The sequence below is a fragment of the Eublepharis macularius genome, chromosome 3 (assembly GCF_028583425.1).
Source record: "Eublepharis macularius isolate TG4126 chromosome 3, MPM_Emac_v1.0, whole genome shotgun sequence".
In the NCBI taxonomy this organism is placed as follows: Eukaryota; Metazoa; Chordata; class Lepidosauria; order Squamata; family Eublepharidae; genus Eublepharis; species Eublepharis macularius.
In genome coordinates this window covers 1,804,636-1,929,255 of record NC_072792.1, presented here as the reverse complement: position 1 = coordinate 1,929,255, position 124,620 = coordinate 1,804,636, and the positions used below count along the sequence as shown (strand labels likewise).

Below are 124,620 nucleotides of genomic sequence, written 5' to 3'. Positions count from 1 at the left end.
CCCGGCCGGGGAAGGGGCACGCTGTGGCAGCCAGCCGGGAGGCCTCGGGCTCCCGCATTTTAGCCACTTTGCGCAGCTGATGCGCTCTTCCACTGCCCCTGTGGGCGGGGCCAGCGGCCTTCCCTGCAGGATTGGCGGGGCTGGCAGCCTCGGAGTGGTTCCCCCCCCCCGGCAGGGCAACGCGAGTGGCCACAATTGCTGAACGCAGGAGACGGCGCCGAGCCAGGGCGGAGCCACGCGCAGCCTCGGACACACCCCACCCCTCCCAACAACCATGGCCTGTTGGCGTGGGAGGCTGGCAACTGCTCCACGGGATTGGATGCGAGGCAGGACGCCCTGGGGTGGAATGACCAATGGGGCTGCTGCAGACGCCCGAGGGGCTGGACCCACTCTGGGAGGCGGCCGCTCATGGGACTGTGTTGCTGGGGCTGCGGCTGCGATGGGGGCGACCCTCCCCAGGCGCGCGAGACCTCCTGCCCGGGATATGGCATCCGCCTGCCACCACCCTGGATTCTCCATTGGTGGGGGCTAGGGTTCCCGCGAGTGGACCGTTTCCCCTGCCATCTCCCGCTCCCTTGCAGCGGCAGCTCGCACCACCCTCTCCCTTGCTTATCGGGTGCCAGCTATTCTCCCCACCGGGGATTGATCCCCCTCCCCGCTCACATGCCCCGCCCCAACCCTCTACCTGGCCATAGATGCAGGGGGGTTAGCCGTGTTAGCCTGTGGTAGCGAATTCAAAAAGGGTCCCATAGCACCTTTAAAACTATCCAATTTGATTGTGGCATAGGCTTCTGAGAATCAAGTTCTCTTCGGCAGATGGGTGGTACAGACACTGGTCAAATACAGAGGAGGAGGGGGGGAGGAGGAGGGAGGGAGGGGGCGGGGAGGCAAGACGGGGTGTGTCGGATACATTTGTGGCAATGTGCAGGTGGGGAGATGTGACGGGAGTGTTGGGGGAGGGGCGGAGGACGAAGTCAGACTCGCAGACACAGAAAACAGTTGTTGTACATCTCGTTTTATTGCACTGGAAAGAGCGGGCTTGCGTTTAGGCTGGCGAGGGAGCCGGAGCATTCCACACAGCCCTCCTTCCCGCTCGGAGGGGCGGGGCTGGGATGCAGGCCGCGGCGCGACGGTGCTTCCTGGGCTGCAGCCAACCGTCCGTCAGAGATGTTTGGGGAGGGCGGGGCGCGGGGGAGCAGCCATGCCCTGGACGTGCCTGTGGGGGGAAAAGACACGTGTGGGCTTTGCCTCGTTCCACTGGCAAGGCAAGCCCCACACTCCGCCATCCGGGGGGGTGGGTTGCACATGGTCGAGGGCAGCAGCTGATGCATGATGGTCTGGTGAGGATGCACTCGGCCTTGGCAAGCCTTTACCTTTAAGGGAGAGAATGAGCTGGTCACAACAAACACCTGGCCACATGTGGTTTTCGAGGCGCCTGCCTCTGAGGCAGCCAGGGGCGGGCATGGTTGCCCCCCACCCCTGCTGGGCCTCACCCAAAGCGGCAAGTGAGCGGGTGGGTTCAGGTGAATGGGCGGTTTGCACTAATCTGCGGAATGCCCCCCCACCTCCTCCTTACCTGTCAGCGCTCTGTCGGTCATCACCAGGTGGGAGCGCAAGAGTCAGGGCACCTGCAAGGAAACGGGAGAGCATGCGGTTAATTTGCAAAGTGTCATTCCCTTCTGCCACGGAAGGGTTAGTTTGTTTGTGCTTAGTTAGAAGCAACTAGCATGCATCAGTTAGCTGTGGAGTCATTCTATCACGGTAGAAAGAGAGTTAGGCAGTTAGGCACCTCTTCCCCTTTATGCGAAGTTCCCCCAGTTTTTCGCAAAGTCCCCCGAGTGCATTCTGCGCCTGCCAATGTGAATGCCCTCAGCCCATTTCGGTTTTCAAAGGGGCAATGCCACTCAGCAGACGGGCAGAGCCTCCGGCCGAGTGCTCACTTACCTGGGGGTTTGGGCGGCGCTGGCCGGATGTTTTGTAGGGCGCGGTCGCAGGTGATTGGGTGCAGAGAGGGGGGCTCGTCCATGCCGGGCGCGCACGCTGATTGGTCCCCGGGATAGTTCTCATCCTATGCTCCTTCGGGCCATAGGGGCGGGGCGAGGCGCTCAGAGAGGGGGCTGATTTTTCGCCGTTCCATGGACGCCTATGGGCTACGCCTTCTTTTTCTGTGGCGTAGCTTTTTTGCGCCGCTGTGGGCGTTCCCGCTTCTGGAGGAGCTTAGGGAGCGGACTAACTCCGACCCCGCCTTGCTCCCCGCCCCCCCTGCGTCGGCGTAGGGCTCTACGCCACTTCTGCGCCGCCGCCCGGGCGCCTGTGGCTTGCACCGGTGCTGGCCCGCCGGCGGGCCAGCGCCGCGTCCCAGCGCGGGCGGAAGGCCACTTACGCGGGCGTACGGGCTAGATGCGCCCTCGCAAGCCTTAGTTCGGTTCCTGTTCACTTTCCGTGCCCTTCTTAGGATTGGGCTGCCCATATACCTTAGAGATTTCCTTTTTATCCTCTTGTAAAAGTGCCTGTTCTAATTCCGAATTCTCCATTCTTATCCCTCCCTTCACACAGTCCGAATTATAAAGATTTCTGATCTGTCTGTACTGAAACCAATCGTAACTTGGAGACAACTCGTCCTGCGTCTTTATTTTGGGTTTAGAAAATTCCATTCGGGTTATCTCCTTGTATGTTAAATACTGTTGTTCATTATCGACAGTTCTCGGATCTATTACTTCATATGGAACCACCCATGAGGGGATTCCATCTTGTAGGTAATTTCTGTACTTCTTCCAAGTTGTGAATAGGCTTTTCCGAATATAATGATGTAAGAACATAGAGTCCTCTTTTACTTTATCATACCATAAATATGCATGCCATCCGAATATTTTTTTATATCCTTCTAAGGCCAGTAATTTCCGTTTTTTCAGCATCATCCGGTCTTTCAACCACACTAAACAAATTGCGTCATAATAAAGTCTTAGGTTGGGCAGTTGCATTCCGCCTCTTTCTTTTGCATCTTGTAACACTTTCATTTTCACTCGAGGCTTTTTGCCTGCCCAAACAAAATCTGATATTTTCCTCTGCCATTTTTCAAACTGCTTAGAGTCTCGGATAATTGGTATTGTCTGTAACAGAAACATCACTCTTGGCAACACATTCATCTTAATTACTGCAATTCTTCCCAACCATGACAAATTCAGTCTGTTCCATTTAATCAAGTCTTGCTCTATCTGAGTCCATAGTTTCTCATAGTTGTTTTTAAATAAATCTATATTCTTTGCAGTCAGTTCAATTCCCAGATATTTCACCTTACTTGTTACTTCGCAGTCTGTTATTTCCATTAATAATTGTTGTTTTTGTTTAGTCATATTTTTACATAATATCTTTGACTTCTTTTTGTTTACATAAAATCCTGCCAAATCTCCACTGGGTCGCGATTCTTGAATTTACACGATATACCACATCTAGGATAGCCACAACTTCCTCCTCCTCCTTCCCCAGGTATTCAGCTAACACCTCAGTGATCTGTTCTTGCGCTGTCTTTCCTTCCACTTCCGGCAAGCCGTGAAACCTCAGCTGCTTCTCCATATGTTTACTCTCCGCAACCGCCATTCTCCCCCTCATCGCCTTCATCTCTGTTCGTTGTGTGTCTGCTAAATTCTCCACCGCACTTTCCACTACCTTGACTCTTTGCTGTGTTCCCTGCAGGTCATTTTGCATTGTTTCCATACCTTTCTTCACTTCTGCCAGCTCATTTTTCACTGTCTCTTTAACCTCTTTAACCTCTTTCACCAACTCCGGTTTCATGTCCTTGAGCTCTTTAATCACTTCTAAAAGTTTTTTATCCAAATTCTCTATCGCCGATTGCCACTCTTTTTTCGACATCGTGGGGCTTGCTTTGGCTCGCTCCCACGAGTCCGCTCTCTTCCTTAGCTCCGTGGTGTTTAATTTAATGTCCTTTTAGTTTAAATGTCCCGGTCTTTCCAAAAAAAACTTTTAAAGAGTCCAAAATGTCGGGCGTCTTTTCTCTATGGTTCCTCTATGATTTTTGTAATCCAATATGGCTTACTTCCTCTTTCGCTGAAGCCGCGGCTCTTCCCCTTTCAAAAATGGCGATTCCCTACTTCCTGCCCTCCGGCAAGGGCCGCCTCTCTCCAGCAACTCTATTGTTGTTACGTACTTCCTGTTTCCCGACTTCCCACAGCAGTTCTCGCGATGGTGAAACTTTCTCACAGCCTGATATCTCCTTATAGCCACACGTATTCAAAACAATAGTCCAATTTCTTTAATAACTTCGTTTAACTTAGTCCTTTTTCTAATATAATTCTTGCCGGGTCCTCCCCTCCTTATACTTAGTCTGTTGCAGTTTAAAAGTCTACTTTACTTCTTCTTTAAGTAATCTGTCCCGTTTCAAGAGATAGTGATCTTTACCTTCTCATTCACTTTTCTTGGGTTGTAATCGCTGTTTCAATCTTAGATTCCCATCCACTCTTCCTTCCCCTGTTGAAGCTTAAGAACATAAGAACATAAGCAAAGCCATGTTGGATCAGGCCAGTGGCCCATCCAGTCCAACATTCTGTCACACACAGTGGCTAGAAATCCAGTGCCATCTAAAGGACTGTCAGTGAGGCCAGGACACCAGAAGCCCTCCCACTGCCTTCCTTCCAGCACCAAGACAACAGAGCACCACCTCCCCACAAAGAGAATACCATCTATCTCCTGTGGCTAATAGCCACTGATGGACCTCTGCTCCATATATTTGTCCAGTCCCCTCTTGAAGCTGGCAATGCTTGTAGCTGCCACCACCTCCTGTGGCAACGAATTCCATGTGTTTATCACCCTTTGTGTAAAGTAGTATTTTCTTCTATCTGTTCTAACCCGACTGCTCAATAATTTCATAGAGTGCCCACGAGTTCTTGTATTGTGAGAAAGGGAGAAAAACACATCTTTCTCTACCTTCTCTAACCCGTGCATTATCTTGTAAACCTCTATCATGTCTCCCCTCAGTCGTCTTTTCTCCAGGCTAAAGAGCCCCAAGCGCCTCAATCTTTCCTCATAGGGAAAGTGTTCCAACCCTTTAATCATTTTAGTTGCCCTTCTCTGTACTTTTTCCAGTGCTATGATATCTTTTTTAAGGTGTGGCGACCAGAACTGTACACAGTACTCCAAATGAGGCCTCACCATCGATTTATACAGAGGCATTATGATACCGGCTGATTTGTTTTCAATCCCTTTCCTAATAACCCCTAGCATAGCATTAGCTTTTTTTATGGCAGTCGCACACTGTGCTGACGTTTTTAGTGAGTTATCTATCATGACTCCAAGATCTCTCTCTTGGTCAGTCTCCGCCAGTTCAGACCCCATCAACTTGTATTTATATTTTGGATTTTTGGTTCCAATGTGCATTACTTTGCACTTGGCTACATTGAACCTCATTTGCCACATGGATGCCCACTCTTCTAGCCTCGACAGATCCCTTTGGAGTGCCTCACAATCCTCTCTGGCTTTCACCACCCTGAACAATTTCGTGTCATCTGCAAATTTAGCCACTTCACTGCTTAATCCCAATTCCAAATCATTAATAAACAAGTTAAAAAGCATTGGACCCAATACCGACCCCTGTGGCACCCCACTGCTCACCACCCTCCACTGTGAGAAGTGCCCGTTTATACTCACTCTCTGTTTCCTATTAATTAGCCAGTTTTCGATCCACAAGAGGACTTGGCCCTTTATCCCATAGCTACTGAGTTTACTTAGGAGCCTTTGATGAGGAACTTTGTCAAAAGCTTTCTGGAAGTCAAGATAAACAATATCTATCGGGTCTCCCTTGTCCACTTGTTTGTTCACTCCCTCAAAGAACTCTAACAGATTGGTGAGACAAGATCTTCCCTTACAGAACCCATGCTGAGTTTGGGCATGTAGGTCTTACGCCAACCGCATTGGCACCAGGACTGCCGCAGAGATTATAGCCGACCTGTCTTAGGGTGGGACCTCAAGGGTCGGGAGAGGATCCGTTGCGTGGGACCCCCCCTCGCCCGAGATCGACGCGCCCTGAGGTGCTTGAGCGTTCTATGCCTGTTCTCCGCCTGAGAACAGTCGGCCGCGGGCTTGATTTTGCCCCGACGGCCGCTTAAACGGCAGCCCGGTCAGCTCCACGATTAGAGCTGCGTTAGACCTTCATGGATCCCAAACCGGAAGTCTGCTCCTAATACCAGTTGATTATGGCAGGGAGTGGGCATTGCCACCTGCTCCGCTCCTAATACCAGCTGGGTTAAGGCAGGGGTTGGGCTTTGCCACCTGCTTTGCTCCTAATGTCAGATGGGTTACGTCGGGAAGAGGGCATTGCCACCTGCTCTGCTCCTAATAGCAACTGTGTTAAAGCGGTGTGTGTGTGTGTGTGTGTGTGTGTGTGTGTGTGTGTGTGTGTGTGTGTGTGAGCATTGCCACTTGCTCCACTCCTAATATCAGCTGGGTGAAGGCGGAAGGTGGACATTGCCATCTGCTCCCATCCATGGCATGTTTTCTGGAGGGACATGGTGCCTTGCCTAGGCTTCCCTCCATGTCAGCGCCCTCTGGTGGTGCACCAGGGTATTAATTGAATTGTCTGAAACACGCTTAATTATATAATAAGATTGTTTGACGGTCAGAGGATCTGTTTTGGATTGTAAAAGGTTGATAATAAATTCAATTTGACTGCTTACATAACAACCGCATGGGTGAAATTAGGACTGCAGAAGCTCTGACCGCTGGCAAGGCTGCCTCATGAGACTTCTTTAATACCGACTCATTCTTTTTGTCCACTGGGTCCTTTAACACATTTCCACCCTCTTTTGATAACACAGCACAAGAGTGAAGCACTTCAATGGGAACATCCACCAGTGGGACTTTTAGACCCTCCACGATCTCGTCTGGTAAAGAATAAAACTTGCTAGCAATAGCTGGCTTCTTTGAGCTACTACCTGGTATGGACCATTAGTGGCATAACGTGGTCCCGTATTGCCCAGGGCAGGAGGTGGTTCCCCCCTCCCTGTGCGCGTGCAAAGTGTGTGCGCGCTGTGGCCCTGTGCGATGACATCACTTCTGGGAAGTGACATCACGCAGGGGTTCCCCCCCCCTCACCCGGAAGTGCTCCCGCACTTCGGGACATTCACTGTCCCTTACCACTTCACTGCAGCTGCACGAGCAGCTGCAGCAAAGAGGTAAGGGGTGAGCGGGGAAGCAGGCCACCTCCTCGCTCGCCTCCCTGCCACCGGGGCGCCTAGCAGCGCCAGTGAAGGGGCAGGGAGGTGCTCAGTAATAGGGCGCGCCCTGGAATAGACGGCTGCCCAATCCGGTTGATGTAATATGAGAATCTCCAAGCATATGGAACCAGAGGCAGTGCTCCCGTAGAAGAGGACACGAAATCTGTGGTTTCTAAGCCAGCCCCAGATCGGGCCTGAGGAGGATTTCTACATCTATCCCACCTCTGCGTTTGCTCTGTGCATGGAAAGGTCACCAGAAAGAAGGAAAGAGACTAATGCAAGGATTTAAATTTATACAAACTTTATTACACCCGGACATGTTGTAATATTCTTGAATGCACTTTTTGTATGTTGGATTCATTCTTGTTCCTGAAAGAACTGCACAAATATGTATGAATGTTTAAATTATATAGCACTGGCACTTTAAAAATTGAACACTTTGTGAAGCATTGTTTCATTGTATTCCCCGTGGGCTTGCCCTTTCTTTCGCACTAGAGTGCCCAGCAGCGGTGAAGGGGTGTTCCCGGAGGGGCTATGGACAAGGCACCTGTCAGGGCTTGTCGCTCCCGCCACTGGGTGGGGCGCCGGCTGGGCCGGCCCTGACATCAGAGGAGCACCAGGGATGCTGCAGGACCCTGCTCTGTGGAAGGAGGGGTGGTATACCCTGACTCCCTCTCAATCCACTCGCTGTCCTGCTCAACCTGGTCTGCTCACCCCCTGCGTCCTCCATCCTCTCCTCCTCCCAGAACTCTCCTCCAAGCCTCCACTCTCGCACTGCTCTGCTCTCACTCCACGCAATCTCTCCTTACTCACACCCACCACCTCAGAGCTCTTCCTAGCCACCCTTTATAGGGTTTCCTTTCCCCGCCCCGCCCTCCTTCCAGGCTTGTTCCCTCTCCTGACTTGGCCCAGCTGTGCCTCCCCTCAGGTGTTCCCCTTCTATCACTAATCTCTTCTAGGCTTCCTTGCCTTGCTGGCAGGGTGGGGTTGAATGTGAGCCATCCCCAGCTGAGATCTCCTTGGCCTTGCTCACGAGGAGCTACCCCAGTAGGCCTTTGAGCTGCTGAGCTTGCCTGGCCTTGCTCGCGAGGAGCTGCCCCAGCTGGCTTCTGTGCTGCTGAGCTTCCCTGGCCTTGCTCGTGAGGACTTGCCCTGGCCAGCTTCTGGGCTGCCTGCTCATTGCTGCTGGGCGGGGCTACCCATCTCCTCCCCCAGAATGCCTGTGGCAGCTCCACCTGGAGGGGCTTGGCTCCCAGCACCTCCTGAGCCAGGCTACTGTCCTCTGGCTGGGGTGTGGCTCTGGGCTGTAGTGGCTGCTTCTCCCTCCTTGGCTGGTAAGGGCTCTGTTTGGGCTGCTGCTGGGTCCCTATTCCCCCTGTCTTGGCCCTTTTCCTCTGGCCTGCTTAGCCCCCTCTCCTCCCCCTGGAGGGTGGGACTAGGGGGTCTCTTCCTGCTCCCTCCAGCCCTCTGAGGCTTTGGCCTTTCGCCCCTTCCCCCTGGAGTAGGCAGGTTCTGGACCTGGTTGCTGGATGGGGTGGCAGGGCCACTGCCTCCTGGTTGCCTCCCACTGTTCCCTCCTGGCAAGTCTGGGGGCTAGGACTCAGACCCCGGACAGCACCCCCTTAAAATTTTGCACCCGGGACAACTGCCCCCCGGCCCCCCGCATGCTATGCTACACCATTCACAATGTAGGACCTCTTCAAACATTTTAGGAAATGGGCAAGTCAGCTTTTTGGCTGGTATTTTGAAGCCTCAGGCATCCAGACTAGGTAAGTTAGAAGAGGTTGATCCCTCCCCTCCCTCTAGTGGATGGTTGAGAGTGGCTACTACTCTTTTCAGACGCCTCTGCAAATACAGAGGCTGGAAAAGTCTGGCAGAATTGCCTGTCATCAGACTCCTCCCGCCCACTCTCCCTCCTCTTCCATCATCTGGAATGATAGCAGAGGAGTCAACCGAGAGCCCGTCTTCAGTGTCTGAGTCTTGCATATGCAAATGAGGCCTCCCTCTGCATGTGATTCTAGGAGCCTTGGCCATGCGTGGGGAGGCTGCAGACCGCCGTCTGTCTATTCTCGGCCTTTTTTGAGTCTTTTTTTGGCAAAGTCCACTTAGAGCTAGGCTCACATGTACTCCTGGGGCAGCACAGCTATCCAGACCGAAGACTTCTGGTCAGGCATACACAAACATTTCCACAGCCCTGCCTGGAGCGTGAAGAGTCATGACCTAACCAACTTGGATGACTTCCCCCCCACTGACGGAGAATAAATAAGCACTGATCTCAGTTCTTAAAAGGACATATGTAATGCATTTAGCAATCAGGTAGTTTTTCAGAAAACAGGCCTTATGCTGCTTTAGGTGGTCAGAAAGGAGCTAGATTGTTCCTGCATTCCAGCACCCCTTTTCAAGTCTCCAAGTGTACGACTTGCAGGAAATAAATCAAGTCTGGGTGATGTAACCAGAAAAGCTATGATTACCCCAGCCTTTCAGCATAAAAACAGGGTTGCACTTATCTGTAACTGTTGTTCATTGAGGTCTTCTGTGCAGGCTCACATGGGACTGTGCTAGCATAGGCCTGCCGATTTTGGAGGTTTTACAGCTGAAATACCACTAGGAGGTGCCCCCACCTCCCACTGCCCACTCTCACCGAAATGGCCCTTTGGGAGGTGGGGCTACCCTCAGCCCTCTTTGCTGCTGTACTCTCCGGATAACATAAGAGCTTTAGTGGGGAAGGAGGGAGGGTGTGCGCGCCTGCACAGAAGACCTCAATGAACAACAGCGACAGGTAAGTGCAACCTTGTTTTTCATCTTTGGCCTTCTGTGCAGTCCCCCATGGGAGTTTACCAAGCTATTTAGCTGGGTGGTGGAGCTTGTTTTTTTTCACAGGAAGATCAACTGGAGCACTGCTGCTTCCTTCCTGTCAAGGACATCCAGCGCCTGGTCTCTGACATGTCACCCGATGACCATGTTGCAGCCCTGCAGGTCTTGAAGCAGTACACCTCTGAGCAGCGCTGCTGAGGATGCCTACGATCTGGTGGAAAGGGCGTCCCCTTCCAAGGGACAAGGTAAGTTAGCACATTCATAACAATCTTCTAGCCTGTACCACCCATCTCACTATGGTTTGGGCACTGGCCTTTTCCCCTTTCTTGGGGCCAGCGAAACAAAGTTGGGTATCCACCCTAAATGGTTTAGTATGGTCCAAGTAAAACAGTATGGCCCATCTGACATCTAGGGTATGTAAGGCCCTTTCTGCCTCTGTAGATTGGTCACGGGAAAAAAAAACTGTTCAGATCAACTCCTGTGACATGGAATTTCAAAGCAATTTTTGGCAAAAAGTCCAATTTAGTTCTCAAAACTGCCTTCTCAGGATGAACCTTCAAGAAGGGTGGTTCCACGCTCAATGCTGCCAGTTTGCTTACCCTCCTAGCTGATGTGACAGCCACCAGCAAAGCAACATTCATGGAAAGAATTCTCAGAGGACAGGTTGCCAGGGGCTCAAAAGGCTTTGTCATTAATTTTGCCAGTACCAGTTGTAATGACCATTGAGGGACTACACATTTGGCAGCTGGGAACATGTTATTCAGTCCCTTTAGAAACAACTTAGAAGTAAAATGAGCTGCCTTATTGTCCACTGGTGCATGGAAAGCCGACATGGCTGCCAAATACACTTTGACCAATGAGTTGGATAGGCCTTTTTTCTTAAGATCTAGTAGAACCTGTAGGACATTAGTTAGTGTTCAATCACAGGCGTTCAAGTTTCTTTCCTCCGCCCATGACCTAAATTTATCCCATTTTGGAGGACTACCTGGTGGACAACCTTCTGGCGTTCAAAATGACCTGTGCTACTCATTCAGAAAGTGTCCCTTCGGAAGTATTAATCATGCAGTCAGTCTGAGTCTCCCTATGTTGTGGTAGAGAATTCCCTTCCATGACAGGAGGTCTAGTTCCTTGGGCAGATGGTAAAACTGACTCACCAGTCTCATTTATCTGTGGAACCAGGGCTGTCTGGGCCAAAAGGGAGCTATCAGAATCATTCTTGACCCCTCTGTTTGGACCTTGCTTATCACCTTTGCTAATAAGGGTGGGAATGCATAGTAGAAGCATCCTGACCACAAGAATTGAAAGGCGTCTCCCATGGACCCGTACCCCTGACCTCCTCTGGAACAGGTCTGCTTTCTGGTTTTCCCTTGTAGCAAATAAATTGGTATCGGGAGAATCCCTATCGATGAAAAACAGTCTATATATGTATCTTTTATCAACCACTCGTGTGGATTGTCTTTCAGCATGCTGAGGCAATCTGCTATGACATTTTCTACCCCTGGTATATGTATTGCACTCAGCTGTAGTCCATTTTGCATCGCCCAAATCCATATTGCACAAGCTTCTGGACGTCGTTCCTCCCTGCTTGTTGATGTAAAACATCACTGTGGAATTGCCTGTCAGAATCAATATGATTTGTTTCTTAACGCATCAGAAAATGATGTTAAGGCATTGCGTATAGCTTTTAATTCAAGGAGGTTAATGTGAGACTCTCTCTCTAAGTCATAACCCATCTCCCATGAGCATAAAGATCTGCACAATGTGCCCCCCAACCTGAGGTGGAGGCATTGGTAGTGACAGACAACTCAGATGTTCTATGGCCAAAGGGAACTCCTGCTGCTAAATGGGCATCTTCCAGCCACCATTGCAGCAACCTTATTACTCTCCTAGGTATATTGAACTTGCATTCTTGAGAATCCCTTTCATTATGAAAGGTTGCCAAGAACCACAACTGGAGTTCTCTCATCATGAGGCTAGCGAAAGGCACCACTGCTGTGGTTGATGCCATGAATGTATGTATTTTACGAGCTGTCTGAAAACAACAGCACTGGAACGTCCTAACCATACACTTTATTTTCTCCATTCGTTCCACAGGTAAGAAGGCCCTGACCACGCTACCGTCGGGGGTTGCCCCTATGAACTGTACCCTTCTAGTCGGGGTCAGCTTCGATTTCTTTTAGATCACAAACAAGCCCACCTCTAGATAGGTATATAAAGTTAATTGAACCTGTCTAGCCACATCCTCCTCCGAATGACCAGTAATTAACCAGTCATCAAGTAAGGATAAATGCAACAGTTTAGGGTCATTAGATGGGTGGTGACAACTGCCACATATTTCATAAAAACACAGGATGGGTGCTGATAGGCCTTCCCATCGTAAGTAAATCTCAGGAACTTCCTATGTATTGCATGGATGGAGACATGGAAATATGCATCTTTTAGGTCCAACACTGTGAACCAAAAACTAGGCACTATCAGTGACATCACTGTATGAAGAGTGGTCATACGGAATTTGCGAGTAACTACAAACTTGTTTAGATTCCTAAAATCTAAGATTGGTCTACCCCCTCTATCCCTTTTGTCTATTAGAAAAAATCCAGAGTAAAACCCCAGCCGAGATTCACCTTCTGGCAACTCTTGTACAGCCCCTTTGTCCAACAGTGTCTAATTCTAACTCAGGACACTTTTGAGAGTTGGAAAAGTCAGGAAGAGTCATATGCGGGGAACTTTTGAACTTAACTTTATAACCACAGTAAATGATTTTTAACACCCAAACGGCCCCTGTTCTAGTCGGAACTGCTTTGAAGAGTGCGCCTGTACCTTAGAGTGTTGGGATTGGGACCCATGTCTCTGTTTCTGGTTTTGCTTCCATCTGGGGTGCTTTAGAACTGGCACTGACTAGGATACACATATCCCTGATAAGGTTGATAGTGATAGGTTCTTCCTCTGTAACTTGGCTGCAGTTGGTATTGGCTACATATTCCTTGTTGGTTTGAAGGAAGGACACCATACAATCGGGCTGTCAGTATATCTTTACACTTTTACAAAAGATATTTGTCAGTCTTTTAAGAGAAAAGTATCTTTCCCTCGAAGGGGAGATCTTCTACCTTGTTTCTTTTTCCCATTTGTAACGCTGTAGCCCTCAGCCGTGCATGTCACTGCAACACTATGGCTGACACCAGTGTCCTCACCAAAGTGTTGGCCACATTGCGGCCTGCATTTATTTGGTGTCTGGCCAAGCGTACGGCCTCTTCCTAAAGACCCCTTGTCAAGGGCCTTTGATCCTCAGACAGTTTGTCAAAAAAGGCTGCCACCTTATTTCAAAGACACAATTGGCAAGCACCCATCATTGCAGTGTAATTGGCAATCTTAATATTCAACACTGTGGATGAACAGATCTTCTGCCCCAAGGCATCGAGTTTTCCCCCTCCTTATCAGACATGGTTGAGTAGGATCCTTGCCTCTGCTTAGATTGTAACTCCTCCATAACCAATAATGAGGGTGGTGAAAGAATAGACAAGTAGGGACACAACTCATCTTACAGAGGCCTTTCGCCTTCTTCGTGGTGGCTGTGGCCGATGCTGGTTTCTGATAGAGTGTGACCATCATGTCCACGAACCCTTCAATTATTGGCAATGCTACACTAGAAGCAGAGCCGAAATATAAATGCTGAAGGATTTTATCCTTGGACTTGGGTTCAGCCGATATCAATTTCCAGCACTTTGGCCATTCTGATTAATTGCTCTGTGTAGGAATGGAAATCATCCATCGGTGACACTTCCCCAACCTCTCCTATTGCTTCGTCCGGTGAGGATTCAGAAGGTGGGGTAAGACTACACTTTTCTTGATACGGGTCTGGGCCTGTCCCTATCTCTGATAGTTGGTAGACCATCTGTGACCTGGAGAATGAATGACGTCTCCGGGAGGGTGACGGTGATGTTTCTCTGGACAGAACATCAGTACCATACGCTTTCCCAAATTCAGCCTCATAATGTGGGCAGCTCGATAAATACCACTCTTTGCCTTTGTGATATTTAGGATCCCCCCCCCCATGGGGATCTTTGGGATGTTTGCTTCCCCTTCCTTCTTGGAGAATAAGATCAACCTTGCTCTAGAGTGCAGAGAAGAGGGCCTAGAGCGTAATGATGGTGTAGGAGGATCACCTCTTCCTCTGTTGACTCTCAAGCTGAAGATGGTCTGGAGGATTCTTTAGCGAGGTGCTTCGGTTTTTTGGTCTGCTTCCTCGGGGGTTCCTCCCTGGACTTTTCCTTAGTGGCTGGATCTGAGGGTTCCAATGTCAGAACCGGGGTGGTTGGCTCTTTCAACTTTGAGTTCCCGTCGTCGGGTCCGATTGAATTGGAGATCTCGGTTCTGAGACCGATGGTCGGAACTGAGACAGTTCCAAAAGGCAAGACACTTCAGGTGAGATAGATGGTGCTTGACTCTGTGGTGTCTTCAACCCCGATGGACTGGATCTCGGGACCGAAGATGGTCTCAGCGACTTCAGATCCAACAGCTCAGCACCATCAGCCAGAGCTGATTCTTTTGCCTTGGGCGTGGGTCCCACCACCATCATGGCCTTTTCCCATAATGCCACTTTGAGCCGACTAGCTCTCTCTGCAAAGGCCTTCGCAATGAAGCCTTGCCAATGCTTACAGGTCTGCATATTGTGTCCCTCTCTGAGACACATTAAGCAAAGGGAATGTCCATCAGTCCTTGTCATTTTAGCATTGCATTTTCACAATGCTTGAATAAGCCCTTCTCTGACATGTTCTCAAGCAATGAAGAGTGGTAAGAGTAGATGACTCACATAAACCATGCTAGAACCTCTCTCCATGGCAGCAAAAGAGAAACTGAGGGTAGCACGGGGGCGCCCCACCTTTCAAAGGGCCATTTCAGCGGGAAAGCAGCCACACAGGCACAGTGAGAGGTGGGAGCACCTCCTAGCGGTATTTCAGCTATAAAACCTCTGAAATTGGCAGGCCTGCGCAAGCACAGTCCCATATGGGACTGCAGAGAAGACAGAAGTTGAACTGCACTTGACGAAGCCATTTCACCCTTTTTCCACTCCTTGTAGCAGCCTGACCTACATAATTATGTATGTGGATGGGTCCAAGAACCCCAGATTTCCTTATTTATGCAATTTATATGCAATCCCTCCAGGGACCTGCTCAAGGCAGCTTACAAGTAAAAGCAATGCCATCAATCATCACAAATTATCAACATTAAAAACAAACCACAAACATGAAAAGTAGTATAAAACAGGGATTATTTTCTAGAGACCACATGGGGCTGCTGAAAGAAAGAGGAATGTGTGAAAACTCTGTGCACCTCCCAGGTAGACAGAGTTGGACAGAGGCTAACATAAAGAGTAGAACAAGGGGTAGCAACAATGGCATCATGTTTAGGTATGAAGTTTATGGCATAATCCCCATTTGAGTAAAATGCATCAAAACTCAGTTTTAAGCATTAGCATTCATGATATAAAATGACAGGCAGAAACTATATGAGCAAGGTTTGTTTACAGTCTTTATTAGCTAATTGACATCAACATGCAAAAATAAATGCAAAATACGAACTTCTACTGTATGATTTTAATTACAATGGTTTTGCTTGGAGAGTGATATGGGTGTGATTTGTAGCTGTTAAATTGAACTAATCTCTTCCGTAATGAGTACCCTAAAATGACATAATTATCCTGCAAGCCATCTTCAAAAACTTGCCAAACATTTAAGGTTGATTTTTTAAATGTGAATACATTCTCAAAGCAAGAAATAAGGCAGTAGCACTAATGGTTCGATATTGAATCCTATGCATGTAAGTAACTAATAAGTGAAGGACTTTTAACACTATGATAAATTGGGAAATAGACATACAAGCAGTGTATTATGCTTGTAATGTTCTCAGTTGGATTTGTATTTATGCAATCTTTCTACAATGCTTTAAGAAGGGAGGGGTTTTAGAAAGGGGGCTGGGAAGAGAAGAAACACTTGCACCTCCCTTCAGAGGAATTTCTCATTCTTCCTGTGAAGTTAGCCATGTGTCAATTACGTCGGCATCAGTCCCATGAACAATTCGTATCCAGGTGGAGAGGAAAATCACGTACAAAAGGTTTCTTAGAGCCAACAGTGAACACAGAAATGAAGAACACCAAGGCCAACTTCACACTTTCACCTTTCCAGTTTGCATCCTACCTGATGACCACCACTACCTTTGAAGGGGACATAAGCACACCTGGAGCCACAAACTCGACAGACATTCAGAAGCTGCAGCTGGCTACAACTCCTTTGTGTATACACCATGTATTTGCATATTTAGCTCCTTTAAATAATAACAGTTTTGCCTACGCAAGTCATAGAGTTTCACCTACACGGGCCCACACTGAAGATGCTGAAAACAGGACTAATCAGTGTGACGTAACCCTTGGGAGATCCTCTGCAATTTCCGATCTCAAGAGAAATGGTCCGTTTTTGAGGAAGCTTCTTTTGTTGGATGAGTGTGAGAGGAAAGTCCAATTACTGTTACAAAATCCAAGCGTTCAAAATTTGTTCCCTCCAAAGTACAAACTGTTACTCGTACTTCCCTCGTGTCAAGAGTGTATATTGTTGCTTATTGATCTTTGGTCGCAATCAAAAAAAATGCCACCAACAATCTGACCCCTCCCCCCCCACCCCGAGACGGCAGATCTCTTTGCCACACACAAGATCTTGCTCTAAAGACAGGCCAGAACATACACTGCGTCAAATTCCAGCGGCACTTTGTACAAGGGAGTTACATGATGTAGACCTTCTCAGCTTGTGAGAAGTTGAAGACCTCTTTGGTTCTTGGGCAAATTACTTTGTCATCTTGACGAACAGAAAGCAAAGACTGGAAAAACAAACAAACAAACCAAGAATCAAGTCAGTTCAAGACTGAAGTACTCGGATCATTCAACCACCACGCACCGTTCTGCATTCTTAACCCGCTGAGCAGGTGCTGAGGGGCCAGTCCTTCAAATCTCTTCTCTTGTGCCTTTCAACCAATTTATGCTGGGCCCACACTTTGCTAACATCCAGGTTAAATTATTATAATGCGCTGAGCAACTGGCAGCCAGTAAAGACGGCTCAGCGCTGTCAACTGGTCCAGGACCCAGACTGTTAAAACTGGAACGTACTTTCCAGTGCAAAAAGACATCCACTGGGCTCCAGCCGTTTTCTGGGCACACGGAGTGTCCTATAAAGCCCTGAAGAGCTCGGGACAGAACTAGCTGAGGTCCCACCTTCTCCAATATAAACGCCACCTGATCTTAAAAGGGCCTCTTTCAGGTATTCCCACTTGCAGAAGTTAGGTGGGTGGCAATTAAGGAGAGATGTGTTGGCACCCTACTATCCCAAGTCAGTCACACTGCAACAACAACACTGAACCAACAAACTTAAAATTATCTATTAAGTTCCATTCTCCTTCTGCTGCTAGTATGTCCTTATTTATTATTTACTGTTCTTTTATTACACAGTAATTCAGATTTTAATATTTCATTGTAAACAGCCTTGAAAAACTAGTCCGTGGGTGGGAGGCCGTGAACCGTTTAAATAAGATGAGCGAATTACAGAGTATCAAGCACGGGAAAGGATCTCCAGGTCTCCACTTATGCCAAGAAGCACCACGGTCAACATCTGTCCGTCTTTTTTGTAATCATAAGAAGATATGATTTGAGTCAAATTTTGAGTCAAGTTTTCACACTGAAAGTTCCGCTCCGGCTACCTTTAATTCTTCAGCAGCAGCCCTCAATGAGCTTTGATGGCAGAGACCAGAAAGAAACCACCTGCAATCTGTCCCCCTTCTCTGAAAGTCTGTTGACTCAAGAAGTTTCCACTTTACAGTATGACAGCAGACTGGCTCGCCCCGAAGGAAGTGAAATCCCGTTAGGGCGGGATCTACACAGTTTGGGCTTCCTCAGCTTCGGGATGCCTCTCCTTTGGTGGAGCCCTGCTCTTGTGAAGCTGCAGCCCACCGTGGAGGAACATGTCAAGATAGCTGCCCGATAGGGAAACTGGGCAAGGACAGCCGCCCGTGCATATTTACACAACTGATCAAGCTGTACAGCTATCAAGTGGGATGATGCCAACCGGTCCAATCAACCCATCGTTTCTTTGTAAGGCTCATTTTAATTTTTTAGAATATTTATGAACTGCCATTCCAGCTAGGGTTGCCAACTCCATGCTGGGCAATTCCTGGAGACCTGGGGAGCAGGTCCTGGAGACATCAGCAGGGTACCATGCCATGCCATCTACTGCCCAGTGCAGCCATTTCCTCAAGGGGAACGGGCTTGTGTAGTCCGGAGACCAGCTGCGATTCCAGGCTCCGCTTGGAGACTGACAACCCTATTTCCACCCCAAAATCTCCAAAAAACAAATTTACTACCATTGTCCCTTTCAAGAAGTTATGCCTGGTGTTTTAGGACAGAACTTACATTGTATCCATACACATATCCATTGGGAAGCATCATGGGAGGGTTGTTTTCATTCATCACATCTCCTGAAATCTTGCAGACTAGTCGGGAGTTGGCACAGTGGGCCATGGGCAGAGGCTGAGCCAGCTTATTCAGGGACTTACTACACACGGGGCAGTCAGGGTTTTTTGAACTGCCATCTTCTTTATAACATTGTCTATTGAAATGCAAGTTAAAGGACAACATTTATAATATTAAATATTTAAATTATGCACCTTATGTAGAGCTCAGTTGCCATAAATGATACTCAAGATTCATAAACACAGACTCTGCAGCAGCGCATCACGGATAACCAATTTGACACCTTCTGTGTAATTCAAGGAGAAAAGGGGGCAGGTGCTTTTGAGCATGCTCTTATGTCCAATTTTTGCCTTATTCCTTAAGACAGTTGCCACAACAATAGAAGACTGTGGGTTGCGTCAAGACATTTGCACATAAAGCATGTAAAAACACGGGAGTGTTTGGAATTTTGATCTGCTTATTAGTTATTTTTCATTTTTATTTATTTTACTTTATTTATACCCCATCTTTCTCACCAGAGAAGACCCAAAGCAGCTTACATGATTCTCCTCTCCTCCACGTTTACCTCACAACAAATCCTACATGGTAGGTTAGGCTGAGAGTGTGTGAAGGGCCAAGGTCACCTGCTGAGCTTTCACAGGGCAAAGCGGGAAACTGGAATTTCATCACCCAGATCTGAGTCTGTCACTGTAGCCAGTACACCACTCTGACTCTCATAATCATAATCAAAATAAGAGGCTGCCTATTACAAAGCCTACGAAAAGGCTAATTTTAAACCCAAATTTGCAAAATGACAGAACACTTCAAGAAACATGTCGGTGACAACAACACCCCCCCTCCCCCAAATTCAAGCCATGTTTTCCCCAAAGCAAAATGTTCAGCACCCTGTGGTTGTGCACACAAGGAAGGATACGGGGTTTTTATAGCAGAAAGCCCAGCCTGGAGTGTGATAGTGAAGACGGAGTTGTTCCCCAGCTGATGCAGCCTGTAGTTATCATATCTGAACTGCTGGATTAGCATCCTCCATCGAGCAGGGTCCAAAAGATCCTGTTGGAAACAGAACACAGCATCTTGAACGTGCCAAAATAAGAATCAAAACGTTTAAACACATTTATGTACCTGGAATTAGTACTCCCCACCAGTACTATGAATTAAATAAACCATATATTTAACAGACTGTACTCCATGACTTGTATTCTTGAGTTACAGAGAACACAGCTCCACGCAGGCTTATATTAATGTTATGTATTTTCCATATACTATAGCGAGCCATCTAACACCATTTTTACACAGTTCTGCAATCCTGCCTGCAGCAGCCGGGCGATACAGTTGGCTACTCGTGCAGATTAACATCCACCAAAATGTCTTTGTTGCTCCTGCTTTTCACAGGAACAGTGACGCAATCCACTCACTCCCTGCCTTTTCTTTTCCCACCCCCACATTCCACATATGAAGATAACAGTTTCCATAAATACGCAGCCAGAAATAAGAAAGAAGATGAGGATTTTTAGGAAAGGGACTTAAAATAGCAAGAATTGTAATCTATGGTCTCATTGGAAATACCACGCACATATCTAGTTGCCCTATCGCAAAAATTATATTGCCGGGCCAGATAAAGCACAGTAGAGAGCAACTAAGGTGATTAAATCGAAAAGAGTCCAGTAGCACCTTTAAGACTAACCAACTCTGCTGTAGCATAAGCTTTCGAGAACCACAGTTTTCTTCATCAGATTCAAGAGAGCTGTGGTTCTCGAAAGCTTACGCTACAATAAAGTTGGTTAGTCTTAAAGGTGCTACTGGACTCTGTACTATTTTGCGACTACAGACTAACACGGCTAACTCCTCTGGATCTAAGGTGACCAAGGAGCTCAAACACCTTTTCTAAAAGAAAACGTTGAAGTCTGGGACTTAGAATAGAAAAAAAGATTACTAAGGAGGAACATGATAAGACATTTATAAAATTATGCACGGGGTGGGACAGAGGGAACTTAAGTGCAGCCAAAAGTTGATGGGCAATAGAGTCAGAACGTATAAAAAGAAGTCTTTTTTTTTATTCAACAAGTGACTAAATTGTGGAATTCACATCCCCATCATTATAATTATTATTAACATTATAGCCCGCTTTTCTCTCTGAGACTCATGTAAGATTAATATAATGAACTACTTGGATATCTGCCCTGACCTGGGTAGCTTCTGATCTCAGAAGCTAAGCAGGGTCAGCCTGGGTTAGTGATTGGATGGGAGGCCTCCAATGACGACCGGGGCTGCAAAGGCAGGCAATGGCAAAGCACCTCTGTTTATTATTTATTGATTTGATTTATACCCCAACCTCCTCACAGATGGGCATCAGGGCGGCTAACAACATTAAAAAAATACATTAAAAGTCACAAAAACATAAAATCAATAATTTTTTAAAAGTCATTAAAATAGTCCAGAAGCAGGCTATTTAAACAGATATTGGAAGTCCATATATGGGCATAGCAGATGGCCGAAGGCAGCCCCAGAAGAAGTGGTGGTCTTAGATGGAAGAAGGAGGACACCCGCTGGCACTCAGCCGAAGGCCAGGCGGAACATCTGCGTTTTACAGGCCCTGTGAAACTGTAACAAGTCCCGCAGGGCCCGGATCTCCAGCGGGAGAGTGTTCCACCAGGCCGGGGCCAGGGCAGAAAACGTCCTGGCCCTGGTTGAGGCCAGACGGATGTCCTTCAGATGTTAATCTCTTGCCCTGAAAACCCCAGCAGGGGTTGCCACAAGTCAGCTATGACCTGAGGGTGGTCTTCACCACCACTTGGATAGCCAATGAATAATGCATATCAGAAATCTGAAAACAGCTAAAATCAAGCATAAGCATATTTTAAAATGGCGTGTTAAACACTATACAGCAGAAACATACTTGCAATAACAGATGGTATACAGCAGTACAGTGTACAGTCCCTATGCTGTTACCAAACCATCTTTCTGAACCATTTCCTTACAGCACAGCCCTCTTACCTCTGTAAAAGAGGCCCTCCTGAATAAGTCATTTTGCAACATTTGTGGAATGCCAGGAGAGCAGAGGCCCTCCTCACTTCATCAGACAGGCTTTGCATAAGGTGGGAGGGCCACAACTATTTCTGTGTCTGGGCAATCATTGATTTTACCCGTTTGCAGGGTGGTACCTGCAGAAGGCCCTGTTCAGATGAACGAACCTGCCATGGTCAGGCATAGGGAGACAGGCAGTCCAGCAGATAGGAGGTCCAAGGCCACGAAGGGCTTTGAATGCAATAGCCAGCACCTTGAATTGAGTCCTGTGACTATGGGAAGCCAACAGAGCGACAGTAGGACGAGATTAACAGGCATGCACCATGTAGCTCCTGATAATAATAGAGCTGCAGTCTTCTGCACCAACTGGAATCTCTGAGCTGCCTTTGTATTGCAGTAGTCTAGTCTCAATGTAACCACGGCATGGAGCCAGGAGGCCAGATCGGCTGTGTCTGTGTAGGGGGCCATCTTCCAGGCTAGACTAAGTTAATGGGAAGTGTTTTTTGCCACTTCCTTCTCCAACAGAAATGCTGGAGCCAGTGTTGTGTTGGCTGGGAGGAGGAGCACACGAGCGGGCTGCTGGAGAGGTGATTGTTTTTTCCCTTGCCAGTCTTCCTTATTATTAGTATTATTGAATGTATAGCCTGCTCTCCCTGCAAGAGGGCTCAGAGCGAGAGTAACATCAAGTAATAAAAGCCACATTAAAACACATTAAAAATACAAGAAAGACGAGAAAGCGGCACTCGACACAGTGGCCCATATGCCAGACCCAACCCAATAGATCCCGTGGGGTGGGAGACGGTATACACACTGAGTGCGCAGACAACCGAGGGGAGGGGTTACATTCCCCCCTCAACAGGGAGACCAGCAAAAGAGCTTGCCAACACCTCAACCATATGCCTGGCAGCACCCCTGCCTGACAGGTCCAGTGGAAGGATAATATATCCCCAGACGGAGAGTTCCATCAGGTGGGTGCCAGGACCAAAAAGGCCCCGGCCTCCACTGATAAGGAGGCATCCAGAATCACCCCCAGACTCCTGAACAGCGGAACGGGTGCAAGCAGCGCCCCATTGAGGACTGAGGACCGGATCCCTGAACCCGACAGCCTATGACCCAAGAGCAGGACCGCCATCTTTGTGGGTTGCAACTTCAGTCTAGTCTGCTTCATCCAACCAGAGACGGCCTCCAGAGCTCTGGCCGAGGCACCTGGGGCAGAGTCAAGAGAGCCATCCACCAGCAGGTACAACTGGGTGTCATCCATGTACTGACGGCACCCCCAGTCAGAAACTTCATACCAACTGGGCAAGAGGGTGCATATAGATGTTAAATAACATCGGAGAGAATATCGCCCCCTGTGAGATGCTGCACACCAGCGCATGGTATGCTAACAACTACTTCCCTAGCGCTGCCCTCTGTCCCTAATTGTGGAGAAATGAGACAAGCCACTTCAAGGCAGTTCCTCGTATCCCCACATCAGCAAGGCAGTGGGTCAACAGATCGTAGTCGACTGGACTGAATGCGGCTGTAAGATCTAATAGCATCAGCAGCGCCAACGTGCCCTGATTCAGGTGTCGACAAAGATTGTCTCCGAGGCCGGAGGAATCCTTCAGGAAGACCTGCAGCTGTTCTGCCACCGCCCGTTCAATCACCTTACTCAGAAACAGAAGATTTGAAACTGGGTGGTAACTGGCTAGGTTGGTGGAATCCAAAGATGGTTTCTTCAGGAAAGGCCTCCCCATGGCTTCCTTTAACGCTCCAGGAAAGACTCCGGAACTGAAGGACAGGTTAACAACAGCCCCTCTGAGGGGCCCGTATCCCATCGGCGCTGCCTTCACCAGCCACAATGGGCAGGGGCCCAGGTATAATTGACTGAGGCTTGCTCTGTGCACGTGCGCGTGCATATGTGAGAGCAAGAACATGAACGAGAATGGGTTGAAAGGAAGCTTGTGCTTCTGACCTGAGAGTGAGTGGAGAGCTTAGCTTGCAGAGGGGGAGGGTTTCTCCTTGTTTCTACCTGTGATTGGTGTGGCCAATTGAGGAGGGACTGTCTGCTCGGGAATAGATCCAGAGGAGTTAGCCGTGTTAGTCTGTAGTAGCAAAATCAAAAAGAGTCCAGTAGCACCTTTAAAACTAACCAATTTTCTTGTAGCATAAGCTTTCGAGAATCACAGTTCTCTTCGTCAGATGCATGGAGGGCAAGAAGAAACTGGTCAGATATAGGGGAGGGGAGGGGAGGGTGGAGTAGATGCAAACAGCTCCTTCTGATATGGAGATCAGTTTGCTTCTGTTAAGGAAATCAGTTACTTCTGATAATGAGATAACCATTCATAGTTCCTATTCAGTCCCAGCTTGACAGAGTCAAATTTACATATGAATTCCAATTCAGCAGCTTCCCGTTGGATTTTGTTTTTGAAAGGTTTCTGTTGAACTACAGTGACCTTTAAGTCTTTGATAGAATGTCCTGGTAGACTGAAGTGTTCTCCCACTGGTTTCTGGATGTTGCCATTTCTCATGTCAGATTTGTGTCCATTTATTCTTTTGCGTAGAGGTTGGCTGGTTTGTCCAATGTACAGAGCAGATGGACATTGTTGGCACATGAGGGCATATATCACATTGGAGGATGAGCAGCTGTAAGAGCCAGAGACAGTGTAGTTGATGCCATTGGGTCCTGTAATTGTATTCCCTGGGTAGATATAGGGGCAGAGCTGGCATCTGGGTCTGTTGCAGGGCCTGGTACCTGTGCTGGTGACTCTGCTGGCCGATTCATGATTGTGAGTGAGAAGTCGTTTAAGGTTGGGGGGCTGTCTGTAGGCAAGGAGAGGTCTTCCACCCAGGGCATCTGACGAAGAGAACTGTGATTCTCGAAAGCTTATGCTACAATAAAGTTGGTTAGTCTTAAAGGTGCTACTGGACTCTTTTTGATTTAGCTCTTAGCCTGGGGATCAAGACTGGGGACCCTGTAAGGCGCACGCTCTCACTCTCTCGCTTTTTCTCACTCACACACACACCCCTCCCTCTTGTTGGGTGTCCATAATTGCTCTCGGGAGACATTAAGTCAGGTTTGGGGTGCTAGGGTTCCTCAAACAAAGTAGATTTCAGGGAGGAAATTATTTTGTAGGGTAGCTATAAGCAGGCTTCGTTTTTGGAAGAAAATGGTGATTACTGAAGGGCCAGTTCCAGTTACCTCACCTGTGAAGGACAGGGAAGAATGCTGCATTTGGAAGGACCTAGAGAAATTCACTGGGAGGGCTTTAAACTGACACTGCCAGAGGATGGAGACGCCAGGCATAGGCATTCCAGGGAAGAGGGGAGCAAACAGCAGAGGCCTACCTGGGAAGGCCAGGTCAAGCGGGGGGGGGGGGGCGCGTGTTGCAAGGCTTCTGGAGCCTATATACCAATGGCCAAAGCTTGGCAAGAAGGAGAAGGAACTTGACCTACTAATGCAGACAGTAAGATATGACTCAGTAGGCATTACAGAGACTTCGTGGGATGATTCCCATGACTGGAATACAGAAGCAGATGGGCATGAGTTATTCAAGAAGAACAGGAAGTGCCGTAGAGGAGGTGAAGTGGCGCTGCATGTGAGTAAAGGGCTCGATTGTTGGGAAATACTGGAGGAGGAGAGAGGCAGCCCAGTGGAAAGTGTCTGGGTGAAGATAAGGGAGGGAAGAATGAGCCGTGTTGTGGCTGGGGTCTGTTACAGACTGCCTGGCCAAGGAGACGAGGTGGATTCTGCTCTCTGTGAGCAGCTTAATGGGATATCCAAGAAACACGACCTCAGAGATGTGAACTTCCCTGACGTGTGCTGGGAGACCAACTCTGCTACATGTCCAGGGTCACGCAACTTCCTGACCTGCCTGGCCGACAACTTCTTTTCTCAAAATAGTGGAGGAAGGGGCGAGGAGCTTGGCCATACTGGACTTGATATTAACCAACATGAAAGAGTTGGTTGATGGGGTAAAGGTGGTGGGAATCAGGGAGAAATGACCACAGCCTCCTAGAATTCCTTTTGCTGTGGGGTACCAAGGGAGTTTGTAGCCAAATGCACAGGTTAGATTTTAGTAGTGAAAACTTTAATTAATAAACATATATATGGAGAGAGTTATTTCGTGGACAAGAATGCTGGAAGGGAGAGGAGCGAGTGAGGGGTGGGCTCCCCTAAAAGAAGAGCACTTGCAGGCCCAAGCTGTCACCATTCCAGGAAGATGGAAACGCGAGAGAAGATCTCAGAAGCCAATGTGGTTGCCCTGTGATGAACTAAGGAAGAAAAAGGAGATGCTCAAGAAATGGAGGGAAGGAAATGCCTCTAAAGCAGAGCATCTAGGGATAGCCGGGCACTGCAGGGCAGCCGTCAGAGAGGCCAAAGCCCAGATCAAGCCGAGACTGGCCAGGGGGTTTGCCACAACAAAAAGATGTTCTTCAGATACGCAAGGAGCAAGTGAAAAGCAAATGCGGCAATACTCTCAATGTTGGGTGAAAATGGAAGAACTCTGGCAGAGGACAGAAAGGAGGAGAAAGGTTCAATGCCTACTTTGCCTCAGTTTTGTCCCTGAAGGAGAGAACAGGCCCACCTAGAGATGGTAGTAGGCAAAGCACGGCTTCGGGGCTGCTAGTTGACATGGGCAGAGAGGTTGTGGAGAGGCACCTGGCTGCACTGGATGTGTACAAATCCCCTGGGCCAGATGGAGTGCACCCAAGAGTGCTTAAAGAACTTTCAAAAGAGCTCGCAGACCCTTTGTCGATCATCTTCCAGGCCTCTTGGAGGACGGGTGATGTACCAGAAGGCTGGAAGAGAGCAAATGTTATCCCAATCTTCAGGAAAGGGGAAAAGGATGATCCTGGGAACTACAGGCCAGTCAGCCTGACCTCTGTCCCAGGGAAGATACTGCAGCAGATATTAAAGGTGTCAATCTGCCAGCATCGGATGGATAATATGATGACAGAGGGATTTGTTTTCAAACTGTCCTACAAGACCAACCTCGTCTCCTTCTACGACAGGCTTACTGGATCGCGGGAATGCTGTCTATGCCGTTTATCTGGATTTCAGTAAAACTTTTGACAAGGTTTCTCAGGCTGTTCTGCGGGGTAAACTAAGGGACTGTGGACTGGACTCTAGGATGGTTAGATGGATAGGGAGCCGACTGGATAATCGCACCCGAAGAGTAGCTGCCCAATGACATCATGTGTGATTGAAGGGACGCGTCCAGTGGAGGGCCGCAGGGCCCAGTGCTTTTCACACCTGGACAAGGGTGTGGAGGGGTTACTCATTAAATCTGCACACAACACCAAACTGGGAGGAGCAGCAAACACCTCTGAAGATACAGACGGAATTCAGCAAGATCTGAACATACTGGAAAATGGGCAGATTTGAATAAGATGCAATTTAACATGGATGGGTTCTCCACTGGGAAACAAAAATCTAAAGCCACCTCCACCCTGCGCTACATTTTTTAGGTGCAGTCACGTAAGAATGCTATATTGTACCTTGCCTCAAAACCTGCACATTTGATGAAGAAATTCTAATAAGTATCTATACTGTCTGCTATGATCATGGAATACTATCTTTAGTAAGAACTGCAGACTCCAAACTCCTTGAATGTCAGGAGGAGATCACAGCTGAGTCTGACAGGTGCGTGCCTGTGTGAGTGTGCTGCATGAACAGGGCAAGAGAGCTGCACAAACGGGGTGGGGTGGGGGGGACAAACAAGATATTGTAAACAAATCAGCACCTTCACTTAGTGCTTTCAAAGTTAACAGGCTAAGAATCATCATCACAGCCACAACACCATTAAGAGAACATTTCACTGGTAGCAACGCCAATACTGCTTGCCTTTTATATATAGTAGGATAACTTTAGAATATGCAACCATCAGTATATTGTCTTATAAGCAATTAACTTTCTCTAAGCATTTCTTCATAAAATTAAATTGAAACGTACCTTGTAAGGAGAGATGTGGGTGTCAGAAGGAAAGGCCAGCATCCCCATCACTTGCCGCACTTCGTCCAGCTGGTTCCCTTCGGCTTGGCTGAAATGCTTCCTTGCATGTCTGGAAGTGGGCAAACAAAAAAAAAAATTTGGTAAGTCCAAACTGGGAATACTGAACCAGAGGAAAAAACTGGTATTCCCAAAATACTGAATCGATCCTCTAGTTTAGTTCGGTGATACAGAAAAAAACCCCGTAAAATTCAACCATCATTCCCTATGGGAAACTCAATCCAAAGGTTATGTGGTGGACTGGGAGGGTCATTTTCCCACCAATCTTCACCAAATTTTCAAGGAATCTATTCCTGACTCTCCTCTAAAGATCCCCAAGTTTCAGGAAGACTGGACCCAGGGCCTTCAAAGACGGTGCCCCCAGCCACTTCACTGTTTCCGATGGGGAAAAAGTCAAAGCTGACTCCTGTTGCAGAAACACACTGGGGCAAGGCTGCCGAAGCCAAGGCAGAACCCCAAATGCAAGCTGAGCTGATCCCAGAGAAAACCCAACAGAAGCACAGGGATGGAATCCCACCCCCAGAACCAAAGTGAAGCAAGGGGACCAACATCACATCAGGGAATCATATCCATTCCACCCAAACCAAACTGAAGCAAGGGACACTGCTGCAACTTAGCCCAACAGAACCAGTGTCATTCCCAACAGCCAGATGTTGCATTTAGCCAGGGGTGGAACACCACAAAAAGAATAGAACCCAGCAGTACCCAGCCACAAGCACAAGGCAGTCCCTTGCTTCTGTTGGGCTGCCCAGGAGATGATGGCCCTTCAAGCACCCTGGCCCCAAACCTTTTAGGGCCAAATGGGGTGCCACATAATTTGGAATAATGGGTGATCTTCCAGCTATTATCTCTCAAAAGAAAGATATGGCTGATCTAGGAAAACTGCAAGATGATTTAAGGGACTGGAGCGCCTTTCCTAACAAAAAAGGCTAAGGAGTCTGGGGCTTCTGAATTTAGAGAATAAGACAACTAAGGAGAGATACGACAGCACTTTATAAGAGTATGCATAGGGTAGGGAAAAGTCCATGGGCAATATAGAGGCAAAGGGAAGTTCTTTACTTAGTGAGAGACGTGGGCAGCTGGGCTGTGGCAGCCTCCTCCAAACTCTCCGTCTGTGCTGGGAAACAGAGAGACCCCTCTCTTCCTCCCAGCCCTTCATTCAGGTTAACCACAAAAACAAGCCTTGGGCAGAAGTTACCCATATTGCACTGATATTTCTATTCCAAGGCTAAATTCAATTATTTGAAAAACTAAGAAATTATGTTTTGAACCAAAGATGCTAGAAAACTACCTGACTGCTGTTAGTTTCATAAGAAAACGTTCAAGCACATCTAGAATATCAAAAATGAGTAATTTCAAACTTTGGAATCTTGGAATATTTTTCTATTTTTCTAACCCACGAATACATCTCTCTGTATTGAGGATCTTCTCCACGTTAACACAGGAAGGGTCATCTGGTTGTAACGAAGGGCTGCATCTCTGCAGAGCACACAGTTTTATGGTCAAACGCATGGGGTATTTTTTTACCCTGATTCATGACGTGATCTAGGGTTGACAAATGATCTACCTGCATCAATAGGCATAGATTTCAGAAGGGGGGTCCTACCCCAGGTGCTTCGTTGGCAGAAAGTAAGCAATAAGCAGTGACTGAACTTTGGGACACTTTAGTACTCTAGGGGTGAAATATTGTTAGAGGAAAAGGTTTCAGATTAGGTCCAACTGAAGCTACAAGATAAGCCCAAACAAAACAAAACACAACTGGTACTTACAAACAGTTCCCAGTTCAAACCAGTTCAATGCATCATTCATGATCGGCAACCGATGCTGGACAATGATCCTGCTCCCTTGCAGGAACTTGGAGGCAATCCTTTTCTCGCCCACAGACAGCCCCCCTCAACCTCAAACAACTCCTCGCCCACAACAGTGTACTCCCCAACATGGACACGAACCCTGCGACCAGGGCCGGCAATAAACCACGATGCCAACTCTGCCCACATATCCACGCCAACACCACAGTAACTGAGCCTAACAACACAGCTATCCCATCTCAGGCTCCTTCACTTGTCCATCTTCCAATTGTTATATGCGCCATCAAGTGACAGCAACGCTCTTCAACTTTCTTTATTGGACAAACAGGTCAGTCCCTTCACAAAAGAATCAATGGACGTAAATCTGGTATCAAAAATCACAACATTCAAAAACCAGTGGGAGAACATTTTAGTTTCCTGGAACACTCCATCACTGACCAAAGAGCAGCAGTTTCTCAAGCAGAAAAACCTCAAGGGAAAATTCCAACCCAATTGCTGAAGTTGAGTTTATTTGCAAATCTGGAACAATGCATCCTCCAGGGTTGAATTGGGAAATAGGACTTTTCTCACATTACAGATGTTCATTGTCTGCGCTTCGCACCCGTGCTCTATCGAGCCAATTAAAACAAGTATTACAGTGACTTCCTGGCACTCTATTCTGCAATACCCCCCCCCACCCTCTGCCTGGATTAGAAAGACCCCCTACCTTATTCCACTCCGTACATCTGACAAAGGGAACTTTGTCTCTTGAACCCCTCATACCTCGGAAATCTAGTTGGTTTTTAAGGAGCTATCGGACCTGAATTGGGTCTTATTAACAGGTCTGCAGCTTGAGCTACCAAAAGCTACTTTGAATTCTCCCTGCCAAAGAGAAGCAACTGCTTCAGTCATGTAATAGCTCTACAATATCAAAGCAAACTAAATTATATCTACCTATTCTGTCATCAAGGACAAGATAAAAACAATGCTTTACTTTTCATAAGTTTGTAATTTTACATGTCATGCTGACAAGTTTCCTCTGGAGAGACAGAGCTTCCGGGTGCTACTCAAACCATTACTATAAAAATAACGCACAACACTCAAGGAATTGTTTGGTAAGCATCCGAGTTCCATACCTCACAGCATCCAGCCTCTTGTTCTGTCGAATAAGTTCAATGAACTCCTGAATCCTTAGGCTGAACTCCAGGCAACTCTGAGGTAAAAGACAAGACAAATTCTTAGACGGAGCCACAGCAGCCTTGCACGGAGAAGAACATTTGTATCCTTTGTATACTCCGCTGTATCTCACCAGAGTTTTGTGAACTTGCCTCCAACTAAGGAGGAGGTTTGAACAAAGGAATTGGTGTGCCACAAATTAGTAACAAAACTCCGAGGATCTGAGTGTCTGAGGATCAAAATCCTACAATTATACTCGATTTGTACGGTATTCCAAAATGAAACGAACTACCATAGAACTATCTCCTGAGAAGCAAAACTTAGAGCTTTATCTTCCACGGAGAACTATTTGCCAGAAAGAAGTCACTTCGGAACACCAGTGCGAATCCTTGTTTGCTTGTTGGTGCAGCACAACCATGGCCCTTAGAAAAGAGCTCTGTGCTCGAGACAGCCCAGCAGCACCGCTTAAAATCTCGAGGCCGAGCTGCAGCGAGCAGAGAATCCTGCACTCATCTATGTGCCCAATGTCAACTTTTGCTTTAAATACTTTATAATTAAGCGCAGTCTGCAAACATTGGTTCACAGAGGACACTGGGTTACCACGGAAGGACAAGCCCTATCTCAGGCTTCGGTGGACAACAGGAAAGAATGGCGCAGCCTGTGTGCGGCCTGCCTGGAATCTGGGAACGTCTCTTCTCTCACAAGCCAATTTGCAGCAGCGAGCATTTAGGAATGCTGATAAATACGCAGAATTTAGAGGACAATGTGCCAGTGGGATGCAGGACCCTGGGAGGGAGGGAGAGCGACCAGCACAGACCAGTACAGTACAGGGAAGATCGTTTGAGACGAACTGTTTGCTTTCTGAAGTATGTTAGAAAAGAAACATACAGTAATAAAATGCTTGCTTGTACAACATAACGATGCACCCTGGATTTTTGTAATCATACCTGATACAAGATATTGACAGACAACAGGGAGTACAGGGGAAATGGTCTACCGATGTCTGAGGAAACAGACATAAGCAATAAAGAAACTGCCACTGCAAACAGGGAGGCGCATACTGCAGTGGAGGCTTCCATCCAGCAAGTCACAGAGAGACTGACTGCCTCTTTGCACTTACAGTCATCTCTTTATTATCATCCACCCACGGAGCCTTGCCTTGAGCTCACTGGAAAAGGTCTGCGGCTTCATTTCCTCCGGAAAGACCAGCATTTTTTGCCTAATTTTAGGAGGGTGTTTTGAGGAAAGGAGCTGCAGTTGTATTTTTCTGTGCTGCTAAAAAAAAAAAATGGATTGTATCCTTTCCTCTTCCGTCTGGATTTCTGTTGCAAAGTTCTTTGAAACCGAACATAGAATGGGAACTTGTCCCAAAGCCTTAATTTTACTGAATTCAAACTCGATAAGCAATCTCGGTTTACTTCTCACAGGAAATCATCATATTCCATGGCTTAAAGGTTCTTTAGGGCTACACATCAGTATCTAGACAACATTTAAGTAACTCTTAACGGGGCTACAATCTTTAAAGTTTTAAATATGTAATCCTTGTGTACAAAAGTGTACAATGCACATTAGACTGAACAAAAATCCATGTGACTGTTGTACCATTCTTTTCTCTCCTACTTAAGTTACAAATAGAAATGGGCATGAAACGGGAAAAATGAACCCTGAGTTCCGTGGTTCATCGCGTTCCATGAACCATGCACAAACTTTCATGAAATTGTCCCATTTTGTCCAAACCTAACAATTTGTTAGGTTTGTGATTCCTCAGATCCTGGGGCCCTACAACGGCCCCCTTCATACCCAGAGATGCCAAACTCACAGGGAGATGTCAGCAGGCTCTCCTCCAGCCACCCTCCAAGTTTGGTGAAGATTGCAATACGGTGACCGGGAGACTGCCTCTCTTCTGTCCCCCCGAGTGCCACAGGCTTGGGTGTGGGGGGGGGGTGGCCTCTGTCAAGCTAGGCCCCAGAGCCAGACAATGCCTTGAGACTGGGGTAGGGTAGGGTGGAAGAAAAGAGGCACCCTCACCCAACAACCTTCTCAGCGAGGACAAGAGCAGAAAATAAGAAAGAGGCTTTTCATTCAGTCTCTTCTGAAGGAGCACCAAATCCAGCCAAAAGCTTCCAAGTCCACTCTCTCTCACTCCAAATTCCAGCAACAGCTCCTCCCTCTCCCTGAAAGCAGGAGGCACACAGCTGTGCATTATATAAGAAACGCTCACATAGAGCAGAACAGGAGCATGCTGGGTCTGGAGGGATGAGATTGGTGTTCCCATGGCTACAGAAGTCCCATCTCCCCCCTGCTCGTTGCTCTCATAGAACAGAATGGGAGCTCTCAGGCTGGCAAGGAGAGCTGCCTATCAAGGTTATGTGGGCTAAGACTGGGGTTTCCAAAGCAACAAAAGGTCTGCAGACATTCTGGGCCTATGTTGCTTAGGGAATCAATGGATAAGTGCCAGGCTGTCTGGCATTATGAAGCATTCATGAATCGAACAAATTGGCCCAAAAAGTCATGGATTTCGTGACAAATGTGGCCCCACGAAACGTGTTTTCACAATACACAAATCGATCCAATTCATCACAAAATTTGATTCGCATTTCGATTCGTGCCCATGTCTAGCCACCACTTCAGTATTCTATTTGTTATTATTCTATATACTTGGGAGAGGATGTGTGTGTAGCAATTTGCTCAAGTACTATGCAGAAGTTCACCTCTTTGACTTCAAAGATCATGACTGCTGTACTTTCAGGTAGGTAGCTGTGTTCATCTGCAGTAGAACAGCAGGATGTGAGTCCAATGACACCTTAGAGACCAACAAGATTTCCAGGGTGTGAGCTTTTGAGAGTCAAAGCACTAAGTATATGAAAAGGGTAGTTTTGACTCTTGAAAAAATATACCCTGGAAATCTTGTTGGGTCTCTAAGGTGCCACTGGACTCAAATCCTGCTGTACTTTCACTTCTGTTATGTGACCATCTCTGTATGAAACAAGCTTACCAAACTAGTTTGCAAGTATAAAGTCTGTCTTTTTACTGAGCTTTCACACATTACTTACTTATGTTTCAGCAATATTGTCAAGGCAGCAATGCAGATGGAAGCTTGGCTACATGCAACTCAATTACTATGGTTTGCAACCTGTGCACCATACATATAAAGACTAGAGAAATGATGTGGTTTAGTGGTCAAGGTGTGAGCTATAAATCAGGAGGTCCCCACTTAAAATCTTGCCTCTACTATGAGTTTACTAGATGGTCTTGAGCAAGCAACACCTAGGCTCAGCACCCAGCTCTGAAGCACTGGTGTAGTACTGACCAACCTTATAAAGAGGTTGTAAGAATTACAGAAAAGTAAGGAAATACAAGCATTGAAAACGTAATCCATTATCACTGGGCACATTCTCAGAAGGCTAAAATATTAATTTTCATTTTTAAGAATATCTTTTGTCTATAAATTTTTTCACACATTATTTCCTGAAACATTCATAAAGCTGGTTTTGTTGCATAAGAGATCATTTATCAAAAAGACCGGATGATAAACCAAGGTGAAAAACCATGGTTTTTGAATCATGCTAGTGGGACCTTCCATCAAAGTTAATTCATAATGCACCATCCCTTGGGGCAGCTTTTTCAAAGAATTAGTTCTACTCTCACTCATTTACATGGCACTTTGTATCTTGTCTACCACCTTAAATGTAGACTACACGAAGTTATTAAGAATGCCGCATACTTATTTGTATTTGTATACATTCAGGCGTAAAGGCTTTTGTGCAATCAATTAAGCATACATCTAATTAAAGGCCAATCCAATTTAGAAGATGTATTCTTACTTATCTATTTAGGCATGCTTGCCCCGCTTTTCTCCCATATGGGACCCAAAGCAGCCTACAAAAACACCAAAGTACAGTTTGAATGACAAAAATGATATTTAAATAGACAGAACCGGCAGAGACCACAGTCCAGAAAAGCTTCCACACCTTCATCTTCCTGAGCCTGGACTTGTTATCATGGCACCAAGCTAAGCAAGTCGCCGTTTCCTGCCTTTCCAAGGATTCCTCTACTTCTTTGGCAGTCAAAAACATCTCGATATTTACCAAATCCTGGTGAGAGAGAGACAGAATTATTCACCCAAGAATCTAACACCACTTAATTCACAGTTTACTGTAAGACGACCCAATATGAACTTGCAAAAAATGGATGCTACCATCCATATTTAGAGACATTTTTAAAAAAGGATCTTTGAAAACTGCCTCTCCTTAGAAAAGCATCCCTCATTCTCCAATCCAGAGGTGTCAGCCATGTTAGTCTGTAGTTGCAAAATAATAGAGAGATGCATCTGACGAAGAGAGCAGCGGTTCTCGAAAGCTTATGCTACAATAAAGTTAGTCTTAAAGGTGCTACTCGACTTTACAATTTTGTTCTCCAATGTGAATAAAGGTAATTAAAAATAGGATTTTAAAGGCAAGACTCAAGAAATCCGAGGCATCGGGTTGCCAAGGCACCTACAGACTTCACTATGGCACCCAGTATTTTATCTCAGTGATCTGCCGGAAGTGAAACGTTTTCCACATCAGAATATGCTTTGCTGTAATACACAGAAATACTTATGCACGTTCTTGTCATCGCTTCTTTATATGTTAACTTTATACCATTCAGTGATGGTAAATGAATTCATTTCTTAACTTCTAGACCGGTTTCAATATTCAAGTTACCAGAACTTTTTACAGTAACAAAGTCGTAAGAAATCTGGGAGGTTAGATGGGTTAGATGTTACCTTTTTGTTGTGGTGATGACAATCAGGTTATCCTTGTATATATTTAAATACCACAGCACTTAAATCAGACACTTTCGTCATAGTTTTAATAAAATTACAAGGAACTGAGGAATTTCAGATTTGGTTTTGTGGTGGCAATAATTAGAACATACGGTCATTAAAATATCAAACCCTGAAGACTGGAAAGTGAATCCGGCTCCTAACTTTTGGGGGTGGCTCCTAGAGCCAATTTTTTCACCCAAGGCCTGTTGAGAAATGAAACATTTCAGTTATGTGTAAATTCACCGTTGCTCTGACCTGGATAGCCGAGGTGAGTCTGAGCTGGTCAGATCTCAGAAGCTAAGCAGGGGTTTGGCTTTGGTTAGAACCTTTAAGAGACATATTTATATGGAAAAGGAAAAGAACAAACTGGGGCAATAATCTGACTGCAGTCAAGCATTATAAACGATATGACAGGCAATGCATTTATTATTGCATAAGCTCTGCGTACTTAAGATTGTCAACCACAACCATGTCCTACAAAAACACTGCTCTGCCCAGTTAGCTGCCAATCCTTGCTTCTGAAAGACTACAGACCCCAGAAGATTAAGCGAAGGACCTTCCCCTAACACGCACAGAGAAAGCCAAACAAGCTCTTAATTTCACAACTGCTCCCTTCCGCAGCACCAGGTGCACGGGGCCGCACAGTCAGGACCTACGGATAATGCTCCTGAGAACAAAACTTGCTATTTACTAGCTAACCTACATGTTTTGTTTCAAAAATTAATTAGCATGCACACTTGGTTCAGACTTATATGAAACAGTCTGAAGCCTGATTTCAATCAACCCACCCTGTTAGATTTGTGAAGAATTTTATTCTTGGTCACCAGTACTAAAACAATGACACAGCCATTCGCTTGACCAGTCCAGAGGCCTTCCTTACCACAAATATGTTAACACTATGAAAGAAAATTGGAAGCAACACACACAGCGGGCTGAATTGGCTAGAGATAAAGAAGACTAACCCATTCGTTCGCAAGCACTTTACTGGAAATGCAGTAGATACTTGTGGTGGAGGACTTCAGCTAGGTCAGCTTTGCAAGGTGAACGTTGAATCTGCAATCCGAATGTGCCGAGGTAAAGCTTTCAACGCAGGCAAAAGAGCTGCAGATCCAGTTTTTTTCTAGCTGGTTCCAGTCCGCCCAGCCAGAAGCATGGCCAGCTCATGCATGGATGGAGACAGCCAAGGGAAGAACAGGGTTTCTCCTGGGACCCCAGGCCCCGCCAGCAGCCCACGGAGCCTCAGAAGCTTCTCCGCCCATCAAGGAGGCAGGAGTGGTCTGATAGGCAGAAAACTCTGTTCTTCAAGAGCAGTTCTTTTAGAAGAATTTGATGAGATAAGTCAACAACTTCAATAAAAGAGGCCAGGAAGTAGCTAGGAAAGGAAGAGGCCTAATTGAACAGAAATAACAGGGTTGCACCTACCTGTAACTGTTGTTCACTGAGGCCTTCTGTGCAGTCCAACGTGGGATTGCACACCTGGACACCTGCCAACTGGAAGCTTTTTGCAGACTTTTTACCACGAGAGGGCGCCTGGCACCTCCTAGAGCCCAAGCACGGCTGTTCTCTTGCTGAAATCGCCTACTCCCAGAAGGGGCAACACCCTCTGCCCTCAGCACCCCATTTGCCGCCGCACGCTCCAGGAAAGTATGAAGAGCACTCGGCAGAGGGAAGGCGGGAGGGTGTGCGCGCCTGCACAGAAGGCCTCAACGAACAACAGTGGCAGGTAGGTGCAACCCTGTTTTCTTTGTCAGTCTCCTGTGCAGTCCCCCATGGGAGTTTAACAAGCTGCTTACCAGGGAGGGGGAGCTTGTTCTTCATTGAAAGAGCGACTGCAGAACTGTTGTGCCCACTGCTGTCTCTCTCCTCATGAGGATATCCAGGGCACAGTGTCTGAGGAACGTATCCGCCAAGGACCACATCGATGCTTTGCAGATGTCCTGTAGTGGAACATCTCTCAGGAGCACGGCCATGGAATGTGCATGCACTTCTAATGGGCAAGGCTAAGTTGGCAGTTAAGTAATTCAATCTGATCGCCTGTACCACCCATCTTGCGACTGTCGGAGCGTGTGCCTTTTCCCCTTTATTTGAGCCTGAGTAGCAAATAAACAATTGTGTATCAAATCTGAAAGTCTTTGTGCGGTCAAGATAAAACCGTATTGCCCTCCATACGTTGGACACTTGGATACGTTGGAAAGTGTGCAGGACACTTTCTGCCTCACTCGTCTGGTTTGGGAAGAAAACAGGTAACACAATTTCTTGTGTTGTGTGGAACTTTTGACGCTACTTTGTGTAAAAATGCTGGGTCTCAGTACAACTTTTTCTGCATGGACTTTCAGGAAGGGTGGTTCTATACGTAACATTGCCAGTTTGCTAACCCTTCTAGTGGAGGTTATAGTTACTAGCATAGCCACGTTCATAGTTAGTATCCTTAGAGAACAAGTGGCTAAAGGTTTAAATGGTTTTGCCATCAACCTAGCCAGAACTAAGTGTAGAGACCATTCAGGTACAATTTTCTGTGATTGCAGGAACATATTCTTTAATCCTTTCATAAACAATTTAGAGGTGTAATGGGAAAACACTGTTTTGGTATTAATCGGGGAATGGAAAGCTGAAATGGCAGCCAGATACACTTTCACTGATGAATTTAAAAGTCCATTGGTTTTTAATCCTAACAGGAATTCAAGGACCTGCGCCATAGGGCAATCAAATGTACTGATGTTCCTATCTGTTGCCTATTTCACAAATTTCTCCCATTTCAGAGTATAAGACTGTCTGGTCGACAGGCATCTAGGATGACTTCCGCTACCCCAGGAGAGAGATGTCTTCTGAGTTCAGTAGCCAGACCATCAATCTGAGTTTCTCTACATTGTGATGTTGTATTCCGTGTCATGTTGTCAAGTCTAGTTCCCTGAGAAGTTGGCGGAACGTGAGGTCTGTCATCTGGTACAAACAGTGGAACTAGGGTTGTCCGAGCCAGAAGGAAGTTACTAATATTGCCTTCATGCCTTCTGATTGCATTTTGCTTATCATTCTGGCAATCAGAGGGGTCAGGGGGATAGGGGAGAAGAACATTCCCAACCAGGCTATCCGGAAAGTGTCCCTCAGGGAGTTCAGTTCTTGACCGTCCCTTGAGCAAAATAGTGGGGCCTGATTCTCCCTTACAGCAAATAAATCTATTCCTGGGAAACACTATTCTCAAAACACCGGTAAAATGTAGTGGTCTCCTACAGACCATTCATGCAAGTTTGTGCCAATCCTGCTCAGTCTGTCTGCAGTGATGTTGTCGCTGCCAGGGATGCACACTGCTTGCAAGTGAAACCCGTGTTCGACAGCCCAGTCCCATAAAACCATGGCTTCCAGGCGCAAGGACCTGGAAGTTGTTCCCCCTGGTTTGTTCAGGTAAAATAATACTGTGGAGTTGTCCGTGAGAACCTGAACATTCTTGCCTTCTACCTCATCTTAAAATGAAATTAAGGTATAACATATGGCCCTCAGTTCGGGTATATTGATATGTAAACCCTGTTTGTCGCCTGTCCATCTTCCAAGAGCAGTATGTTCCCACAGTGTGCTCCCAAGCCCAGTGTGGAGGCATTCATGATAATGGTTATTTCCGGACTGATCAACCTGAAGGGGATTCCTTACATCCAATGGGTGTCTACATGCCACCAGTTGAGACTTCTGAGAACCCTTCCAGGGATGTTAAATATCTTTTCCTGGGTGTATACTGTGTTGCAATAGACAGAGATGAACCACAGCTGCAGTTCCCTCATATGCAGTCTCGCTAGAGGGACTACAGCTGTGGTGGAAGCAATCCAACCTAGTAGGGTTTGTATCCTCTGAGCAGACTGGAATCTGTGAAATAAGAACTTGTTTAACTTATTTAGCCTCTCTACAGGTAAGAAGGCTCTGCCCACCGATGCATCAAGGACAGCACCTATGAACAGGATTCTGAACAGGTTTGGATTGTTAAATCCACCTGTCTCTGTACATTATTCTCAGACTGGGTCAAAATAAGCCAGTCATCTAGGTAGGAGTAAACGGAGCAGCTGAGTGTTCTCGGATATGACAACCACTGCCATGGATTTTGTAAAGACCCTGGGTGCCCTGGACAGTCCAAAGGGAAGGACTTGACTTTAGTAACTATTGCTTCCGCATATGAACATTAAGTACCTCCTATGGGAGGGGGGAATAGAGATGTGAAAATAGCATCTTTTAAGTCTATCACTGTGAACCAGGAATTGGGTGGTAGCAGGACCATCACCATATTTAGAGTGGTCATTCTGAATTTGTATAATTTAATGAATTTGTTAAGGCGTCTCAAGTCCAGAAAGCAAGTCCACCGTCTTTGTTTTGTAGCAGAAAGAACTTGGAATAGAACCTCAACTGTTGTTCATGTTGTGGTACTAACCAGACAACTCCCATATCAATAAGAGCTTTTAGTTCCACCAACAGTACAAGTTGAGGAGAGTTAACTAATTTAGTAGGAAGACTCAAACACAGTAAGTCGTCAAATTCAAGTTTATAATCATTTTTGATTACATCGAGCACCCGTACGTCTATAGTGATCAAACAGCAGGCTGAGTAGTAAGAGGATAGCCTGTCACCAAATAACGGAGCAGCATCTTGTGCTAGTCAGAACTGCTTTGAACCTCGTGCCTGGTGCTTGCTAGGCTGAGTATGAGCTCCCTGTCTGGATCTGTCTTTCCTTCATGAGAAACTCCCCTGGTTACCCTGATATGGGCGATTTTGGGGATATGAATACGCCTGGTACGGTTGGTACCGGTGATATCTGTTTTTGTTGTAGAGTTGCTGTTTGAACTGGGATTTTCCGGGCCCTTGTTGAGTTGCAAGTAGGACTCCATAAGACCATGCAGTATGCCTATCTTTCCTCTTTTGGGACAAATAGTCATCTGTTTTTTCAGAAAACAACGATCGGCCCTCAAACGGGTGATCTTTTACCTTGTTACGGGTTTCTAGTGGTAATGCTGTGGATCTCAACCATGCATGCTTCCTGAGTACAATGGCCAATGTCAGGGTTGCATCCGGCGGATGCATCCACGGTGTTCCTACCTGCAATGATTTGCTGCATCATCAACCTCAGTGCTTCCTCTTGTATAACCTTGCTCAGGGGTTTTGATCATCTGGCAGTCAGCCGTGGAAAGCTGCAGCTTTGTTCCACAGGAATATTTGATATGCGCCCATCATGGCAGCGTAGTAGCCAATTTTTATGTTGAGTGCAGCTGATGAATATATCTTGCACCCAATGTCATCCAGTCTCCTCCCCTCCTTATCTGACAGCACAGAGTGTGGTCCCTGACGCTGTTTCTTCTGCATCTTCTCAGTGACTAATGAGGATGGAGATGGGTGTAAAGAAAAGAACAAGAATTATCCTTGGTCTTGTACAAAGTTTCGGCCTTCTTGGCTGTGGGTGCATTGGAAGCTGGTTTCTCACACAGGGAGTTAATCAATTCCACCAGTCCTTCTATAACTGGGAACATGATGCTAGATGTGGTCCCAGAGTATAGATGCTGTAAGATCTTGGTCGCTGGGCTTTGGCTACAAGGACACAAAATCAATCTTAAGGGCTCTGGCCATCCATAACAATTGTTCAGAATATTATCTGAAACCTTCAGTGGGGGAGATTTCACCAGTTTCCCCAACTGTCTCATCAGGAGACAGCTCAAAGGTCCAATGGGGCTAACCTCTCCATAGACTTCACGGCCAGGTTCCGTACGTTGGAAAGCTATTGATGAGCTTGGAATGGAGTGGTGTCATCTTGTGGGTCTGGTTTGCAAATCCTTGGAGACCACCAATTCCATGTGGTAAAGTTCCCCCAAGTCCACTTCATATTGTGGAAGTTTCAGGTGGTACCAAGGGGAGCATCTATGGGAGCAACAACACCCAGATTGGGTTGGTAGGAGGTTCCTAAGTGTGTCCACTTCTCTCAGGATTTCCCTTTCTTCCTTGGAGGAGGAGTAAATAGAGGGAGTCTTGGATCTAATAGATGGTGTGCGAGGAGGCTCCAAGATTTCAGTGTCAGGGACAGGCCAGTCTTTTCTTGTCCCAGTTTTGGTAGTGTCCTTCTTTTTTGAGATGTGTTTAGGACTTGGACCAAGCCTTCTTCCTTTGGCAGCTCTTCCGGAGCATCCTCTTGTCCCTTGGGAACGAGAACAATTGGTCCCAAACAAGGGACCTGCACAGGTGGAGGAGTGGATGTTAGCACTGTGAGTGATTCCCTTGACTTTGAGCGTCGGATCCAAGATGGTATTGGATCCAAGCGGGCAGGTGATCTCAACTCTAAGTGGTATTTTCGGTTCTGGGATGAGTCCAACAGGCTCGACACCTCGTGAGAGGCGGAGGGAGGATGGATCCGAGATGTGGTCGAACCCAAAGAGCTGTGGCAAATCACTGAGGTTGGTGTCAGATCTGATCAGTCCGTGCTTGTGCTCCAGGAGGTGCCGGGCATCCTCTAGTGGTAAAAAGGCTACAAAAAACCTCTAGTCAGCAGGCCTGGCAAAAAGCAAGCAAGCCACTCTCCCCTTCCCGCCTGCATGCACACACAAAAAAAGGTGCAACACGGATGCACTCCCCAAACTTGAAGGACCTGGTATAAAACTTGTGCCTGTCCACCCACAAGATCGAGAGGCGTGTGACTGTGTGAGCTAGTGCTCACAAAGTTTGTTCATTTGCACAACCTCATGTAACTAGTATTGTGAAGCTCCCCTCTGAGAGGACTGGTGACAACACAAGGACAAGCCAAATGTTTCATTAAATGGACAGGAATACGGAAGAAGTTTGGGATTATACGTAGCTGCCCCATTTGAGTGGCTGCTTTTCCCTTGGGACACGCTTCAGACTTGACTGCCTGAATAGGAGCAGGGAAATTAGCATCCCTTCAAAGGACCATGAGTGACTCTCCCTAACCTCCCCTCCCCCCAATTACAAGGATGAAAATGAAAGCCAAAGCCAGATATCACATGCATGGTAACAACAGCTAACTCTCTGAATGCTCTCTCATACTTAAAAAAGCCATCACGTCCAGCTCCTTGCTTTACTATTACTGTGCATCCAGTGAGTTCTCTGTGCAGAGTTACATTTAAAAATGTGAGCCCTTTCCTGATGAGATTTCCACTCCACCAACTCACAACTTCATGGGCTCATTCTGCTGCACAAGGGGCTGGCCTCCTCCACCTCCTCTGCTGTCCCTCATACTTGCACACACCATTCCTACCAAAGCAACACTCCCAGAACTCTCAGTGGTGACTGCAATGCACACCTAACTCCGCCCCGCACTGACCTCAGTGGAGTCAATGAGGTTTGTTCCCAGAGGCAAAGTATTTTCTTTTCACCCTTTCCTGCCACTCATTTGACCATCTATGGTGTTATTCTAGGCCTTTAGAAGATTAATCTAGCTTCAACTGCTGCAATTCTTTTAAAATTATCTATTCCTGATCAATGTTCTAAATGTTGCTGTTCTAGTCCACTTTATGGACAATTTGATTGCTGGCTGCTTTGGGAGACTTAAAACTGCCTCTTACAAGATTTATACATTTTTTCAACAAAGATCTGGAAAGAACATGGGTGATTTATGACAGCCATGAAACTCTAAGGCAAATGGCAAAGAAGCATATGAAAATATTAAAGAGCAAATATTAAAGACAGTATCATCATATTAAAGACCTATACCAAGTCTTAAATAAAGGCATTTTTCAATTTATGTTTGGAGATATACAGCTTCCAGCATGAATATCCAGCGTGGTCAAGAGCACATAAAATTGGTATACCAGAGAGTGGAAACCACACCTGTGTAAAACCTAGTTTCCCCCTCCCCCCTCGTTTGCCCCGCATATCCTGAGTTTAAAACATTCTCAGTCTCTCCCTATGGAAAATAATGGAACCAGCAGGGCAAAAGCATGACAGCAACAAAGAACAAGAATTTAGATGTAGAAGTTTTATATGCATTAAACTGGTCAGTTACATCATCACTCAGGTATTTTTGTATCAATATATCTAGTTCTCAACAAGGCCAAATCTGTGAAATCCAGAGACTGGAGCCATGAACCGACAAGATAGATTACGCCACAAATTAGACCAGGTTTGCACAAAAATCTGAAAAAAGTACATTGGGGGACAACCCCCCGCCCCCCAAAAATAGAAGAAACACCTGTAGCTTTAAGAAACTCAGTGGCCACTGCTAAGCAACCATAACAGTTTAACCTGTAATCCGGGGCCAATTCAAGCAGCAACCCACCAGGTATCTTGCTACCATGCCATGTGCATGACTTATTAGGCCCAGCCACTTCCTCAGCAGCAGACACCCCACAAAAGCATTGTGGTATAGTGGTTAGAGTTTCATACTAGGATCTGGGTTTGACCCCCCCCCCAGACACCTAGGGAAGCCCAATGGATGACTACAGGCCAGCCAAAACACACTCAGCCTAACCTAAGAGCCTAAGACTTGAGGGTAAAATGGAGGGGAGGGGAAGAATGGTGTAAGCTGATTTGGGACCCCACTGTAATGAAAAGTAGGGTATAACTGAAGAGGCTGCCAGGGAAGGAAGGAACACGGAAGGAGTGGGTGAGTAGAAGATAAAAGGTAAGCTGGTGGGAGGGGAGAAGGAAGCAAGAAAATGGGAGAAGGTATGGAGGCTGCTGCGAAAATAAGATCCCCCCCTCACTAGTCCTTGTGGGTCCTTTGCTTGGACCAACATAGAACTGATAAAAACGGTCTCTGCCCACATTATTCTTACTCCAGTGACTAAGCCAAAAGTAAAAGTTGCATATTAAACTAAAACTTTATCATACATGGAAGTGAAGAGCACTCTCAAGTCATGGCTGACTTATGGTGACCCCTGGTGGGGTTTTCATGGCAAGAGACTAACTAAGGTGGTTTGCCATTGTCTGCCTCTGCCACCTGGTCTTCTTTAGAGATCTCCCATCCAATTACTAACCAAGGCCGACCTGCTCAGCTTCTGAGATCTGACAAGATCAGGCTCACCTGGGCTATCCAAGTCTGGGCTTATTACACATTAGAGGAAATTAAATGTCTGTGATGATTAGAATCTAATATTAACCATCAATCAATCAATAGGTTTATTTACAGTTAATAACCCATGCAGACTTGTAAAAGCGTAAGTGAGTATCATACACAAACTACACCACTTGCACAAATAACTGCATAAAAGCTTGACAATATAGATACGAAAGTGTGGACTTTCAAGATTAAGGATAAAACCGGGTGTTGCTCCTTTGTAACCTGCCTTCACTTCTGTTGCCTTCAAGAGTTCACTCAAACATGAGAACTTCAGCTTTTAAAGAAACATTGTACTAAGCAACTTAAATTAATACTTTCTGGCAACTGCATTTCAAAAGGTACTTGCAACTGGATCCAGTTTGCATCAGCATCACTAGTGATTATTGTAAGCCACACGTGTGCTGAGACATCTCAGCGCACACAGTTCAGCGTCCGGAGGCCACTTCAACCCTGTTCTAAAGTCATTCTTGTTTGCATATACAGTAACTCATTTCTACAGAAATGGAAAGTGCAGCATCAGAAAGCTTACAAAAGGGAGCACAACAGCCATGCAGAGAAACCACACTTCAGACTGAGGGGAAATCATCACTGGGTTCTTTTCCACATAAAAATTCTGCACTGGGGCAGCACAAGGCGAGAGTAAAAGGGAGCAAGGACAGGCAGAAGGCACTCGGCGTAGACAACGGGATGGATCCAATGTAAAACGTGCTCGCGCAAGCAGGAAGGCAAGAAGCAGACCGCAAGAATCACGGGCACTGTACTCCCACTTGCACGCATTTTTGCTTGCACAATATGTTCTTTAACCAGGAAGCGAACCTAACAGCTTATTAGAAAAGAGTCCAGTATCACCTCTAAGACTAACCAACTTTACTGTAGCATAAGCTTTCGAGAATCAGAGTTCTCTTCGTCAGATGCCCTGGCAGATGGCATCTGACGAAGAGAACGGTGATTCTCGAAAGCTTATGCTACAGTAAAGTTGGTTAGTCTTAGAGGTGCTACCGGACTCTTCTATTTTTGCTACTACAGACTAACACGGCTAACTCCTCTGGATCTGTAACAACTTATTCATTCTCAAAATGGCTCACAATATGACAAAAAGAGACTATTTAATAGCTTCAAGGAGGGCAACAAAGCCTTGGAGTTTCTCTGCTCATGAGTAGCTGTTCACAAAGTTCTCCTATGCACTGGGTTAGAATAAGAGACATAAGAAGTTGAGGGTATCACAGGACAATGTGTTCCAAGGAGAAACAGCTGACTTCATAGGTCAGCAGAGATGTTGCACAAGATCTTGTGTGGCTAAATCATTCTGTGTATGAGAAAATTACAACCGGAGTAGGAGATGTCACGCAACATCTTGCACAGATCCTTCCACAAGTGGAACCACACTAAGTGGGTTTCTTTTTCCCATCCCTGGATCCAACCCGTGGCCCTCCCCTTCTGGCAAACTCTAGCTGATATAAAAACATTCCCCTCTCTGCACAGCAGCTACAACCTTAGCCTTACCTCCGCACATGAAGAACCCAGTCAATACTTCTCCCACCAAGAAATGGAGAGATGCCCTACAGGCCTCCCCAAAACCGACTGAAGGATGTCTGCTCCAGCACTCGTAGCTAGAAAGAACCCCTTGCCCCAGACGGACCCTCAGAATCTGGCTAGTTCCAGTCACCTCGAAAGCCATCAAGCTGAGAGACAGGGTTTAAAATCTTTTAAATAATTACCATGCATGCCAACATTTCCGCAGTTATTTCACCTAGTAAGTACCAACCTCAATACCGCTTTGCCTGGCTAGTTTTACAGCTGTGTTGTAGTAACCACACCGTAAGAGATGTTCCACCATCATGCGATCCATTCGTTTTTTCTTCCACATGTTTGCAGCAGCTGGTTGATCACTGCTATGTTCTTTAAGATGCTCAATCCTGCGCTTGCATAGCTTTGCACTCTCATCTTCAGCCTGGATTGACTCAACTGCCTAGCAAGAGAAAAAACACTTGCGCCATCAGGCTTTTCAACCAGCTCCAATTTATTATTCCACAATTTGATTTCCTTCCTTCCACTTTAATCCAGCCAATCCATTTCTACAGATCCTTACAGGAACAAAGATACAGAAGAATAAATAAGCAGACATCTGATGCAGTTTTTAAAAAGGAAGTGGAAATTTCTGGCACAGATCAGTTCACTTGACTTTTCAATGCCCCAAATACTGTATATTTAAAATACAAGTTCTCTTCCAGAACAAGTTAATACATGAAGCACATGAGAGATGCTTCTATCAGCTGTTCAACTAAAAAACTACAGGACTTTAATTTACTACCTAAATTAAATCTGTAAGAGTGTCTAGCTAAACTCTGGATTATAGACCAGGACTTCTGCAGTATGTAAGTATGCAGTAAGTATAGTTACCAAGGAAGCGTTCCTTACTCCTTAGCAAAAGCAAAGAGTAAGTGTTCAAGTCTTTCCCACCAACTTAAATTTGCTCTTCCTTTAGCCTTTGGCCAAGTTATCCCTATGTAGGCCCTTCCTAAGAAAACCACGGCACAGTTGTCAGGGTATTAAAGGAAAGCGGACAGGCACCATCACACCCAAAGGACAAACAAAAACATGAAGTATCTGAAAACCAGGAGCTTCCTTGTTCGCCTGCTGCAGCATCTCTAGAGAATAAAAGACTTGCTGTGTTGTGTCTTACTGAGGCATTTACAACCTGACCACCACAAGTCGGGGATTTCGTCTAATTTTCTTGGGACTCAGTGAGGCTCGTATGAGGAGTTGCCCCATCCAGGCACTGACCAGATCTAGACCTGCTCAGCTTCAGCCCGGTGGCCACAGTGCATACCTTTGGACTATACCTAGGAACATTCACAGCGACCTCACTCGCGTGTACCTGCATTAACATTAGAAGGCTTTTGTAGGGCAGGCGGCATCTCCTCTCGGCCAGGTCTCCTGTGAAATCCAAATGTTTTCTAATATTGGGTATCATTTCCTCTGCTGGTACTCAAGAACACTGATTTCCTTTGACTTATAGTCAGACACTAAATCTTGCAATCTGCTATGCCTTTAAGACACACGTTCGTACACATTTCTTCCCACACAGAGCCAGTGAAGTATAACATTTAAAAGGTAGGAGATCTGGGTTCCAATCTTGGAATGGACTCAAAGGGTTGGATCCAAGCCAATGTGTACATCACAATCACTTGGTGAGGCAATATGCCTGCACGTGACTTGCTCTGAGAGATTTTAGTCTCTAATAAAAAGGAAACTTTGGAGCCCAAAGAATGACATTAAGAACTAGTACCCTCTTACCTTTCGTTTCAAAACACTGAGCTTTTCGACTACTCCATCAAGGAGACTAACCACAGAATCCACAGCTGGACAGCTGCTCAGTGTCTTTTCTAGCTCGGCTACCACCATAGTAACGTGGCTAGTTTCTCGGTCAATGTTTTTCTGAGCTGCCCGGAATCGTTTATTCAGTGTTTCATATGGCACCTTTGGAGGAAAAAACACAATCTTTTAGAATTTATATGGAACCATTTGCTAGTTTTACAGAGATTTTCTTGTTAACAGATTGATGGTGCTTTGCATTAAACACTTTCTCACAACCAATGGCCACTTCTGAAGTTCTGTGCCTCCTCTTAACTATTGTCCATTTGCTTCCTAAAATCTAGAACGAAGGGACACTAATAATTGCATTTAGTATCTACTGACCCCACTAAATATTCCCAGATTCGCCACACACAACTTGATGAGGGCAGCGAAGTGTGAGCTAGTAATTATTTTCTAGTTGTTATAAAGAGTTAATGTTTTCATTTGTAATTGAGTTGTAACAGAGATTAGAGACATGAACACAGAGAAAAATTCAAGGAAAACAGAGGTCCCCACCCCCAAGGATATTTTTTTCAATTTTTCCAACAGAAAAATTGGAAAATTCAGGACAGCAACTCCTACAAATTATTTTCTCTTTTAAAATGCATAAAATGCTTCTTCAGGAAAGGTTTTTCACACTCAAAATGTATTAACATGAAAAAGTCCGAGGAGTTTTGAAATGGAAAATTTGGGGAAGCATTGAAAAAAAGCCCACTTATACTGCAGACCTATACAGTATTTCCCCAAAATTTGTCTCCCCGGGGAAATTTTTTCCCTGTGGCTTCAATTTATGAGAACTGTATATCACCGAGATTTGTTCATCTCATAAACAGAACAACAGGCATGCTAAAGCTGTGGCAGAAGTGAGGAGCGCAACCAATTGGAGGGAGGTGTCACATCAGATTGGAGGGAGGTGTCCAGTGGGGTGCCGCAGGGCTCGGTTTTGGGCCCGGTACTTTTCAATATTTTTATCAATGATCTGGATGAAGGAGTGGAAGGGCTGCTCATTAAATTTGCTGATGATACCAAATTGGGAGGGGTAGCAAACACCCAAGAAGATAGAATTAACATTCAACAAGACCTGAATACTCTGGAGAAGTGGGCAGCTGTGAATAGGATGCAATTCAACAAAGACAAGTGCACAGTATTACATCTGGGCCACAAAAATGAGAAGCGCAAATACTGGATGGGGGATACACTTCTGGGCAGTAGTATATGTGAAAGGGATCTTGGGGTAAGAGTGGACTGTAAACTGAATATGAGCAGTCAGTGTGATGCGGTGGCAAAAAAGGCTAATTCAATCCTGGGTTGTATCAAAGGGGCCATAGCATCGAAATCGCAGGAGGTCATAGCTCCTCTCTATACTGCCTTGGTCAGGCCACACCTGGAGTACTGTGTGCAGTTCTGGAGGCCTCACTTCAAAAAGGATGTGGACAAAATCGAGAGGGTGCAGAGGAGAGCGACGAGGATGATCAGGGGTCTGGAGACTGAGCCCTACGAGGAAAGGCTGAGGGCCTTGGGAATGTTTAGTTTGGAGAAGAGGAGGTTGAGGGGGGACATGATTGCTCTCTTTAAATATTTGAAAGGCTGTCATTTGGAGGAGAGCAGGGAGCTGTTCCAGTTGGCAGCAGAGGGTAGGACGCGAAGCAATGGGCTAAAACTACATGCACAAAGGTACCGACTGGATATTAGGAAAAACTTTTTCACCGTCACAGTAGTTCAAAAGTGGAATCAGCTGCCTTGGGAGGTGGTGAGCTCCCCCTCACTGGCAGTTTTCAAGAAGAGGCTGGATGAATACTTGTCAGAGATGCTTTAGGCTGATCCTGCACTGGGCAGGGGGTTGGACTAGATGGTCTGTATGGCCCCTTCCAACTCTATGATTCTATGATTCTAACCGATCACTGGAACACACTGCCTTGGGGAAGCACGCTCATGACACTAGGTTCCACCGGCCAGCCCCATCAAGGTTCAATAGGAGGGATCTGATGGAGAGAAAAAGAAAGGAAGAGAAGGGGGGAGAGAAGCCGAGGTGTCTCTGTTTCCCTCTCACAAAGCATGCACGCACGCACTTTCTGGCTTGCAAAAGGGGTCAGGGGGCTGTGGAGACACTATGGAGTCCTCACAAAGGAGATAACACACAATCTGAAGTACACAGGATTTGGAAAAGAGGAGGAACAGGGACTGATACCACAGAACAAATGACCAGTGCCTCCGTACATCAAAGACCTAACACCCATTGGGTGAAACAGGGGGCTGCAGGAACTTCAAGGCTGGTTTAGTGGATAAAGAGAGCCACAACCCTGTCAGTGGTCTTCCTGTGCTTAATAGCAGATTCATGATGTACAGAGGAGTAAAACCCAATATACGTCAGAACTCTTGCTCCTCGTAATCCAGTGGGGGAGTCTGCCTAGTCACATGTGCTCCTGAGGGCGCCATCAAAAGAGGCCTCATCTCATTGCAACGCTTCCTGCCAGCAAAGTAACAGGGGGAGACAGGCACAGTGGGCAGTGCGTGGCGCTGCTGAAACAACACGGGCAACTCAGGTCAGCCTCGCAAGCAACTCCTAGATACCACCAAGACTGCCTCCTCAGAGTCACTGGCCCAAGGTGGTGCGAGGAGGGAAAGCTGTCGCAGGGCCTCCAAGCTTCGCCACCTGCAGGCAACTCTTACTCGCAGCCTTTAAAAAGATAAACAGTGGGGAGAGTGCTGGGCTGCGCCTGGGGAGACCCGGGTTCAGGCCCCTCATTCTAACCCACGTGAGGCCTAGGGCCCCTCTTCTCCAAACCCTCGGCCTTCTTCTCAGCCTCTACACTCCCACCCCAGCATCCAGGTGGCTCCTGGGAGGACAGCAAGCTGGCCGTAGGGAACGGAGGGCAGGACCACTGCAGTGGCCGCTCAGGAAAAGGGGGCAGGGGCCACGCTGGGGGGGGCGGTTTTACTCCCATTAGAGAGTTGCAGGGAGGTCTCCTCACCGTCACATCTGAAATTAACAAACCGAACTCTCTTCAGAAACAGCTGGACAACTTACAAATGCAGAAAGCACAAGTTCTAGGCTACAAGAGGCTTCTACCTGCACTACAGTTTTGTTTCAGCTGCTCCAACTTGAGGTAAAAACTTTAAAATCTAAAACTCTAGATATGGAAAGCAAGAATTATCTGTTGGTGGGGGTCAAAGAAAAACTGGAAGGGAAGGACATGGTGACTTTTGCCCAATCATGTCTGAGGAGCATTTGAGGACTGTGACATTACTACGGAAAGGCCACACAGACCCCTGCATCACAGCCAGAGTGCAGCAGTCCACCCCTGGTCTATAGTCTTCTACTCACTTAATTTTGCCACTAAAGAAGATCTTCTGAGGAGAGCTAGAAAAGGTGGTCAGCTGATGTAAGGGCCAAATAAAATCAAGATTTCCCTCTTCCATGACTTCCCCAAAGAAACTGTGGACTCCTTAAAATATTCCTTCATGCCATATATGACATATTCAGCAACGTTCTATATAATGCATAACAACAGAGTTCCAAGATTACAAATTCCAGTCGAAGCAGAGACTTTTCTGTCTGCCCTATTACCAGGGCTCATTCAACTTTCCAGCTTCCTTGAGCTCCGCTGCAGAGAGCACCTCAGAAATGACTTCAGGGGCTTCCTACGCTAAGCAAGATGTCCCCAGCCTTGCCTTCTACAGTCTAGAGAGCCTGCACAGCAAGCCGCCTGCAGATCCACGCAAGGAATTCCTAGGACTGACACATGATTTGCCAAGGATTACATTGCCATTTCTTTCTCTCTGTTGGATCCCCTTTTCTCTCTGTTTTGTCTCTAACCTTCTTCCCAACTTACTGTCCATGTGTTTTCCTCCTCTTTTTGTATATGGCTTCCCTTCTAAGTTAACCAATGGGGAAACTGCCCTCATCAGTCAAGTCGTATGATGTTAATCGGTCAATTTCTCGTTTCGTGTTTTTGTTTCGTTTATTCCTTGTTAATGGCTGGGCCTGCTGGTGGCACTGGAGCCCCAGACTCTTATGCTGATGTTAGTTTCGTTCTCTTTACTGCTCTGTTCCCTTTCCCCCTCCCTCCCCTCCTCCCCTCCCTGTCTCCCCCGCTCCCCAAAACCCAGAGGCACGTGGATCTTGGACTCCCCTGAATGGGACTGGTGAGGTGTATTTCAGCTTACCGATGTTTACAGAGGCATCTGCTGCACAGCTCCTGTTTCTGAGCGACACCCAGGCTAACTACTGTATCAGGGAACGTCAAGGGTCTTGGGAGCCTCAATAAGTGCAAACAAATGTTTGCCCAGCCAAAAGGCTGAGAAGCAACGTCACCTTAAAAGACAACGCGCTGCACTGTCATGCTCCTCAGGGAGAAGAAGAGCAGTTCACTAAGGGATGGGTGGGAGAGGCCGACTGTTCTGGGAACTCCACCAAGGCTAGGGGAGTTGCCATTCGGAAAAAAATGTCCTCATGGATATACTCGATTACAGAGCAGACACTGAAGGGAGTTATATTTTCCTTATGGTTAAACATGAACAATTCACACTAGTGCTGGGCAACATCTACGGGCCTAATGCAGACAACCCGTCTTTATTTCACTCTGTTATGGTAGCTCTCAGCAAACTTGGGGATTATCCTGTGATTATGGGTGGGGACTACAATATAGCAATGGTCCTCCCTTAGACAATAGTGGTAGGGGGTTTCCTTACCTCAAGGCAATCCATATCAGTCCTGCACAGCCATAACACAGGTTTGCATGATGCATGGTGTTTACTACATCCATTAGGCAGAGACTACGTATACATTCCCAGACTCGCAGTTAGCTCTTGCTTGGACTATTTTCTTGTCAGTGACCCCCCTGCTATCTAAAGTGCTTTCCTGCTCTACTGATGCCCGTGTTATTTCTGGCCACTCTACTGTTTCACTGATGGTTAGTCTGACGCTGAAGAGAAATCTTCCTTATGGAGATTAAACACATCCTTGTTCTGCAATGAGGCCTTTAAAAAGGGAATGGAGCTTCATATTAAAGACTTCCTATGTACCAATGGTACACATGAGGTCATCTGGCCTATTTCGAGGGGCATTCTTAAAGTACACCCAAGGGGTTTTATCACTGCTTACGCCTCTCACAAAAAATATCAACTACAGGATGCCACAATCAGATTTCATTCTGCTTCTACTTCTGAGAACTACAATAACATGATGAAACCTAGATATGAAATTAAACAACTGTTTTGTTGCAAGTTGGCCAAAATTACTGGGAGTTAGGAGAAAAAGCTGCTAAATTACTGACTTTTAAAATAAAGCAAATATGTACCCACAACTATATTGCAGCAGTTAAAGATAAACAAGGACACTCCAAAATCAATTAGTGACCAATTCAGAAACTTTTATTAAGCTCTTAATCCTGCAGGCCATGTGCCTCCTGCAGAGGCAGTTCCAAAGTTTCTCAGCAAGATACACCTGCCAGCTCTAAACAAGCAACACCAGGAATTTCTGTTAGCAGCTCTAACAGATTCTGAGATTGCAGCAACAATCATAAATATGAAAAGTAATGAGGCTCCACGGCCAAACGGGGATCCTGTGGAATGGTATCAAGTCCTCAGCAGGGAACTGGTATCATTCTTAACTCAGACTGCAGAAGAGGCACAAGATTCTGGCTTTCTGCCAAAGTCAACATATGACGCACCCATTACAGTTCTGCCCAAGAAAAAGAAGGAACCACGTCTCTGCTCTAATAACCAGCCAAAATCCCTCATAAATATTGATGAAAAATCCTTGCAACAGTATTTGCAATACACCTTAAATATGTTACTTAAGTCGTACTATCCAAATCAAGTAGGTTTGGTCCAATGGACACAAAGTCCAAATCTGGGATAGCTGGCGGATATGATTGCTGCTACGGAACGCAGGCATAAACCTCTGCTGGATAAGGAGAAGGCTTTTGACAGGTTGAATTGGGAGTTTCTGTATTCTGCAGTGAAATTCTTTGTCACCCCTTCAGCATTTATTAACTGGGTAAAAATCCTTTACAAACAATCCTGTTCTAGAGTAGTTAACAAATGGTTTCTGTTCTGTGGCACATGCCAAGGTTGCCCTCTTTATTTGACCTGGCTCTAGAGCCCTCATCGTGTGACACACATCAACCAGCAGGCATTAAAAGCAGTGAAGTGTGGGACAGGGAATTCTAACTCATGTTGTATACAGACGATTAAGCCTCAGTTTTGGTGTCTGATCCTGAGCAATTTTTTACCAGAATGGATTAACCTTGTCACTGAATTTGAAAAGCTATCAGAATACCACATTAATCAGGATAAATCTCATGTTTTGCCTTTGGGAGGACCAGTTTCATCTGACAATTGCAGCATGTAGCCATGTAATTTTGATACTGAATCTGTAAAATATTTCTTGGCCTTATTGTTCTAGGATAGATCCATTCACTGGTTCAACTGAATATGAAGAGGATTCTGGAAAAGTTTCTTCCAAAATCATGATAGATGAACTTCTTTTACTATGAGGATCTAAGGCAGAAGTAATGCACTTTAAATAAATGCTATTTCATGTATCATTTACGTCCCAAGAGGGCTTCAAGTACATACTCCTCAAAGATGTTTTGCAAAAATTGATTCTGTTTTGTAAATTAATTTGGGGACTCTAGACCTAGGATTACATAAAAATAACTTCCACTACCAGTAGGAGGAGGCTTTCATCTCCCTAACCTGCACCGACAGGACTTAGCCTTCCAATACTGGACACTAGCTTCAGTGCAGAAAACCCTAAATGAACTCAACCAGAAATGGCCCAGCTCTACCCCCTAAATAAGTGGGCAGCCTTGAGCTCTACCAACTTAGAATCATAGAAACACAAAACTAGAAGATACCCTCAAAGGTTATCTAGTCCAACACCCTGTACAAAGCAGGAAATTCACAGGCACCCCCCTCCCTCACTCCCACGGTGACCACTGCTCTACATCCACAGGAAGGCAAAAAACCTTCAGGATCCCTGGTTAATCTGGCCTGATCTCAGAGTTGCAATCGGCATGACTATGGGCATATAAGAAAAGGTCACAGTCTCATCATAGTATCAGCATTGCTGACCGATTGCCATCTAGCCTCTGTTTAAAAACTTCCAACGGAGAAGTGTCCATTACCTCCTGAGGAAGCCTGTTCCACTGAGGAACCGCACTGTCAACAAGTTCTTCCTAATGTTTAGCCCAAACCATTTTTTCATTTAATTTTAACATGTTGTTTCTAGTGTGACTCTCTGGGGCAACAAAAAACAATTCCACCCCATCCTCTATGTGACAGCCCTTCAAATACTTGAAGAGGAATATTGTATCACCTCTCAGTCATCTCCTCTCCAGCTAAACATACCCAGATCCTTCAACCTTTCCGCATAAGACTGGGTCTCCAGACCCCTCACCATCTTTGTTACCTCCTTGGGACACATCCCAGCTTGTCAACATCCTTCTTAAATTGTGATGCCCAGAATCAAAATCTTAAATCACTTAAATCATCTCCAAGTGTATTCTGAGGCTACTAGGCTGGCCTAGCAAATAGTTGGCACTCAGTTGTCCTTTGACCCGTTCACCCATAAGGATTTAACTATTTGGAAAAATCCTAGAGAACAAGGTTACCAGTGGTCTAATGTTCCTTTCTCAGTTGACTGGACCAAATAAGGATTTCAAGCCCTTCAACACTCTATACACAGAATTTAATCTTCCAGATACCACTAATTGCCAATATGTGCAGTTAAAACATTGTCTGGACAGTCTTTTTTGGTCCTGAGGCTTTGGCAACTTGAAGAACACCCCCTACTTTCTACTGCAATCCTCAGAAATTCCCCTGGACATACTACCATAATATACCATTTTTAAAGAAGCCAAACAAAACAATCTACATTGCATCTATTCCCAATGAAACTTGGAACTGAATACTCCAATCTATTTGTCTCAGTGGCAAATCCATTAAAACTGCTATCCTCGATCTGCACCTAAAGCTCATTCATAAAAAAACCCTTTTTACAAGCATATCGATATCCTGCCAGATTTAGCCACCTAGCTCTTGCTATGAGTGCTGTTTGTTGGCTCTGCCAAACTCCTACAGCCAATCCGGTCTGTGTGCTCTCTGCCGTTGCCCCAAAATTGCACATTTCTAGCAAGAAGTTATATCTTGAATTAAATTCACATTATCCACCAAATTAACTAATTTTAAACTGTATACTATCTCTGTGGGTACTGCCCAAACATCAAGTGCTATGGATTCAATGGCTAGCCTTGGTTGCCAAGTGAATACTCTTGCAGCACTGGAAATCATGTATTGCTCCCTCTGTGGATGATTGAGCCAATTATATTTCAGATCTCTGTATAAGATGAGAAATTCCCAAGACCTTCACTTCCATCTGTACGTCTTTGAGCTAAGATGCCTCACCTTATTCACCCTCTGCACAGCTGGATACATCTTACCGTCTCTCACATCCCCCATCCAATTTTCAAACCCCCTTCCCTTCCCTTCCTCTCTACTCTTAGTCGGTGAGTGTATGTAGTTCTTACTTTGTTCTCTTGCTGATGGGCTATGTTGAGAGAAAGGGTGGGTGGTAGGGTTACAGGGAGTGTGTTGTTATATTTACAATCTTATAGGAAAACAAAAAAAAATATAACAAAAAATATAAATGTCTTCATTTTTTCATATTCAAAAACTGCAAGTATTTCCAATACTTGAAGAAGTGCTGCAAAGCGCTGAACCCCATGCCATCTGGGAGGTGGGGGGAGGGGAGTTGAAGGTAGAAAACAATTGATAAAAACAAAAGAAAGCAGTCAAACACCTACATATAATTTCAACATTAGGTTACACCTGATAACACTGAACTTTTTCATGTTACAAAATTTGGAAATAATAAAATGCCTTTAAAGACAAGGTTTATCTCACTTAAAAAGAGAAAATGTTTCCTAAGAGTTTTTAAAGTGGTTCCTAAAATACACCCAATTTTTATTAGGAAAAAAATTGGGGGGGGGGGGAGTTGTCCATGAAAAACCTTGCCTCAAGAAGTACTTCATTCTTTCTAAAGAGGAAGGTATATCAAGGGAGGCCTTTTCCAATGTGCCCCCAAGCTAGGGAAGGGTTCAATTTACTGTTGCATATTTCATAAAATTACCTTTGACTGATTTATACTTTCCCAGTGTTGGGGTGGAAGCTGGAAAAAGCAGCCCCTTGAGGTGGGCAGGGAGGGGAGGGCCCCGCCAGCCACACCCATTTGCCCCAGGGCCCCACTCCCAAGCTTCACTTCTGTTCTGAGGCGGTGTACAAATACAATACTACTGTGCAAGGGCCAGGAGTATTAACACAGAGAGAGAGAGAGAGAGAGAGAGAGAGAGAGAGAGAGAGGTGAAAAATAAACAGGCCTCAACCCCATTTGTGTGCAGAATCAATCCCTCGCTTTTCTCTAAAAGTGTAAAGTTTCAAGACAGTCAATGAGCGGAAGGCTGCGGGGCAGAAACAGGAATAAATGAGCGGCGGGGGCCCGGAGAGCATCCTCGAAGCCCCCGCCTGGGGACCCCCACCGCCGCCCTCCCGATCCGGCAGGGCAAGAAACCCCGTCCACTACCGAGGCCTCCCCCGCCGCACTGCAGGCTGCCCGCCTCCCCCCGCGCCTTCAAGGCAGGCAGCGAAGCGCCTCTCCGACCCCAAAGCGGACCCGAAGCCCCCGAGAGGAGGAAGCGCCGGGCGAGGCCCGAGCCGGGAGGGGGGCCGGCGGCGCTACGGAAGGCCTCGCAGGCGCCCCTCCCGGCGGGGCCTCCCCCACTTCCGCGGAACCCGCCGGCCTGCCGGGCACGGCGCTCCCGGCGCCTCTGGGGGCCCCGGTCTGCCGGGCACGGCTGCGCTCGGGCTCTCGGGCCACCCCGGCAGGCGGGCGGGGCGCGGCAGGGGCGGCCGCGGGGGCTGCTGGAGCTGAGCCGCTCGGCGACGGCACGCCCGGAGAGGGAGCCCGGCCCAGCAGGCCTCGAGGGCGGCGCAAGCGGAGGAGCGCGGCCAGGCAGGCAGGGAGCGAGGCCCGCCGAGAGGCCCGCCGGCACCGAGCCGAGCTCCCGCGAGAGCCCTCCGCGGCCCTTTCGCCCGGCCAGGCAGGCCAGGCCAGGGCAGCGCCGCTCCGCTCCGCCCGCCGCCCGGGGACCCCCGAGGGGAGGCGGCCTGGGCCGGGGGCCGGGCCGGGGGCGCGGGGCGGGCGGGCGCACCTTGAGCGTGGGGTACTCCTGCACCTTCAGCGTCATCGAGAGCTGCGCCGCCGACTCCTGCACCGCCATCTTGGCCCGGCCGCCGCCCCGCCCCCCCCGCGCCCCTTCCGCCGGAAGCGCTTCCGCCCCGCCCGCCCGAGCAGCCGGCCAATCCCAGCGCGGCTCCAGCGCCGCCGTGGGGGGCGGGGCCGGCAGGGAGGGGCCGGCGGCCTCCAGCCAATCCGAAGTTCGGCAGGCGCCGGGGCGGGGCGGGGCGGGGCGGGGCCTGGCGGCCTTCGGCTTTTCCGGGTCCCGCCGCGGGAAGTTTGGCCGAGGCCTCCGGCTCCTCCTCTCCCGCCCGTCCCGCGGGTGGCCTGGCTTGGTCCGGCCCCTGAGCCCGGACGGGGGTGGGGCTGCGAGCGGGCGGGCGGGCGGGCTGCGGCCTGCTCGGGAGGCGGCTCCGTGGCCCGGCGCGTCCCGGGCGGAGCGGGGCTGAGGGGGCGGCCCCGCCCGCGCGCCTGTCACCGAACCGGCCGCCTGAGGGGTCGCCCGCCGCCCCTGCGCCGCCGAGGCCGGGCGTTGCTCTGCGGGGATGAGAGGCGGGCGAGGAGGCCGAAGAGAGACGGGCCGGGCCTCGCCGTGGCGCCCTGGCGGCGGCCGGCGCGGGGACTGGAGGGCCGCGAGCAGGTCCCGCTTCGTGCTCCCGTGAGGGGCCGGCGCGGAGGTGCCCCGCCCGCCCGCCCGCCCCTCGGCGTGAGCCCGGTGCCCAGAGGACGAGCGGGGGGGGGGCCCTCTCCGCCTGCAGAGGGCCCCGCGGCCGGTCCTCTTGGCCGGGCAGGGTCGGCTGCGGCAGTTGGAGCCTCCCGCGCCCCCCCCCCCGCCACCGGGGACCTTTTCCTGACTCCTCGGGCCCCCCCCCTCTTCACCCGGGACAGGTTCCCACGCGCGGCTCTGCTCCGTCTTTGAACAGCGCCTGGTGGGGGCCAAATGCGGGCAGGCCCAGCAGCACAGCCCTCGAGCGCAGCGCTGGCCCCCCCCAACCCCCCCCCCAAGGCTGGTGGCGGGTGGTCGACGTGGCCCTTCTGTGGCTGAGGCCCTCCTCCCTCCCACGCAGTCGTCCCCCCCCCCATTTTTTAATCTTTAATGTATCTGGGTTCAATCTGAACTCTTGACCAGCAGTCTAAGTTAACATCTTGGTTGTGTAGTTCTTTCATTTTTAGTAGTCCTTTATCGCCTAGCAACTCTTTAATAATTTTACTTGCCAAACATACATTTGGTTGAGTGAATGCTTCTAATGGGGAGACCCATTGAGGGGTCTTCTCATATATTTTTGGTGCAATTTTTTCCCATATTGTCATAAAGGATTTTGTTATCAGGTGGTTTTTAAAGTATTTATGTCCAACTGTCTTCCCATACCATACAAATGCCATGCCATCCCAGCTGTTACTCATGACCTTCAAGGGCTAGTAGTCTTGAATTTTCCGATAAAATCCAACCTCTCATTCACACTAGACCACACGCTTGGTAATACTTTTCCCAATCTGGTAGCGCAAAGCCTGCATTTTCTTTCAATTCTTGGAGTACTTTTAATTCTTGGTTTTTTCCCCTGCCAAATAAACTTACTCAAGTTTTTATTTAGTTCTTCAAAATATGATTTGCTGATACATATAGGGATGGTTTGATACAAAAATATTACACGTGGCAGTATATTGATTTTAATAGTTGCAGTCCTTCCTAGTAGTGACAGTTGTAGTCCTTTCCATCTGTCCAGATCTCCTTTTATTTCCTGTAATATCTTCACATAGTTATCTTTCATTAATGAGCTGCATCTTGCTGTCAAATGTATCCCCAGATACTTTACTTTTTTTTCTAGTTGAAATCCTGTTATTCTGGTGAACTCTGTTTTTTGTTGTATAGTCATATTTTTGGTTGTCATTTTTGTTTTTTGATAGTTAATCTTCATTCCCACCATCCCTCCGTAGTCTTCTATTTGTTTTATTAATTGTTCTATTGATTCTAACGGTTCTTCCAATATAAATAGTAGATCGTCCACAAATGCTTGTAGTTTGCATTTATGTCCTCTAATCGTTGCTCCCTTTATTACGGGGTCTTTCCTTACAGCTCTTGCCAATATTTCTTGCATTAAAACAAATATTAACGGTGAGAGTGGGCAACCCTGTCTCGTTCCCTTTTCTATTGAGATTGTTTCTGTCATATCGTCATTCAAAAGTATTTTTGCTTTCTGTTTCTGATATATATCTTCAATTGCTTTTATGAATTTCATTCCAAAGTCCATTTCTTTCATTTGTTCAATAAAGAAATTCCAATTAACATTGTCAAATGCTGGTTGTTGTGGGTTTTCCGGGCTGTATTGCCGTGGTCTTGGCATTGTAGTTCCTGACGTTTCGCCAGCAGCTGTGGCTGGCATCTTCAGAGGTGTAGCACCAAAAGACAGAGATCTCTCCGTGTCACTGTGACACTGAGACACTGAGACTGTGACACGGAGAGATCTCTGTCTTTTGGTGCTACACCTCTGAAGATGCCAGCCACAGCTGCTGGCGAAACGTCAGGAACTACAATGCCAAGACCACGGCTATACAGCCCGGAAAACCCACAACAACCATCGTTCTCCGGCTGTGAAAGCCTTCGACAATACGTTGTCAAATGCTTTTTCAGCATCTAAAAATATCGCCATCTGTTTTTCTGGATGCGCCTCATAGTATTCTAACAAGTTTAGTGCAACTCTGATATTATTCCTCAGTTGTCTTTTTGGAAGAAAACCTGTCTGGTCTTGGTGTGTCTTATCTAGTAATATTTTTTCCACCCTTGTAGCCAATATTGTGGCAAATATTTTATAATCACAATTCAGCAAAGAGATCGGTCTATAATGTTTGATTTCTTTTGGTTCTGTACCTTCTTTATGTATCAGCGAAATCATTGCTTCCATCCATGATTCCATTAATGTTGTTTCTTCCACTGCTATAGTAATCATACTTTGGTATGGTACAATCACAATCTCTTCTAATGCTTTATAGTATTCTGCCGGCAATCCATCCGGACCTGGAGTTTTTCCATTATTTTGCTTCTGTATTGCTTCTGCTACTTCCATCTCAGTAAAGGGATCGTTCAAATTTTTCCTTTCTTCTTCTGATATTTTGGGTAATTTCTGGTTCTTGAGAGATCTTTTTTGTGTTTCCAATGAGATCTCCTCTTTCTTGTAAAATCAAAAAGAGTCCAGTAGCACCTTTAAGACTAACCAATTTTATTGTAGTATAAGCTTTCGAGAATCAAGTTCTCTTCACCATGCATCTGACGAAGAGAACTTGATTCTCGAAAGCTTATGCTACAATAAAATTGGTTAGTCGTAAAGGTGCTACTGGACTCTTTTTGATTTTGCTACCACAGACTAACACGGCTAACTCCTCTGCATCTATGACCTCTTTCTTGTATAAGTGTTTATAAAAGTTCTCAACTATCTTGTGTATTTCCTCTTTCCTCATTTTTTCTTTCTTTGCCTCGTCATACAAACAATAAATATATCTTTTTTCCTTTTCTTTTCTAAACTTATATGCTAACCATCATCCTGATTTATTTGCATGTTCAAAGTAGTTCTGTTAAGCAAACCTAATATTCTCCTCCATTTTATCCTCGCAACAGCCCTGTGAGGTGAATGAGGCTGAGAACGTGTACCTGCTGAGACAAGGTCACCCAAAGAGCTTCCGCAGCTGATTGGTGATTCATACCTGAATGTCCCAGGTTAGAGTTTGAAACACTAACCACTATACCACACTGGCTTTCATGGGGTGGCTGCTGTTGTCATGTAAGCTGCATCTTAGCAAGTTGCTTGGTGGCTACTTTGATGATGCTTTTTGCAGTTAGGATTAGGAAGGTTCTTGGTTGCCATTTTTGAGTCCTTGGCCTTTTGAGCATGCAAATCATGAAAGGATGAACAAACCCTCTGGAAATAAATAAGAGTACACAGACAGGAAAAATAAGGATAATTTTGGAACCTTATTAGTAGGCATCCTCCTAGCAGAGCAGTCCGATAACTTGGCAGCCACGACCTTCAAGATCTCAACTGATATACCTGGGGGCTGACTTTTGGATTTGTCGTCGTCATAAACGTATTAGCCACCACAGCAGTCGATGATTTTGATAAGGCCTTCATCACCCTTGCAGTTAATTTTGCCATTTGCATCATTAACCATTTTCTTTTGTCGGCAAGCAGTACAGTTAATACATCATTTTATCCTAGGATATAGTTAATATATCCTAGAATATTGTAATAAAATATTCCCACAGTATCTGTCAAGTACCAATGCAAATCTTGGGCAATAGAAAACCACGTGGCCTAAGTCTTCGATAGAATTCTGATCACAAATACAGACAATTATCGCCCAGTCTCTAATCTGCCTTTAATGAGCAAAGTGATTGAGAGGGCAGTAGCCGACCCACTCCAGACCTTCTTGGGAAAACTCTAGCGCTCTAGAGTCCCTTTCCAGTCTGGATTCAGACCAGGGCATGGGACAGAGACTGCACTAGTAGCATTAGTGGATGATCTCCGTCTGAATAAAGACAATGGCCACGCCTCCTTATTGCTCCTCCTGGATCTATCTGCAGCCTTTGACACAGTAGACCATGCCATCCTGTTGAGGCGTTTAGAAACAGAAGTGGGCATCAAAGGATGTGCCTTGGACTGGTTTAAATCGTTTCTCGTGAAACGGACTCAAAGGGTTGCCGTTGGAGATCAGCTATCTCAAGAATGGGAACTATCTTGTGGGGTTCTGCAGGGCACAATCTTATCTCCCATGTTATTCAACCTCTACATAAAACCTTTAGGAGAACTCATTCGCAGCTATGGAGTTGGATGTCATCAATATGCAGATGACACCCACCTCTATATCTTGCTATCCAGTTCCCCACAGGATGCAGTAGAAATCTTACATTGCTGCCTGACAGCCGTGGTGAAATAGCTGAAAAATAACAAATTGAAATTGAACCCAGGCAAGACTGAAGTGATGCTTGTTGGGAATTCAGAGAACTTGAAAGACATTGTACTCTCCACTTTCGATGGAGTTCATCTGACCCTTGCAGACTCAGTTAAGAGCCTGAGGGTTACACTGGATCCAGCGCTACTACTAGAAAAACAAATTTGGTGCATTTTTTGTGGGCCAGGCTAGCTTATGGTATATAGATTCATAGCTGATTGAAGAAGCATGCTCAAAGAGCACTCACCAGTAATACTGAATTCTGGAACGGGGATCTTGAATAGGAAATGGAAAAACAACATAAATTCCTGTGTAAAGTTTACCATATGTATATAAAATATGTAAACAACAGTTTGATATGGAAAAGATATTTAGGAATAAGATTTTTTTTTTTAAAGAAAGAGGAGCCAGTTTGGTGTGGTTAAGAGCATCGGACTCTAATCTGGAGAACCTGGTTTGATTCCTCACTCCTCCACTTGAAGCCAGCTGGGTGACTTTGGGCTAGTCACGGCTCTCTGGAGCTCTCTCAGCCCCACCTACCTCACAGGGTGTTTTGTTGTGGGAATAATAATGGCATACTTTGTAAACCACTCTGAGTGGGCGTTAAGTTATCCTGAAGGGCAGTATATAAATTGAAAGTTGTTAAGTTAAAAGTAGCTGCAAAAAAATGCTTTCTACAATCTCATTCTGGCCTGGAAGATGGCTTCTTGACACTGCCGGCTTGGCCCCCTGGATCCATGCTATGGTAACATCAAAAACCTGACTGTTGTAATGCACTATACATTCGTCTCCCATCTATGTTAACTAGGAGGCTCCAATTGGTGCAAAATGCTGCAGCTCGACTGTTATCAGGAGCAAGCAGAAGCATGAACATCACTCCCATCCTGCAGTCACTCTATTGGCTACCTGTCAGTTACTGAGTTCAATTCAAGGTCATGGTTATTACATACAGAGCTCTTCACAGCCTTGGCCCGACATACCTGCAGGACCGCCTCCCTCCCTATGTCCCTCCACGGCAGCTTCACTCATCTGAACATGGCCTCCTGCAGGTGCCAGGCTGCACATGGGCGAAATCAACAGCAGCCCATTCACGGGCTTCCTCTGTGGTGGCTCCTACACTGTGGAACAGCCTGCCTGAGGAGGTCAGGAGAGCCCCCATGCTCTTGGCTTTCCACAAACAATGCAAAACCGAATTATTCAAAACGGCTTTTCTACTCAGGAGGGCAGTATTGTGGAGAGGGGGGGGTCTCAGATGCTTCGCTAATGAGTTAGGAACCATAGACTTCACCATTATGTTCGAAAAGAGTCCAGTAGCACCTTTAAGACTAACCAACTTTACTGTAGCATAAGCTTTCGAGAATCACAGTTCTCTTTGTCAGATGCGTCACCATTATGTTGCCTTACATATTATCTATTGCTTTAAATATGTACTCCTATATACTACCTGTACTTCTTGTTGTCTGATGTCAGTCCTAGAATTTATTATGTTCTGTTTCAGCAGTTCTTCAACCCAGTATTGGATCCTTGCTAATGCTATGTCTCTGTAAACTTGTATTAATTTACCTTATGACAGTGTTTATGGAAATGTCCTTGACACTGTGATGGAAATCCCTGCCCTTGCCCTTGCCGCTGATTGTACTAATCTCACACTATGTAATCCTCCTTGAGTCTCACTGAGAAAGGTGGACTATAAATGACATAAAATGACATATATAGGATCGTGTTATAATGGCCTCTTACCATCGCCAGTTGTAAGGTATCCAACCGTGCTTTGGTAAATGCTTTCCTACACTAAGGATTAAATAGATTGGTAAGATAAAAAGGAAGAGTCAGAGGAGGAAGTGAGAGTTGCTTGTAAAGGGAAGCTATTCTCATAGTACTTAACAATGCAGTGTCCATCTGAACGCTTATATCGAGCAACCTTTGTTTTTGGATTTGTAAAGTATTCCTATAAATGTGTACGCTAGAGCCAGCATGGTATAGTGGTTAGAAAGCCAGACCAGGGTCTGTGTCCTCCTCCCCATGGCCCCAGCAACTCACAGGGTCTCCAACAGCTCTGGTTTTCAGATCACAGTCCAGGATCAGGTAATGTAATCCAAAGGCAAGTCCAGAAGACCATGCAAGTTTCCAAGAATCACCAACAAGCAGATCAGGCAACTGGCAGGCTAACCAGCAAAAGTGCAGACAAGCTAATCCTGCGCTAGATCTAGCCTCACTGTGGCCCTATATAGGGAGTTTCCCCTACAAGTGAGGCTGAGTTCCTTGTTAGGCACCTTTTTACAAGCTGAGTCACATCCTGTACTTGTGAAGAGCAGTGGGACTCAGAGCCCGCAGTGACTTAGTGGTCTCTCTTGGTCATTCCTCAGCAAAGGGGAGGTGTTGGGCTGCTAAGCATGCACTGCTGTGCTTGGTCCAGGCCTCTGATCGCCTTCTGTGCTCTTAGGGTCTTTCAGGAGATCATGGTGGATCTGGTGGTGGGCAGATCCATGCTGAGGCCTCTTGGCTAGAGGGCTCTGCTGGCTCAAGGGCTGGGCCAAGGCTGTCTCAGCTGCCTTTGAAGGACCTGTCTCACAAGAAGAGTCTACCAGTGGTGCCTGGGGACAGGTTGTCCTCTGATGAGGATTCATCTCCCCATGTTAAACCAGGGAGGTCCATGACAATTTGGGAGAAGAGGTTCAAATTCCAGCTTTGCCAATGTTGGGTGATCTTGAGCCTGCCACTCACTCTCAGCCTAACCTACCTCACAGGGCTGTTGTGGGGATAACATGAAAGAGAGAAGAATGGTGTAAGCCACCCTAGGTCCCCTGAAAGTCTGGGTGGATGGTCCTTCCTTGCATTCAGATGTCTACCAGGAGACATCTTGCACATGGTGGGCCATCGCAGGAGTCTTTCTTCCTATTCTGCCTGCTCTCTCGGTATCCCTGCACTATGGGGAAGCCCAGGGCTGGTGTCCCTCTCACAGGAGGAGTGGGCAAGGCATACACTGCTTCCACCTTTCTCTGATGAAATACAGAAAAACTCATTAAAAGTGTGTTGCCAGTACTTAATTTGAGAAAGGACAGTGTTTACAAATGGGGGAGAGGGTTAGTAAGCACAGGATATGGAGAAGCAGGGGAAAGTGAGGGTCAAGCTTCCTTAACGGACTGTCTAATGTTTGAGCAACAGCAGTCACTCAATGCCACTAGTTTCCTTATTGCTATGAAAAATGACAAATAGGTTCCCTTTCTCCGAGCATTTTTGCCTTCTGTAATTCCTCCTGAGGAGTCTGGATCACCTTCTCCTGTATATCCTGGATCTGGCAGAGAATTAGAAAGCAGACAGGAGAAAGATCAAGGGAGGGGAGAGAAGGGAAGCGAGAGATTCAGCTGCCAAGAGAGTTGGGTCAGTGTTGTCCTCCATGCGTATGGCAGAGAAAGAAGGTAGTTGTTTTATTAAAGGACCTCAGTTCTTTGGTGTATATATGCAGACCCATTCCTCTTCTTCTTAGGGACCGGGAGGACTGGGTCTGCTCTGGCAAGCTCTGGTCGCCTTAAAACACATTAAAAATGAATCATTTTTTTTCCTGTCAGCTTTCTTTACCGTCCAACTTTCACATCCATACATGGCAATGGGGAATACCATAGTTTGGATTATCTTGATCTTGGTTCCCAGAGAGACTTCTTTATCTTTAAGGATCTTCTCTAGCTTCCTCACAGCTGCTCTTCCAAGTCTCAATCTCCTTCTGATTTCTTCATTGCAGTCTCCCTGTTGGTTGATGATTGAGCCAAGGAATAGAAAATCTTGAACAACTTCAATTTCCTCATTGTCAACTTCCTCAGTAGTCATTACTTTTGTCTTCTTGATGTTCAGTTGTAATCCTGCTTTGGCAATTTCTCCTTTAACCTTCATCAGTAGTCGTTTCAAGTCTTCACTATTTTCTGCTAGTAATGTGGTGTCATCTGCATATCTCAGATTGTTAATGTTCCTCCCACCAATTCTCACTCCTGCTTCTTCTAGATCTAATCCAGCTTTCCTTATGATATACTCTGCATAGAGGTTGAACAGGTAGGGAGATAATATGCATCCTTGTCTGACACCCTTGCCAATTGGAAACCATTCTGTTTCCCCATATTCTGTCCTGACAGTAGCCTCTTGTCCAGAGTACAGGTTGCGCCTCAAAACAATCATGTTGTGGAACCCCCATTTCTTTTAAGACTCTTCATAGCTTTTCATGATCTACACAGTCAAAAGCTTTGCTGTAATCTATAAAACACAGGCTGATTTTCTTCTGAAATTCCCTAGTATGTTCCATTAGCCATCGTAAATTTGCAATGTGATCTCTGGTGCCTCTTCCTTTTCTGAATCCAGCTTGAACATCTGGCATTTCTCGTTCCACATATGGTAAGAGTCTTTGCTATATAATTTTGAGCATCACTTTGCTTGCATGGGAAATTAACACAATTGTCCAATTGCACTCCTTGGCATCCCCTTTTTGGGGGATTGAAATGTAGACTGAGTGTTTCCAGTCGGTGGGCCATTGTTTTGTTTTCCATATTTGCTGCCATATTCTTGTTATGATTCTGATGGACTCCATTTCTGTGGCTTGAAATATCTCTGTTGATATTCCATCTACTCCAGGTGCTTTGTTTCTCTCAATTGCTTTGAGTGCAGCTTTTACCTCACTTTCTAGGATTTCTGGTTCTTCATCAAAAGATTCTTTGTCAAAAGTATCTGTCATCCTTCCATCTCTTTTGTATAGTTCCTCAGTGTATTGTTTCCATCTTTCCTTTATTTTGTCCTGATCAGATACTGTATTTACTGTATGTACTGTATTGATTGTTCAGCATCCCAAGCCGTGGTTTGAATTTCCCTTTGATTTCTTGGATCTTTTGGAACAAGTCTCTTGTTCTTCCTTTTTTGTTGTTCTCTTCTATTTCTTTGCACTGGTTATTATAATAAATTTCTTTGTCTCTGCGTGCAAGTTGCTGAAAAGCTGCATTTAGAGTTTTGACCCTATTTCTGTTGCCTTTCACTTTTGCTTCTCGTCTATCTTTAATAATTTTAAGAGTTTCCTCAGACATCCATTTAGGCTTCTCCTTTCTTTTGGCTACAGGGATAGTCTTTGCACATCCTTCCTTGATAATATCTCTAGTTTCAGCCCATAGTTCTTCTGGCTCATGATCAGTTAAACTTAGTATTGCAAATCTGTTCCTTATCTGGTCTTTAAATTCTTCAGGAATGTTATTTAGATTGTATTTTGGGCACTATGATTCTTTTGGTGTTTCTCTTCAGCTTTATTATTCTTTAATTTTTGATATTAGCAACTTGTGATCTGTATTGCAATCAGCTCCTGGTCTTGTTTTAGCTGAGAAAATAGAGCTTCTTCATCTACTACTTCCAATTATGTAATCTATTTGGTTCCTGTATTTGTCACCCGGTGATTTCCACGTATACAGTCGTCTTTTTGGTTGCCTGAAGCATGTGTTCATCTTCGTTCTTCTGTGCCTCCACACATGGGGACTGCGCAGGCGCAGGCCAGCCGCCGGAGAATTTTCTAGAGCTTCCATGGCTCCGAAGGGGCCGTTTGTCGCGCGCCTCAGCGACCGTTTTCCCGCCCAAACGGTCACGTGATCCTCCAGCGACCAACGGCCCCTTCATCTTCGTTCTTCTGTGCCTCCACACATGGGGACTGCGCAGGCGCAGGCCAGCCGCCGGAGAATTTTCTAGAGCTTCCATGGCTCCGAAGGGGCCGTTTGTCGCGCGCCTCAGCGACCGTCTTCCCACCCAAACGGTCACGTGATCCTCCAGCGACCAACGGCCCCTTCCCTCAGTTCTCTTCTTGCCGCCGCTTAGAGAGAACGTGAGCTTCGTTGCTCTGTGCTTTTGTGCTTCGTGCTTTACTCTAACTGATTGCTTGGCTTTTGACTTCGGACTTCGTGACCTCGACTATTCTTTGGATCTCGCTTTGGACTTTGACGTGGACTCGGTAATTTGACTCGGACTGTTTTTGACCCTTCTTTCGCGTGCCCCTGAAGATGGCCTCTACGGCTCTCTTCAAGCATTGCCTAAAATGCCACACTAAAATGGCCAAATCCGATGGCCATGATTTGTGCCTTTTTTGCTTGGGGGAGACCCACAATGTCTCGGCCTGTAGGATCTGCCAGGGTTTCACCAGCAAGGCCCGGCAGGATCGCAAGGCCCGGCTAAATTCCTCGCTGTGGCAGAAGGTCATGTCGGAGGGAACCCCGTTACGTCCGTCCAAGGCCGGCCCTAGCCCCTCTGCCGAACGGCAATCAAGAGCTGGCTCAGTGGCCTCCGCGAGGTCGGGGTCGAAACCGCTTCCCCTGAGTGCCTCGGCGTCGAGAGCGGCCTCTCCAGCGCAGGGACCGGTGCGGCCGCCCCGTAGCGCGTCATCTACCAGGTCGGATCCGAGACCAGCTTCGGAACCGAGGGTCCTGGTACCGAGTCCCCGGTCGGAACCGACGACCGGTTCGATCCCGATCAAGGCGAAGAGGTCGAAGCCGAGGTCCCCTTCGAAGGCGAGGAGCGCGTCCGTTCCGAGGTCTTCTTCGGAACCAGCGAAGAAGAAGAAGAAGACCAAGCATCACCGGTCGCCGCGTCCCGCTCCTCAGGAGGAGGTCATCGTGCTTCCTCACACGCTTTCCCCTCATCTGGGCTCCCCGGAGCCAGAAGACATCTCCGTGCCGGTGCCGGATCCGATGGCCTTCGAGACGGTGCCCGCAGAATTCTCGTCGGGGCCGGAGCCGAGCCCGCGCCGTCGGAGCCGACCATCGCTTCTTCGGTCGCCGAGGCTGGAACCGAGCCCGTCCCCTCGTCGGAGCCGTCCGTCGCCTGCCCGTCCGTCTCCACCTCCGGTCGGTCGTGAGCGGCATGGTTCCGGGGACAGTGTCCGATCAGTCCGGTCCGCTGCGTCCCGGCATCGACAGGCTTCCTACCTCCCCTCGCCATACCGTTGCCAATGGGAGGGGGCACCTGCGGGCTTCTCCGTGTCGGAACCGAGGCCTTCGACATCGAGGTCGGCGTGGGCTCCCCCTCCGCTCCCGGTTCCGGAATCCCAGCTCGGTTCCGATGAGGAGGAAGTGGGGAGCTTTGGCGGCTACCAGTCGGAGTCCTGGTCCGAACCATCGCCGGCTGAGGAGCTAGTGCCATCGGCGGACTCGCCATTCGAGGACCTCCGCATCTACGCCAACCAGATGGCTAGGATGGCCAAGGCTCTCGAGATGGACATCTCTTCGGCAGTCCCCCAGACCAAGGACAAGCTCCTCAAACGTATTTACGGGGACAATCCGGCGTACGTTGGCTTCCCCATGCTCGAGGGTATTGAGGAGATTGTGGAGAAGGTGTGGCAGGTGCCCTGTGATCAACCTCCAACATCCAAGCGCATCGAGCAGCTTTACAAGATCAAGCAGGGCACCTGGCCGGCGTTGGTTAAGCACCCTCCACCTTCCTCCTTGGTCACAGAGGAGTTCAACCCCCGACGATCGGGTCACTCCTCGGTGCCTGCCGATAAAGAGGGCAAGAAGCTGGATGCCATGGGCAGGCGCCAGTACATTGTAGCTTCGCTGGGTCTGAGGATTGCCAACTACCAGACCATCATGGCAGGGTACCAGCTGTACCTCTGGGAGAAGTTGGCATCCTATACCCGAGACCTCCCTCCTGAGCAGAAGGCTGTGGTGTCCCTGCTGCAGACGGAGGCTGTGAGGCTGTCTAAGCAGCAGATGAACGCTGGGAGCCACGCTGCTGACACTGCTGCTAGAGGGATGGCGTCGGCGGTGGTCCTCAGGCGCCACTCTTGGTTGCGGACGACGGCCCTGTCCCAAGAGGTGCGTTCCAGGGTGGAGAGCATGCCCTTTGAAGGGGACTCGCTGTTCTCCAAGTCCACCGACGAGACCCTGAAGAAGAAAAAGGAGGACAGACAGACGGCGCGGTCTTTGGGTCTGGCTCCAGCGGACAAGCCCTCCGCCAGGTCACGGTACGCTCCCCGGTCTGGCCCTTACCATTACCAGGGCAGATACCAGCAACAGCGGCCGGGCTACCAGCAGTATCCTGCCTACCAGCAGCGGCCTTACCCTCCCACACAACAGCAGAGGAGGCGTCGGCCCTTCAAGCCTCGTCAGGCACAGCAACCGGCCCAGCAGAAAGATCAGCAGGGCGCCGGGAGGCAGTACTGACGGGTCGCGCCAGCCGTATCCCCGAACTTTTCGGACAGACTTAGTCCACTCCTCTCTGAGTGGGAGTCAATAACATCTGACTCATGGGTCTTAAATATTTTTGAACTGGGATACGGGCTGGAGTTTGTTGAGCTGCCTAGGTGCAGTTCACCCCTGACAGCTGTCAATAACACTATGGCCGAGCTGGATGCGGAGATCGTGTCGCTCTTGGCCAAGGGTGCTGTGGAGGAATTGCCCTATGAGGACTCTGTGAAGGGTTTCTTCTCTAGGTTCTTCCTGGTCCCTAAGAAGGATGGGGGCTTACGTCCCATTTTAGATCTGAGGGGCCTTAATGCCTTCCTCAAGGTGACCAAGTTCAAAATGGTAACGTTGGCGGCTGTGATCGCCTTGCTTAAACAGGGGGATTGGTTTGCGGTTCTTGACTTAAAGGACGCATACTTTCACGTGGGGATACGGGAGGAGCACAGGAAATACCTGAGCTTTGTTTACCGGCAAAGGGTTTTCCGGTATAAGGTGCTCCCCTTTGGCCTGTCCACTGCCCCACGAGTGTTCACTAAATGTGTGGCCCCTGTGGTTTCCTTCCTACGGGAAGAAGGCTGTACCATCTTTCCGTACCTCGATGACTGGCTCATCGTGGCTGAATCGGAGTCTAGGCTGGTGCAGGACATTGACTTGGTACTTAGCACTTGCCAACGCCTGGGGCTCCTGGTGAACTTTGAGAAATCCAAACTGGTGCCCAACTGCAAAGTGTCCTACATTGGTGCACTTTTAGACTCTGTGGAGGGTAAGGCTCTGCTCCCTTTGGAGAGGGCTCGGTCCCTAAGGGGTCTAGTGTCCATGTTTAAAAGGAACCGATTCCAGTCTGTGCGCACTATCCAGTGCTTACTAGGGCATATGGCAGCGGCCACCTCTGTGGTGCCTTTTGCTAGGCTGCGTATGTGCCCGCTCCAGAACTGGTTTGTGCGGAGGTACGATGCTCTGCTGCACCCTCCGTCCCTCAAATTCTCTATCCCGAGGGTCATCCTCTCCTCCTTGGACTGGTGGCTGTCTGATGACAACTTGTTTAAAGGAATCCCCTTTGGGTATCAACACCATGACATCACGGTTACCACTGATGCCTCTCTGTTGGGATGGGGGGCTTACTGTGGTGATGTGTCTGTGCAGGATGTCTGGTCTGAGAGGGAAAAGACCCTCCATATCAATGTGCTTGAACTAAGGGCCATTCGTTTCGCACTTGTGTCTCTTACAGCACTACTGAGAGATCGTCAGGTCTTGGTGCAGACGGACAACACGACTGCCATGTACTACGTGAATCAGCAGGGGGGCACAGTGTCCATGGCCCTGTGCCGGGAAGCCACACTCACTTGGCAGTGGGCTATCAAGAACGGCGTGTCGCTCCGTGCTATACACGTGGCTGGGTCAGACAATGCCCGGGCAGATGCCCTCAGCAGGGTCCCTTTGCTGGACCACGAGTGGGAACTGAACGTAGAGTGCGTTGGGCCGATCTTCCAGATGTGGGGTCATCCAGTGATAGACGTGTTCGCCACTGCGGCGACCACCAAGGCCCACACGTTCTGTTCCAGGGCAGGGAGCGACCCCCTCTCTATTGGGGATGCCTTCCAGTTTACGTGGACGCAGGGCTTGCACTACATGTTTCCTCCGTTCCCCTTGATTCCCAGGGTCCTGTGCAAGATAGAGGAGGACGGGACGGACTGCATCCTGGTGGCCCCCTTCTGGCCACGGCAGGTTTGGTTCCCGAAGCTCCTGCAGATGTCCCAACGGACGTATGTGAGTCTGCCCCCTCGGCAAGACCTTCTCCTAAACGGGAGCCTGGTCCACCACGATCCCAGGAAGCTGCACCTAATGGCTTGGCGGATCGTTCCTCCCCGATAGGCTTTACTGACGAGGTACAGAGGGTCCTCCTGAATGCTCGTCGGCCTTCCACTAGGCGCGCTTATGCGGCCAAGTGGCGCAGGTTTGAGCTTTGGGCACTTGCCAGAGGAGTGGTGCCCGACAGCAGTCCCTTGGGGGTTGTGTTCGAGTATTTGTGCCACTTGCGTGGCCTGGGCTTGAAGGTGTCCTCCCTCAAGGTCCACCTGGCAGTGATATCAGCTGCTCACACCCGAGTTGAGGGGGCTACGGTGTTTTCTCACCCACGATCCCGCCAGTTCCTTAAGGGCATGTACAATCTTTACCCACCTGTGTCAGCGCCAGTGCCTCAGTGGTCACTGTCTTTGGTGCTCTCACGTCTCATGTTGTCTCCATTTGAACCTATGGCTACATGCCCCTTGGATATGCTATCCTACAAGGTAGCATTCTTGGTGGCCGTCACATCGGCCAGAAGGGTCAGTGACCTGTCTGCACTACGGTCCGACCCTCCCTTTCTTGTGTTTCATCCCAACAAGGTGGTCCTGCGTCCCTGCCTCGGGTTCCTGCCCAAGGTGGTGTCCGCCTTCCACCTCTCGCAGGATATCTCACTACCTGCATTCTTTCCTCAACCTTCCTCTAAGGGGGAAAAGGCCCTTCATTCCCTGGACTTGAAGAGGGCCCTAGCCTATTACCTGGATAGGACGAAGGAATTCCGCTCCTGTCCTCACCTGTTTGTATGTTTTGGGGCCAAGGACAAGGGTAACAGGGCTTCCTCACAGACCCTGTCTAGGTGGATTGTGGCGGCCATTAGCAAGGCCTATTCCCTGGCGGGGGTGGCTTGCCCACTTCATGTCAGAGCCCACTCCACGCGGTCCCAGGCATCCTCTTCGGCACTCCTCAGGGGGGTGCCCCTGGTTAACATTTGTAAAGCAGCCGCATGGTCCTCTGCAGACACCATTGTCAGGCATTACGCCGTTGATGTCAATGCGGAGCAGGATGTATCTGTGGCCAAGGCTGTCTTACACTCCCTTTTTTCCTGAGGGAGTTTTGGAATGACTTTCTTGGCGTACCTGCTGGGTACCCTTGAGTGAAAGTGTGTATATATGTACCTGGGGGTGTGTATATATGTATATATTGAGTATTTATGTGTCCTTATGCAGTTTTTTACATAGATGTATATATGCATATCTATTTATTGTTGTTCTTGTTTGTTCAATAAAATTGTGTTGGACTTCACCCCCGCCTTCCTTATTGTGTGAAGCTTGGTACACTCCCATGTGTGGAGGCACAGAAGAACTAAGATGAAAACAGGGTTAACATACCTGTAACTTATGTTCATCGAGTTCTTCTGTGCTGACACACAACCCTCCCTCCTACCCCGCTGTGAACTCCAATGCACAATACTGTGATGGCTGTAACGGAAATTGGTGTTTTTGAGGTGTTATGGCTGAAGTGTGTTGGTCAAGCGGCGGCAAAGGAGAACTGAGGGAAGGGGCCGTTGGTCGCTGGAGGATCACGTGACCGTTTGGGCGGGAAGACGGTCGCTGAGGCGCGCGACAAACGGCCCCTTCGGAGCCATGGAAGCTCTAGAAAATTCTCCGGCGGCTGGCCTGCGCCTGCGCAGTCCCCATGTGTGTCAGCACAGAAGAACTCGATGAACATAAGTTACAGGTATGTTAACCCTGTTTTCCCTCAGTTCTCTTCATGCCGCCGCTTGGAGAGAACGTGAGCTTCGTTGCTCTGTGCTTTTTTGTGCTTCGTGCTTTATTCTGACTGATTGCTTGGCTTTTGACTTCGGACTTCGTGACCTCGAGTATTCTTCGGATCTCGTTTTGGACTTTGTTGTGGACTCGGTAATTTGACTCGGACTGTTTTTGACCTTCCTTTCGCGTGCCCCTGAAGATGGCCTCAAAGGCTCTCTTCAAGCATTGCCTCCAATGCCACACGAAAATGGCCAAGACCGATGGCCATGAACTGTGCCTGTTTTGTTTGGGGGAGACCCATAACGTGTCGGCCTGTAAGATTTGCCAGGGCTTCACCAGCAAGGCCCGGCAGGAGCGCAAGGCCCGACTGAACTCCTCCCTGTGGCAGAAGGTCATGTCCGGAGGCGCTCCGTTGCCCTCCCCCAAGGCCGGCCCTAGCCCCTCTGCCAAACGGCATTCAAGAGCTGGCTCAGTGGCCTCCGCGAGGTCGGGGTCGAAACCGCGTCCCCCGAGTACCTCGGCGTCGAGAACGGCCTCTCCAGCGCAGGGACCGGTGCGGCCGCCCCGTAGCGCGTCATCTACCAGGTCGGATCCGAGACCTACGTCGGAACCGAGGATCCTGGTACCGAGTCCCCGGTCGGAACCGACGTCCGGATCGGTTCCGATGAAGCTTAAGAGGTCGAAGCCGAGGTCCCCTTCGAAGGCGAGGAGCACGTCGGTTCCGAGGTCTTCTTCGGAACCGGCGAAGAAGAAGAAGAAGACCAAGCATCATCGGTCGCCGCGTCCCGCTCCTCAGGAGGAGGTCATCGTGCTTCCTCACACGCCTTCCCCTCATCTGGGCTCCCCTGAGCCAGAAGGCATCTCCGTGCCGGTGCCGGATCCGATGGCCTTCGAGACGGTGCCCGCAGAATTCTCGTCGGGGCCGGAGCCGAGCCCGCACCGTCGGAGCCGACCGTCGCCTGCCCTTCGGTCGCCGAGGCTGGAACCGAGCCCGTCTCCTCGTCGGAGCCGTCCGTCGCCTGTCCGTCCGTCTCCACCTCCGGTCGGTCGTGAGCGGCATGGTTCCGGGGACAGTGTCCGATCAGTCCGGTCCACTGCGTCCCAGCATCGACAGGCTTCCTACCTCCCCTCGCCATACCGTTGCCAATGGGAGGGGGCACCTGCGGGTTTCTCTGTGTCGGAACCGAGGCCTTCGACATCGAGGTCGGCGTGGGCTCCCCCTCCACTCCGGGCTCAGGAATCCGAGCTCGGTTCCGATGAGGAGGAAGTGGGGAGTTTTGGCTACCAGTCGGAGTCCTGGTCCGAACCATCGCCAGCTGAGGAGCTAGTGCCATCTGCGGACTCGCCATTTGAGAACCTCCGCATCTACGCCGACCAGATGTCAAGGATGGCCAAGGCTCTCGAGATGGATATCTCTTCAGCAGTCCCCCAGACCAAGGACAAGCTCCTCAAGCGTATCTATGGGGATAATCCGGCGTCCGTTGGCTTCCCCATGCTCGAGGGTATTGAGGAGATTGTGGAGAAGGTGTGGCAGGTGCCCTGTGATCAACATCCAACATCCAAGCGCATCGAGCAGCTTTACAAGATCAAGCAGGGCACCTGGCCGGCGTTGGTGAAGCACCCTCCACCTTCCTCCTTAGTCACGGAGGAATTCAACCCCCGACGGTCGGGTCACTCCTCGGTGCCTGCCGATAAGGAGGGCAAGAAGCTGGATGCCATGGGCAGGCGCCAGTACATTGTCTCTTCACTGGGTCTGAGGATTGCCAACTACCAGACCATCATGGCAGGGTACCAATTGTACCTCTGGGAGAAGTTGGCATCCTACACTCGAGACCTCCCACCTGAGCAGAAGGCTGTCATCTCCCTGTTGCAGACAGAGGCTGTCCGGCTGTCTAAACAGCAAATGAATGCTGGGAGCCACGCTGCCGACACTGCTGCTCGGGGAATGGCTTCGGCGGTGGTCCTCAGGCGCCACTCTTAGTTGCGGTCGACGGCCCTGTCCCAAGAGGTGCGTTCCAGGGTGGAGAGCATGCCCTTTGAAGGGGACTCGCTGTTCTCCAAGTCCACCGACGAGACCCTGAAGAAGAAAAAGGAGGACAGGCAGACGGCGCGGTCTTTGGGTCTGGCTCCAGCGGACAAGCCCTCCTCCAGGTCACGGTACGCTCCTCGGTCCGGCCCTTACCATTACCAGGGCAGATACCAACAACAGCGGCCGGGCTACCAACAGTATCCTGCCTACCAGCAGCGGCCTTACCCTCCCGCACAACAGCAGAGGAGGCGTCGGCCCTTCAAGCCTCGTCCGGCACAGCAACCGGCCCAGCAGAAAGATCAGCAGGGCGCCGGGAGGCAGTACTGACGGGTCGCGCCAGCCGTATCCCCGAACTTTTCGGACAGACTGAGTCCACTCCTCTCTGAGTGGGAGTCAATAACATCTGACTCATGGGTCTTAACGATTGTTGAACTGGGATACGGGCTGGAGTTTGTTGAGCTGCCTAGATGCAGTTCACCCCTGACAGCTGTCAATAACACTATGGCCGAGCTGGATGCGGAGATCGTGTCGCTCTTGGCCAAGGGTGCTGTGGAAGAATTGCCCTATGAGGACTCTGTAAGGGGTTTCTTCTCTAGGTTCTTCCTGGTCCCTAAGAAGGATGGGGGCTTACGTCCCATCTTAGATCTGAGGGGCCTTAATGCCTTCCTCAAGGTGACCAAATTCAAAATGGTAACGTTGGCGGCTGTGATCGCCTTGCTGAAACAGGGAGATTGGTTTGCGGTTCTTGACTTAAAAGACGCATACTTTCACGTGGGCATACGGAAGGAGCACAGGAAATACCTGAGCTTTGTTTACCGGCAAAGGGTTTTCCGGTATAAGGTGCTCCCCTTTGGCCTGTCCACTGCACCACGAGTGTTCACGAAATGTGTGGCCCCTGTGGTTTCCTTCCTGTGGGAAGGAGGCTGTACCATCTTTCCGTACCTCGATGACTGGCTCATCGTGGCTGAGTCGGAGTCTAGGCTGGTGCAGGACATTGGCTTGGTACTTAGCACTTGCCAACGCCTGGGGCTCCTGGTGAACTTGGAGAAATCCAAGCTGGTGCCCAACTGCAAAGTGTCCTACATTGGTGCACTGTTAGACTCTGTGGAGGGTAAGGCTCTGCTTCCCTTGGAGAGGGCTCGGTCCCTAAAGGGTCTGGTGTCCATGTTTAAAAGGAACCGATTCCAGTCTGTGCGCACTATCCAGTGCTTACTAGGGCATATGGCAGCGGCCACCTCTGTGGTGCCTTTCGCTAGGCTGCGTATGCGCCCTCTCCAGAACTGGTTTGTGCGGAGGTACGATGCTCTGCTGCACCCTCCGTCCCTCAAATTCTCTATCCCGAGGGTCATCCTCTCCTCCTTGGACTGGTGGCTGTCTGATGACAACTTGTTTAGAGGGACCCCTTTTGGGTATCAGCACCATGACATCACGGTTACCACTGATGCCTCTCTGTTGGGATGGGGGGCTTACTGTGGTGATGTGTCTGTGCAGGATGTCTGGTCTGAGAGGGAAAAGACCCTCCATATCAATGTGCTTGAACTAAGGGCCATTCGTTTCGCACTTGTGTCTCTTACAGCACTGCTGAGAAATCGTCAGGTGTTGGTGCAGACGGACAACACGACTGCCATGTACTACGTGAATCAGCAGGGGGGCACAGTGTCCATGGCCCTGTGCCGGGAAGCCACACTCACTTGGCAGTGGGCTATCAAGAACGGCGTGTCGCTCCATGCTATACACGTGGCTGGGTCAGACAGTGCCCGGGCAGATGCCCTCAGCAGGGTCCCTTTACTGGACCACGAGTGGGAACTGAACGTAGAGTGCATTGGGCCGATCTTCCAGATGTGGGGTCATCCAGTGATAGACGTGTTCGCCACTGCGGCGACCACCAAGGCCCACACGTTCTGGTCCAGGGCAGGGAGCGACCCCCTCTCTATTGGGGATGCCTTCCAGTTTACGTGGACGCAGGGCTTGCACTACATGTTTCCTCCGTTCCCCTTGATTCCCAGGGTCCTGTGCAAGATAGAGGAGGACGGGACGGACTGCATCCTAGTGGCCCCCTTCTGGCCACGGCAGGTTTGGTTCCCGAAGCTCCTGCGGATGTCCCAACGGACGTATGTGAGTCTGCCCCCTCGGCAAGACCTTCTCCTAAACGGGAGCCTAGTCCACCACGATCCCAGGAAGCTGCACCTAACGGCTTGGCGGATCGTTCCTCCCCGATAGGCTTTACTGACGAGGTACAGAGGGTCCTCCTGAATGCTCGTCGGCCATCCACTAGGCGCGCTTATGCGGCCAAGTGGCGCAGGTTTGAGCTCTGGGCACTTGCCAGAGGAGTGGTGCCTGACAGCAGTCCCTTGGGGGTTGTGTTCGAGTATTTGTGCCACTTGCGTGGCCTGGGCTTGAAGGTTTCCTCCCTCAAGGTCCACCTGGCAGCGATATCAGCTGCTCACACCCGAGTTGAGGGTGCTACGGTGTTTTCCCACCCACAATCCCGCCAGTTCCTTAAGGGCATGTACAATCTTTACCCACCTGTGTCGGCGCCAGTGCCTCAGTGGTCACTGTCCTTGGTGCTCTCACGTCTCATGTTGCCTCCATTTGAACCAATGGCTACCTGCCTCTTGGATATGCTATCCTACAAGGTGGCGTTCTTGGTGGCCGTCACATCGGCCAGAAGGGTCAGTGAGCTGTCTGCGCTGCGGTCTGACCCTCCCTTTCTTGTGTTTCATCCCAACAAGGTGGTCCTGCGTCCCTGCCTCGGGTTCCTGCCCAAGGTGGTGTCCGCCTTCCACCTCTCGCAGGATATCTCACTGCCTGCATTCTTTCCTCAACTTTCCTCTAAGGGGGAAAAGGCCCTTCATTCCCTAGACTTGAAGAGGGCCCTAGCCTATTACCTGGATAGGACAAAGGAATTCCGCACCTGTCCTCACCTGTTTGTATGTTTTGGGGCCAAGGACAAGGGTAACAGGGCTTCCTCACAGACCCTGTCTAGGTGGATTGTGACGGCCATTAGCAAGGCCTATTCCCTGGCAGGGGTGGCTTGCCCGCTTCATTTCAGAGCCCATTCCACGCGGTCCCAAGCATCCTCTTCGGCACTCCTCAGGGGGGTGCCCCTGGTTAACATTTGTAAAGCCGCCACATGGTCCTCTGCAGACACCTTTGTCAGGCATTACGCCATTGATGTCAATGCGGAGCAGGATGTATCTGTGGCCAAGGCTGTCTTACACTCCCTTTTTTCCTGAAGGAGTTTTGGTATGACTTTCTTGGCGTACCTGCTGGGTACCCTTGAGTGAAAGTGTGTATATATGTACCTGGGGGTGTGTATATATGTAAATATTGAGTATTTATGTGTCCTTACACAGTTTTTTACATAGATGTATATATGCATATCTATTTATTGTTGTTCTTGTTTGTTCAATAAAATTGTGTTGGACTTCACCCCCGCCTTCCTTATTGTGTGAAGCTTGGTACACTCCCATGTGTGGAGGCACAGAAGAACGAAGATGAAAACAGGGTTAACATACCTGTAACTTATGTTCATCGAGTTCTTCTGTGCTGACACACAACCCTCCCTCCTACCCCGCTGTGAATTCCAATGCACAATGCTGTGTGGGCTATAACAAATATTGGTGTCTATGCAGGTTGTGGCTATGTGTATTGGTTAAGCGGCGGCAAGGAGAACTGAGGGAAGGGGCCGTTGGTCGCTGGAGGATCACGTGACCGTTTGGGCGGGAAAACGGTCGCTGAGGCGTGCGACAAACGGCCCCTTCGGAGCCATGGAAGCTCTAGAAAATTCTCCGGCGGCTGGCCTGCGCCTGCGCAGTCCCCATGTGTGTCAGCACAGAAGAACTCGATGAACATAAGTTACAGGTATGTTAACCCTGTTTTAGCAATGAACAGGTTGTTGGCTTCACAAAATTCTTTTTTTTAAAAAAAAATGTTTTTATTGGATTAGAAATCATTAAATTGTACATTACAGTCAATTTCCTTTAATTTCCCCAGTTCTAACCCCCTCCCTTTCCCCCCCTTTTGTTGACTTCCAACAGTTTTCCAACCCCTTGTCCCTTTTCCCTTACTCATTTCAAATTTATTCTATCTGTCAAACATTAACTTTCACTTTCTTCTAAGCTTATCTATATAACACAGTGCTTCCTCTGTCTTCTTACTTACTTTAACAACTAAATAATGCATAACTAAATAATACGTTCTTGGCATATATTCTTTTAATAATAGTCATTTAACTAATTTTGGTACTCTATACTCTATCTTATAATCTCATCTTCAATATGGGACAAACAATTTATCCCTCATTTAGCATAATTTTAGGTACTTCTATAAACAATACATTCAATATAAGTCAACCAATTTAACTTATATTCTATATATTACTTTTTCTGCACATCTTGTCTTCATACTGTTTTAATTATATAATTCCTCCATTATGCAGCTATCCACCAAAAGTAGTCAACCAATTTGACCCATATATATCTCAGTCAATCAAATTAACATATAGTCTATACATTACTATGTATTTTCCCCACCTTGCTTAGGTTTCTTCATTGCAATTATAAAATATCTCCATTATACAATTATTGCCAGGAAATTAATTAGTTTCTATCCTTATAATTAGTTAATTTCTATCATTATAGTTCTTATAATAACACCTATGATACTTAATACTATATATAATAGTCAAATAAAATAGTTGCTTAGAAATTCTCATTTAACTCTCCACCCCCCGGTAAAGTCACCTCCCTCTACTTTTATTGTATTTCAGTAATTTTCAAACTGCCACAGTTCTCCTCCCACCTCCCATTTTTTCACCAAATATTGTTTCAGCTTCTCCCAATCCGTGTTAAACTGTCCTGGATCAAGGTCTCTCAGTTTCCTTGTCATTTTGTCCATTTCCGCCATGTACAGCAATTTGTAAATCCAGCCCTCAATAGTTGGCACTTCTTGCACTTTCCATTTTTGCGCATACAAAAGTCTAGCCGCTGCTGTCATATAAAATAACAATGTCCTATATTGTGCTGGAATGCTCTCCATTCCCAAGTTCAGCAGCAGGAGTTCTGGGTTCTTATTTATTTGAAATTGTAAAATCTCGCTTATCTCTTTTATTATTTCCCCCCAGTACTTCCTAGCTACCTCACAAGTCCACCACATGTGATACAAAGATCCTTCATGTTTCTTGCATTTCCAGAATTTATTAGACATATTCAAGTTCCCTAGCGCAATTTTCTTTGGTGTCAAGTACCAACGGTAAATCATTTTATAAACATTCTCTTTAATATTGGTACATGTCGTAATTTTCAGCGTATTTTCCCACAAGTATTCCCACGCCTCCATTGTTATTTCTTTGTTAAAATTAATAGCCCACTTCACCATTTGCACTAGGCTTCACAAAATTCTATGAGCCGCTCTCCTGCTTCATTTCATGATCCTAGTCCAATTTTTCAAACTATGCTTGATTCTGCTTTATCGCCTACTTTTGTATTCCAGTCGCCTATGATTATCAACATATCTTGTTTAGGTGTGTAGTCAATTTCTTCTTGGACACTTGCGTAAAAGTTTTCTAATTAATTAAATACTGCTTAACAATTTGGGTTCTGGAAATCTCCATTCTTAAGAAGTTACTCAAAATACGTTTTCCTGCTGTTGACTGCTTCTCTCTCAACATCTTCAGCTACAGTCAGAGTAGAATTACCTCTGCCCTCAACAAACAACCTTAATTTATAAAGCAGCCATTATTATTGGCTGAAAATCATCTTTTGCACATCTCCAGGTCTTCTAACTTTGACATCTGGAGCAATGAAGGCTAACTCATGGTGTAGTTTTGTATTGAGATGAGCGGCTGGCCTCGGCTTCTCAGAAGAATATTTGAGGGCCCTTGGCTTCCATGCAGCCAAACTTTTAGTAAAACAAAGATTGCTGGACTGGTACTCACACTGCTGCTGGATTAGGAGGCACACCTTGAGAACAACCCCCCCCCTTTATAGGCAGTTCCTTCTCCTCGACTCTTCCAGCACACTTGACTGATGTCATGAATTATGAGTGCAAAAAGGCCGTCCCTAAAGCTTACACCGGTGTTCTACCGCTTGCAGTCTGAGAAGGCCACTTCAATGGGATTCCATGTAGCCAAAGAGCCTGCTTCTGTGACTCTAGGTCTGCTGAGGATGTGTCCCACATCACACTCTAGTGCCCACGTTTTGAGGCTGAGCACAATAGATTTCCTGAAGACTGTTATATCTCATTTCCCAGGAAGATCAGATCAGGAGACATTAGTGTCATCATTGGCAGTTAGGAACAAACTCATTACTTTCCAAATGGCAAGGTTTGTGTTCGCCATCATAGATATAAAGTTGACAGTGAGCTGTATTGATGTGAACATGGTTGACCTGCACACTAATTACTCCACTCTGGCTCGTTAGCCATCGGCTTGTAAGCTGCTTTTATTCTGATATATTTTAAATGATGATTCTGTATTTTAATTTTTTCTATGAAAATGTGTAGACATTTCTTGATTTGTATCTTGATGGAATTATTGGGTTGTTTCTGTGGCTTACTTGCTGATGCAATAAAGACAAATATCTGCCATTTCCTTATTATGACAAAAGGCCAAGGATGCCCGTTTTGCCCTTTTCAGGTCCTCCTGGGTGATTGAGGAGGTTGTGTGTCATTTATGGACACTGGCATCCCAAAGTCCCTGGAGCCTGCAGCTGTGGGGTGCGGGAGGGGGGGGGCTGATGCAGCAGGCAGACTCTATGTCTCTGGAGAGTGTGGGATGGGGCATGGGGGGGGGCGGAGTAGCCAGGCCAGATCCCAGCTGCTGCAGCTGCCATGGTCCCCAGAGATGCAGGGGACTTGGAACTTGATGCTTTTGCTGGACACACAGGCATGGGGCCAGCAGCCAGTGCGACACACGCAGCTCTTCCATGTGGGCAGCAGTTAAGCAGGAGTGGCAGGAAATCTGAAGGGCTCCTGTGTCCTGGGTTCACAAGTGCACAGGAGGGCTCACAGCACCAGTGGTGGCGGCGGCTGGACACCTGGAGAGATGGTGGCTCTTATTAAATATGACAGGGCCAAGCAGGCATGCATCACAAGGCTGCTAGAGGCCCTATCAGTACTGGTGACCGGAGGTCCAGAGTGCATCCCTTTGGCAGCACAGCTGCTCTGCTGGGAGGCATCCCCAGTGATGAGCTCTGGTCAGCCCTGGCCAAGTGCATTCTCTTTGTCTTCTCCCTGTGGCTTTCCTGTGGATTTTTGTCACTTGGCTGGCATGAGGCATGCCCCTGGGTGGATCTACTTGGGGCTGGTGGGACCCTTTCCCAACTACTCTATATGTCTGCTGCCCCATTATAGTTTGACGGGGCCCTAGGTTTTAGAGGTTGGGGGCTCCATCGTGATCCTGGTAAGCTCATCTCCTGCCAGGAGACTGTGTTCCTGGTAGGCCTGTCGATCCGCCAGTTGCTAAGTCTCCTTACCCTCTGGGTGGGAGGGGTGGGGAACCCAGCACTCACCTCTAGAAGGTCTTTGCATGTGCACCTTGTGTGTGAGTGCTCCTGGCGTGGTGTGATGATGACTTCACCTCATCATGATTTGGGCCCAAAACGGGCCAGTTCTTTAAGAATCAGCCCGCCATGAAGTACAGGAGGACTCTCGCGGACTGCGTGATGATGTCACTCCTGGAAGTGGTGGGGTTTCATCGTGCTGGGAGCGCACTCTGGGAGGCCTGTTCCTCTATCGTTTCCTCCACTGGCTGGGTGACTGGTGGGGAGGAGGGTGGGAGCAGGGGATCCCCTGCCATCATCAGGGGACCAGCAACCCTAGGTTGGGGTGTGGGACGTGGGTATAGCCCTATAGTTTGTGACCCCATCCCTCTCTGCTCTTCAGCTGCAATTTGTGCTGGGTTCCCCTAACCCTGTGATTGGTTCTTTCCATCATGTCTGGCACAATCACACTGTCACATCTCGATGACATCTTCCTGGTGCAACTGTCCTGTGCCCTGCAGTCAGACCCAAGTAGGTTTCCTCAGAGTGGCTGCTGGTGCTGAGGCTGGAGCTGCTCATGCAAGGCTTGCGCCTGGTGGACCAGTTGATCCTGCAAGGCTGCCTTCTAGGCTTTAGCTTAAGTAGGCAAGGAGGTCATTGGGCCCAGCGCTTGGGTTCCCAAACCTTCTGGGGGTTTGCCTCCTTGTCCGCTGATCCGCCAGTGATCGGCTGGAGGTGGCAAGCCCACCAGCAAGCGCCCCAACAACATGCATGGTGCGCGTGCTTCTGGGGGGCACGACATCATTTCCAGAAGTGACGTTGTGCCAGCTGCAGGAGTGCTCCCATGTTTCATTTGGGGCCGATTTTGGGCCCAAATGGGCCTAATGGTCCCCACGTGGATAGTGGGAGTGCCCCCATGGCTGGCGTGACACCGTCACTTCTGGAAGTGGCATCATCGCACTGGTGCCAGAATGTGCACACATTTTGTGCACGAGCAAAGAGAAAGTACGCAACCAGCATGAGGTAAATGCCAGGGAATGAGCGCTATTGTTGACAGATGCTGGAGTTCCTGAGGCTGCATAATGCATTGGTAGAGTTTACCAGCTCTGAGCTGGGAAATTCCTGGAGACTTGGAAGTGAAGCTTGGAGAGGGCAGGATTTGGAGAGGGGAGGGACCTCAGTGGGGTCTAATGCCCTAGAGTCCACCCTCCAAAGCAGCCACCTTCTCCGGGGGAACTGATCTCTGCAGTACAGAAATCAGTTGAGATTCTCAGAGATCTCCAGCCACCATCTGGAGGTTGGCAACTCTATGCATTAGCCAGGATCCAGGAGACAAGCTGAGGCAGGCTACAACAATAAGCCAAGAGCGAACGGCAGAGAGCAAGCTGCATGATGCAGCTGCCTGCAAGGAGCTGGCTGCAGGACGGGGCAGCCAACAGGTGGCAGTCAGCAGGAACCAGCCAGCTCCAACAGGCAGGCCCCAGTCTGAGACAGCTACACTGCCTGGTAATGAGGCTGCCTCATGTCACCAGCATGACTGGCTGGGGACTCAAGGGGCCTCCAAAGCACCCACCCACTATCCAGCCAGCCAGAAATGCTGAAGGGTGGAAGGCCCCCAGAGGCTCATCTCAGCTCCTTCCTGCCCCACCCAGACATACCAGGGGTGGAAAGAGGCAGGGCCAGAGGGTCTTCCCTCAGACAGTGCTCTAATCCATGGCCCTGGGATAGACTTCAGGAGTGGTAGCACAGTGGTTAAGTGATTGGACTGTGAATCAGCACTCAGCTGGTTCGAATCCCACTACTGCCATGAGCTCAGCGGGTGGTCCTGGGTGTCAGGTCTGACATATGTTTCTTATGTGTTCTAACCAGAGAGACTCCATTTTAATCCTGTCAGTGTTTCAAGCTCTTCTTTTGCAGGTGACAAGCAGTCCAGCAACACTTATCTCAAAGAAGAGGAATGTTTTGACTACAGCCCTTCCAGCCTTGGGAAAGTTTCATTCTCTCAGGTTCAATCCGCGTGTTTTGAGAACTGTGGGGGGAGGATGGGATTTGCTGGGCTATGCTATTCTGTACCTGAACCCTTACCTTCATTCGTAACAACATCTGTGTGCCAGCCAAGATATTGAATCTTGGCCAGTGGACTATAATGGTTGTTTATATTCAGTAAAATCTTTTGAAACCAATGGACTCATGTCTAATTGCAAGAGATAGTCTGGATTGCAACTTTTAGTAAGCCACAGTCTGACACTGGGCAAGCCACTCCTCTCTATCCAGATCCCCAGCTGTATTGTGGAGCTAATAATAACACTGACTTTGTTCACTGCTCTGAATAGATAGATTTCAGGAGTGGGAATGAGGTATGGTTGCCAGCTTCAAGTTAAGAAATTCCTGGAAATGTGAGAGGTGAAGCTTGGAGAGGGCAGGATTTGGGGAAGGGAGAGACCTCAGCAGGGTATAATCCCATAGAGTCCATCCTCTAAAGCAGCCATTTTCTCCAAGGGAACTGCTCTCAATGACATGGAGGTAAACTGCAATTCTGGGAGCTCTCTAGCCACGACCTGGAGGCTGGCATCCCTAGAATGGGAGTGGGGCTGGAGATGAGGAAAGAGATATTGGGAAGGCTCCGAGGGCAGGTCAAGACTGAGATGCAGAGTTGATGCTGGAGGTAAGAGAGAGAGGGTGAACATAACAGGCAGCAACTAGCTTTCAAAGCACACCAAGGCCCAAGGGTGATGCAAACCAACCTGGCATCTCTCCGTCTGAGGCCTGCAAGAGCCCTCAGCAGGATGGTGGACGAGCAGGGGACGGACCCCGAGGAGGAGGAGGAGGAGGGCTCAGAGAGAATGATATATATAAAGTCTCATAACCAGATCTGTATGTATAAAGGCTTTTGAATTAAAAGCAGTAATAAAAAATTGCATTTTTCTTTAAATGTGTTAATGTAGTTTTCTCTTGGGTGCGTAGCATCACTTTGGAGGAAGAGACACTACTGATCACCCTTGACGTGGGTAAGCAAAATGCAGAGGAAAAGAAAGCAAATGATAAAATCTCCAGAAGACTCCAGGACTTCTTCACGATGCAGCTGACTGAATCCCAGAGGAGGGTCAGAAAAGACGCAGCTAAAATGGCATTGGAGGCAAAACCGGCAGGTAAATCTCTACCCGAAGTTGATCTGCCCTTACTAATCCAAAATATGGAGCACAATATTTTGAATAAAATGACAAATCTAACAGAGAAGATTAATGGAATAAAACTTGACATTACCAAAGCTATCCAAAAGGCAGATTGCTCAATGGATCTCAGTAGCATATTGCAAAAGGAGATTCAAGTTTTGCAAAAAGAAAATTACTCAGTGCAAAAAAGTAGACAATCCCCAGAACTTTCAATTCATCAATTAAATCTTAAATTTAGAGGGAGTGATGAAGAAGAAACAGCAAATGAAGATATATTACTAGCAAACTGGCTAACAAAATACTTAAAGTTAAAAGATGATATTGCCCCGTTAATCACAAAATCATTCCGAGTCGGTTTTCATAGAATCATAGAATCATAGAGTTGGAAGGGGCCATACAGACCATCTAGTCCAACCCCCTGCCCAGTGCAGGATCAGCCTAAAGCATCTCTGACAAGTATTCATCCAGCCTCTTCTTGAAAACTGCCAGTGAAGGGGAGCTCACCACCTCCCTAGGCAGCTGATTCCACTTTTGAACTACTCTGACCGTGGAAAAGTTTTTCCTAATATCCAGCCAGTACCTTTGTGCATGTAGTTTTAGCCCATTGCTTCGCGTCCTACCCTCTGCTGCCAACTGGAACAGCTCCTTGCCCTCCTCCAAATGACAGCCTTTCAAATATTTAAAGAGAGCAATCATGTCCCCTCTCAACCTCCTCTTCTCCAAACTAAACATTCCCAAGGCCCTCAGCCTTTCCTCTTAGGGCTGTCTCCAGACCCCTGATCATTCTTGTCGCTCTCCTCTGCACCCTCTCGATTTTGTCCACATCCTTTTTGAAGTGAGGCCTCCAGAACTGGACACAATACTCCAGGTGTGGCCTGACCAAGGCAGTAGAGAGAGGGGCTATGACCTCCTGCGATTTCGATGCTATGGCCCCTTTGATACAACCCAGGATTGAATTAGCCTTTTTTGCCACCGCATCACACTGGCTGCTCATATTCAGTTTACAGTCCACTCTTACCCCAAGATCCCTTTCACATATACTACTGCCCAGAAGTGTATCCCCCATCCAGTATTTGTGCTTCTCATTTTTGTGGCCCAGATGTAATACTGTGCACTTGTCTTTGTTGAATTGCATCCTATTTACAGCTGCCCACTTCTCCAGAGTATTCAGGTCTTGTTGAATTTTAATTCTATCTTCTTGGGTGTTTGCTACTCCTCCCAATTTGGTATCATCAGCAAATTTAATGAGCAGCCCTTCCACTCCTTCATCCAGATCATTGATAAAAATATTGAAAAGTACCGGGCCCAAAACCGAGCCCTGCGGCACCCCACTGGACACCTCCCTCCAATCTGATGAAACACCGTTGACCACCACTCTTTGAGTGCGGTCCTCCAACCAGTTCCCTATCCACCGAACTGTCCTACAGTCCAGTCCACAGTCTTCCAGTTTGCCCGTTAGAATGTCATGGGGGACCATATCAAAAGCTTTACTGAAATCCAGATAAATCACGTCAACAGAGTTCCCCCGATCCAGTAAGCTGGTCACTCGATCAAAGAAGGAAACCAGGTTGGTCTGGCAAGATCTGTTAGGAACAGATAACCCACAAATAACCCACAAAGGAGAGGTCCTAGAGACATTTTGGTAACATTTTCTGACTGGAGGATAAGAAAGAAGATCCTAGAAATGGCCAGATCACAGAATTCATTTGTCTACAAAGGAACCCCGATTGCTGTACTCACTGACTTACCTAAAGAAATTCTCAGCAGAATGAAAGAACTCAAACAGATAACAGAAACCCTCAGAAAAGCAAAAATAGACTACAGATGGTCAAACTTCATAACTTTACAAAGCTTCAAGTTAAACACACAGGAAATTCTATCTGGCAGAAGTTCAGGAGTCAGGGTTAAATTTACTACAAAACATCAACCTAGACCTATTATGGACTTTGCGAATGCATCTAACAAGAGGAAAAGATCACATCCACCTACTCCTCAAAAGAATAGCAAGATTCCAGTCAGACACAACTTATAGACATTTTTCTTATTCTCTGTCTCTCTACACTGTTAAACCTCAACTTTAATGTTTAACCTTAGAAGATATATCTTAGTGAACTCTCAATAAGCATAGAGATTAAAATCATAAGAATAAAGGATCGAGGGAGAGATAAGGTAAAATAGTATCATCAGCTCCTAGAACAAAATGACCCAATAGCTCTGGAAATAGTTCCAGAAATCCAAGAGAAGAAAATTTTCTTGGGTTCCAATGGTCCAGGGGTAGTCATAAATGACTTTATTGTTAGTAATGTTTATTTTCTTTCATTGTGTTTATTCATCTCTCTTTATATATATCTTAAAGTTGCTAGGAAAACACAATTAGAGGAGGGGAATTCAGTTGACTGTTGCAAAAAATGTCCATATATATATCAAAAATCTTTTGAGTAAGGAATGTGCTTTGTAACTCTTAATACCAGGCTTGTACTGATCTGTTTATACCCTAAAGTTAATAATACCTTTTAAACAAGCATAAAATAGAGATTTTACAAACTGAGTTTTCCCTTATATAAAAGGTATATAGTTCTATTATCTTACTTGTAGACAGATCCAATTTTACAACACATTGAACTCTGTAAACTTCTTTTCTAACACTTATAATTACTAAAGTTGTTTCCCTTCCTTGAATGTATCAGCATTAATATATATATATAGCATTATATTGTTTTTGTATAACTATATTGCATTTATATGATAATTCACATTTTTATCTGTATTTTGTTTATATTTAAAAAGATTTTTTTTAAAAAATACTCTTTTCTCTTGACAAGCATTGACACCAGCTTCTGGAGTAGCTGCAGCAGCTTCACAGCATACCACAAAGTCACATGAAAGCCGCTGATGTGTCAGGATTCTTATGTCTCTGCAGCCGTGACTAAAACATGTTGAGGGATCAAATGTTATAAAAATAGTTCATGTTATGTTATAAAATAGTAGTTTTGAAAAGCTGTATTAACAAGGGAGTGCAGCAGAGGGAGCTAGAAGATGGCTCTTTTTAAATAAAGAGATGGTATTTTTTAGCAGAGTAGGTTAGTCAACATGTGAATGCATGTCAATGAGATAATAAACTTGCACGGAACCTGTTTACTTTCCCAGACTACAAACAGGAGCCATGAATTCAGATCACCTCACAGGGAAAGCTCCCAGTACGAGTCCAATGATGCCAAAATTGCACGATAATAATTTACATGTGTGAGCGAGGTAGGCCCTCCCAGTGCACTTGCAGGACTGGCATGCATCATAGACTGGGCAGGGCCTGCAAATCCATGTTTCCCAATTCCTCAAAGCATGCTGACCACACTCCAGGACACTTGCAGTAGCTTTATTCAACAAAGTTACAAAGCATCTCGGGTTCCTTCTCCTAGTTAGGCCTGCCAGCTGTCAGGATCTGTTTTTATATTGCCTGACAGGAAGCAACCTGACTAACACCATGTTTAATTCTTTAGTTGTTTAGTCTTCTTTTCCTTCTAGGCACCACCTGCAAGGAGCCGAGTCCATGGGAGAAGACACTGTCTTATCTTTTCTGGAAGCCGAGTCGACCTTGACCAGTGTTCCCACCGAGGACTCTCCTGCTATGTGAACTCTGGGGGGAGGCTGGGCTCTGGGAGTGTGAAATGTAACAACTTCTATTCTGTATCTCATTCCTAACAATGCCTTGTTCAGCTAGGATCTCAAATCCTAGAGTATGGCCGTCTGGGCCTGAATGCTGTCTTTCAAAATAAAACCTTTTGAAACCAAAAGACCTTGTCTTCTTGCAGAAGGGAGTTAGACAGACTATCGTGTCTGGAACGCCATAGCCAGACACCAGCCTGTCTCCTTGTGCAGGAATAGGTTCTCTTCACCCTTCCTCCATGGAAGGGTTTGTTCTCCATGGATTTGTCCTCCATACCCACCGCCTCCATCCACACCAACATGTGCCCCATCACTTCTTTTAAGGCCCACCTCAACATTTGGACCCATCCTCAGTCCTAGCGCTCAAGCTGTGGGCACATCCTTGTCTCCAGTGGCCATGGATATGGCCGGCCAGCCCTGCCTGACATCCACCCCACCAGAGGCATAGTTAGTCACCCCACCACGTCCTTAGCTGGTCTTCTCCATGCACCTTCTGGCTGCAGCCACTTGGGGGCGTGCTCCTTCTGATGTTCACTGCCACACAAGGGTTATCGCCAACCCCTCCCTGCCACAGCATATCTTAATAAAACTAATTAAAATCTAAATGCTGTCTGTTTTAAAATCCAGATGTTCTCATTGATTTCTTTTACAGAGTACTTTTTGGGGGCAGAGAAAATAATAAACATACTAGTAACAAAGCCTGTTGTGGAGGGGAAATACAACGAGCTCTAGAAAGGGCAGGGCAGGTGGGCCAGGCATTGCTGCCTCTGCCGCACCCCGATTTGGTTGGGGAGAGGGCAAGGCAGTTGGGCATGGCATTTCCCCCTCCCCAGGGCCGTGATGAGGGGGGCAGGCACCATGGCACGCCCCTGCAACCAGCAGCAGCCCATTCCAACCCCATTGGCACTGGATTGGGCCGCAGCAGGCAGGAAGCGCTGCTGGAGGGGTGGCGCCAGGTGCCCTGGTAGGCTCCTTTGCCTGGAAGAGGCCCGTTCTGGCCCTGTTGGTGCCAGATCAGGCTGCTGCAGGCGTGGAGTGCCACAGGGGGTGCCAAGCACCCTGGCAGGCTCCTGCTTCCAGAAAAGGCCTGTTCCAGCCCTGTTCAGGTCAAAACTGGCCGCTGCAGGTGGGGAGCACTGCTGGGGGGTGGCACCAGACACCCTGATGGGATCCTGTGCCCAGCAGTGGCCTGTTCTGCCCCCCCCCCCGCCCAGGTAATGGAGGTCAGGACTACCTGATCAGCAAAGGAATGAGAGGTACATCTGGCCTCTGGGAGTACAGAGGCCAGGTGTACCAGCCCAGCAAGAGAATAAGACAGGGGTGGCCAAACTGTGCCTCAGGAGCCCCATGTGGGCTCTTATAAACATATTGTGTGGCTCCTGGAGGTCTCTGAGTATCGTCGTGGCCTTACATATTATTTTAGTCTAGTTTATTTCCCTCCCTTTCCTCCTTTCTTTCCATGTCTTTCCTCCCTTTTCCTTTTTCCCTTCCTTCCTTCCTTCTTTCTTTCCTTGTCTTTCATCCTTTCAATAAAAATGTTGGGGTAGCCAGGTCTGACTCAGAAAATATCTGGGGACTTTGGGGATGAAGCCTAGCAAGGATGTGATGTCACTTTTATGATGTCACTTCCAGAGGCTAGGCCTATTGGACCAGTCAAGGAAGGGGAGGTAGACCTGGTCTCCAAGGGATTAGACGCCAGGTCTACAGGCTGGCAAAGAGATGGGAGGCCTGGTCCTTGTTCGCAGAGGTGGGGGTGGGGTGGGAGTAGAGGAGGAGAGCAGGCAGCTACTGTGCCTGCCAACTCACCCAGTGCAGTCCCATTCAGGGCAGCACTAGGTAGGCTGGAGGTGCATGTTGCACGATGTGGGGGAGGGGAGGAGATGGCCAGGTACCGCTGTGCCTGCCAACTCACCCAGTGCGGCTGTGTTTGGATCCACACTGGGTGGGCTGGAGGCACATGTTGCATGGTGGAGGGAGGAGGCAACCGGGTGCTGTTGTGCCTGCCAATGCACCCGGTGCAGCCCCGTTCAGGTGAGCCCCCCCCCCCCCAGAGGGAGCCACAGCAGCTGTCCTGCTGCAACAGCTCCCTCTGGAGGGACGGGCAGGCTCGCCTGGCTGTCCTGCTGCTGTGGCTCCCTCCGGAGGGGTGGGCGGGCTTGCCTGGCCATTTTGTGGCAGTGGCGCCTTCCGGAGGACTCACTGGCTCCTAAGCACTTTTTTCCTGGTGCTCTTGCATAGGCGCACCAGAATAAAAGTGCGTCATCTTGGCCATGCTTTCACAATTATATAGATAGGTTCATCATTATACGAGAAAAATATGGCCAAATATCTTTGGGGTTACATGTGAAGCAGAAAGGGGCAGAGCCTCTACAAAACAAATATAAGTACAGCAAGATATGGGGTTAGTGAGTGAAATGAGCAGTAGCGGACCATTAATTAGGTATAAAACTAAATGCTTTAAGTATTCTTGAAAAGACTTCAGTTCTTGAACAGATTATTTGTTCTGTGAATAGAAATCCATTATGCAGATGCCAGTGTGTGTGAGGCTGCTACGGCTTCCAGCGTAGAACTGAGATATCCCAAAGTACAATAACAGCAGGGGCTAATGTCTTCCTCCATAGTGAGAGATTACCTTCAAAAATAGATTGGTGTTGGAGCTGCAACAGCCTGTTAAAGACAGTATTTTTTTTTCACGTGAACATGGATGTGCTAAAGAAATATTGCAGGTACTCCATGTTGTTGCTTTTATTGTATTATAAAAGTACTGTATGTATGCCGTTAACATAGTTTCCATGTATTGGAGTATGCACTGAACTTCATTTCAGAGCACTCTAGGAGCATGTCGTAGGAAAATGTCATAGATTTTAATCACATATACTCTAGTTATACATATATATTCTAGTGAACTTTAATGTAATTTGTTAGCAAGTTGTGAAAAACACAGGTGTTCTTAACAGTAGTTGGAAAAAGAGCTTTATGATTTTTAATTGTTAAGAAGAAAAAAATGTAATGTGTTCATCTAATTGTCTAATGTTTTTTACAGATTTGTAGAGTCTTGTCTATTCAGATGCCCAATAACATCAGCTGAATCTAAGACCAATCACATTTTTATATTATTGTCATTCATAACAGATCTTAGAGGTTTTTATAAATAGCAAATGTCATTCAGTATAAAAGGATGTCGTCCAGATAAGAAATTTGGATTTTGATGAAGGAAATCTAAAGCAGAAGATTTTAGGTGAAAAATGTATGTATCAGTGTGTCTATTCCTGTGCATTTCCTAGTAAAATAAGTTATGGTCTGATTTTAAAACATAATTTTAAGTGAAAAATGTTAAGAAGTTTATTATGACTTTATAGTTTATCAACATAGAATCATAGGGTTGGAAGGGACCTCTAGGGTCATCTACTCCAACCCCTTGCATAATGCAGGACATTCACAACTACCCCGCCCCCCTCAGCTGCCCTAGTGACCCCTGCTCCATGCCCAAAAGATGGCAAAACACCTCCAGGATCCCTAGCCAAAATGGCCTATGGAAAATTGCTACCTGATCCCAAGTTTAGTATCTTGTTTAATTTAGAAGATTAGGATATATTGCAATAAAGAATAAGATTAAACTCTAAATAAACGCTCTGTATTCCTTGATGGGAAAGAAGAACCCATTTACAAATTATTTGTACTTAGAAACATATTGACATAGAGGTATCCGTTTTCAGACTTTTTCTAAAGCTGAAAGCTTACTCAGACTTTGATATATAAATCTCTGGACAGCTTATAAACTTTAAAGAGGTATGGATAAATTAGTCTGTTATCAATATATTGGTCCAATAGAGGACTGCAGAAGACGTGTTGGTTCCCCAGAGGACCCTCTTGTGGAGGAGTTCTTGTGTGGGAAGAGAGAGGTGATGCACACAGACATTCCATCGGCATGTGGAAGGGCTTTCCTCTTGTGCGATGAGCTCTTTGGACCCCACTCATAAAATGTTCATTAAAACATAATAGAAAAATAGAAACAAAAGGTAGACACTCCTGACTCCTTCCAAAAACATTTTAAAAAACATTTTAAAGAAAACAGAAATATAGCTGGCTCCATAAAGAAGGACGTGTGGGATGAACATAAAATAGAACTGGTTGACTGGAAGGCAAACATTACTATGGCAATAAATGTCACCTCTCCTCCCTTGAAACAACAAGATATATTTTAGAAATCTATTAAAGGATAAAATTAGATTTTATATATTCTTATTATGTAAGATGTGTCAGCAAATAATATTTTCAGGAAGTGACTAGATATTAAGTGTGTCTCAGAAATAAAATATGAATCATGTTGCCTCACACTGAAAACATCCCACTGACTGACTCTTGCATCACTCTGGGAATATTCCTTTCATTCCCATCTATTTTACATCACTATTCTTCAGCAAGTTATAGGGTTGCCTGGTCCCCTTCCCTCCCAGGGGGAGGGGGCACCTGGCACCGCCCCTTTTTAATGTCATTGTGATGACACGCAAGGGCCAGGAGCACTCCTGCACAGGAGTTTATGCCCCCATAGCAGGGGAGGTCACCTCTTGAGGCCAGAGCTTCTGTTGGGTGGAGTGAGCATGAGCACAGGAGTAGTAACGCTTGCAACCTGCAGATTGGCTCTGCCTTTGCCTGCCACTCATGGGGCTGTCAACATTGGCTGCCTTGCAACTGGTAGATGCTGCTGGGGTTTCCAGGAAAATGAGAGTGTGCACTGCTGGTAATGGCTGGAGGGGCTTGCCTGCCAGCATATCTGCCTCATGAAAGTCTTTCAGGAGAGAACCAGTGGTGCCAAAGTTAGACGAGTGGCTGGCTACCTCTGCCATAGTGAGCGTGAGAATTGCACTGCCCATAAAGGATTAACAGTGCAATCCTAAGCAACAGGGTGGAAACCGCATAGGGAGAGAACTAAGCCTTGCACGGGCGTAAATGGCACTTACACCGATGTAAACCCCTCTCCGCTGGTACCCGCCCAAGGTGCAGTACCACAGACAGGTTGCTGGCAGCGGGCACATTGGCGGCTGGGCAGAGGCACAAATCTGGCACAAGTCTCCATGCCAGCATGGGAGGGGGAAGGGCGGGGCACGAGTTAGTCTGCTTCCAAAGCCACTTCAGCGCTGGGAACGCCCCCTCCAGCGGCAGAAAGTTACACCAGAAAAAAAGGAGGTACAGCCCATAGGCGCCCATTGAAAGCAAAAGCACGAGGCCCTCTCTCGCTGCTCAGCCCCACCCCCACAGCCCGAAGGAGCATAGGAGGGGAACTGCTAGGACGGCCAATCCTGCTCACACACCCTACGAAACATCCAGCCATGCTGCTCATGACCTCAGGTAAGTGAAGACACGTCCGAAAGCTCTACCCTTCTGCCGTGGGTACTTTGAGCACGAGGCGGGCAAGAGGGTACTCACGGTGGCAGGCACTGAGTGCACTGGGGGGACTTAGCAAGAAAACTGGGAGAACTTTGCACTTGCTCCAGGGAAGAAGGGCAAAGTCTAGAATGTCTGGCTAACTAGCAAGAACCACTCTAGTTTCTTTGCAGGTTATCTGACTCTGAAGTTCCATCTCGGTAAGGAGCGAGTAAGGAGCACTTACAGGTAAGAAGGAGATGGGGCGCTGCAGCTCGCTGATTTGTGCTGGCTGCCCCATCACCTGAACTCGCCTGACCGCTAGCCTTTTCAGGTGAGGCTTGGCGGGGGAGAGGACAGTGGCGGCAGCTCCTGCCTGCCCCAGAGGCAGTTGCCCAGAAAACTACTCTTGACCAGGTGTTTGTAAAACAGGGTTGACATACCTGTAACTTATGTTCATCGAGTTCTTCTGTGCTGACACACATGGGGACTGCGCAGGCGCAGGCCAGCCGCCGGAGAATTTTCCATAGCTTCTATAGCTCCGAAGGGGCCGTTTGTCGCGCGCTTCAGCGACCGTTTTCCCGCCCAAACGGTCACGTGCTCCTCCAGCGACCAACGGCCCCTTCCCTCAGTTCTCCTTGCCGCCGCTTAACCAATACACATAGCCACAACCTGCATAGACACCAATATTTGTTATAGCCCACACAGCATTGTGCATTGGAATTCACAGCGGGGTAGGAGGGAGGGTTGTGTGTCAGCACAGAAGAACTCGATGAACATAAGTTACAGGTATGTCAACCCTGTTTTCATCTTCGTTCTTCTGTGCCTCCACACATGGGAGTATACCAAGCTTCACACAATAAGGAAGGTGGGGTGAAGTCCAACACAATTTTATTGTATCACACAAGAACCATCAACAAGTGTAAACAACATATAACTATACACAAATATACATACAAAAATAACACATATATACAATATACTCCCATATATACACCACTTGTATAAGGATATATTCAATAAATATATATATAAGCATATATACATATAAAACATACAACTACAAAATTGTAGCATCATAGCGTAGCATCTCAGAACCCCTTAGGAAAAAAGGGAATGCAATACAGCCCTGGCCACAGCCACATCTCGCCCTGTATCCACATCCACAGCATAATGCCTGACAAAGGTGTCAGCCGTGGACCAGGTGGCTGCCCTACAGATGCTAGCCAACGGAACCCCCCGGAGGAGAGCCGAAGAGGCAGCCTGGGACCGCGTGGAATGGGCCCTAACCTGCAGCGGGCAACTCGCCCCAGCCAGGGAATAGGCCTTACTAATGGCCGTCACAATCCACCTGGACAGAGTCTGCGAGGAAGCCCTATTGCCCTTGTCCTTGGCCCCAAAACACACGAACAGGTGAGGACACTTTCGGAAGCCCTTTGTCCTGTCCAGATAGAAAGCTAGCGCCCTCTTCAAATCCAGAGTGTGCAGCGCCCTTTCCCCCTTGGAAGAGGGGTGAGGAAAGAATGCAGGAAGCAATATCTCCTGCGACAGATGAAAAGTGGACACCACCTTAGGCAGGAAGCCCAGGCAGGGACGCAATACCACCCTATTGGGATGGAATAAAAGGAAGGGGGGATCAGACCTTAGCGCAGAGAGCTCACTGACCCTCCTGGCAGAGGTTATAGCCACTAGGAATGCCACCTTGTACGATAGCAGGTCCAAGGGGCAGGTCGCCAAAGGCTCGAAGGGAGGCAACATTAGCCGTGCCAGCACCAAAGACAGTGACCATTGTGGTACAGGAGGCGACACTGGTGGGTAGAGGTTGAACATTCCCTTAAGGAACTGGCGGGACTTTGGGTGGGAAAAAAACGTGCTACCATCAATTCGAGAGTGGGTAGAAGAGATAGCTGCCAGGTGAACCTTGAGGGAGGTAACCCTTAATCCCTGGTCCCTCAGGAGGCACAAATAGTCAAAAATCAGCCCTAGGGAGCTATCCGTAGGCACCACCCCTTTCTCACGTGCCCAGGTCTCAAACCTCCACCACTTGGCCTCGTAAGAGCGCCGGGTATATGGCTTGTGGGCATTCAGGAGGACCCGTTCCACCTGCGTAGAAAAATTCAACGAGGAGGGACGATCCGCCAAGCTGCCAGATGCAGCTTCCCGGGGTCGTGGTGAAGAATGTCCCCGTTCTTCAAAAGATCCTGCCAAGGGGGCAGCTTCACATAGGTCCGCTGAGATAGCTGCAGGAGCCTTGGGAACAAGACTTGCCTCGGCCAAAATGGGGCCACTAAGATGCAGTCTGTCCTGTCCTCCTCTATTTTGCACAGGACCTTGGCTATCAAGGGGAAGGGCGGAAACATGTAATGCAACCCCCGGTTCCACGTAAACAGGAAGGCATCCCCAATAGAGAGCGGGTCGCTCCCTGCTCGGGAACAGAACGTCTGGGCTTTGGCGTTCTCCGCCGTAGCGAACACATCTATAACCGGGTGTCCCCACATCTGGAAGATCAGCCCACTGCACCCGTCGTTGAGCTCCCATTCGTGGTCTATCAACAGAACCCTGCTCAGGGCGTCCGCCCGAGCGTTGTCTGACCCAGCCACATGTATGGCTCGCAGAGTGACGCCATTCTTGACCGCCCACTGCCAGGTGAGCGTGGCTTCCCGACAGAGAGTCATGGACGCTGTGCCCCCTTGCTGGTTCACGTAGTACATGGCAGTGGTGTTGTCTGTCTGTACCAAAACGTGACGATTTCGCAGCAGAGCTGTAAGGGACACAAGCGCAAAACGAATGGCTCTTAGTTCCAAAACATTGATATGGAGCGCCTTTTCACCTTCAGTCCAGACGTCCTGGACACAGACATCCCCACAGTAAGCCCCCCATCCCAGCAGAGAGGCATCAGTGGTCACCGTGATGTCAGGATGTTGATAACCGAAAGGGAAACCTCCAAACAAATTGCCCTCAGACAACCACCAATCCAGCGAGGACAGTACGCTCCTAGGAACGGAGAGCTTGAGGGACGGAGGGTGCTGAAAGGCATCATACCTTCGTACAAACCAGTTCTGGAGAGGCCGCAAATGCAGCCTGGCGAGGGGGATTACAGAAGTGGCAGCCGCCATATGGCCCAGTAAGCACTGGATAGTGCGTACCGGTTGAAAACGGTTCCTCTTAAACATGGACACAAGACCCTTTAGGGACCTAGCCCTCTCCTGGGGGAGCAGAGCCTTACCCTTCACAGAGTCCAGAAGTGCACCAATGTAGGAGACCGTGCGACTGGGGACCAATTTAGATTTTTCCAGATTAACCATGAGGCCCAATCGGTCGCATGTGGTAAGCACCAGATCAATGTCCTGGACTAATCTGGGCTCAGACTCAGCCACGATGAGCCAGTCATCAAGGTACGGGAAGATTGAACAACCCTGCTCCCGAAGGAAGGAGACCACAGGAGCAACACATTTAGTGAACACCCGTGGGGCAGTGGACAGGCCAAAGGGGAGCACCTTGTACTGGAAGACCCTTTGCCGGTAGACGAAGCTCAGGTATTTCCTGTGTTCTTCACGTATCCCCACATGAAAATATGCGTCCTTCAGATCCAGGACCGCAAACCAATCCCCCTTCCTGAGCAGGGCAATCACAGTTGCCAACGTTACCATTTTAAACTTAGTCACCCTCAAATAGGCATTAAGGCCTCGCAAGTCCAGAATGGGACGCAACCCCCCGTCCTTTTTGGGGACTAGGAAGAACCTGGAGAAGAACCCCTTCACAGAGCCGTCATAGGGCACTTCCCCTATAGCCCCCTTGGCCAAGAGCGATGTTATTTCAGTGTCCAGCTCGGCCATAGTGTTATTGACAGCGGTCAGCGGTGAACTGCATCTCGGCAGTTCAATGAATTCCAGCCCGTACCCCTTCTCAACAATAGTTAAGACCCATGAGTCAGATGTTATTGACTCCCACTCCGAGAGGAATGGCCTCAGTCTGTCTGAGAAGTTCGGTGGTACGGCTGGGTTGACCCTTCAGTACTGCCTCCCAGGGCCCTGCTGCTCCTTCTGCTGGGCTGGAGGCTGCGAGGAACGAGGTTTGAATGGCCTACGCCTCCTGGGCTGCTGCTGAGGAGGGTAGTGTCGCTGCTGATAAGCCGGAAACGGTTGGTAACTCGGCCGCTGCTGCTGGTACCTGCCCTGGTAGTGGTAAGGGCCGTACCTGGGAGCGTACCGTGGCTTGTAGGCGGGTTTGTCCGTTGGAGCTAGGCCCAAGGACCGTGCCGTCTGCCTGTCCTCTTTCTTTTTCTTTAAGGCCTCATCGGTCGATGCGGAGAACAGTGATTCCCCTTCGAAAGGAAGGCCTTCCACCCGGGACCTCACTTCCTGGTAAAGGGCCGTAGACCGCAGCCATGAGTGGCGTCGGAGGACGATGGCGGAAGTCATCCCACGAGCTGCCGTGTCGGCCGCATGGCTCCCTGCATTTAGCTGTTGTTTCGACAGGCGGACAGCTTCCGTCTGCAGGAGCGACACCACTGCCTTCTGTTCAGGGGGGAGGTTGCCAACATAGGATGCCAACTTTTCCCAGAGGTAGAGCTGGTACCCAGCCATAATCGTCTGGTAGTTGGCAATCCTTAGCCCTAGGGACGCGATGGAATACTGCCATCTACCCAGGGCATCTAGCTTCCTCCCCTCCTTGTCAGGTGGCGCTGAGGGTGCTCCAGAGCGGCGAGACTGGAACTCCTCCGTGACGAGCGATGAAGGCGGAGGGTGTTTCAACAACGACGGCCAGGTGCCCTGTTTAATCTTGTAAAGCTGCTCAATCCTCCTCGAGGTGGCAGGTTGGTCACAGGGCACCTTCCACACCTTCTCGACAATTTCCTCTATCCCCTCAAGCATGGGGAAGCCGATGGTTGCAGGATTGTCCGCATAGACCCTCCTGAGCAGCTTGTCCTTGGTTTGGGGGACGGCTGAGGAGATGTCCATTTCTAAAGCTTGAGCCATCCGAGCCATCTGATCTGCGTAGATTCTCAAATCTTCATATGGAGAACTACTGCTCGGCGCCACGTTGTCGTCCGGTGAAGGCTCGGAACAGGACTCGGAACCGTAATCTCCGACGCTGCCGATGTCCTCCCCTTCGGAACTGTGCGATTCCTCTCCCCGGGCCGGCGGAGGGAACCATGCCTGCCTAGAGGTCGAGGGCCTCGGTTCCGAGTATGCAAAACCAGGAGCCCCTTCCCATTGGCAATGGAAAGCGGGAGGCAGATCTGAAGCTTGACGATGACGGGAGGCCAACGAGCGCACGGAACCGACACTCCCCTCCTCGGACCGACGTCGCTCACGACTGGAAGCAGCTGCTGGTGAGCGGTGACCAGAAGACGACCGATCCCGGTGACTCGGAGGCGGGCCTGGATCAGCTACCGGGGAAGGTGCCGATGGTACGACCTCGAACGCGCCCGGGTCCGGCACATCCTCCGGAACCGGAGAGCCCAGGTGAGGAGATGGTGTGCGCGGAATCAGGATGACCTCCTCCGTCGGAACCGAGCGTGGAGAGCGATGACGGTGTTTGGTCTTCTTCTTAGCCGGTGGCTCTGAAGAAGATCTCGGTACCGACGCAGCTCTGGATGACGACGAGCGCGGCTTAGCCACCGGAATCGACCCAGCCGTCGGTTCCGACCGAGGGCTCGGAACCACGATCTTCGGTCCCGAGGCGGCAGCTCTCGGATCCGACGCGGTGGAAGAAGCGCTTCGGGGCGGCCGCGCCGAACCCTGCGCTGGAGAGGTTGTCTTCGACACCGCGGCACTTGCGGGGCGTGCAGACCGAGCGGAGGACACCGAACCCGCTCTCGAGCGCCCTCCGACAGAGGGGCTTGGGCCAGCCTTGGGGGAGGGAAGCGGTGTTGCCGTCGACATGACCGCTTTCCAGAGCGAGGAGTTCAGCCGGGCCTGCCTATCTTGACGGGCCTTATTTGTGAACCCCTGGCAGATTTTACAGGCGGTCACATTATGGGTCTCCCCCAGACAAAAAAGGCACAGGTCGTGGCCATCGGTCTGCGCCATTTTAGTATGGCACTTCAGGCAACGCTTGAAGAGCGCCTTTGAGGCCATCTTCAGGGGCGCGCAAATAAGAGAGGTCAACCAGTCCGAGTCAAAAACCGTTCTTTAATTACCGTCCAAATCAGTATCCAAAAAGCGAAGTCCGAAGTCCAAACCGATGTCCAAAAAACCAGAAGATCAATCACAAGCAATAAGCGCAGAGCAACGAAGCTAACGTTCTCCCCAAGCGGCGGCAAGAAGAGAACTGAGGGAAGGGGCCGTTGGTCGCTGGAGGAGCACGTGACCGTTTGGGCGGGAAAACGGTCGCTGAAGCGCGTGACAAACGGCCCCTTCGGAGCTGTCACGGGCTGGGCCAGCCCAAGCAGGGTGGTTCAAGTCCAAACCTTAAAGCCAAAGTCAAAGGGGAGTTCCAAGAGCACAAGCCAAGTCAAACCAGTGGTCAGAGCACGAGATAAAGCCAGGAGTGAGTCCAGAGTCCAAAAGCAAGGTCAGGCACAGTCCAAGGTCAGTCACCGATAGTGTCAGGTCCAAAAGCAGGCACGGGCAAGGTTCACGAAACACGGAGTGGTTGCAAGCAGTAGACACGTTGCTTCCACGCCCAGCAGTTCCTCCAGACTGGCTCTTATAGCCAGGCGTGGTTTTCAGCCAGCTGCTGGGGCTCTATCCTGTCACTACTCATCATCACTCTCCAGCAGCTGGCGTTGGCTTAAGAGGCGAGCACTGCGCCGTCTCTCCTGCAGTTCCAGTCTCTGGCGCTGCCTGCGGCGTTCCTTGGGCGTGGGTGAACCTGGGGGGGTGGAGGCTCTTGGCTGCGCTGCACCTGTAGAAGTCCCTGGCTGAGCTTCCTCTGTAGTATTGGAGCTTGAGGGTGCTGGTGCCTCAGCTGCTGGCTGTAAGCTCTGATCAGCCAGCAGCTGTTGCTCCTGATTGCTGGCTTCTGCTGAATCAGGGCTAGGGCTGGCTACACAGGGCTCCTCTTCTCCAGAGGAGTCCTGGCTGGCTACACGAGGCTCCTCTCCTCCAGAGGAGACCTCACTCTCAGACTGGGCCATGACACCATCCCCCCTCCCAAGGCCCCCCCTCTTCTGCGGCCCGGGCAGCCCCGGTTTCTGAGGATAGGCCCGATGGAACTGTCGGACTAGACGGGGGGCATGGATGTTCACGGCAGGCTCCCATGAGCGGTCTTCCGGCCCATACCCCTTCCAGTCCACCAAGTACTGTACTCGCCCCCGCCGGCGACGTGAGTCTAGGATCCGGGCAACCTCATATTCCTCTTGCCCCTCGACGGTAATCGGAGGCGGAGGGGGCGGTGGCCCGGGATGGTGCGGGTCCGGGGGTGAAGCCGGGACTAGAAGGGACCGGTGAAACACAGGATGGATCGGGAGGGTTCGTGGTAGTTGCAGGCGGTAGGCCACAGGGTTCACCTGGTCTGTGATCACAAAGGGTCCAAGGAACCGGGCATCTAGCTTTTTGGAGGGCTGTTGGCTGCGGATATGGCGGGTGGATAACCAGACCCGATCACCCACAGACAAGGGAACACCAGGTTGCCGTTTCCGATCCGCAGCCTCCTTGTAGCTTCCCTTGGCAAGCTGGAGTTGTTCCCGCAACAGCTCATGCATGGATTGGAGTTCCTGGAGGCGATCATCAGCGGCTGGAATTCCCGACAATGGTGCTGTGCTAGGGAAGAAACGAGGGTGGTGGCCATAGTTTGCCATGAAGGGGGTCTGCTGGGTGGAGGAGTGCACTGCATTGTTATATGCGAACTCGGCCAAAGGCAGTAGAGCTAGCCAGTCATCCTGTTGATGGTTTGTGTAGCATCTCAGATATTGCTCCAGGGTTGCATTGGTGCGCTCTGTCTGCCCGTCAGATTGGGGGTGGTGTGCTGAGGATAAGTGGACTTGGGTGCCAAGAAGGGAGTGCAGGGCCTGCCAGAACCGAGAGGTGAATTGAACCCCCCGATCAGAAATTATATGATCCGGACGCCCATGGAGTCGAAAGATGTGCTGAAGGTACAGGTGTGCCGTTTCCTGAGCAGTGGGGGGTCCAGAACAGGGAACGAAGTGGGCCATCTTTGTGAACAAGTCCACCACCACTAGGATGCAGGTGTGGCCTTTGGAGCAGGGCAGGTCTGTAATGAAATCCATGGAAATAGTCCTCCATGGCCCAGTGGGTGTGGGGAGTGGATGCAGGAGACCAGAAGGTTTGCCGGGGACGTCTTTGGCCCGTCTACACGTTTCACAGGCTGCCACATACCGGGCCACATCCGATTGCACCCGGGGCCACCAGAAGTCACGGGTCAAGAGATGAATTGTCTTGTGGCGGCCGAAGTGCCCGGCAGGTCTAGAATCGTGGACCAGCTGCAGTACCTTTGTTCGTAGAGAGCCTGGGGGTACATAAATCCGGCCTCGGTGGGTCAGTAGCCCCTCTTCCTCTGCAAATCCCTCTGCCTGGGGATGGGGAGATCCCCGGACGTTCTGGAGGTACTTCTGGGCAACGGGGTCCAGCAGCTGTTGAGTCTGTATCTCCTCCACCAGCCCCGGAGGGGGTTGCGTGGCGGCGAAAGTTTCTGGAGCCAGGATGGTCATTGGAGGTTGTTCCAGGTCGGGGGATGTGTTGTACTCTGGCTTTCGGGACAGAGCATCAGCCTTCTTATTCTGGGAGCTGGGAACATAGGTGATCCTGAAATCAAAACGGGAAAAGAACAACGACCAGCGGATCTGTCTCTGGTTGAGACGGCGGGCAGTTTGGAGGTGTTCGAGGTTCCGGTGGTCAGTGAGCACTTGGACTGGGTACCGAGCCCCCTCCAGATGATGCCGCCAAACCTCAAAGGCTGCCTTTATTGCCAGCAGCTCCCGCTCCCAGATGGTGTAGTTCCTTTCAGCGGGGGTCAGCTGGCGAGAGTAGTAGGCACAAGGCTGTGGAGAGCTAGAGGGGGTTGCCCGTTGTGAGAGCACCGCTCCAATGGCGGTGCTGGAGGCATCTGCTTCAACTAGAAAGGGTAGCTGGGGATCCGGGTATCGAAGGACTGGTTGCGTGACGAAGCGTGTCTTCAGGGTCAGGAATGCCTCGCTGGCTTCCGGTGTCCAACGGAAAGGTTCTCGAGGCCGGAGAAGTCGAGTGAGAGGGACGGCTATGGATGCAAACTGGGGGATGAATTGCCGGTAGTAATTGGCAAACCCCAGAAATCGCTGCACATCCTTCCGAGAACGGGGGGCTTGCCAAGTCTGTACAGCCTCGACTTTAGCTGGGTCCATTTGGATTCCGTGGGGTGATAGCACATGGCCAAGGAATTCCACGGTAGGTCGGTGAAATGCACACTTTTCCAGTTTGGCGAATAGGCCATGCTGCCGGAGTCTTTGCAGCACCGTCCGCACATGCCGAGTATGTTGCGACGCATCACGTGAATAGATTAATATGTCATCCAGGTAAACAATGACAAACTGATCCAGGATATCTCGAAAGATGTCGTTCATCAGTCTCTGGAACACAGCTGGCGCGTTAGTCAGGCCAAAGGGCATTACCCGGTACTCGTATTGTCCATATCTGGTACTGAAGGCGGTCTTCCATTCATCGCCTTCTCGGATACGCACCAGGTTGTAGGCTCCCCGAAGATCCAGCTTGGTGTAGATCTGGGCTCCCTTGACTTGCTCCAAGAGGTCGGAGATCAGAGGCAGTGGGTACCGGTCGCGAACGGTGATCTTGTTCAGGGCCCGGTAATCATTGCACAGCCGGAGTTCTCCACTTTTCTTTTTGACGAAGAGGACTGGGGCAGAGGTAGGCGAGGTAGAGGGCCGGATGAACCCTCGCTGCAGATTGGTGGCGAGGAAGTCCCGGAGTGCAGCCAACTCAGGCTCTGATAACGAGTACAGGCGTCCCACTGGCAGGGGGACTCCAGGAATCAAGTCTATGGCACAATCATATGGCCGATGAGGGGGAAGTTGGTCTGCTCCCTTTTCCTCAAACACATCTTCAAACTCTGCGTATTCCTCTGGCATCACAGAGGCCTCCTGTACAGCGGCTGCAATGGGACCTGGGCATTGATTTTCGTGTGGGCATGGGTCCCGGAAGCAGAGGTCCAACTGGCCCCACCGGATAACCGGGTCATGGCGGCAAAGCCAGGAAAGTCCCAAGACCAGCGGGAACTGAGGGATGCCTACCACATCAAAGCAGAGCCGTTCACGGTGCTTCTGGATCTGCAAGAGGAGGTCCTGGGTCTCCTCGACCACGGGCCCAGAACGTAGCGGTCGCCCATCAATGGCCTCAACTACGGTGGGGGTCTTTTTTGCCCGCAAGGGAATTCGGTGCTGTGCGGCAAACTTGGCGTCCATGAAGCAGCGGGATGCCCCTGAGTCTATCATGGCATACACAAATAGCCATCGACCATCAGGCAGGCACAGCTTTACTGGCACCAGGAAGGGTTCAGGAGGAACACTGGAGGCATTGGCCGTTCCCACAAGTTGTTTAGTGGGAGTCTGCTCCTGGACTATAGCTCGGGTCCTTCTTTTGGCAGGGCACCCATCGGCAAAATGGCCCACCCCACCACAGTACCAGCAGAGGTTGTGGGCATGACGCCTCGCCTTTTCCTCTGGAGGCAGGTGGGTAGAAGGCATGTTCAATGGTGTGGGTTCCGCTGTCCTTTCAGGCAAGGTCTGGGGCGGGGGTGGCTGGCGTAGCGCACGTGCTTGCCGCCGGCTCTCCAGTCGTCCATCAATACGGAGGCATAGGAGAATGAGTGCTTGCAGCCCTCCTGGTCGTTCAGATCGAGCCACTTCATCCAATACTGCGTCAGATAGTCCTTCCAGGTACTGGTCGACTAAGGCTGCTTCGTTCCAGTCCAAGTCCTGAGCCAGTAGCTGGAATTCAGTGGTATATTGGGCCACAGTCCCATCTCCCTGGGTGAGGGCACGTATTTTCTGGTTTGCTTTCACAGCTTTCAGTGGGTTTGCAAAGGCGGCGGTAATGTGAGCCACAAAGCTTGGAAAATCCCCCAGCAAAGGGGATTTGGCCAGTAACAAGGGTGTGGCCCATCTTGCTGCCTGCCCCTTTAACAGGCTGAGGATAAAGCCGACTTTGACTTGATCTGTGGGGAAGTCTCTAGCCCGGAGTTCAATATATAGCTGGCACTGGGCGAGAAATGCTGGGAATTCTTCCACATTGCCCTCAAAACTGTCAGGAGGCTTCACTGGGCATTTTGCAGGCAGAGGTGCAGCAGGGGCGGCAAGGAGAGTAGCAATCTGCTGCTGCAAAGTCACCAGTGCTTGGGTTAGTTGTAGTACCTGGTCCTGCAGCATTGCCAGGCTCCCTGGGGTGGGTGTTGCCATGTCCATGCCAGGGAGTTTTGGGTGGAAGCAATCTGTCACGGGCTGGGCCAGCCCAAGCAGGGTGGTTCAAGTCCAAACCTTAAAGCCAAAGTCAAAGGGGAGTTCCAAGAGCACAAGCCAAGTCAAACCAGTGGTCAGAGCACGAGATAAAGCCAGGAGTGAGTCCAGAGTCCAAAAGCAAGGTCAGGCACAGTCCAAGGTCAGTCACCGATAGTGTCAGGTCCAAAAGCAGGCACGGGCAAGGTTCACGAAACACGGAGTGGTTGCAAGCAGTAGACACGTTGCTTCCACGCCCAGCAGTTCCTCCAGACTGGCTCTTATAGCCAGGCGTGGTTTTCAGCCAGCTGCTGGGGCTCTATCCTGTCACTACTCATCATCACTCTCCAGCAGCTGGCGTTGGCTTAAGAGGCGAGCACTGCGCCGTCTCTCCTGCAGTTCCAGTCTCTGGCGCTGCCTGCGGCGTTCCTTGGGCGTGGGTGAACCTGGGGGGGTGGAGGCTCTTGGCTGCGCTGCACCTGTAGAAGTCCCTGGCTGAGCTTCCTCTGTAGTATTGGAGCTTGAGGGTGCTGGTGCCTCAGCTGCTGGCTGTAAGCTCTGATCAGCCAGCAGCTGTTGCTCCTGATTGCTGGCTTCTGCTGAATCAGGGCTAGGGCTGGCTACACAGGGCTCCTCTTCTCCAGAGGAGTCCTGGCTGGCTACACGAGGCTCCTCTCCTCCAGAGGAGACCTCACTCTCAGACTGGGCCATGACAGGAGCTATAGAAGCTATGGAAAATTCTCCGGCGGCTGGCCTGCGCCTGCGCAGTCCCCATGTGTGGAGGCACAGAAGAACGAAGATGAACTACCTGTTAACTTCCTCCCTTAAAGGTAAAATCACCCCAAAGCAGAGCGCTTCCTTGCCAGAGGGTCTTGCGTCAGCTGGTCACCAGCTGCACCTGTGGGGCTGCTGCTGCTGCTCTCTACTATGTGCATCTTCTCAGATGTTGGAGTGTGGGCTTGGCCTCGGCCATGGACTGAGGCAATGCCCATACGTGTGTTTTTCTCTTGCAGGCACATCGTGACTCGTCCAGGAGACGACTGAGCATGTCTGCTTCAGCCCCTCCCCTCCCAATCCTCTGTGAGTGTCATTCAGATCCAGCCCAGGAAGCAACATCCCCAGGCAGTCCGCATCTCAGCCTTGCCCCTGGAAGCGCAGAACGAAGGTTGGGCAAAATGCCTTGGCTCCCTTTCCAGCCGAGGGACATTGGCACTTTTTCCAGTTTAATAAAACAAGTTGAAAAACAACAAACTTCTGTGTTTGCATGCCTGACTGACATTGCCTGCAGTTGCCCTCTCAACTCCCTGTCACAAATGTCCTCTTACACATCCCTGCAAATGTTTCAAGTGGCGCCCCGTCCAGCCTCCCTGCCCTGTTCCTCCCCTCAATGTAACTTCAGGCAGTGGGGTGGGAATTGAACTGTGGCCCTTGAATGTCTGTGGGGGGAGGGGGCACTGAGGACTTTCATTCTCTGATAGTCTGGGCTGCTGGCATCTGATAAGCCAGGAAGATGGTCACTGCACGTGGGAAGTTGCTGCCAGGGGGGTGGGGTATGTGTTTGTGTAAGCAGGGATGGACTTGGACAATCTGGCATGGGGAGGGCCTGTCAGTCCACGCTAGGGAAGGGCATCTCCCCAGTACTGGGGCATGGCTGTCGAGGTCCAACCCACGTTCTCACATTGTAGAGATGCAATGAGGTGTTCAAGTGGCGCCTCAGCAAGTTTGTGGCGCTTTTCATTCCCCTCGCTTCCAAACGGCCTCCTGGCCTCCCACATGGTTGCCAATGGGCGTTCCTGTCACTCATTGAAGACCCCACCTCCCCCTCACCTGCTTCTCCAGAACCTGGGGACTACTTAGGGTTGCCAATCTCCAGATGGTAGCTGGAGATCTCCCAAAATTACAACTGATCTCCAGGCAACAAAGATCAGTTCCCTACTATCTGGGCCTACATTTCAGGGAGGGGGAACCTGTTTCTTGTGGTGGTGGTGGCGGCGGCGTGGATTTGCAGGCACACCAAGCTGCAGCCACTGGCCTGGCCCTCATCGGAAATGGGAGCTGGATGGGCAATAGGGTGGGTGTTTGATCTGGACCTTCACTGTCACCTCTGCCCCCCCTCCCTGGCAGGGATGCCTGCTCTCTGAAAGGGGGCCTATCGCGGCCTTCCCATTGGCTGCACCGCTGCTTGCCCCTCGCCTGGAAGTCAGGAGAGGGGTGTGGCCATTGGCTGGTGTGAGCAGAGTTGTCAGGGGAATGGTGGGCGGCTGCTCCTGGCAGCTGCTGCACATCGCTTTGTCATGCTCGGGCACTGGCAGGACTGTCCTGCAAAAGTCCATAGGGAGCTGTGGAACGACGCCCCATTTACGTCAGTGCATGAGCGCCAGTGCTACCTCGGGGCTTAGGATTGAGCTCCCAGTAATCATCAAGATGCGTCAAGTATACGCTTTAGACATATCCAGCCATTCAGTCCTTTTTGGAGGAAGTAATTATTGGAGTTTAAATATTCTATTAGTAAGATGTAAAGGCCAGTAAAAAGGCAGAGAAATAGAAGAAAAAATAATAAAGAGAAAAAACAAAAATTGAAAATAACAAAGAAAAATAATACGATGTATTGTAAAATAATACGTTTCATTTTCCATTTTTCTTTACAACACCTACCATATTTTAACAAACATTATACTTTTAGTTGTTGTGGGTTTTCCGAGCTGTATTGCCGTGGTCTTGGCATTGTAGTTCCTGACGTTTCGCCAGCAGCTGTGGCTGGCATCTTCAGAGGTGTAGCACCAAAAGACTTTTGGTGCTACACCTCTGAAGATGCCAGCCACAGCTGCTGGCGAAACGTCAGGAACTACAATGCCAAGACCACGGCAATACAGCCCGGAAAACCCACAACAACCATCGTTCTCCGGCCGTGAAAGCCTTCGACAATACATTATACTTTTAGTTTTAATATCTCCAAAATTTACCTTTTCAATACTGACCCCTTTCTATTTATTTTCCCCAAATTTATCTTCTTAAAAACCAAAAACACAGGTCATCAGATCATTTTTCCTTGTCTCACGTAGAAAGTCAATAAAGGGTTTCCAGTTAACCATAAAAGTAGACAATGTTTTATCTCTGATCAGAGCTGTAAGTTTAGCCATCTCCACTAACACCACCACTTTCACACTCCAGTCCTGGATTGAAGACAACGCTGTACTTTTCCATTTTCCATATAAAAGCCTAGCTGCCGTGGTCATATATGGAAATAAGATACCAGTTTATTTTCCAACTGTTTAACCATTAGTTCCAACAAAAAGGTTTCTGGTTTAAATTGTATATTGATCTTTAACATGTTTTGTATTATCATATGAATTTGTGACCAAAAATTTTTTGCTTTAGGGCAAGTCCACCAAAGATGATAAAATGTTCCTTCATGTTGCTCACATTTCCAACATTTGTTTGACATACCTTTAAGCATTTTTGCTAATTTATCAGGAGACATAAAGCACTGATACATCATTTTATAGAAATTTTCTTTGTGTGGAACTCAAAGTGAATTTGAGCCCGATGTATTGTCAAAGGCTTTCACGGCCGGAGAACGATGGTTGTTGTGGGTTTTCCAGGCTGTATTGCCGTGGTCTTGGCCAAGACCACGGCAATACAGCCCGGAAAACCCACAACAACCATGAATTTGAGCCCCTTTACCCACATAATTTCCCACTGGTCCATTTATATATTATACCCAAAAATTTTAGCCCATTTTACCATACAGTCTTTCACAGATTCTTCTTCTGTTTCAAATTTTAACAAAAGTTTATTCATTTTTGAAATAACATGTTCGTCATTTGTACAAACTTCTTTTTCAAACTCTGTCTTTTCATAATCAAAGCCTAATAATTTTTTATCTGATTTAAACCTTTCTAGAAGTTGAGCATAAAAAAACTATTGACCTTTATAACCTTTAGCTATTAAATCTTCCCTTGTCTTCAATTTACAGTCTCCCCGTGAGAATTCTAGTAAGTCTCCATAGGTCAACCATCCCTGTTTAGTAGTCATCTCACAGCTATAAAATGCTTCCTGTGTTGAAATCCAAAGCAGTGTCTTCTGTGATAATCTCAGTTTGTATTTATTCCAAATTCTGACAGTGGCTCTCCTAATATAATGATTTTTGAAGTCTACATTGACCTTTACTTTATCATACCACATAAGCATGCATCCAAATCTCAGGAAGATCCAAATCTTCCATTGTCAGGAGCCTCTCATTTCTCAGAAGCGTCTATTCCATCATCCACATTAGACATGTGGTGGCATAATACACTTTCAAGTCCGGTAAACCAAGGCCGCCTCTCTCCTTTGCATCTTGTAAAGTTTTGTATTTAACTCTTGTTTTTTCCCCTTGCCATATAAATGTTGAAATAACCTTTTGCTACTGTTTAAATGGTACATCTAAAGTTAACACAGGTATTGTCTGGAAGAGGAATAACATCCTAGGTAAAACATTCATCTTGGCAGGGGTCATTTCCTAGAAAAAGAACTGCAGGAACTCATTAGCATATCTCATTAGCATATGCCACACCCCCTGACATCACTGGAGGTGTGTCAGAAGGCAACATTCACCCCACAGGCCCCTCTCCTTCAAAATCTCCAGGTATTTCCTTAAAGCAGAATGAACTCAAAGCAGCTTACCCTCCTCTGGAGAGCCAGCCCTGCTTGCACGCACACACGCACTCTCTCTCTCTCACACAAGTCACAAATGAAAATAAAGCAGCAGAATGAATTCAAGGCAGCTTACCCTACTTTGGATTCCAGCCCCACCCGGCTCGCACTCACTCACTTTCTCTCTCTCCCAAGTCACAAATGAAAATAAAGCAGCAGAGCAGAATGAATTCAAAGCAGCTTATGTTCCTTTGGAGCCCAGCCCCACTTGGTTTGCACTCATTCACTCATTTTCTCTCTCTCTCTCTCTCATGGGTCACAAATGAAAATAAAGCAGCAGAGCAGAATGAATTCAAAGCAGCTTACGTTCTTTTGGAGCCCAGCCCCACTTGGTTTGCACTCATTCACTCATTTTCTCTCTCTCTCTCTCTCATGGGTCACAAATGAAAATAAAGCAGCAGAGCAGAATGAATTCAAAGCAGCTTACGTTCTTTTGGAGCCCAGCCCCACTTGGTTTGCACTCATTCACTCATTTTCTCTCTCTCTCTCTCTCTCTCTCTCTCTCTCTCTCTCTCTCTCATGGGTCACAAATGAAAATAAAGCAGCAGAGCAGAATGAATTCAAAGCAGCTTACGTTCTTTTGGAGCCCAGCCCCACTTGGTTTGCACTCATTCACTCATTTTCTCTCTCTCTCTCTTTCCTTCCCCCCCCCTCACGGGTCACAAATGAAAATAAAGCAGCAGAGCAGAATGAATTCAAAGCAGCTTCCTTTGGAGCCCAGCCCCACTCGGCTTGCACTCATTCACTCTCTCTCTCACACGAGTCACAAATGAAAATAAAGCAGCAGAGCAGAATTGTCAGACTATGGAATCCCAGTTATCTAGAGTTCGTCTCCCCCTTCTGCAAGAAGCACAAAGTTTCTTGATTTCAAAAGGTTTATTGAAAGACAATGCTCAGGATACAAGTGTCCATATTCCAAGGATTAGGAAAGCCTTGGCTGAACAAAAGCTTTGTTGAGAATGACAAACAAAATGAAAGTAACACTTCAAACACCCGTTCTCAGCCTCCCCCCTTAGTCCTGTCTAGAAAGCCTGGGAAGGCGAGGATGTCAAGGTCGGCTGGAACGGGTTGATAAGAATTCTTCGCTCCCATGGATATATGCGGCCTGGGCAGCACCTGGGCCTGGAGGGAGAGAACGAAACAACTACAGATTATAGCATGTGAATATGGTGTAGCTCTGGTTTGAGAACTGACAAGCAAACTGACACTCTGACATTCATTTCAAAGCAGCTTACATTCCTTTGGAGCCCAGCCCCACTCAGCTTGCACTCATTCACTCCCTCTCCCTCTCTTGAGTCACAAATGAAAATAAAGCAGCAGAGCAGAATGAATTCAAAGCAGCTTATGTTCCTTTGGAGAGCCCTCACCGCTTACAGGCCTCAAGGATGGCCCATGCCAATGCCCCCACCCTGGTTCCTACCAGGGAAACCAGGAGGTGCTGCTGCTGCTGCAGCAGCTGCCACTGCCTGCTGCTAAAGACCAGGACAGCCAGGAAGAAACGGAATCACACGGGCGGGGCCAAAACCCACGTGACCTCTTTTCAGATCTACCAGAATGCCGTGCTGGTGCGTTCCGCCTCCAAATGAGCCCTGCATCTTGATAACATATTCTCCCCAACAATTACAACTGTACAAACAATTGTTTATTGTTTATTAATGATTTGGAATTGGGATTAAGCAGTGAAGTGGCTAAATTTGCAGATGACACGAAATTGTTCAGGGTGGTGAAAGCCAGAGAGGATTGTGAGGCACTCCAAAGGGATCTGTCGAGGCTAGAAGAGTGGGCATCCATGTGGCAAATGAGGTTCAATGTAGCCAAGTGCAAAGTAATGCACATTGGAACCAAAAATCCAAAATATAAATACAAGTTGATGGGGTCTGAACTGGCGGAGACTGACCAAGAGAGAGATCTTGGAGTCATGATAGATAACTCACTAAAAACGTCAGCACAGTGTGCGACTGCCATAAAAAAAGCTAATGCTATGCTAGGGGTTATTAGGAAAGGGATTGAAAACAAATCAGCCGGTATCATAATGCCTCTGTATAAATCGATGGTGAGGCCTCATTTGGAGTACTGTGTACAGTTCTGGTCGCCACACCTTAAAAAAGATATCATAGCACTGGAAAAAGTACAGAGAAGGGCAACTAAAATGATTAAAGGGTTGGAACACTTTCCCTATGAGGAAAGATTGAGGCGCTTGGGGCTCTTTAGCCTGGAGAAAAGACGACTGAGGGTAGACATGATAGAGGTTTACAAGATAATGCACGGGTTAGAGAAGGTAGAGAAAGATGTGTTTTTCTCCCTTTCTCACAATACAAGAACTCGTGGGCACTCTATGAAATTATTGAGCAGTCGGGTTAGAACAGATAGAAGAAAATACTACTTTACACAAAGGGTGATAAACACATGGAATTCGTTGCCACAGGAGGTGGTGGCAGCTACAAGCATTGCCAGCTTCAAGAGGGGACTGGACAAATATATGGAGCAGAGGTCCATCAGTGGCTATTAGCCACAGGAGATAGATGGTATTCTCTTTGTGGGGAGGTGGTGCTCTGTTGTCTTGGTGCTGGAAGGAAGGCAGTGGGAGGGCATCTGGTGTCCTGGCCTCACTGACAGTCCTTTAGATGGCACTGGATTTCTAGCCACTGTGTGTGACAGAATGTTGGACTGGATGGGCCACTGGCCTGATCCAACATGGCTTTGCTTATGTTCTTATGTTCTTACTCCATCCCATTTTAACATGTATTTTTACATTTCTTTTCATGTCTTAACATAGTTATTTTGAAATAGCATACAATTCATCCCAGTCAGTATGATACCTAAATATTTTACACTTTTTTCAAGTAATTATTCATGTTTCATTTCTATTAGAATACTCGTTTATTTTTGAGGGTGTTTATCTACTTTTAAACTGTCTGACAGGGAAACAGACGTGCAGTGAAGGCAAGGAGCTCGGCCTTGCACAAGCCACAGCCAGGTCTACCTTGCCTCTGGGGAGTGACCATGGCTCATGGACGTGGTGGTTCCACAGTTGTGCACAATTCCCTGGGGTGGGCAGGGTCCTCTCCAGCTGTCTGCCACCCTGTCCACCCTATTCCCAGGGGTTCCTCACAGGCCTCAGAAACGGGAGAACGAGGCACAAATGCTTCCCTGGAGAGTTGCCTTTCTCTCAGCTGCCTCTCCCTTCTCCTCCCCAGCCTGCATTTGGAACCCCATTTTATTCTTCTCCCTCATCTCCCACCCCCATTTCCATCCTCAGCATCTGGATCTGTCAGACTATGGCATTCCAGACCTGATAGTCTGTCTCACTCCCTTCTGCAAGAAGACAAGGTCTTTTGTTTTCAAAAGGTTTATTGTGAAAGACAGCATTCAAGCCCAGATGTACATATTCCAGGATTAGAGGTCCTGGCTGAGCAAAGCGTTGTTAGGAATGAATCATAGAATGAAAGTTGTTACATCTCACACTCCCTGAGCCCAGCCTCTCCCCCCCTCCGAGTTCACACAGCAAACTTCTCAGAGCTGGCCAAGGTCGAGATGGCAGATAAGACAGCATCCTTTCCCATGAAATCGGCCCTTTGCAGGTGGTGGTGCCTAAAGGGAAAGAAGACTAAACACTACAGGATTAAACATGGCGTTACTCAGGTTAAACAGGTTCTGACATTCTGCCCCCCTTAAGATCCCCCTCCCCCCAGTTTATCCGGGTATGCTTGATGGTATTGTCTAATTAGTTAGGGGGCTTTTACATGGATGGACTCTACCCATTCTTTGTACCCTTCCTCAAAGTCTTTCCAGCGAACTAAGTAAAACAGTTTCTGATATCTGATTTTAGAGTCCAGAATTTCTTCAATTTCGTAGTGAACCTAGTCATTGATCATGGTGGGAATGGGGGTGGCTGGTAAGGGATGCCATTTGTCTGGTGCAGGAGCCTTTTTCAAGAGACTGACATGAAATGTTGGGTGGACGTGACGTAAGTTTTTTGGAAGACTGATTTCTACAGTCACTTGATTAATCACTCTCTTGACAGGAAATGGTCCTAAATATTTTAAGGCAAGCTTTTTGCTGGCTTGGTCCATTCTAAGGTTTTTCGTTGAAATGTATACTTTGTCTCCTGGATGCAATTCCCACTGTTTTGTACAGTGGTGATATGCATATTTTTTGTAGTCTGCTTTTGCTTTGTTGAGGGCGGTTTGGATGGCTGCCCACTGTTCACTGAGGGTAGTCCACCATTGGTGAAGGTCTCCCGCGTGTTGTTTTCCCTTGGGCAGTTCAAAGGGGAATGCTTTGCCATCATAGCCATGCACAATTTTAAAGGGGGTTTCACTGGTTGTTATACGAGTATTCGGCAAAATGGAGAAGCTCCGCCCAGTTGTCTTGTTGAAAATTAATATAGCAGCGGAGGAATTGCTCTAATATCTGATTAGTTTTTTCCGACTGTCCATCACTTTGTGGATGGAAAGTGGAACTGATTCCTTGTTCCTTTCCAGTCAATTGCAGTAGCTCCCGCCAAAAGTTGGTGATGAACTGTCCGCCGCGATCCAATATCACCTTCGAAGGAAAAGAGTGCAGCTTCACAATGTGTTTCATAAATATTTCAGCTAGTTTTTTGGCGGTGGGAATGGTTGTACAGGGAACAAAATGTGCTTGTTTGGAAAACAAATCCACAACCACTAAAATACAGGAGCAACCCTTGGAGGGAGGTAATTCTGTAATAAAGTCCATAGAAATTATTTCCCAGGGTCTATGAGGGGTTTCCAACGGTTGTAAAAGTCCTGGTGGTTTTCCTGTTCTAGTTTTGGCACTTATACAGGTTGGGCATGAAGATACATACTGGGATACATCCTTTCGGATTCCAGGCCCCCAAAATTGTCTCTGTATTAAGTGGAGGGTTTTTAGATAGCCGAAATGGCCCGCGGTGCGGGCATCATGACAACATTTTAGAACCTCATTTCTGAGACTGGCTGGTATATACAGTTTATCCTCTTTAATCCAGTCTCCCTCCGCCGTTTGGGACATTTTTGCTTTGGGCGCTCCCTCACCTTCTTTTTCCACTTCGCTTTACACTTTAGCTCTCCAACCCTGCTCCTCTGCTTGAGTTTGCGCAGTTTGGTTGTGAGTAGTAACCACTCCTCCTAGTTGGTGGGGAGTGAATACTGTGTCAATGGTTTCTTCCCTCTTGCTCTGATGTTGGGGCATGCGCGAGAGAACATCTGCTAAGAAGTTAGTTATTCCTTTTAGGAAGTTGAGGGTGAAATTAAATTTGGAAAAGAATTCTGCCCATCTGAGTTGTTTGGCATTAAGGCGCCTAGGGTTTTTTAGTGCTTCTAAGTTTTTGTGATCAGTCCAAACCTCGAAAGGGTGCTGAGCTCCTTCCAGCCAGTGGTGCCATACTGTGAGAGCTACTTTTACGGCAAAAGCTTTTCCCCATACATTCCAATGCCGTTCAGATTCAGAAAATTTTCTAGAGAGATATGCACACGGTTTGGCTTTCCCGTTTTCCCCTTTTTGCAGAAGCACTCCCCCTATGGCCGTATCGCTGGCATCGACCTGTACTATGAAAGGGTGATTTTCATTGGGATGTTGTAAAACGGGTTCTGAGGTGAATTTAAGTTTGAGTTCATTAAAGGCTGTTTGGCAGTTATGATCCCACTCTAATTTAGAAGTGGGCTTTTTTGCTTGCTCCCCTTTCCCTTTCGTTTTGAGGAGTTCAGTTAAAGGCAACGCAATTTGGGCAAATCCCTCTATGAAGTCTCTGTAGAAGTTGGCAAATCCTAGGAAAGATTGTAATTGCTTGCGGGTGGAGGGGATTTGCCAGTATTGTACGGCTTTGATTTTGGCAGGATCCATTTTTAATCCTTGCCCTGATATACGGTAGCCTAAATAATCCAGTTCTGTTTTGTGAAACTCACATTTGGAGAGTTTGATAGGGAGTCTATGGCACATTAATGTGGCGAGTACTTCCCGTACTAATTTTACATGTTCTTCTTTTGTTTTCGAATAAATTAACACATTGTCTAGGTAAACAACAACTCCTTTATACAAGTATTTATGTAGCACTTCGTTGATCATGGACATATACACTGATGGGGCTCCAGATAAGCCAAAAGGCATAACAAGGTATTCATATTGTCCCAATGGCGTATTAAACGCGGTTTTCCATTCATCTCCCTCTTTAATCCTTACATGGAAGTAGGCATCTTTCAAATCTAATTTGGAGAAGATCTTACCTTGCGCCACGACGTTGAGTAGATCTCTGATGAGTGGGATGGGGTAGGCGTTGGTTGCTGACACTGTATTGATTCCTCTGAAGTCGATGCACAGTCTTAAGCCTCCATCATTTTTCTTCATGAAAAGCACGGGAGCGGCATGGGGGCTATTAGCTGGACGTATGCATTCTCTTGCCAAATTTTTGTCAATAAACTTTCTTAGCTCTTCTCTTTCCAACGGACTCATGGAATATAATTTGCCTTTTGGTAGACTTTCTCCCGGAATAATTTCAATGGCGCAGTCGGTAGCACGATGGGGAGGAAGACTATCGGCTTCTTCACTGAAAGCTTGTTTCAGACTTCTGTACTCCTTGGGGATGCGATTCAACTCTTCTTTAGTTAGAAGGGCTACATCTAACTGGCGGTTCAGCCCTTCCCCATTCTGGTTGCCAATAAAGTTGAGTGCAATAGTTATTATTGAAGTCTACTGTCCCTTTTGCCCAGTCTATGTGAGAGTTATGATCCCATAACCAATGACTGCCGAGGATAAGGGGGTATTTTGCAGCTGGACTGATTACAAGTGATTCCCAGTGATTTTTCATACTGGTGGGTATGGGTTCGGTTTCCAACGTCATGGGATTCATGTTGGATCCATCCATTTGTTCAAAGATAATAGGATTTTCTAGTTCTCTGGTTTCCAGACCTAATCCATTTACTAGGGCTGGGGCTATAATATCTCTGGAACATCCAGAATCAATCAATGCTTCTACGCAAATATGCATTCCCCTTTTGGGGTTTATTAATATTAAAGGTAGAAACAATATAGACCCTTTTTCTCTCACCCCCTTTTGGGTGGTTTTCTTTTCGATCTGCCTTTCAGGCCTCTTTACGACAGATCCATCTCGTTTCCCGACTTGGGGGCTGGGCACTTCTTCTTCACTCTCCGGGAGTTGTACTTCAAGCTCCATTAAAACCTCCTCTGCTTCCAAGCCTTTTTCTGGTTGGTTGTGTTTTGGTATTCCTCTTCCCCTGCTTGCTCTCAGAGCTGGGATGGGTCAGGCTGGGGTGGGGGCGGCAGGTGCCGGTATGCATGTAGGGCATTGTGCCTCAAAATGCCCGCTTCGGCCACATTGGAGGCAAAGTCCTTGTCTCCAACGAGTGTCTCTAGCTCCATGACTTGGGGGCCCCACTCGACCCCCTTTGGGTACTACCGATGTTCTTCTGGCCCCTATAGCTTCTTGTTGTTCTACTAACCATACTTGTTGTATGCGGTTTTCAACTTTGCAGGCTAGCTGGATCCACCCTAGAAGTGTTGGCGGATCGTCCTGAATCAGGGCTCGGTCTAGCAACCTGGGATTCATGCCTCCTTTGAACATCACAATTTTAGTCCCTTCTTCACAGTGGGGGCATTTGGCCGCCAGCTGCTGGAATTTGGCCGCATAATCCCTGATTGGTTGAGCACCTTGCCTTAAAGTCTGCAATTCTGTGCGGGAACGATCCTCCTCAAGGGGATCTTCATATTGGACACGCAATGCAGCCATAAAACTTTGCAAAGTGTCTAATTCTGGAGCACCAGAGTCGTATAGAGTTACATACCATTCGGCTGCTTTGCCTTCCAATCTCGATGCCAGGTGATCAATTCTACTTTCCTCATCCGGAAACAGATGTCCCCAACAGTTAAAAAACTGAATTGCTTGTACTACAAAGAATCCCAATTTTTGTGTATCACCATCAAACGTGGCTTCCAGTTTAATCCATCCCCATGGTAGTTCTGGTTCTCTCCGTCTGTCTGGCGGTAGCTGCACCGGGGCGGGTGGTGGCATCAGCCCCCGCATCAGTCCTCTAGGCCGGTCTTGCAGATCTCTGGGAATCCCTAGTGGTCGCAGTCTGGGCAGGCTTCCAGGCAGCAGAGCTCTCGGGATTGGCCCCGGGCCCCCCGGAGGAATTTGTGTTGGAGGCGGAGGTCATAGTATTGGCGGTTGCTGGGGTGTCACTTGCCTAGGAGGTATCTGCAGAGGCGGTGGCAGAAGCACCAGTCTTGGAGGGGGAGGAAGTTGTTGCTGTAGAGGAACGACCTGAGGTAGAGGTGGTGGTGGTACTTGCCGTGGGATTGTCCGAAGCGGCACTGGTTGAATTTGGGGCTGTACAGCCTGCGGAGGGGTTGGTAGCACCTGCGGGACCAGCTGCTGCAGGGCGGCAGTTTGGGCTGGCGTAGTCTGGGCTGTCGGCTGTTGCGTTTGTATTGGTGATGGGCCTGCTCTGGACCCCGGAGTGGATTGTGTTCCCACCGATATTGGATCACTCAGAGGTACTTCTCCCTGCACTACCACTGGTAATTGCCATAACTGATCGGCCTTTTCTCGCGCCTCCCTCTAACCTCTCACCAACTCACCAATAAGGTAGACGGCTTGAGCCAATTCATCTTCCATTGCTCCCATCTGTCCTTCCATTCGGCGGTAATATTCTGCGACTTCCTGATTAGCCCCATCTTCCCCTCTCTCACTGGATTCAGATGTTCCCAGAGGGATATAGTCTGTGGGCCATGGTCTAATCGGCCCCTCTGCACCCCCAATTATTCTCCATTCCTGGTCCATACTCCTATTATCATAGGGTTGTGTCGGACCTCCTGCACCACCTTGTAAAATTTGCTCCTCCTCTATAGTCATGCTGGCTAAAATCCCTTTTGTTAACCCAGTAATTGCCGAAATCCCGGTATCAACTACCTGGGTTCGATATTCCAATTGCTGGGTGTGTCCACGCTCCTAATTTTTGGCTGAGTTCACATCCGTATAATCCCAACTCATGAGTTCCTGCCGGGTGGTCTCCCAATCCTGGAGATCCTCGGCCCCACCTCTGGGATCCCACTCCTCCAGGTGGCCAGCATCTACATCTCACTTATACCAGGGTTGATTGCTGGCCCGCGTTTCCTCCGGAGTGCGTGCTGCTCTCCGTAGATCCCAAATGATGCTGGGGCCTTCTTGCTCCGTCAACCCGACGGTGCGTCTCACATTGATCATCGATTGGGAAAACGGTCCCCGCTCTCCTCTCCCTTGCCTCTCGAGGTCGGGAGCCCCACTGCCGCGGTGTCAGCAGTGAAATTAACTGATTCTGTTCGATAGCTTCATGCACCTTCGGCCGTGCACCTGCTATAGCCGGGTCAGCCTGCTCCACTCCTCCGGTGGGCAAGACCCCCATCTGGTTGGCGGGAACCGACACTGCTCCTTCGGTAGGAATCACGGAGGGCGCTTCGATGGGTATTTCGCGTGGGACCGGAGTCTCCCCCGGGCCTCTCACTGGCACCAACAGTGTTGAGTCATCCTCCTCCTGTCCAGGGTCGACTAGATCAATCAAAGAGTCCTCGGTATCCATCCTCCCTGGGTGAGGGGTTGCAGACTCCAAAGAAAGGATTCCTAACAAAATGTCAGACTATGGCATTCCAGACCTGATAGTCTGTCTCACTCCCTTCTGCAAGAAGACAAGGTCTTTTGTTTTCAAAAGGTTTATTGTGAAAGACAGCATTCAAGCCCAGATGTACATATGGTGCTCCATGGTGCTGTGTGGTGTTTGATCAGGAGGTGAGTCAGGCTGCTCTCCAATGCAAACAACCAAACAATTCCGGGAATATGTATATATCTAACAATTTTTTATATTTTTATAGTGCAAAGTGCAAAGTGCAAAATATAGTGCATGATTATATATACAATAATAAATATACAATAAATACAATAAAATATTGATCTCTCTGTCCCAACATGCAATAAATATGGTAAAAATACAGAATTTGATACTAATGGTTATGAAGTATATTTTTCAAAGGAACAATGTCCATGAATTAATTAAGATGAAAATGTAGCAGCATGCAGGTTTCCTCAGATAGAGCTCCAATGTAGACGTGTGGGAGGCATGAGATGGCAAGCTCCAGTCCAAACTGCAAATAAGTCCAAAAGTGCCGACGGGATTATGCGTGCATATTTATACAATTCCCGTTTCATATAACATACTTCTTCATGGGCACAATAAATATGGACTGTGAACAAAAGTTAAACATAGTCAATTTATAATTCAACATACATAACAAAACTCTGTACATACATTCCATCTACTCACCAGCCCCCACTTCACCGGTAGCTCCAATATTGCTGCTTATACCATTCTGATTCCATCCATTTTCAAAAAGCATGAATTGACAGACAGAAATCATGCATAGGAAAGGACTCTCTTAACCACAAACCAGTAATTGAATAATTGGCCAAATTACAATGAAACAAGCAACAATTAGATTGCAGCACAGACCTCAACACCACTTAAGTCCTGTTCCGATTTTAAAGAGACAAGTAATATTAATTACACATTCAACAAGACAATGCAGTCTATATCCCCCAAATGGGTAAGGCAACGCTGGGCATCCATTAACCCAAAAAACATGAGTAATCCACTTCACTATTGAGTCCTCCTGGTGCCAAACTCCGTATTTTAAAGATCCACCTAGACTCTAATTGCAACAATTTCCTGGGGCCATCCTGAACACCCTCCCGAATCATATCAATAACTGTTACCTTCAGATCTCTTGGGTTATGCTGAAAACTCAAAAAATGTTGGACCAATGGTGCCTCTCTTACCTGATTACGGATTCTCGATATATGTTCCTGCACTCTAGTTTTGAGTGGACGTGACGTGCTGCCAACATAAATTAAAGGGCACCCGCAGCAAATCGCATATATCACATTGGGAGTCCGACATGTACTGAATCCACCTGGAGCGTCTCGGCGTCCAGGGAACAGGCTGCTCTCCAATGCAAGCAGCATCCAGCAGTTCTTTACCCCCAGCGTGGGGCTCATTGACAGCTCATCTTTCATTTACCTCAGGAGCTGGCCATGAGGAAGCAACAAGACCCAGCCACGTGGAGGTCAGCTTATTCAGCCACATGGAGACCTCTTGAGAGAACGACTGGCCTGCCTTCAGGCACTGCTGGTCAGAGCTGTTGGCAGCAGCGGCAGGATGCTAGATGCAATCAGGAGCAGCTGTAGCAAGGATTATGGGTAAGCTGCTGTCAGTTTGGTCATCTGGAGGAAGGATGGTGGCCTTCTGGGGGTTGGAGCTGCAGAATCTGGGGAACAGAGGGTTGGCATCCCTGGAAAAATCCCTTAATATGTTTACTTCCAGTGTTTGGTTTGTGATTATCTTGATGTGAAATTAAAAGTAGGAATGTTTTGTGCAGCTATTGGCACCCCTGTAAGGAATGCAATGAATACCAGGTTAGTCTGCCATCTAGTTAGTAAGAAAATCAGGTTCTTGCTTTCTGAGGTTGACATTATATGTCACTCAGTCTTGTCAAAAATTCTATGAATATTCAATGAGGATTTTAATGTATTGTAATCAAGAAAGCAATTTCAGTAGAGAAATATTAAATATGTTGTCATGTCTAGAGGAGATTTAAATGTATTGTTCTGCCCATGAAATGACCTTAGGAAATTTGAAAATGGTGTCTCTCTTCTCTATTTGGTAAAAATAATAAACTTATTTGGTATAAATCAAATAGGAATGAATACTGATGAATTATACAATCTATTCACGAAGGATAAGGTAGACTTCTAACAAAAATAAGTTTTTAATTTCTGTATTTTTCTTTATTATTCACACTAAAAGTGCAATCCTAAACAGAGTAACTCCAGTCTAAGCCTTTTGTTATGTAGAGTTTTAAAAACTGATGCGCCACAACATCTAATTGTTTTGATGCGCAACCTGTACTCTGGGCAAACGGTTATTGTGAGGACAGAATAAGGGGAAACAGAATGGTTTCCAATAGGCAAGAGAGTCAGACAACAATGTATATTAGCTTCCTCTCTGTTCAACTTATATGCAGAATGTATCATAAGTAAAGCTAGATTAGATTTAGATGAACGTGGATTAAAATTGGTGGAAGGCACATTAACAGGTAAGGTTATGCAGATGGCACCATATTAATGGTAG

The 124,620-nt window shown here is 48.2% G+C and overlaps 1 protein-coding gene across 2 annotated transcripts; it reads right to left on the bottom strand.

Moving 5' to 3' along the window:
• Nucleotides 1-15,551: 15,551 nt before the first annotated feature.
• On the bottom strand, nucleotides 15,552-58,023 carry MAEA (macrophage erythroblast attacher, E3 ubiquitin ligase). 2 transcript variants are annotated; one of them, XM_054974737.1, is made up of 9 exons: nucleotides 57,944-58,023; nucleotides 47,670-47,852; nucleotides 46,138-46,341; nucleotides 34,500-34,622; nucleotides 30,489-30,565; nucleotides 27,509-27,617; nucleotides 19,463-19,596; nucleotides 18,490-18,685; nucleotides 15,552-16,907 (listed from the first exon to the last, which is right to left on the bottom strand). In XM_054974737.1, exons 1-9 carry the CDS (start codon nucleotides 58,010-58,012, stop codon nucleotides 16,812-16,814), a joined length of 1,191 nt encoding a protein of 396 aa, XP_054830712.1. In that variant the 5' UTR covers nucleotides 58,013-58,023; the 3' UTR covers nucleotides 15,552-16,811. The 2 variants fall into 2 exon arrangements, with proteins under 2 accessions (XP_054830712.1, XP_054830713.1); XM_054974738.1 differs by lacking the exon at nucleotides 57,944-58,023 and adding an exon at nucleotides 49,437-49,518.
• Nucleotides 58,024-124,620: the final 66,597 nt, after the last annotated feature.

Bases quoted from the DNA above. Each gene is read 5' to 3' on its own strand.
- MAEA (XM_054974737.1), bottom strand. From the start codon at position 58,012: ATGGCGGTGCAGGAGTCGGCGGCGCAGCTCTCGATGACGCTGAAGGTG. The intron at 34,623-46,137 runs GTTGGTACTTAC...CTCTCTCACCAG, and splicing joins CCAGGCAAAGCGGTATTGAG to GATTTGGTAAATATCGAGAT. The intron at 16,908-18,489 runs GTAAGTTCTGTC...TTGTTTTTCCAG, and splicing joins GATATGTGTATGGATACAAT to TCTTTGCTTTCTGTTCGTCA.